The sequence below is a fragment of the Triturus cristatus genome, chromosome 5_1 (genome assembly GCF_964204655.1).
Source record: "Triturus cristatus chromosome 5_1, aTriCri1.1, whole genome shotgun sequence".
Taxonomy (NCBI): domain Eukaryota; kingdom Metazoa; phylum Chordata; class Amphibia; order Caudata; family Salamandridae; genus Triturus; species Triturus cristatus.
In genome coordinates, this window is record NC_140587.1 from 568,178,487 (window position 1) to 568,322,665 (window position 144,179).

A 144,179-nucleotide genomic window follows, 5' to 3' on the forward strand; every position below is an offset into this window, starting at 1 on the left:
TGAGGTGCTGCGAGTGGTCACGCATGTGGCGCTGTTGCCCGAAGCGAGGAGATGCCTGTTGAATGTGTGGGAGCCTACCGATTACTCGGTGCCGCAGACGTGGTGGGTGACTCTGGGGTATATGGTTGCCAAGCGTGATATTGCCCAGCTGTGGGGATCCCAGAGGCCCCCGACTGTCTCGGCCTGGAAGGAACATATGGATTGGTGCATGTTTCGGGAAAAGGTGGTGTATGTGGCGAGAGGTAAGCCTGCAACATGGGTGAAAGTGTGGGGCCCCTGGAACGCCTACCGCGGGGGAATCTGTGCTCCACCGTTACTGCCCGATCCTTCGCCGGCCCCGTCCCCTTAGCCAACTCATCCCCCCGGTACCTGGGCATTAGGTGTACCCAGCCCTAGTTCTGATCTCTCCCCCCCCTCTTGAGATTCCTATGGATGGCTAGGATCCCCCCTCTAGGGGAGCACGTGTTGCTATTCCGATTGAGGATTGCCTTGTGGGTTTGTTTGTATTTGTTGTTCTTTAAGTTTAAAATGGAACCGTCTAGTGGGGTCTGGATACTGTGGCTCGCAACGATGTTACCTCCTGTGCATGCTCGGCCGCAGCACCATGTGTTTTATAAATGTATATCGTATGCTCCTTTTATTGCTAGCGGCCGGCCGGAAGGTTGTAGGCCCATAATTGTATATTTTTTGAGTCTTGTAATAAACGGTTTCAAAAAAAAAAAAAAAAAAAAAAAATCAAGTAAAAGTACAATTCAATTAAAAATCATCAGTCCAATAAATTGTAAAACTTTAAGGCAAAACTGCGACCTAGTTCATGTAACGGGTACGAGTGTGCCACATCGCTATTAAAAATTTGGCTACCGCAAACACAGTTGAAGGTGATGCATCGGTCTTTAGTACTCTATAGGCTGTGTAACACTGTCTGAACCCTAGGTTTTTAAGCAGGGGAACGAGACAATATTTTCTAGATTTGCTATAAGCAGTACAAAAGAATATCACATGCATTTCGCTTTCCAGGCGATCTAATCATACAGGGCATTGCTCGGTAGACGGGGGCTGAGACCAAGTACTGGTGAATGACCTGAGGGGGAGAGTTGAAAACAGGAAGAGCAGTTCCTATGGGTTGCTGATTGGGGAGGGGAAGGAAGTGGGGAAGAACAGGTCTTTCTTCGTAATGCCCTCACACACCCCAAGGGATGTCATGCTTCATCATTTGGGCATTTGCCCCTCGTCAGGCCGGCGCTGCAATGCCTGACGGGCTCCCGAAACCGGGGCTCTTTGTCGGGGATCTTTTGAAGAAGCCGTATGGGTGTGTGTGGGTGTGAGGGCAGGGTAGTGCACAAGGAGTGAGATGTTTTAAAAAAGGTATAGGGCCGTCCTACTTAATTTAAGTATTTTATTAATGAGGTAGCTCTAGCCTTAATAAAATTATGTGAAAGCGCTATTTAGGAGTAATGGTCCGTGAGGGCTAGTCAAGTGTGGGTGTGGTCAACATGTTTCGTGCCCCAGCTGCCCCAAAAGGGGTCAATGGCACTTCGTCAGGACCAAAATAGAACGTTTAAGGTGAGTGCACTACCGTTTAGCACTAGTTGCTTGAAACGGTAGGGGGTGATTAATATAGGAACTGGTACTGGGATGAGGATAGACCCCTCACGACCTAGTTCCGGACAGACGGGGATGAGAACAGAGCACAATAGTTGCTCCGATTTGTAGGTAGACTGGCAACTTGCTGGCACTGCAGATATGGGAGTGGTTAAGTCGGATGGTATGTGTACAGATTTACCTTTACCCGGGGTGCTACCCCTCACAGTGGCATTAGATTTTGCAACTTTTGCGACCTTTGCCTTACGGCACCCTAAATTTTGAGTGCCTCTTTTCCTTTTGGGTATAGCACCAGTCCTATTATCATGCTTAAAAGAGATGTCTCTAGCATTTATGGTATCAGTGTCAGTAACGATTGAGGCTGTAGTGGGTTGTATCATAATCTGGTTTGGGGGTGCCTTTTGTAAGGCAGAACAGGGCTTCTAGCTTCCATATCCATATTGTTTAGCATGAGGTTAACTGTGTCTTGCAAAATATCCGACCCATTGTCCCCGTGTTCCCCTTGGTCAGACTCTAGTCGTTGAAGTCGTTGAAGTCTTTTTTCTGGGGTTCTAGCTTGCGATATAGTGCCCATTGAAGATCTTCTTACCCATTCTATTTCCTGGGATATACGCCTTTCCAGGACAGTGATTTCATCAATCAGGAGCGCCCCGGCTTTGACGAAATAAGTATCAAGAGTGTCATTTGTATGTCCACCGGCCAGCGTGCTTTTGCTCCTTGTTTCTCTTGTTGCCATGATTCTAGTTCTTGTCCTAGCTTCTGGATGGCAGGCGTGAGCAAAAGAATCAAGGGGAGTAGCCCGGTCCCGGTCTCTGCCGTTCTCGAACGGCCTCAAACGGCCTCAAACGGCCTGGGCTTCGTCCCGCGCGCGTCCCGCGAGCCGCTGGTATGGGCGCGGTTGAATAGGAAATAATGAGGGCGGGGAGAATCACCAGCTGCGCGTAGTTGCAAGCGCTAGGGATGCTGGGCCTCGCACCCCCGGCCCCTGCAGGATGCTGTAGTTGTTCCCGGTCTGCTCAAGGCTCTGTCCTCAGTCCTTCGTTAGGAACCCAGTGGTTAGATTCACCAAAGTAGAGCTGTTTGCGAGCGAGTCCCTTAGTTTTCTTTGCTCCGGTGTTCCTCCGGTGTTCCTCTTTCCGCTCACTTAAATCACTCTGCGAGCTCTGGGCTCTGGGCACCGCAGCCGTGCTGCAGAGACGGCAGCCACTTCGCTGTGTGTGCACTGCGAGGAACCAGGGGCGGGGCCACAGGGAGGCGAATGCCAGTGCCGCTGCTAAAAGTGTCTTCTACACCTCAATTTTCTCTCTGCCTCTATCTTTACGCATGTCCTCTGGCTGCATGCAATGTTTCATAAAATTTGATCTTCGGTTACTTTTTGACCTTCATGGCCAGCAGTTAGGGAGTTATGAGAGCCTTGCAAGATGATTCCTCCAATTTCTTAGTACGAACAGAAAGTATTTGATTGATAAATAATAGCCCGTCTTTAGAGGAGGTTCTTTTCAGAAGAAGTCCTCTTTTAGGGCCTCATGTAGGTAGCATACCAGTTACCACTTCTAAAATACCGAACGATACCGAATCGGTATTTTAGAAGTGGTAACTCGTATGTAGGTAATGAGTCGGTATTTTTTACCGATTCGTTACAATTCGGTAATTACCGAATCGGTATTTACCGATTCGGTAATGAGGCATACCTTCCCATTGAGGGGAAGGTATGCCTCATTACCGAATCGGTAAATACCGATTCGGTAATGGAGGAGAAAATGCAAGGGTGGCAGGGTGTCACATTGACACCCTGTTGCACCCCTGATTCGGCCATGTGTGCACATGTGGCACACATACATGCCCTAAGGGCATGTATGTATGCCACATTGCACACTGCTACGTGCTTCCAAATGCATACACACATACATTAATTATTTACCACCAACTAAAAGTTGGTGGTAAATACCGACTCATAAACACACACACACACTCCCCCTACATGTCATTTCTGAAATCGGAATTTACCGATTCGGTAAAATTACCGAATCGGTAAAATTACCACATCGGTAACGTTACCGATTCGGTAATTTTACCGATTCGGTAGTTTTACCGATTCGGTAAAATCCGATTTCAGAAATTGACCCCCTACATACCAATAGCCAATATACCGGTCGGTAACGGTATAATTACCGAAAATCGGCCGTTACCGACCGGTATATGGCTACCTACATGAGGCCCTAGATGCCTTAATTAATTGGTCTTTTAAGTGCAGGCGTCATCTAAGGAGGACTCAGCAGTGGATGCATTGTTTATAACTTTTCTAGGATACAAAATGTTCTCTCTTAAATAAGAATGCTCTTTTTCAGGGTGCATTCTTGATAAGCAGTCAGCTACTGCATTTCATGATCAAGTAATGTATGTTGCTGTCTCTGCCCGCTACCTGATATCCTGGCCTACTCTAGCAAGTTTCCTTTTCCTCTCAGGGAGGTGGAGGGCTCTCCAAAGCCAGGTGTAGTTGCCCCCCCTGAAATGCCTATTGCTAAACGCCAGATCATTGGTTAAAGACAGCCTGGAGTGTAGTCTATTTTTGGAGGATCACCAATTTTTGATGGCGTTTATTACAGAGGCATGGACTGATAACACCTCAGGCCCTGATATTGTGAAGGCCCTGCCGGCCAACTTTGTATGCCATACGTTGGACCGTCCCTCCAGAAGGGGGGGAGGACTTGCTGTTATTTATCATAATAGCCTTGAGCCCTCTTTCTCCATAGCCTCTAATAATACTTGTGAAGCATTGTCCATCAGTGTCCGCCTCTCCCCCCACAACACTTTTAAAGCAATGTTAATTTATCGTCCTCCAGGACCCCAAGGCTCGTTTCTGGATTCGCTTGGCGACCTGCGGGAAGAAGGGTTATGTGTAAATGCTGGAGCGGGTAGTACAAAATTTTGTATACCCCCCCATTCTGCATGTTTATATTAATCTGAATAATCAACTAATAGTAATAGTATTAATTTGTTTGAAGTGAAAACTCACCAATTATATTAACAAAAGAATTACATGTGGGATTTGCATTTTGCATGGCTAAACTAATAGTATACTAATATATGTACGCATACTAATGGTAGAAAATGAGAATATTGCATGATATATGTTGCTTTTGTGATGTAATTGTAAGTTGCGCATCACTGCGTGAGTATAAACGCTTTGAATGTTGAATGTCACGGAATTCTCGTGAGAAAGGTTTATTGCTATTCTTTGGTAAGCGAAGCGGACAATGGTGGTGTTTTTGTGTTGTTACTAACAGAATTGTAAATTTGAAACAAAACTTACCGAGTGGATTTTGTAAAGGAGGGGTAGACAGAAGCAGGAGCTGCGGCAGCGGCTGTTGACGTCAGAACGACCGCACTGGGATTGGACAGTCGGTCAGAAACGTAGAACGCTCCGTATTGGTGTGTTAGTGTGAGTCGTGCTAGGATTGGAGAATTACAAAAGTGACATAGACGTTCCGTATTGGTGCGTTAGTGTGAGTCGCGCTACGATTGGATAGAATAGTGGTACAGTTGTAAGAAGAGACTAGCAATACACGGAAGACAGGAAAACGTATTACGATCCACAAGAAAAGGAGAAAAAGTCCTGGTTTGGTAGAATTAAAAAGTGGTTTAAAAAGGACAAAACGATTGTAACTAGGGAAGGACAGTTACTTCCTCCACCAAAAACCCTGCATCCTTTATGGTTGCGAAATATGGATATCACACCTGTATTTGGTTAGACAATTGGGTCAAGTATACTGACAAGGAGGGAGTGTTGGCTTTTCCAGAACATGGTTCATTTAATTTGGCAGTTTTGAGAAATTTAAGAGAGAAAATGATGAATTTAGAACCAAGACCTAGACCAACACAATTTGAAGCATTGACAGAGTGGGAAGATGAGATGCATGACCGAGAAAGACAGAGAAGTGGCAGAGGGTATAGGTACATGTTTGGTAGGTCATACGGGCATGAGACTCATGATGATCAAATGAGAAGGTGGGGGAATGCGAGTATGACTGAGGGTTTGTTTCCCGTACGAGTTGCAGGAGAGAATGAAGGAAGAAACTGCGTAGAAAAGAGACATAATGTGGAATCGAGAGGATATGGAGTGAATGAATCAGAGGACGATGTTCTTGATGACATGTTCTATAAAAATCCACCCCCATATCGGCCAGAATCAGAAATATTAACCCCAAGTGCCCCAATGAAAGAAACAGTACGAATCATTAAATCGGAACCAGAGTTCCAAGATTTGGGAAAAAACAATTCCATTAAAGAGGTAGAAAAGAAGTCTGGAGGTAAATTAAACAATGAAAATTCTGTAGAATTAGCAAAGACAACCCTCGAATTAACAGAGAAAATAAGAGAATTGACAAAAAATCTGGAAGCTGTAACAGTTCCAGTAACGATAGGTCCAGTAATGCCTATTTTTGATAAACAGAAAGATAGCGAACATAGTTTGGCGGTCCCTTATAAAAGTAATAAACAGGTTGAACAACCAAAGATGAGTCAAAGTGATAATCCATGGAGACAGACAATAAGTATGATTGAACCAAATGTTTCAAATAACCGGTTTGTAGGCCAGAACTGTGCAGAAAGGCGTATGACGACAGTGGAGTCAATATTAGAAACACAAAAGGATTTTGGACAAGGAAATGTAGAGAAGTCAGTAGGACCATCTATAGAGGAATTGAGTGAATGGTTGAGAAGCTTGCAAAAGAAAGACAAATAATCTCAGTCAATAGATGTGGCCACACTACAAATGGTACTGGAAGAGTTAATAGTAGGAACTATCCCTACGGAAAAGTTAAAAACTTGCCAAGATGAGGAGTTGTTATTTCTGTGTAAAAGCATAACGTGGAGAGCAAAAAGTCTCCATGAAAGATTAGAAGAAGTGGCAAATGAAATGGGTATTGATATTGAAAAGGTAAAAGCACTACAGAAACCATATAAGGTAGATTTCACTGAAAAAGACATTGAAAACATGAATACCACAGGACGAATGGGTCAGATTAAGGAAATAATTATTTAGTTGAGAAAATGGGGAGATGTGGACAAATGGAAAAGTAGATGGTATCGAAAACGAGATGATGTTTCAGATAAAACCTTTTCAGCTTTCCATGTTAGAGAAAAAGAGAAGGTTGTGACAGAATGCCCTATGAGAGAAATTCCAGGAGGAGGATATGTACATGTCCCATGGACTAGGCAAGATATTTTGTCATTTACGAATGACTTCCCTCGACTACGTGAAAAACCCATCGAGTGGTATAGACAGGTGGACACATGTGTAAAATTGTCCAAAGTATTGTGGATTGATCTAAATAGCTTGTTTGACATAATAGTACCAGCAGATCTATGGACAGAGTGCAAAATCATGATAGATTGGCTGACACAAGAATACCCAAGGGATCCAAGAACAGGGGCTCCAGACCCCGAGGTAATGAAGAAATACGAACAGGTTATGGCATTTCTGAAAAACAAAGTACCTCCTAAAGAGACAGACTGGGTAAAAATTGACAGAACACATCAGGAAAGCAAAGAGTCAGTACACGCATATTATGAGAGGTTAATTTTGGCCTTCAAACAATTTAGTGGAGATGAAAATCTAAGTGAAAAGGATTTAAGTCATTTTGTATACAGGTTTGTAAATGGTCTTCATCCATACATTAGTGAGATGATAAAACAACATACCATAGACTGGCAAAATAAGAAAATAGACGAAGTACTGAGACATGCTAAATATTTCAGTGATGAGATTGAAGCAAACAACGAAAATTGAAAGAAAAGGCTATGTGGGCACAAGTAAAGGTAGCAGAGAGACAGGAAGCTCAATTAGCAGAACAAGCAGGGTCAAGACAAAAATTTAATCCTGGGAAAGGCAAAGGAAATATCGAGGAAGCTAAGAAGAAATTTCCGTGTCATAATTGCAGTAGGATAGGGCATTGGAAATCCGAGTGTAAATTTCCCCCGAGTACTAACGATGAAAATGCATCATTGAATCCACAGGTGCAGAATGAGGTGAGTGGTCAACCGCAGCGACAGCAGCAGATTGTAACACAACAGAATCAGGTGCCAAAACCACCTTTTCCACAGAACAAAAATTCCCAGAAGTATAGTAAGGAAACTGGATTCTGCAACGAAGAACAGGTAAATAAACCGCCACGCGCTAGCGCTGCTTCGCAGTATTGGCTGCAACGCGATGAAAGCGATTCAGAGGAGGGTTATTGACGGTGCCGATAGGAGGAGAAGAGTGCGTACTTGGCGCAACTCTAGAAGTAGACCAGACAGGCCCATTTGTAGATGGAAAGGTCAATAATGAAAATATTACTTTCCTAGTTGATACTGGTGCTACTCGATCAACTGTTAGATCAGCTGATGTCAAGAATCTTCCTCTCTCGGATGAAACGATCCAAGTAGTTGGTGTATCCAACAGACAGATTAAAACTTACCTTACAGAACCAGTGAAACTTAGCATAGGGAAATTTTCTGAAATGCACCATTTTGTCGTGTGCGACACCAGTCCTGTGAACTTGTTAGGTAGAGATTTATTGTGCAAGATGAACTGCACTATATTTTGTACCCCAGATGGAATAGCATTTCAAACACCAGATGATGATGTGCTGTATAAAATGACAATGGCAAACAGGGAGAAGGAAGTTACTGGAACCTATGCTGTATTTAACCCTGACGAATTACCTATAGAATTAAAACAATCTATTAAAGCAGAAGTTTGGGATTTCACCGGAGAAGACGTAGGATTAATGAGAAATGTAGATCCAGTAAAAATAACAGTAAAAGAAGGAGTACGTTATCCAAATGTCCCTCAATATAAATTGGCACCTGAAATAATCGAAGGAGTTACTCCTGTGATTGAGAAAATGATAAAACAAGGAATTTTGAGAGAAATAATGAGTAGCCCATATAATTCAACAATAATGGGACTGAAAAAGCCTAGTGGGAAGTTCAGGATAGTACAAGATCTGAGAAAGATAAACAAAATTATTGTACCATGCTGTCCCATTGTACCGAATCCATCTGTGATTTTATATCAGATTCCCCATGACGCAGAATGGTATACAGTGATTGATCTATGCCATGGTTTCTTTTCCATTCCCCTGCACCATGACAGTCGGCAAATTTTTGCATTTCGTTTTGGTGAGCGTATTTTGGCGTGGTGCCGAATCCCACAGGGGTAAACAGAAAGACCCTCAATATTTAATCAGCTATTGAAGAAGTCTTTGGAAAGTTTAGAAATGTATTAGTTCAATACATCGATGACCTGCTTGTGGCATCGAAAACCTGTGAAGCTTGTGAGATAGACACTGTAGCCTTGCTGAATCATTTGGCAGATGGAGGACTAAAAGTGTCACCATCGAAATTACAATTTTGTAAGAAGGAAGTACAATATTTAGGACACAACATTGAAAAAGGACTGAGAAGGATAACCATAGACAGAATCAGGATCATAAAGAGAATGAGTCCACCTATGACCCAAAGAGAAGTGAGAATGTTTCTGGGAATGGTTGGATATTGTCGTCAGTGGATTAGTAATTTTTCGTTGATCGCAAAACGTTTGGTACGACTGACAAGAAGTGATGTGAAAGATCCCATTGATTTGAACAAAGAGGAATTGGCAGCATTCAAAATATTGAGAGATGGGTTGTGTGAAGCACCTGCATTGGGTATGCCTGATTATGAAAAAGAATTTGAGTTGTATTGCAGTGAGAGAAATGGATGTGCACTCTCTGTTCTAGTACAGAAGCATGGAAAACTGAGGAGACCAATTGCATATTTTTCATCAATGTTGGACCCAGTAGCTGTAGCCCTACCTGGGTGTTTGAAAGCAGTAGCTGCTACATGTTGAAGTTTGGAACAGAGTGAGGTAATTGTGATGGGATATCCTGTGAAAGTGTTTGTACCTCATGATGTGGCGATCCTTTTAGCAAGGAGTCGTACTCAGTATATGACACATAGTCGGCTGGCTAAGTATGAAAAGGTCATATTAGGTGCAACAAATGTAAGTCTTGTGAGATGCGTGAATGTGAATCCTTCAACACTGTTACCTGATGCAGAAAATGTGGAAGTAAGAGATGAAGCAGATCATGACTGTTTGGATGTACTTGATTTTTGTACAAAACCACGACCTGACATAAAAGATGAACCCTTACCAGAAAGTGATTTTGTTATGTTTGTCGATGGATCTTGTTTGAGGACAGATGATGGAGTATTGAGTGCAGCATATGCGGTATGTACAGTTGCAGCAGTAATGGAAGCATCCTATTTGAAAGGAGTAAAATCGGCCCAAGTATCTGAACTTGTTGCTTTGACGAGAGCATGCAAGATTGGGAAAGGTGAGAGAGTGACTGTGATAACTGATAGCCAGTATGGTTATGAAGTTGTCCACGACTTAGGCCAGATATGGCTGCAGAGAGGTTTCCTAACCTCAAGTGGAACTCCCATTAAGAATGCTGAAGTGGTTGGAAAGTTGCTTGAGGCGATACAGCTGCCTAGGCAATTGGCTGTTGTAAAGTGTGCTGCTCATAGTCGCAGTAGTGATTATATCGCTACTGGAAACAAATTTGTAAATGACATGCAATACTGTGCACAAAATCAGAATTCAATCAATCGGGCTAAGGAAAAGGAGGTGATTTCTTGCTTTTCAATGTTTACTAACACTGTGGGAACATGGGAAGAAGTAAGACAATTGCAGGAAGAAGCAGGAGAGGAGGAAATAAAACAGTGGGTAAAAGCAGGATGTGCACCAAGAGAGAAAGATCATGTGTGGGTCTATCGAGATGGAAGACCAGTCATGCCTGATAGCATGATGTCTGCCATGGCACGGATGTATCATGGACAGGGACACATAGGGAGAGACGCTATGATCAGGTCTTTTAAGCAAACCTGGTATAATGCAAAGTTCAGACTTGTAGCAGAAAGGCTTTGTCAGAGATGCCTAATATGTCAGCAATACAATCCAGGAAGAAAGACAGTAGTGAGTCTAGGAACAATAGGTCAAGAAGGAGGGCCTTTTACCAGAATGCAAGTGGATTTCATTGAAATGCCTCCCTGTAACAGGTTGAGGTATGTTTTGGTTATGGTCTGTCTATTTTCCAGATGGGTAGAGGCATTTCCAACAAGAAGAAATGATGGGATGACAGTGGCAAAATTACTTTTGAGGGAATTTATCCCTAGATTTGGGTTCCCAGTGACAATTTAATCAGACCGAGAGGGACATTTTCATAATGAGATCATAAAATTGATTTGTGAAGCATTGAATGTACGACAAAAACTACATTGTGCCTACCGACCAGAGGCTTCTGGTGTGGTGGAACAGATGAATGGTACTATCAAAAACAGAATAGGGAAAATGTGTTTAGCCACAGGTATGAAATGGCGTGATGTCTTGCCTCTAGTACTCATGGCTATTAGATCAATTCCAGACAGAACTACAGGGTTGAGTCCACATGAAATCATCATGGGACGAGCCATGCGCCATGTGTTTATACCAGTCAACAAGCTGATGACTATAACTGATGACATGGTGTTGGAATACTGTAAAAGCCTGGCTGACGCAGTTCATTCTGTGTTTCATCAGGTTGGAGCAGATGCCACCACCCTCATGATCTAAGCCCAGGGGACTGGGTAAGGATAAAAATCCACAGAAGAATAAATTGTTTGGTTCCCAGGTGGGGAAAACCAAGACAAGTTCTTGACCACAACAACAGCTGTGAAGTGTGCTGGATTGAAGAATTGGATCCATGCAAGCCATACTTTGAGAATTCCAAATCCAGTCGACAGCACAGAAAAGGAGTATTTTAATGAATCAGAATCCAGTACTGAGTCAGATGACGGAGAGCCAAAAGACTAAGAAAACCCTGAAAGGGGGGAAACAGAACCAAGTTTAACTTTTGTCCCCAGAAGTAATTCCCTGAGGAGAAGGTTACAGATATCTGATACCAGTTCAGATTCAGAGACAGAACAAAGAGCACAATCTTCCAGGAAAGAAAAAAGAAAGAACAAAGAAAAGGACAGTGAAGAGACAATAAAAGAGATTCATGAGAAGAAAGTACCAGATGAAAGATTGAGAGAAATTCCACCTGAAACAACACCTTTAGATGGACAGGTGCCAGATAGAGAGAGAGAGGGAAAGATTATTGCGAAGACCCCCGAGGAGGTGTAGGGAACTCCAACATCCAGTTAGAAGCAGGGACAAGTAGTCAGCAGGAAGATTGCGTGCCGGAGATTCGAGGAGGGACAGAAGTAGGGAAAACAAAAGAAGTGGTGGAAAAATAAACTGTTGGGAGTAAAAAGCAAGTTGAGTCAGAGGAAAGCGAAGATGAGATACCTGAAGGTCGAGTTCTAAGAAAGAGAGCTTGGAGGACTGAAAAGAACGATAAAGGGAGTAAATTGAAAAGAGCTGCAAAAGATGATGTTTGGCCGAATAAAAAAAAAAGATTGAGATATCGACTAACTCAAGTAAATTCACCAAGGGCTGAACAGGTGAATGAAGTGACGAGTCAGGAGAAATCAAAAGAAGAAGAAACAATTGTAGTTAAAGAAAGCAAAAGAACAAGGAAACCTAACCAGAAGTTTAAATCACCGGAATGGACGTATGTGGCCCTGCCTGAAGTAAAAGAAGAGGCGGATAGCCAAGGAAATCCAGAGGTGGTTGTACTGGAAGTGGTTGAGGAAGACGAAGCATCGGAAATCCTGAGAGTTATCTTGTCCGATATTGGAGAAGAAGCGGATGTTCAGGACATTCTGTATACCGAAAACGAAGGAAAAGTGAAAGATGATGAAATGCCAAACTGAATGAGACATGAAAATTACTGATGGAAAGACAATAAAATACTGAAAAAGACAAAAACTGGTAGAACCAAGTAGGTGCTTAGAGCCTTGGGTTAGAAAAACTAGTTGTGAAGTAGAAGACGCTAAGTCAAAAGACACGGTCCATTTTAGCAAAGATGGCAAACATAGATAGTAGCAAAGGTAGATGTACATTTTTGAGGAGATGGTGTAAAATGTGTTGTTGTTGTACAGGATTATTAATGCTTCTATGGAGTATACTTGCTCTACTAATCTCATTTAAAGTTACTATAGATACATTAGAAGGACTTAGTGAAAACATAACTAATATAGGGAAGATTCAAAAGGTAGTTCCGACTAGAATAGATAACAATTATTTACATAAAGACAGGTCTATAACAGATTTTTCTAATAATGTGTTTTCAAAATTGTTGTATGAATATGTAAAGACAATGAACGTAAGGGACTGCTACGTGTGTATGCAGTTACCTGCCTCTGTATCGGAGGGAGTGACTTATCATCACCTTCCAGTAACTTATGAAATAACATGTAGTGTAAGAGCTAGTTTATTTTATCAAACAGGTAAATTAGAGTATTATTTTTCAGCTGTAGATACTATATTTAACAAGTACCGTCAATTAACAAACTAAACAAGGTAAAACCTGCAAAGGTATTAGGTGAATTTTTCTTAGAGACTAAAGAACTAACCTTAGAATACACATTTAGAAATAATTTGACTTGCAGTTTAAAGAAAGAGCAGAAGACATTTTTAGATATGGTTGAAGAAAGGAGATTGAAAATGCAAAGAAAGGCTTCAGAAGGGAAAGTGGAGAAAACAGTCTGGGATGTAGAAATGGAAAAACACTTAAAAGGGGAAACGAGTCCAACTATGGCTTTAGATTGGCCTCAGAAAGGGAAATTGTGTATTAGAAGGAATCAAACAGCATATGATAATTATTTTGTAGGGAATATCGAGTGCCATGATACATACCAAATCATGGGTGGATGGGGATTTAAAGGTGGAAAAGATCCAGTTTTTCCTGGACTGTATTTCATTTGTGGGAACAGGGCATATTATCGTTTGCCAGACCATTGGTATGGCACATGTTATGTAGGCCTGGTTTTTCCAAAGATTTTTCATATGGATAGAGGAGAAGATGGTGTACATAGTTTAGGTAGTTATTTAGCACGTAGTAAGTGAGAATCTTGGACAGAAATTGTGGGTGACATTTTTGGAGCATTGATACCCGCAGTGGGAATATCTCTGAATGCAAACAAAATTAGAAGACTTTCAACAGTAGTGGATCGCTTGTCAACAAGCACCGCTGGAGGTTTCTTATTGGTAAATACTGAAATGATTGCCATGCGTGCTATGGTAATGCAAAATCGACTTGCCCTTGATATATTATTGGCAAAAGAGGGTGGAGCCTGTGGAATGCTGAAAGTTCAACATTATTGTACTTACATTCCTGACGAAAGTAAAGATTTGAAAATTTCTATTAAAAATATTACAGAATTGCATGACAAAATTGCACCACTAATGGTTGAAGGTGTTTGTGAAAAGATTGGATAGAAATTATCGGCTATTAAAGATTTCGTAGTAAAATTAGGTAGTACATTTTTAGGGAAAATATTATTTCCATTAACATGTGTGATTTTCTTAGTACTAATAATTAGATTAAGATGTATTTGTCGTAAAAAGGATAAAAATCAGAAAAGGTTAAAAAGAGAAAATTTAAGGAAAAGAGATAAGAAACAAGAAAGAGAATTTGAAGAAATAGAATTGGAGGAAATCAAGGAGAGTATGTATAAATCAGCAAAAAGAGAGGAAACAGGGGAAACTGAAATATGAATAAAAACAAGAAATCACTTTGAAATTCCGTTAAAGGGGATACAACATTTTTTTTGTTGGTGTGGTGTTATAATCACCAAAGGGGGGATTGCTGGAGCGGGTTGTACAAAATTTTGTATACCCCCCCCCCCCCCCATTCTGCATGTTTATATTAATCTGAATAATCAACTAATAGTAATAGTATTAATTCGTTTGAAGTGAAAAACTCACCAATTATATTAACAAAAGAATTACACATGGGATTTGCATTTTGCATGGCTAAACTAATTGTATACTAATATATGTACGCATACTAATGGTGGAAAATTAGAATATTGCATGATATATGTTGCTTTTGTGATGTAATTGTAAGTTGCGCATCACTGGGTGAGTATAAACGCTTTGAATGTTGCTATTCTGCTAGATAATTACTTACACATAGGGGAATTAGTGAGGGTTTAACATTTTATTAGCCATTTCAATGTTTTAAATACGTTTTTATGTTTGTTTTGCTTAAGTTGACCATTTGGGCCTTCTTAAAGATGGCTGACTGAAACGTATGACGTGACTGCTGCTGTCTCACGAGGTTTTGGGTGAAGTGCGCATGTGCCACCGCCAGCAACAATGGCCTCGTCCTGACCCCAGGAGAAGATGTTCCCACCAAGGACACCCTGGGAGCTTCGCCAGGACCACAAAAATAGACTGTCTTTAAAACCGGAACCAGCAAGTGCGATGACTTAATCTTGCGGACTATGTGAGAACTTTACTGAGTGACCTTAAATCCACCAATGAGGACTGTCTAAAACTGAATCTTGATACATTTTGACATTAAAATCATTATAAAAAGACGGTAGAATAGTTAGGAAAAAGCTCTAACTCTTGCTCTTAGCTCTGGTCATTCGATTTGTCTTGCTGCGATTTCCTGACGTTATGCTGACGGAGAGGACGGTGACACTGCTGGACAGCTGTTATCCTGATTCTTTGAGAGACTGAATTGCGGCCTGACTTTGATGAATTTAAAGATTTTCAATGACTTGACTGATTTAGAGGACAACTATTAGCCAGATTAGGTAAATATGATGTTCTGCAGTTTGGGTGATGATTTCTAACAATTTGCAAATTTGATTAGATAAACGATGTTTTGATTAATTGATAAATGTGTTATGTCGATTATTTGAAGAAACTAGAATAAGGAATGAGTATAGATAAATGAATTGAATCACTAAATCATATATACAACCATCTGATTCATCACCCAATGAGGGGAATATCACAAGGTTGGAGTTAATAAAAGTACTCAATGCGCATTAGGGTTTAGGTGAAAAGATATTCCTTTCATGTCAGCGTTTGGAAACTTATCCCTCTAGGGAAGCAGATCAATGAAGTATGAGTGTTGGTGTTATTGGCCCCACCAATGAATGTATTTATGGGAGATTTTAATTTTTATCTGAAAGATGCCTTAGACACGGATACTGAAAGACTTATGGATATTATGGGAGGAGGTGGGCTCGACCAAAGGGTGGTAGGTCCGTCACATATAGCGGGGCATATGTTAGACGGCATTTTTTCCAACAATTCCGGCCTGGATTTGTTGGAGATTTTACCACTTCTGTGGTCAGATCATGCGGCTATCATTTTTATGCTCTCCCAGGGAGGTCAGTGTCTAGCTGTGCCTAAGCCCAGGGAAAAGATTTCGGTCCGGGCATGGAAAGATATAAATGGGGTGGAGATGGGGAATTTCCTGACATTGAACATTCCTAGCTTTCCTGTTAATGTAGATATGGCAGAGGAGACGTACTCACGGTGGAGAGCGCGTGTGACAAATTTGCGCCGATAAAACTTTTCACCCCAGGCGAGCTCAGCCCTCTGCCTCTTGGTTCTCAAATTCACTGCAGAAACACAAAACAGACTGTAAGAGGCTTGAGAGGATCTGGAGTATGGGGGTACTGCCCTAACAATAAAGAAAAGTAGAAAGAAAGCCTCAGTATATACAAGAAATTGATATCGGAGGCAAAAAAAGGCTACTTCATGGAGCAGATACAGAAGGCCAACTCATCCTCGAGAGAATTGTTCAGGACCATTACAAAGCTGACTATCCCGACTAAGCCCAGCTCTCATAGTAGCCCGGCCTTGTGTGAGTCACTTGCCTCCTTCTTTAGGAATAAGGTGGAAGGGATCTTTTCCTCCTTCTCCAATGCCCAAGGGGATGTGGGGGAAGCAGCAAACAGCACCGAATCAAAGCCGAAGGTGCCATCAGACAGATTAGAGTGTTTTAGTCACTTACAGTCCACGGAGGTCTTAAACTTACTGCGCGCGGCTCGGTCGGGATCTCCCAATGATCCTTGCCCGGTTGCGGTACTTAAGATCTGTTCTGAGGTCATTGCATCCACACTTACTCCCATGTTCAATATGATCATTGACATGGGTGAGTATCCTAGGAGGTGAAAAACCGCTTCGGTACTTCCCTTAAAAAAAAAACAACTTGGATGGAAATGACCTTAATAGTTATAGACCAATATCACGACTCCCGCTCCCGGCCAAACTACTAGAGAAGGCTATTAACCAGCAACTTAGCACCTTCTTTCAGAGGACTAACGCTTTGGACCCCACGCAGTTTGGGTTTCGTGCAGGGCATAGCATGGAGCTGGCTCTTATTAAGGCCACTGAGGAGGTTAGAGCGGCTGTGGACCAGGGAGGGGTACCTGTTTTGATTCTGTTGAACCTGTCGGCAGCCTTCGACATGGTCCACCATGGGATGTTGATGGACCGGTTGTCGGGGGCTGGGGTGGAGGGCTCGGCTTGGAGCCTCCTGAATTCCTTTCTGGCCGACAGAATACAGACAGTTGACATGGGATCGGATAAATCTGAGCCATTTCCCCTCTCTTGCGGGGTGCGCAGGGGTCCTCCCTGAGTCCAATGCTCTTCAATATCTATGTCAGCCCACTTGCGGCCGTGATAATATCCTTTGGGCTCCAACTTACATCGTATGCAGATGATACACAAATTGTGTCATCTATACAATGAGGGTCCCAAGTGGACATGGCAGCAAGATGCCACGATTGTCTGAAAAACGTGGCCGGCTGGATGGCCTCCAACTGCCTTAAATTAAACTCCGGGAAAACCGAGGTCATCATGTTTGGGAACAACCCTAACATATGGACTCCCGATATGTGGCATGAGACCTTGGGAAAGCTACCAAACCCCACAGGGAAAGCAAAAAATCTGGGTGTTATTGTGGACCAAAATCTTGATTTCGGGGATCAGGTCACTCGAGTTGTTTCATCCTGTTTCCATATCCTTAGGATATTAAGGAATATAAAATATTTTCTTCCAGCAGACGGATTCAGGACAGCAGTCTCTGCCCTAATTTTGTCGCGTTTAGACTACTGCAATAGCCTGTACTTGAACCTGAAGAAAAAACACGGATACAGGCTGCAGTTGGTTCAAAACGCGGCAGCGAGACTGCTGACAGGAACCCCCAGATACACCTCTGTACGAGAGGGTCTCAGGCAATTCCACTGGCTGCCTTTAACAAGACGTGTGCAATTCAAAGCCCTATGAACTTTAAAGCTTTGACGGGCAGTGGCCCAAAGTTTTTAAGTAAGTGTTTTAAGTGGTATGTACTGGGAAGAGCGCTTCGCTCAGCCGAAGGCAGACTACTGGCGGTGCCACAAATAAAAAAGGCCAGATGGGGAGGAAACAGCTTTGCCTTTTGTGCAGCAAAAGCCTGGAACAGCCTGCCGGGTCATCTCAGGAATGCCTCGGAGCTCCTCTCTTTTAGAAAGGGGCTCAAGACCTGGTTATTTAAGGAGTAGATCCCCGTTTTCTTCTCAGGAGTCAGTAGATAGCGCCAGGACGCCCTTCGGCATAAGCGCGCTTTATAAGATCCTAAATAAATAAATAAATAAAATCAAAATATTGGGGAGAAAAAGAACCCAATGTGCCTGGAGTTTACTGCAGTAGTCCGCTTGCTGTAACACATCCAGACGTCTGTGATCCAGATTTCTGTGATCAGTTCTTATGGCAACTGGATGAGAAACCCTAAGTAAGAAATTGTGCCAATCATTAAAGGTGGCCTTAATTGTTCAAAGTTTTTTTTCCAAGTACAGAACACCTTAATTCAGATGGAATAAGTTTACAGTGGAAATATGCTTTGGATGCTTCTCCTCCTTGTTATTTTAATTTAGGAGAACTTGTCCTTTTTCATGGTCTTAACATTGGTCTTGACTATGAAAGGTTCAGAGGTGTCCAGAGTAAGCAGAATTAGGACATCAGACAATTTCTTATTGAGTTCCTGGAAAGCTGCTAACGCCTCTTGTATCCCCTTGAAGATCTGCCCTTGCTGTAGATGATCTGTCATTGTGTTTCAATTTCTGGTAGCAGTTGGTCAGGATAAATAAGGTTTGAACTTCTGTGACAGATGTTGGAGCCTTCCGATATAACATCAAATTTACCTTTTTGTTATCCTTAACTAATCCATCTGCTGACAGTATGAATCATAAATATTCTACTGATCTTTGATCAAAATCACATTTATTCATTTTGACAAAAAAATGTGTTTTCTTCAATCTTCAAACAACTTCCTTCACATGATGTTTATGAGTTTCAGGATCTTGGGAGAAGATTAAAATGTCATAAAATAGATTGCCCAAAGTAGTTAATTGCAAAGGCTTGGGAATTAAACACAACATACAAGAGCACAGAATGAAGTGCTGAGGAGGCCAAGATGACAAGCTGGGACCTGAACGCACAGCATTGTAGCTGCACTCAATGCAACCGTCTGCCAGCAGAAGAGCGAACCAGAATCAGGCTGGTCTGTTCTGCTGGGTGGAACCTGGAAGGACAGAGTGTGCAGCAGTAAGACCAACGTTGAATGTTCAAGTGTAAAATAGACATCCGACCGTCATATTCAGGCAAGAGTCAGTTGGCTAGTACTACCTGAGTGCCATATGTGGTCAATGTTTCTGTTGGCTATGCAGAAAACATGTAGAAACAGGCACAAGGAAACATCGGCATGAAAAGGGGTGAGACAGCTGTTGTCAATGCATTATCAAATCAGATGAATTTGGCGAATCTCTTGAAAAGAAGTGTCTTTAGACAGTTAGGAAATTAAGGAAGTGTGAGAAATTGGGTTGCTGATTGAGTGGGGTGAAATACTCCTCAAGCAACAATGACAATACTCATCAGGGTAAACCGCAAAAAAAGTCACTAAACTAACCTGGGCTTAACCCTCTGGTAGCTTGGCACAAAAGCAGCCAGGCTTAACTTAGAGGCAATTGGTAAAATAGTTATCCAGCAGTCAAACATTATTAAAGTGAAAACACATAATCAGAAAGATCCCACACCAATCTAGAAAAAAGAGCACATTTTAATAAATAAAATTACATCATAACAACAAAAATCCAATTAGCATTACTGGAGATGTGCTATTTAAAATTCTTAAGGGAAAATAATGTCAAAAAGCACAAAGCACCAACTGGGGTTATCTTGTTGTGCCGGACCAAGAAAAAGTCACAAGTTCAAGCTGCATGAGATGGAGTGTTATGCTGGGACAGGACTGACTTCGACCACTGGACACTGTATCTGCTTTTATTTGAATTGAGATGTGAGGTCCTGTGTGGTACTACATCAAGTTGTGCTAGTTCTGATAGGGCCGCCGATCAGGAGCTGCAAGGGACTGCCTCTAGTTGCATTGCGCTGCATCAGTTCCAATGAGGCCCCCAATTAAGAGCTGCAAGGTGCTGCAATGCGAGGTCCTGTGTTGAGATGCGTCATGCTGCGTCGGTTCTGATGAGGCAGCGCATCAGGAGCTGCATTGTGCTGCAATGTCAGGTCCTGTAACATGCTGCGTCAAGTTACACAGTTCTGCATCGGTTCTGAGGGAACCCACAGTATGATCGCTAGGAGTACACTCTGATTCCAGCCAAGGGTTAAGGACCTGGGGCGTGACTCTTAGAGATCAGGATTCACCCCAGCAGGTCCAGAAATGATCTAATGAGTGGTTCAAGAGGTCCAATATTTATACTTGGTGCCAACTTTTGAAGTGGTGGGAAACACCTACACCACTCCCACACCTGGTTCTAAAATCCTTCCTTTCCTTTTCCAGACTCTGAGTTGTCTGGAGTCACAACTGGCTGCTGTCAAGTCCCTGTGTTTGTGTGTTCTAGGGCAGCCCTTTGAAAATGGCCCATCGTGCCTACACTTAGTCCTCCTTTGTGTCATTGTCTGGGAGGAATACACAAAGGTGAACAGTCAACTACACCTAGTCATGTGACCCAGGACCCAAGCAGCAGGCACCAAGTGGTTAGGACAAAAAAATGACAACTTTCTAAGTTTATAAACTAACAAAATATCTAGTTGCCAAATATTGGCTATCTTTACAAAATAAAAGGCCCAATGGTATTATTTAATTAGCCCTTGTGTTTTATTTCACTTTTTTCTGTATTAACTGCAAGATTTCATGTGCTTCATCTCACATGTCTTTTGAAATGTTACTGACCAGGAAAGAAGCTTACTTAATCATGAAGTTCAACTCAACAACACGGGGTTTAAACGAAAAGACTGAGATCAATAGATTATAAGAATCTTTAACTGTTAAGTTTGCCCTGTTTGGAATGTGGTAAACATGGACACATTCAGTAAAAGATACTCGGTCCTTTTCATCAAATGTGAAGCTATACGGCATGAGAACTTATAATAAGGCTGTACATAATGAACTACAAGGTCCAGCATGCAACTAGATGAGTTTGGTTTTTCCACAATTGACTGGACAGACCTGATCAGATTGGCTCTTGATTCGTTAACCTTAACCGATTTGTTCATGTGAAGCACTCAGTAACGGAGCAACTCTACGATGGAGGCCAGAAAACTGAACCACGCTTCACCGAGATGATTGACGGGAAGACAACATTCAATGCCACAGGCCAGTTTCCGCCACAATACACTGCTTTTCTATGGAAACGCAAAACCAGCCTAAGAGTTTCAAGTTGGAGTTCCGTTTGACAACATTGTTTCTTTAACTTGCAGGCGCGTCGGAACGCAACTGACCACTTTTGATCAAGATGAAGAGAGTGCTTGGAACTGTTAAGGCAAGTTGTTCCAACGCATTGTTTAAAAACGGTCACGTGCATTTTTTCCTCGAGAGCAACCATGGTTCATTCTATGTTCATACTCACATTCCGAAATTAGACCATCCAGTATGTTCATGTATTACTCTTTCCACAGGCACACAAATTTCAATGAATAACAAGATATAGATATGCATATCAGTTAGTTGGTCACAAGTCCATTTGGAAAGGAAACGGTCAATATCACATTGACTCAGAGTGAAGAAAAAATGGAGATAATATTTGTTTACCAATATCACATTGACTCAGAGTGAAGAAAAATTGAGATAATATTTGTTTACCATGATACTTAGTGTGGAGCTAATTGAGAGATAAAAGCTTAGGTTTTGAATGTTAATACACTGTCCCACATTACCTTCCACAGAAATCGACCACGTCCTGGTCCTGAGGAGAACCCCACAATCGTTGAGTGTTTGAAACGCGTTGCGTTGACCCATGCTCCCGGGGGAAGAATATCCGCAATCAAACTAATAACATTTGGGAGAGATTGTCAAAACATCCACTCTCCACCTAATCAAATTTTGAGGTAGCGGCTCACGGTAGCCTACACCGGCAGGATACAGTGTGTTGAGAAACAGAAACTTAATATTCCGCCAGGTGTCAAAATGTTAAATGAAGGACTGGTCTGAGATGGATCATTCACATTGTGGTTTTTGAATTTGATGGGACCATTTTATTGTTTTTGTCTTTTTATGGTGGTGTATGTATTGCAGTGTTAACACGTTTGCCCTTCCAAAAAGACATGTGAGATGAAGCACATGAAATCTTGCAGTTGATAAAGAAAAAAAGTGAAATAAAACACAAGGGTCAATGAAATAATACCATTGGTCCTTTTATTTTATAAAGATAATCAATATTTGGCAACTAGATATTTTGAAGGAAGATAGGGCAGTAATTTGTTAGTTGCTTGGGGATTCTTAAGCAATGTGTTGACCATCACCTGCTTCCAGGCATCCGGAAACGTCTCAGAGGTGATGGAGTTGTTCAATATGCGGGTGAGGACTTCAGGACTTTGCTGATAGGGACTGCTACCATATTATGGATGTGGTGCGTGAGGGTCTGTGCGCCGGAGTGGATTGTCCTCATAATGGTAGCTGATTCTTCTGTAGTGAGTGTTTCCAAGGCAGTCAGGGTTATTCCATGGTTGTTATTGAGAAGGCTAGGGGTTAGGGTGCACAGGTATGGTTGGGGGTAAAATAGTTGTAGATGTCTTTGATTTTGTTGCTGAAGAATACCAAGAGGTTGTCACAGAGTTCTTGAGATGCAGCGATGCTCATGGTGGTGGCAGCTGATGAGGTAAAGTCTTTGATGACCGTGAATATTTTCCATGTTCTTCTCTGTGCATTATGCTTATGAGGTGTCAGGGAGTCGGCTAATTTTGTGATCGACTTGTCCAGACTGTTGGTGTTGCTGATGAGGTCATCTGTGGAAGTTGGCTGATTTAGTCTGAACCGATTTGGACTCTCGGAAAGTGGCTGCAGGTATGGGGTGGTGGTGGGGGGAGGTTAGGAAATAAATGAAAAAGAAACCTTACCTGCTGGTCGCCGTCGCCAGCCGCCGCCTGTCCTCAGCAAGAACCAGGAACAGGAAAGACCCAGGCTTCCAGACCCCCCTAGCTAACCACGATGCTGCTGATAGTAGCATTGCGATTAGTCTGAGCACCGTGGTTCGGTGCTCAGAGAGGGAGTGGAAGCCTGGGCATGTTCTCCACCCAGGCTGTAATACAGCCTGGGTGTAGAACATGCAAAGAGAGTATGACTGTTTGGCCGGCCCGAGACAGCTGGCCAAACAGTCATGCTCACTTTGGTTGCAGCAGCAGCCACTCCTCCCTGTGACACGGGGAGCCCAGCCCCGCCTCGCCTTCACTGGCAGCAACTGCAATGCAAAAAATAAAATGAAAGTAACGTTCCTTTATTATCATTTTCTTTTTTGCTTTGCTCTGCTTTAAAGCAGTGGGGCGACTTTCCTCCACCTTAGCGGAGGAGCCACAGCTGCTCTTGGATGTTGTACCAGCTGTGTTTGGCCAAGTTTGTGGTGGCGGGTCTTGTTGGACAGTGTATGTTATTTTGGACTTGGATGATGGCGTGGTCTGTACAGGTGAGTGGCATGGTGTTGGGGATTTCAATGCCGTTGAAGGTTACGCGGACTGATCCGAGGGTGTGCCCCGTGGCGTATATGGATCCGGTGACGTGCTGCGTCAGTCCCAGGTTCTGCAGACTCCTGCGGTGTCCACTGGTGTTGGTGTCACTCTTGTCTTCAAGGTAAAAGTTGAAGTATCATAGCAAGATGAAATTGTTGGAGTCCATGAAATTAGCGATGCTGTCATCAAAGGTAGCTTGAGGTCCCAGTGGATGGTAGATAAGGGTACTACTCAGGGTGTATGTTGCTGATATTCGAGCTTGAAATGTAGGTGTCCCAAGGAGGGATTTGCCATGTCTGTGGTTGTGGTGCTGTTGAAGGAGAATTTGAATATTATTCTTTACTCCTTACTTTGTAGCCCATTTAAGTGTAACTCATCGCATCGATCGTGCCCCCACAGATGGGGATGGCAGCGGAAGAGTTTCCGCTGCCACCCCCGAGCCCCCCCACGCTTCCTGATGACGTCAGCGCGTACAGCGCACGCTGGCGTCATCAGGAAGCGTTGGACGTGCTGGAATTCATTTCTACCAGCGCGTCCAACGGGGAGGGTAAGTGTTTTGCTGCGGTGTGGCAGGGGGGGGCGGAATTCCATGGCCTTGAGGCATCGGGGGAGAGGAAAGAGTATTTCCTCTCCCCTGATGTCTCAATGCTGGGCATTCCTGTCCCACGATCGCGCACAGCGTCGCGATCGTGGGACAGGAATGCCCCCACTAGACCCCAGGGATGTTGTTTTTGGCCATTTGGGAAGCGACCCCTTGGGCAAGGGTCGCTTCCCTGGGGGACAATTTTTGGACAGACTTTTCTGCCCCCCCTGGGGCAGATCGGTCCACTTTTGGTCCGTTTCTGCCCACTAGACACCAGGGATGTCGTAATGGTGATATGGGAAGCGACCCCTTGGGCAAGGTTCGCTTCCCTGGGGGATAATTTTTGCAAAGACTCTTCTGCCCCCCCTGGGGGCAGATCGGTCCACTTTCAGTCCGTTTCTGCCCCCAGGGGGAGCAGAAAAGCCCACTAGACACCAGTGAATTTCGATATATTGATATGGGAAGCGACCCCTTGGGCAAGGGTCGCTTCCCTGGGGGGGAATTTGGGAGAATTTGTGCACAGACTTTTCTGCCCCCCCTGGGGGCAGATCGGTCCACTTCCGGTCTGTTTCTGCCCCCAGGGGGGGCAAAAAAGCCCACTAGACACCAGGGAATTTCGCAATTTTGTTATGGGAAGCGACCCCTTGGGCAAGGGTCGCTTCCCTGGGGGAGAATTTGTGCACAGACTTTTCTGCCCCCCCTGGGGGCAGATCGGTCCACTTTCGGTCCGTTTCTGCCCCCAGGGGGGGCAGAAAAGCCCACTAGACACCAGGGAATTTCGTTATAGTGATATGGGAAGTGACCCCTTGGGCAAGGGTCGCTTCCCTTGGGGAATAATTTTTGCACAGACTTTTCTGCCCCCCCTGGGGGCAGATCGGTCCACTTTTGCTCCGTGCCTGGCCCCAGGGGGGGCAGAAAAGCCCACTAGACACCAGGGAATTAGTGTAAATAAAAATGGAAGTGACCCCTTTGGCAAGTGTCGCTTCCAGGGGGCAATTTTTATAATATGTATTTGGCCCACCCGCCCCGGGACAGAGTAGCCTTTTTTTTTCCTGCTGTTTTCTGCCCCACCTGGAACATAACGATTGACCATTTGGGTAGTAACATAGAATGTTGTTATGTTTATTGTTTTTTTTTTGTGAATTGCAATAGTAATGTTTTTTTTTTTACTTTTTTGTTCTAGGTAAAGGCTTTTGCTCTTTTCAGTTTGCCGTGTTTCTTGCGGTTTTGCTGTTTGTGTAGTTTGGTAAGAGACTCTTTTTTGTACAATGTAAATGTGTTTGATTTCTCTGCATGAATTTTTTTTGCAAATGGTGTAATAATAGCAGTATGTTTGTTTTTTGAGTGTCAAAAACTTTTTGCATTGGTGCTCGATGTGTATTTTGTTGTCTTGTGAGTAATTTTTTTTTTTTTTCTTCTTTCTAGTTTGATATCGTTGGTTTTTGCTGTGTCACTGCAGAGTTGGTTTCTGGTGAGTGCAGCTGTCTCTTGTAATTGGATTGTATAGTTTTTGAGTACATTGATCTTTGTGATAAAGGTACACATTTCTTTACTTACTCGGTTTGCACATTGTTGGTTGTTGTTGACTTGTTTGTGCAGTCTTCTATCTTAGTAAGTATAATGGCTAGCCGCAGGATGACTGCTCAGCAGGTTGTTGGTTTGCTGTTTGAGTCTTCCTCTGATATTGGTTCAGAGACTGACTCTGCATCTGAGGGAGAGGAGGCAGGGGACGATTCTGGCAGTGAGTTGTCTCTCCGTATGGAGTCATCGGATGATGAAGATACTCTTAGTGCGGATGAAGTGCCTGTGTTAGAGGCGGAGACTGATGTGCCGATAGTGCGGCAAGAGGCATCTGGGCTGCAGCCTGGGGCTGCAAGGCTTCCCGTTGGTGTAGTGCGGCAAGAGGCATCTGGGTTGCAGGCTGGGGCTGCAAGGCTTCCCGTTGGTGTAGTGCAGCAAGAGGCTTCTGGGCTGCAGGCTGGGGCTGCAAGGCTTCCCTTTGAAAGTGATGACCTCTGGGTTCCCCCTGGCATGGTGCAGCCGGCATTGCCAGAGTTTACTGGTGTTCCAGGGTCTAGAGTGAATACTGAAAACTTTTTGCCGGTCAATATTTTTCAGTTGTTTATGGACGATGTGTTTTTTGCAGAGATTGTTGAGCAGACTAATTTGTATGCCGAACAGTTTTTGAGGGACAACTGTGCCAGTCTTAAGCCACACTCTAGAGCTACCCGGTGGACTCCCACAAATGTTGAAGAGATGAAGAAGTTCTTGGGTTTAACATTTTTGATGGGCTTACTAAGGAAGCCATCAATGTCTTCATATTGGTCTAGCAGTCCCTTGATGGCAACGTCTATTTTTCCGGCAGTCATGACTCGTGACAGGTATTTGCTTCTGCTTCGGATGATGCATTTTGTTGATAATGGTTTAGCGTTGCCACGAGATCACCCTGACTGTGACCGTCTTTTTAAGATTAGGCCTGTCCTTGATCACTTTGTTGATCGATTTTCTGAGATTTATGCCCCTGGGAAAGAAATTGCAGTGGATGAGTCTTTGGTGTTGTTCAAGGGCCGCTTGGTTTTTAGGCAATACATTCCTAGTAAGAGGGCACGCTATGGAATAAAGCTGTATATGCTGTGTGACAGTAGGACTGGATATGTCTCTAATTTCAGGGTGTACACCGGTAAGGAATCTAGGTTTAACCTCCCTGGTTGTCCGTCCACTTTTGGAGTGACTGAGAAAATTGTTTGGGAACTTGGAAGAGGATTTTTTAACAAAGGCCACCATTTATATGTAGATAACTTCTACACTGGTGTGCGGTTGTTCAGGGAATTGGCCAAAGTGGACACTCTTGCTTGTGGCACAATCCGCTCTAACCGTAAAGGTTTCCCGAAAGAACTTGTTTGTCAAAAGCTTGTGCGGGGACAGTGCAGTGCGTTGCGTTGCCAGGAGCTTCTTGCTGTGAAGTTTACAGACAGGAGAGATGTCTACATGCTGACTACCATCCATGATGAAAGCACTGCACCTGTGACTGTTTGGGGTCAGGTCGCTGAAGCGCGCAAACCTGTGTGCATTTTAGACTATAATAGGCACATGGGTGGTGTTGACAGAGTAGATCAGAGGTTGGAACCTTACACTGCTCTTCGTAAGGCTTACATTTGGTACAAGAAGTTGGCTATCCATTTTTTCCACTTGGCAATGTTTAATGCTTTTGTTGTGTTCCAGGATTCTTGCCCTGAGTCAAAGATGACTTTTGCTAAGTTTCAGGAGTCTGTAATAGGCAGCCTTGTTGTAGTGGAACAGGCAAGTGTTCCTAGAGTTGGACTGGTGGAGGATGTTGCTAGATTGAAAGAACGCCACTTTCCAGATCACATTCCTCCCACACCCGCAAAAGATTTTCCCAGTAGGAGATGTAGAGTCTGTTGGCGAAAAGGTTTGCGGAAGGAGAGTCGAATGTACTGCCCCGACTGTCCTTCTCATCCTGCACTGTGTCTCCCTGCTTGTTTTAGAGCGTACCACACACAAAAGAATTATTGGGAGGATTCTTGAGTGGTAAAGTGAACTGCCTGGTCTGTATTCTTTGGATAATTTGATTCTGTTTCAAGGTTGGTGATAGTGCAATGTATTTAGTTGCTGATTTTCTGTTAGAAGATTTGTATCTATTTGCAATTTGTTTGTGTTTTTATTTTTTTCTAAAAAAATCCTAAATGTGATGGCAGTGTGTGTAGGCTTGCGCTTGGCTGTTGGTGTGTGTGGACTGGCACTTGGTTGGTGGTGTGCGCGGAATGGTGCTTGGCTGGCGGTGTGCATGGACTGGCGGTGTGCGTGGACTGGTGCGTGGCTGATGGTGTGCGTGGACTGGAGCTTGGCTGGCAGTGTGCGTGGAATGGTGCTTGGCTGGCGGTGTGCGTGGACTGGTACTTGGCTGGCGGTGTGCGTGGACTGGTGGTGTGTGTGGACTGGTGCTTGGCTGGTGGTGTCCGTGGACTGGAGCTTGGCTGGTGGTGTGCGTGTACTGGAGCTTGGCTGGCGGTGTGCGTGGAATGGTGCTTGGCTGGCGGTGTGCGTGGAATGGTACTTGGCTGGTGGTGTGTGCGGACTGGTGCTTGACTGGTGGTGTCCGTGGACTGGCGCTTGGCTAGCGGTGTGCGTGGACTGGTGTTTGGCTAGCGGTGTGTGTGGACTGGTGCTCGGCTGGCTGTGTGTGAGTAGTGACTTTCTGCTGGTCACTACACACACTGCTAGCTGAGTGCCACTCCACGCAATCCATCAGCCTGTGTAGTTGCTGTGTCTTGATTGTGGGCGTGTGAAAGTGATGGGCCCTTGAATGGCGCTGTCTGCTGGTGTGAGTTTTGTTATGTGATGGGCCCGCGGCTGGCGGTGTGAATGGTTTTGTATGTCTCACACGTATGAAAGGTGTATGAATGGCCTGTAAAGAGGTTGGTGCCTTGTCGTGGCTTTACAGCTCACGAGCTGTGAGTCAATGGTTCAGTTTCTTGCCCTTTCAATTATTACCAGTGCATTTCATTTCTGTGAAATCACTTGCTAATACAATTGTATCTACTGAACCATCACTCACCCTCGTGCCAAATCCAACCAGTATGTGTGTGTGCTTGCGGATTAGATGGCTGTGCAGTAATATTTGTCTTTCTGAAGCAGGGTGTACCTTGTCCCTTTTTGGTGAATTTTGTAATGTGTTGCCTTTGTGCCTGGTGGTGCGAATGGTCTTGTTTGTATCACGTATGAAAGGTGTATGAATGGCCTGTAAAGTGGTTGGTGCCTTGACGTGGCTTTACAGCTCACGAGCTGTGAGTCATTGGTTTGGTTTTTTGTGAATTTAATTATTGACAGTGCATTTCATTTTTGTGAAATCTCTTGTTAATAAAATTTAATACACTGAACCATGACTCGCCCTCGTGCCAAATCCAACCAGTATGTGTGTGTGTTTGAGGAATAGATGGTTGTGCAGGAAACTTTGTTTTTAGTTTCTCTGCCAAGGTACACTCTCCATTCAAGAATAACCCACCAACTGTAGATATTGTCGAAAACCCATGGGAGTTCATGGTGATGTCTCTCTTGTGAATTCAAAACATTTTTTTATCCCCAATGTCCTGCAAACATCAAAATGTCTGCCACATTTTCTTTGCAATATTATTCCAAAATTCTCACGCTGTAGGAACAATAGTTAATCTGGTTTTGCAAGGGGGGTCACTTTGGTTTTTGGCCCGGTGCTCGGCGGCCATCTAGGGAAACTGACCAAACCCATGCATTTCTGAAAACTAGACACCCGGCGGCTTCCAGGGAGGTATGGCTTGCGTGGATCCCCCAACGTTTCCTTACCCAGAATCCCCTGCAAACCTCAATTTTTGCTGAAAAAATCACTTTTTTCACACATTTTGGGGTGGGAAAGTAGTGGCATCACCGGGCTCACACAAATTTACCACCACCCAGCATTCCCCCAGGTCTCCCGGTAAAAATGGTGCCTCACTTGTGTGGGAGGCCCAAGTACCCGCGGCAGGCAAGGGCCCAAAACGTAGTGAGGCGACATCAAAATGGCCTATCGCAAAACCACCTGGTTTTGCAAGGGGGGTCACTTTGATTTTTGGCCCGGTGCGCGGCGGCCATCTAGGGAAACCTACCAAACCCATGCATTTCTGAAAACTAGACACCCGGCGGCTTCCAGGGAGGTATGGCTTGCGTGGATCCCCCAACGTTTCCTTACCCAGAATCCCCTGCAAACCTCAATTTTTGCTGAAAAAATCACTTTTTTCACACATTTTTGGAGGGAAAGTAGTGGCATCACCGGGCTCACACAAATTTACCACCACCCAGCGTTCCCCCAGGTCTCCCGGTAAAAATGGTGCCTCATTTGTGTGGGAGGCCCAAGTACCCGCGGCAGGCAAGGGCCCAAAACGTAGTGAGGCGACATCAAAATGGCCTATCGCAAAACCACCTGGTTTTGCAAGGGGGGTCACTTTGGTTTTTGGCCCGGTGCGCGGCGGCCATCTAGGGAAACCTACCAAACCCACACATTTCTGAAAACTAGACACGCGGCGGCTTCCAGGGAGGTATGGCTTGCGTGGATCCCCCAACGTTTCCTTACCCAGAATCCCCTGCAAACCTCAATTTTTGCTGAAAAAATCACTTTTTTCACACATTTTGGGGTGGGAAAGTAGTGGCATCACCGGGCTCACACAAATTTACAACCACCCAGCGTTCCCCCAGGTCTCCCGGTAAAAATGGTGCCTCACTTGTGTGGGAGGCCCAAGTACCCGCGGCAGGCAAGGGCCCAAAACGTAGTGAGGCGACATCAAAATGGCCTATCACAAAACCACCTGGTTTTGCAAGGGGGGTCACTTTGGTTTTTGGCCCGGTGTGCGGCGGCCATCTAGGGAAACCTACCAAACCCACGCATTTCTGAAAACTAGACACCCGGCGGCTTCCAGGGAGGTATGGCTTGCATGGATCCCCCAACGTTTCCTTACCCAGAATCCCCAGCAAACCTCAATTTTTGATGAAAAAATCACTTTTTTTCACACATTTTGGGGTGGGAAAGTAGTGGCATCACCGGGCTCACATAAATTTACCACCACCCAGCGTTCCCCCAGGTCTCCCGGTACAAATGGTGCCTCACTTGTGTGGGAGGCCCAAGTACCCGCGGCAGGCAAGGGCCCAAAACGTAGTGAGGCGACATCAAAATGGCCTATCGCAAAACCACCTGGTTTTGCAAGGGGGGTCACTTTGGTTTTTGGCCCGGTGCACGGCGGCCATCTAGGGAAACCTACCAAACCCACGCATTTCTGAAAACTAGATACCCGGCGGCTTCCAGGGAGGTATGGCTTGCGTGGATCCCCCAACGTTTCCTTACCCAGAATCCCCTGCAAACCTCAATTTTTGCTGAAAAAATCACTTTTTTCACACATTTTGGGGTGGGAAAGTAGTGGCATCACCGGGCTCACACAAATTTACCACCACCCAGCGTTCCCCCAGGTCTCCCGGTAAAAATGGTGCCTCACTTGTGTGGGAGGCCCAAGTACCCGCGGCAGGCAAGGGCCCAAAACGTAGTGAGGCGACATCAACATTGCCTATCCCAAATGTCCCATCACTACGTTTTGGGCCCTTGCCTGCCGCGGGTACTTGGGCCTCCCACACAAGTGAGGCACCATTTTTACCGGGAGACCTGGGGGAACGCTGGGTGGTGGTAAATTTGTGTGAGCCCGGTGATGCCACTACTTTCCCACCCCAAAATGTGTGAAAAAAGTGATTTTTTCTGCAAAAATTGAGGTTTGCAGGGGATTCTGGGTAAGGAAACGTTGGGGGATCCACGCAAGCCATACCTCCCTGGAAGCCGCCGGGTGTCTAGTTTTTAGAAATGCATGGGTTTGGTAGGTTTCCCTAGATGGCCGCCGCGCACCGGGCCAAAAACCAAAGGGACCCCCCTTGCAAAACCAGGTGGTTTTGCGATAGGCCATTTTGATGTCGCCTCACTACGTTTTGGGCCCTTGCCTGCCGCGGGTACTTGGGCCTCCCACACAAGTGAGGCACCATTTTTACCGGGAGACCTGGGGGAACGCTGGGTGGTGGTAAATTTGTGTGAGCCCGGTGATGCCACTACTTTCCCACCCCAAAATGTGTGAAAAAAGTGATTTTTTCAGCAAAAATTGAGGTTTGCAGGGGATTCTGGGTAAGGAAACGTTGGGGGATCCACGCAAGCCATACCTCCCTGGAAGCCGCCTGGTGTCTAGTTTTCAGAAATGCGTGGGTTTGGTAGGTTTCCCTAGATGGCCGCCGCGCACCGGGCCAAAAACCAAAGTGACCCCCCTTGCAAAACCAGGTGGTTTTGCGATAGGCCATTTTGATGTCGCCTCACTACGTTTTGGGCCCTTGCCTGCCGCGGGTACTTGGGCCTCCCACAGAAGTGAGGCACCATTTTTACCGGGAGACCTGGGGGAACACTGGGGGGTGGTAAATTTGTGTGAGCCCGGTGATGCCACTACTTTCCCTCCCCAAAATGTGTGAAAAAAGTGATTTTTTCAGCAAAAATTGAGGTTTGCAGGGGATTCTGGGTAAGGAAACGTTGGGGGATCCATGCAAGCCATACCTCCCTGGAAGCCGCCGGGTGTCTAGTTTTCAGAAATGCATGGGTTTGGTAGGTTTCCCTAGATGGCCGCCGCGCACCGGGCCAAAAACCAAAGTGACCCCCTTGCAAAACCAGGTGGTTTTGCGATAGGCCATTTTGATGTCGCCTCACTACGTTTTGGGCCCTTGCCTGCCGCGGGTACTTGGGCCTCCCACACAAGTGAGGCACCATTTTTACCGGGAGACCTGGGGGAACGCTGGGTGGTGGTAAATTTGTGTGAGCCCGGTGATGCCACTACTTTCCCACCCCAAAATGTGTGAAAAAAGTGATTTTTTCAGCAAAAATTGAGGTTTGCAGGGGATTCTGGGTAAGGAAACGTTGGGGGATCCACGCAAGCCATACCTCCCTGGAAGCCGCCATTTGTCTAGTTTTCAGAAATGCGTGGGTTTGGTAGGTTTCCCTAGGTGCCGGCAGGGCTAGAGTTCAAAAACTACAGTTAGTCACTTAGCCAAAAAAGGGTCATTTTTCACTGCAAAATTGAGGTGTGACCACCTTGCGTTTTGCGCCGTTTCCTGTCGCGGGCACTAGGCCGACCTGCACAAGTGAGGTACCATTTTTCTCGTATGACTTTGGGGAATGCGGGGTGGGTGGAAATTTGTGGATCCACACAGATTCCGGAACTTTCCACCACAGAAATGTGGGGAAAATGTGTTTTTTTTGACATTTTTTTACGTTTGCAAGGGATTCTGGGTAACAGACCATGGTAGGAGGCAGTCAAGTCACCCCATCCTGGATTCCCCTGGGTGTCTAGTTTTCAAAAATGTATAGGTTTGCTAGGTTTACCTAAGTGCCAGCAGGGCTAGGGTTCAAAAACTACAGCTAGTCACTTTGCCAAAAAAGGGTCATTTTTCACTGCAAAATTGTGGTGTGACCACATTGCATTTTGCGTCCTTTCCTGTCGCGGGCACTAGGCCGACCCGCACAAGTGAGGTACCATTTTTCTCGTAGGACTTTGGGGAACGCGGGGTGGGTGGAAATTTGTGGATCCACGCAGATTCCAGAACTTTCCATCCCAGAAATGTGGGGAAAATGTGTATTTTTTGTCATTTGTTTACGTTTGCAAGGGATTCTGGGTAACAGACCATGGTGGGAGGCAGTCCAGTCCCCCCATCCTGGATTCCCCTGGGTGTCTAGTTTTAAAAAATGTATAGGTTTGCTAGGTTTCCTAAGGTGCTGGCAGGGCTAGGGTTCAAAAACTACAGCTAGTCCCTTTGCCAAAAAAGGGTCATTTTTCACTGCAAAATTGAGGTGTGACCACGTTGCGTTTTGCGTCCTTTCCTGTCGCGGGCACTAGGCCGACCCGCACAAGTGAGGTACCATTTTTCTCGTAGGACTTTGGGGAACGCGGGGTGGGTGGAAATTTGTGGATCCACGCAGATTCCAGAACTTTCCATCCCAGAAATGTGGGGAAAATGTGTTTTTTTTGTCATTTTTTTACGTTTGCAAGGGATTCTGGGTAACAGACCATGGTGGGAGGCAGTCAAGTCACCCCATCCTGGATTCCCCTAGGTGTCTAGTTTTCAAAAATTTATAGGTTTGCTAGGTTTCCCTAAGTGCCGGCAGGGCTAGGGTTCAAAAACTACAGCTAGTCACTTTGCCAAAAAAGGGTCATTTTTCACTGCAAAATTGAGGTGTGACCACATTGCGTTTTGCGCCGTTTCCTGTCGCGGGCACTAGGCCGACCCGCACAAGTGAGGTACCATTTTTCTCGTAGGACTTTCGGGAACGCGGGGTGGGTGGAAATTTGTGGATCCACGCAGATTCCAGAACTTTCCATCCCAGAAATGTGGGGAAAATGTGTTTTTTTTTGTCATTTTTTTACGTTTGCAAGGGATTCTGGGTAACAGACCATGGTGGGAGGCAGTCAGGTCACCCCATCCTGGATTCCCCTGGGTGTCTAGTTTTCAAAAATGTATAGGTTTGCTAGGTTTCCCTAAGTGCCGGCAGGGCTAGGGTTCAAAAACTACAGCTAGTCACTTTGCCAAAAAAGGGTCATTTTTCACTGCAAAATTGAGGTGTGACCATGTTGCGTTTTGCGCCGTTTCCTGTCGCGGGCACTAGGCCGACCCGCACAAGTGAGGTACCATTTTTCTCGTAGGACTTTGGGAAATGCGGGGTGGGTGTAAATTTGTGGATCCACGCAGATTCCAGAACTTTCCATCCCAGAAATGTGGGGAAAATGTGTTTTTTTGTAATTTTTTTACGTTTGCAAGGGATTCTGGGTAACAGACCATGGTGGGAGGCAGTCAAGTCACCCCATCCTGGATTCCCCTGGGTGTCTAGTTTTCAAAAATGTATAGGTTTGCTAGGTTTCCCTAAGTGCCGGCAGGGCTAGGGTTCAAAAACTACAGCTAGTCACTTTGCCAAAAAAGGGTAATTTTTCACTGCAAAATTGAGGTGTGACCGCGTTGCGTTTTGCGCCGTTTCCTGTCGCGGGCACTAGGCCGACCCGAAAAGTGAGGTACCATTTTTCTCGTAGGACTTTGGGGAACACGGGGTGGGTGGAAATTTGTGGATCCACGCAGATTCCAGAACTTTCCATCCCAGAAATGTGGGGAAAATGTGTTTTTTTGTCATTTCTTTACGTTTGCAAGGGATTCTGGGTAACAGACCATGGTGGGAGGCAGTCAAGTCACCCCATCCTGGATTCCCCTGGGTGTCTAGTTTTCAAAAATGTATAGGTTTGCTAGGTTTCCCTAAGTGCCGCCAGGGCTAGGGTTCAAAAACTACAGCTAGTCACTTTGCCAAAAAAGGGTCATTTTTCACTGCAAAATTGAGGTCTGACCACGTTGCGTTTTGTGCCGTTTCCTGTCGCGGGCACTAGGCCGACCCGCACAAGTGAGGTACCATTTTTCTTGTAGGACTTTGGGGAATGCGGGGTAGGTGGAAATTTGTGGATCCATGCAGATTCCGGAACTTTCCACCCCAGAAATGTGGGGAAAATGTGTTTTTTTTGTCATTTTTTTACGTTTGTAAGGGATTCTGGGTAACAGACCATGGTGGGAGGCAGTCAAGTCACCCCATCCTTGATTCCCCTGGGTGTCTAGTTTTCAAAAATGTATAGGTTTGCTAGGTTTCCCTAAGTGCCGGCAGGGCTAGGGTTAAAAAACTACAGCTAGTCAATTTGCCAAAAAAGGGTCATTTTTCACTGAAAAATTGAGGTGTGACCACGTTGCGTTTTGCGCCGTTTCCTGTCGCGGGCACTAAGCCGACCCGCACAAGTGAGGTACCATTTTTCTCGTAGGACTTTGGGGAACGCGGGGTGGGTGGAAATTTGTGGATCCACTAAGATTCCAGAACTTTCCATCCCAGAAATGTGGGGAAAATGTGTTTTTTTGTCATTTTTTTACGTTTGCAAGGGATTCTGGGTAACAGACCATGGTGGGAGGCAGTCAAGTCACCCCATCCTGGATTCCCCTGGGTGTCTAGTTTTAAAAAATGTATAGGTTTGCTAGGTTTCCCTAAGTGCCGGCAGGGCTAGGGTTCAAAAACTACAGCTAGTAACTTTGCCAAAAAAGGGTCATTTTTCACTGCAAAATTGAGGTCTGACCACGTTGCGTTTTGCGCCGTTTCCTGTCGCGGGCACTAGGCCGACTCGCACAAGTGAGGTACCATTTTTCTCGTAGGACTTTGGGGAACGCGGGGTGGGTGAAAATTCGTGGATCCACGCAGATTCCGGAACTTTCCACCCCAGAAATATGGGGAAAATGTGTTTTTTTTGTCATTTTTTTTACGTTTGTAAGGGATTCTGGGTAACAGACCATGGTGGGAGGCAGTCAAGTCACCCCATCCTGGATTCCCCTGGGTGTCTAGTTTTCAAAAATGTATAGGTTTGCTAGGTTTCCCTAAGTGCCGGCAGGGCTAGGGTTAAAAAACTACAGCTAGTCACTTTGCCAAAAAAGGGACATTTTTCACTGCAAAATTGAGGTGTGACCACGTTGCGTTTTGCGCCATTTCCTGTCGCGGGCACTAGGCCGACCCGCACAAGTGAGGTACCATTTTTCTCGTAGGACTTTGGGGAATGCGGGGTGGGTGGAAATTTGTGGATCCACGCAGATTCCAGAACTTTCCACCACAGAAATGTGGGGAAAATGTGTTTTTTTTGTCAATTTTTTACGTTTGCAAGGGATTCTGGGTAACAGACCATGGTGGGAGGCAGTCAAGTCACCCCATCCTGGATTCCCCTGGGTGTCTAGTTTTCAAAAATGTATAGGTTTGCTAGGTTTCCTAAGGTGCTGGCAGGGCTAGGGTTCAAAAACTACAGCTAGTCCCTTTGCCAAAAAAGGGTCATTTTTCACTGCAAAATTGAGGTGTGACCACATTGCGTTTTGCGCCGTTTCTTGTCGTGGGCACTAGGCCAACCCGCACAAGTGAGGTACCATTTTTCTCGTAGGACTTTGGGGAACGCGGGGTGGGTGGAAATTTGTGGATCCACGCAGATTCCAGAACTTTCCACCACAGAAATGTGGGGAAAATTTGTTTTTTTTGGCAATTTTTTAGGTTTGCAAGGGATTCTGGGTAACAGAACCTGGTGGGAGGCAGTCAAGTCACCCCATCCTGGATTTCCCTGGGTGTCTAGTTTTCAAAAATGTATAGGTTTGCTAGGTTTCCCTAGGTGCCGGCAGGGCTAGGTTTCAAAAACTACAGCTAGACTCTTCGCAAAAAATGTGTAAATTTTCAGTGTGAAAATGTGGTGTGTTCACCTTAGGTTTTGATCCACTTCCTGTCGTGGGCACTATGCCTACCCACACAAGTGAGGTACCGTTTTTATCGGGAGACTTAGGGTAGTTCAGATTTGTAAAGCAACTGTTATTACCTATTGATTTTTGATGCATTTCTCCCTTCCAAATGAAAGACATTGTGTAAAAAAAAAGTCATTTTGAAAAATGACCAATAATTGTCATGCAAGTATGAGTATTCCCAATTTCGAAAAAGTGCAAATATACACTGTTTCTAAACTCTGTAATTTGTTCCCATTTCAGAAATACAAAGGTGTTTTTCATACCAATTTTTCCATGTATACATTTTCACACTATAATTGCTATATACCCAGAACTAAAAAAAAAAACATTACAAAATGCTGCTCAGTTTTTTTACTCTGGGTTCCTTGGGCTCTTGGTGAACCTACAAGTCCTATATATCCCACCACCAGGAAGGTCCACCGGATGTAACGGTACATTACTTTTAAAGAGATGTCATAATTATAAGAAGTTACAGGTGAAAACGTTGACTCAAAAGGCTGCTTTTTTCAACTAATTTTTAATTTTTCCTATATTTAACTGGTAGTTTCTATAAAGAAACCTTGATGGATCTACACAAATGACCCCTTGCTGAATTCAGAATTATGTCTTTATAGCTTTCCAGGATCCATTATTGTTTTTGTACCCATTTCTACCATTAACTGGAAGGAGGTTGAAAGCACAAAAAATAGCAAAAATAGGGTATGTCCCAGAAAAATGTCAAAACTGTGTGAAAAATGTTGGTTTTCTGACAAAATTCTGTCATTCCCTAAAAGCTGGAGAAATGGTGATTTCAGCCCCACAAACCCTTTTTTGATAGCATTTGCAGAGAAAAACCCAGAAGCTTTCATTTGCAGCCCGTTTTTCCCATTTTTCACAAAAAAACAAAATTTTGTTGTATTTTGACTAATTCCTGGGAACCCTCTAGGAGAATCCACAAACCCTGGGTACCTTTAGAATCCCCATGATGTTGGAAGAAAAGGACGCAAATTTGGCGTGGATACCTAATGTGGTCAAAAAGTTACAGGGGCCTAAGAGCGCACTACCCCAAATAGCCCAAAAAAGGCTTAGCACAGGAGGGGAAAAGGCCTAGCAGCGAAGGGGTTAAGAATGAAAGAGAATCCAAGCATGCCCAAGAGGATGTGATATTACTACAGCTGTTATAAGAGATTTCAAACAGAAGCAAATTCAACATCTTTTATAGACAGTCTCTGAAAAAGATAATACAGAAGCTGACATGGTTCATCACCCACTTTGGATATGCGTATCCAACATGTGTTTCCAAATTTGAACTTTTGTCCTCCAGGTGACTGCTAAATGTCTACAACAAAAAAGGGTAAAACCACTGAAATGCAAATAACACATGCCCTAACGTTCACTGCTTGCCGTGCTCATAAATCCAACTTGCCAACAGCACAGACTCACAAAATCAGCTAGCATGATAACATGGCAGGTGACATGTATTGTGAAATGTAATGTATGTATTGTTAACCATAACTGGAGCATTTCCGCGGCTTTACACGTTTACGTCGTAACTCTGTACTAACTGTAGTCTTTTCATTGAAAGTAAACAGATTACACTGTACATCTGCATATATAAGTAGAATTTGCAATTTTAGTTCCTATCTGGATTTTAGTTTTCTGCTACAGCAAATATGCTTTCAAGAATTGCATCAAACTTGACATGAAAATTGATTGTTACTCAGTAAGTGTGATTTTTGTGGCTTAGTATAAGTGTAGTTTGTGAGAGGTTGCATTAGAAAAGACTGTTGGGCGACCTGTTTAACACATTGGTGTAGCTTAACAGTTGAAAGGCCTTTTTGACTTACTTATAGTTTGAGCCCCTTTTGGCAAATATGCAAGAAATGTATCTGACACTTAGCGTGTTGCTAGTGTCCACTTCATTTCCATTGATCAAGGAGGGCCCAGACACAGAAGCAGATATGGGCAAAAAGGTGTTCTTTGCCTACAGTTTTTGGCGTGCAATTATGAGGAATCTGCATTAATTAGGGAAGACATTTACATTTTTCATCTTCTGGGGATATGTCATGTTTCGTGCCCGCACACCAAGGATGACAAAGTTAAACCTGTGTCCAAAAATATTTTGATTTGCTTATAACTTTAGCATTGTTTGATGAATATGCTTTACAATTTACTGTTATTTAGCAAATTTGGCCCAGTGCAGAAGCTTCACACTACAAAGGGGCAAAGTTGAAGGAAAGAGGGTCTTTTCTAACAAGGTTTGCACCATTGTTTAGATAATCTGTCCGCAGAGGTGGATACTGGAGGATTTATGCCAGAGTTTTTCCCCAGTGATGGCCGACTTGGCCACTTTGGTAGTCCAAATTCTCTGCTCTAAAGTGAACAAAAGGAGGGCCATTAGCAGCCACAAAACTATGTAATATCGGCTTAGTGCATCATTTAAGGTTTAATGGGTGTTGGACATCCACCAAAAATATTTAGATGCCCTGTCCTCCAATGCTGTCATTCACCAGCTACATTTATAGAAGGGGAACTGCTTTTTTTCGAATGGAGGAGTTTCACCTGTCTCCACAGTGGGATGGCTCTAAGTAGTGGCCCGTCTTCGACAGGACTGCTGACTTTAGCGCATCAGAAAGCCCACATAAATCAAGAGTGTAATCTTCGGAGGAGCCTAGCGCGCATCCAAGATGGTCGCGTGAGCACAGGGCTCCCCGGACCCTCTCTGCTCCTCGGAATTTATCCTGAGAATATCCTGACGTGGCTTATGGAATCTGAGAGATAAAGACCAGCTGAGAGTATATCTCTTTTCAAAACTCAAATCGGACCTGGGAATCCTGAGTTGTCGTCGTCGGAACTTTTGGGACCCACCCGACGGAGGTGACCGGGGTGAAGGTGACCCGAGGGGCCGGGCTGCAATTGAACAACAGCGGCTTCAGCGCGGTGCCAGTTGCCGGTCCACCACTTTCGGTTTCGGTTTTGCACTTCAGGAGACCGGCAGGGGGGTGTGCTCGGGGTGGCGAGGTGCTTCCTGGGCCTCTGAATGAGGTTTTCTTTCACCTGCTACTAGAGTGCCTATCGCCTCGGACCCCCTCTACCGACATTTTGTGGTCTTCTTGTTGGTGCCCTTACACCTCTTGATTGGGTGTCCCCTTGAGTGACCGTGTTCACATGGGGGCAAAGGGGGTCCCGAGGGCCGCAAGACCAAGGCTTCCCTCCGCGGGGGGGCAGTCCAGAGCAATAACATGGACCGCTACACCCAGGGCAGGGGGCCCTCTGGCGCTGCTGGCCTCCCCTCGGATACTGCGGAAGGAGGCGCGACCGCCGCTACGGAACTATCCTTGCAGGACATTATGGGCGCCATTGATGGCATCAGGGAAACCATCGCGACGCAATATGAGGCCCTGGCCCGTAAGATTGACACTGTCGCGATCGATGTCACCCTGATCCGGGCCGACCTCTCCAAAACTAACGAGAAGGTCCAGGCTCTCGACGCACGGACCTCCACCCTCGGTGCGGAGGTGTCGGATCTGCGGGCCGCGCTTGGAGACATCAGGGTGGTTAACGACCATATGGCCCGGCGGCTTGAGGACTTCGAGGGACGGGCCCGACGCAACAACATCCGCGTCATAGGTTTACCGGAGTCCTCTGACGGCCGCCCGGTTGACCTCGTGGTCGAGGAACTTATCCTGAAACAGTTGTCTTCGGCTGGCCTAAGTAAGTTCTTTGCCGTGGAGCGGGCCCATCGAGTTCCGGGCGGTCGGCCACGGCCGGGGGCCCCCCCGAGGCCTATCGTGGCCAAACTGTTCTACTACAGGGACCGCGACGCTATTCTGCAGGCCTCACGGACCCACGGCCCGGTTCGTCATGAGAACTCGACCATCAATTTTTACCCGGACTTCACGCAACTGGTCCAGAAACAACGGATGGGATTCCAAGGGGTGAAGCGTCGTCTCCGTGAGCTGGGCCTAAAGTATTCGATGCTCTACCCTGCAAAACTCCGAGTGGAACATGGGGATCGGACAGCCTTTTTTGACTCTCCTGTGGCTGCAAGTGACTGGCTGGACTCTCTGCCGGACAGAGGTGGCCGTCCCGGACCCTCTGCGGGCACCGCAGGTGATGGGTCCCCTTTAGAATGACTTTTGGTCCTTGATTTTGCCTTTTTGCGCTGTACAGTCGGGTCTTATTTCATTTGCATATTGTGTTTTACCAGGACCAGTGAGGGGGGCGGGCGGGGACGGGTCCCTTACCTCCTCTGGGTTCTTTTCGTAGAATGGGGTTAGTGGGGCGACAGGCACACTGCAAGTTGGGGGGGTTTTTTGGCCCGCAGGGGTGCAGGGTGGGGGGAGTTGGTCCTGGGGTGGGGTTGGGGGGGAGGAGGGTTTGTTTTGCTGTGTGTTTTTTGTTTACAGGGCGAGGTACTGATTTTTGTCCACATTTGGGAACTGTGCTGCAGGCTGGGGGACCCTTGATCTATTGGGGGGGATGGGGGGGGACGGGTTGAGGCTTATGTCATGGAACGTCAATGGGTTGGGGGACCGTATCAAGCGGGGAGTAGTACTGCAATATTTGCGTCGTTTGACTCCTGATGTGGTGTTTCTCCAGGAGACGCATCTGGTTGGCAATGTTTGTCATGCAATGAACAGGGGGGGATACCGCCTCGTGGCCCATTCTGGTTTCACAACTGGTTCCAGGGGGGTGGGCATTCTGCTGCGAACCTCACTTCCGGTGGAGATCACTAAGATAGTCTCGGATGACAGAGGGCGCTATGTGTGTTTGATTGGGAGGTGGGAGGGGCAGCCCCTTGCCCTGGTTTCAGTTTACGTCCCCCCGGGCCTCCAGAACTCCACCTTCACTGACTTGGGTCGAATGCTGCTTGACCTTCCGGACAGCCTCCTGCTCATGGGCGGGGACTTTAATTCTGTGGTTTCGGGTGAACTGGACCGTCACCCACCAAGGACCCTCCCCGCTGCCCAGGCATGGCTGGGTGGGATGCTGGAGACCTTCGGCCTGGTGGATAGTTGGAGATTAATGCATCCGACCCAATGTCAATTCACCTTTCACTCGGGGGCGCATGGGAGTCTCTCTAGGTTAGACTACTTCCTTATGCCCGCGGCGCAGACTGGTCGGATTCGAGAGGTCAGGCACCTGGCGCGGGGTATCTCCGACCATTCTCCGCTGTGGCTTGTTTTTGACACCGGGCCGCGGTCTGCAGGGCGGATCGCTCCCATTAACCCATGGTACCTGCGAGACCCTACGACTCGTGACAGCCTGGTTAAGGCTATGGACCAATACTTCCTGGATAACGAGGGGTCGGTGTCTTCTGCAATGTCCCTGTGGGAAGCCTTTAAAACCGTGATCCGCGGACACGCCCTTTCCCAGATAGTGGTGGCTAAGAGGGTCAAGAGTGAGGCAGTGGTGAGGCTGGAGACTGACATCTTGGGGCTGGAGTCGGCCTTGGAGGCGAATGTTACTCCGGACGGGCTCCATGCCCTCAGCCTGAAACAGTTTGAATATAGGTCCCTGGTCACTGACGCGGCCAAAACTATGTATAGGGAGCAGCAGGGTCGACTGTACGATGCCGGGGACAAGGCGGGAAAGTTGATCGCGTGGCTGGACAGGAAGGAGAGAGTGAATCGTGTGGTCCCGGAGTTGCGTGCTGCGGATGGTATGTGTGTGACGGAGCCTGACGAGATTGTGGAATGTTTTGCCGACCACCTCCGTGCTGTGTACTCCCCAGTGACTGACAGGGATGAGGACGACTCTCGCCTTCTACTGAGGGATATCGCCTTGCCCTGCCTGTCCGTTGAGGACCGTGAGCGGCTGGACGCTCCCTTGTCGGTGGATGAAATAGCGACCGCGATCCGCTCCCTTCGCTCGGGCAAGGCTATGGGTCCCAACGGTCTGCCCATTGAGCTATATAAATTGCGCCCTGACAAGCTTGCGCCCTTCCTCAGTCGCATGTTCCGTGAGTCTCTGGCGGCGGGTTCCCTCCCGGCCGATCAGCGTTTGGCCACGATAGTCGTTATCCCCAAGGAGGACAAGCCGCGAGATCGCTGTACTTCTTACCGGCCTATTTCATTGCTAAATGCGGAGCCTAAGATCCTGGCGAAAGTCCTTGCCAATCGTCTGTTGAGCGTCGTGTGCGATCTGATTCATCCGGACCAATGCGGATTCATCCCGCATCGTAACACCGCTCTTAACTTGCGGCGTCTTCATGGCGCCCTTGCCAGGGCGGAGCTCCTCCCCGAACCGGCCGTGCTGGTTTCTTTGGATGCCACGATGGCTTTTGACACCATCGAGTGGCCATTCCTCTGGGCTGTCTTGGCTAAATTTGGCTTTGGGGAAGGATTTATTGGCTGGGTGAAGCTTCTGTACACGGGACCCATGGCTCAGGTGGTGGTGAACGGGCGGGTCTCTCGGCCCTTTGCCCTCGGCAGGGGCACGAGGCAGGGATGCCCGTTGTCCCCTTTGCTCTTCGCTCTCGCCCTGGAGCCACTCGCGGCTTGGCTCCGCTGGGAGCCCTCGCTTCGAGGGATCCGGTGGGCCCCGGGCTTTGAAGATCGGGTTTCGCTGTATGCGGACGATATTCTCCTATATCTCACCTCACCGCGGCAGTCGCTCAACGTCCTCTTTGACGTTCTGACTTCCTTTGGGAATAATTCGGGTCTCACGATCAATTGGTCTAAATCCTGCGTCTATCCGATCTCCGGTGGTCCTCCACTCCTACCGCCTCGGCTTCCGATCCAGGTATCACTGAGCGGCTTTAAGTACCTGGGGATGTACGTTTCGCTGGACCCGGTGGCTCGCTATGAGCTGAATCTCCTGCGTCCGCTTCGGCGATTGCGAGAGGATACGGCCCGGTGGTGCAGGCTGCCCCTGTCCCCGCTGGGTCGGGCCGCGCTGTTCAAAATGATGTCCCTTCCCAGGTTCCTCTATGCACTCCAGAATTCCTTCGACGTCATCCCAGTGGCCTACTTTCGGGAGGTAGAGAGCCTGCAGAGGAGACTGGTGTGGGACGGGCGGGCGCGTATTGCTCTTGCTAAGCTTACTCTCCCCTGGTATGACGGGGGCATCGCGCTTCCCGACATTCGCAGGTATTATTGGGCCGCGCAGCTTTCGGCCATCAACCATGCCACGTATGCGCCTGGCATGAACCCGGCGTATGAGATGGACAAGTTCCTGCTTCCCGGCGGGGACTATAACAGGGCGCTGTACTCCCGCTCGGCTGGCCGGACCCTTACGGGTCCTACTAAGATTGCTGTGCGGACCTGGAGGGCCGCCACTGCGGCCACGGGCTGGGGTGAGCGACTGACATGTGCTACTCCTTTGTTTGCCTCCGATCGCCTGGGGAGCCTCTGGACTACGAAGGGGTTTGACCAGTGGGACACGATTGGTATCAGCAAAGTGGGAGACCTGTGGCATAAGGGCGCGGTTAAGACTTTCGCGGCTCTTCAGGCCGAATATGAGCTTACGGACAGGGAGTTCTTCCGCTATGCCCAGGTTCGACACGCCCTGCTCTCGGTCTTTGGAGAGGGGACCACGATCCCGGTTTCCTCGCCCCTCGAGGACCGCATACTTGACGGACATGTCCCGGACAGCACTATTTCTTTAATTTATAAGAAACTGATTAATCATCGGGCTGACCTCTTGGTGCGCCTTCGGGAGGCTTGGACGGGGGATGGGGTGGAATTGGACGACGAGGACTGGCAGTCTGCACTGTCGTCCCCCAAAGAGGTCGCCATTCCAGCCCGTCTCCGGTTGGTACAGCTTAAGATTCTTCACCGGGTGTATGTGACGGGTCCTCGCTTGGTCTCGATGGGATATTCCGACGATGGGCTCTGTAAGCGGGGTTGTGGGCTCAGTGCCACCTTTCTCCATATCCTGTGGGAGTGCCGCGAGGTGGCGGACTACTGGCGCCGGGTACATACGGTTATGGGACAGGTCACTGGGGTTGTGCTGCTGCCGGAGGTGCGTCGCTGTGTCCTGAATGTGTGGGAGCCCAATGATTATAGCGCGGCTCAGACTCGGTGGGCGGCCCTGGGGAACATGATTGCCAAGAGAGATATAGCGCAGCTTTGGGGTGCCCAGCGGCCGCCCACCGTGTCAGTATGGAAGGAGAATATGGACTGGTGTATGTTCAGGGAGAAGACTGTGTATGTTGCCCGTGGTAAGCCGGGGGCATGGGGCAGAATCTGGGGGCAATGGAATGCATATCGTGGGGGTATCTGTACGCCCCCCCTGGTGGACACCGATATCGCCATGTCCCCCTGACCCTTGACGGTTCCGGGCACCTTTTGGAATGACTACATATGGACGTTCAGTTCCCTTGGCCCCCCCCCCCGTCCCCAGCCTCCCGGTACTCCTTCCTTTCGTGTGCTGCTTAATGGTCTGACCTGGAGTTCCCCGGAGGAAGCCTGACCTGCGCCGTTTGCCTTTATGCCTCGCCTTTTGTTTTTCTTTTAGTTTTCTGTGTTTTTTGGATCTAAGTCTCCTGTGCCTCTAGAACTATCCGGACTCACTACAGGGCCGACCCCCGGGAACCGACTGCAGCTTTGATAAATGTATATTTCATTCTGTACTTAGCGGCCGGCCCTGGTGGTTGTAGGCCCGTGCTTGTAATCGCATTATTGTTCAATAAAAACTTTTAAAAAAAAAAAAAAAAAAAAAAAAAAAGAGTGTAATCTTCGGAATTTTGGTATTGTTGTTTACAACCATGGGCGAACAAAACAAACACAAGGAGATGATGGACGGAGTGCTGAAACTTTTCAAACCCTCACCCCCAGTCAAAGATCTGGGTTGAATCAATCATCATTCTTTAGCTCACTCTGCCACCCCAGTTCAGACACAGCTATATGCAAATCAGTCTTGACCCTGTGCCTCAGGGGAACAGTGCAGCCCGAACTGCCAAGCCATGTCTTCCCTGGACCGGAAACAAGCATCCTGGGACCGGTTTCGGGCTAACAGCCCTCTTCAGCCAGGCTAGCTTGAATCCAGTGGCAAAGTGAGCAAGGGACCCAAGTCTGGGCATACCCTGCCAACTTAGGGCGAACAAAGCAAACACAAAGAGATGATGGACGGAGTACTGAAACTTTTCAAACCCTCACCCCCAGTCAAAGATCTGGGTTGAATCCATCATCATTCTTTAGCTCACTCTATGTGTCTTTAGCTTTCTCGCCCTAAGTGCTCCAGTTATGCCCAGACGTGGGTTATGGGCTCACTGTGCCACTGGAATCAAGCTATCCTGGCTGATGAGGAAAGGTGAAACCCCAAAACCGGTCCTAGGATGCTTGTTTCCGGTCCAGGGAGGACCTGGCTTGGCAGTTCGGGCTGGACTGTTCCCATAGGGCACAGGGTCAAGGCCTGATTTGCATATGGCCAGGTCTAAACTGGGGTGGCATGGTGAGCAAAGGAATGATGGATTTAACCTAGATCTCTTGACTGAGGGTGAATGTTTTGATTTGTTCTGCATTCCGTCCATCAATTGTGTGTCTTTTGCTTTCTCACAACCATGGGGGCAGCGAACAGGAAAGACAAACAGTCACCTGCAGCTGCTTGGAGAAAACTTCAAGTGGATCAAGTGCTTTTCAGTTTCAGTAACAAACTCCCCCTCATTAGATTTTTGTGCTCCACCATGCTCAGAGGCCAAGATGGCGGGTATCTCTAGATGGCTTAACCTGTTTTAAGTTACTCCTTTAAGTATGACATTAGAACGTGTCTAAGACATGGAAATGTCAGTGTGGGAAGTACTGGGATAGTACTTTAAAAAATGTAATATGACAAGATTAATAGAGATACGATTCTATTTATTATATTATGTAACAGTTTTTTTCAAGGTATTATTTTGCAAAAATGGCCTACTTAGGTAACTGCTAACAATTACATTAATGATAAAAAAACTTTTAAGCACCTCACTCACAGCATATTTCCGATAAACATGACAGTGATAAGTAGACTGGAGCCATCTAAAAGGGAGATGCAATTGTATATAAGAAACGAACAAAAGTTTACATACCATATTGCATCAATCTTGTGCTGAACTGTCAAGCTACAAGGTTCACCACATAAGATGTACAGGCGGAACTCTAAATTGTCAATGTCTGGCATGCCATCTAAAGCTTCTTTCGTGTGTTATTACACTGACAATGTATTTGAAATGCAGTATAATGTTCATGTCATTCCACCCACTCTCCAGTTGAAACTGAGAACAGCTACTTGTGTACACGATCAAAGGTTTTATACTTAGAGTAAACAGATATGAACTGCAAACCTTGCCAGCAATCAGTCAAAACACTGGTTGCCAAGAGCTTATAACAGATCCTGTCACAACTGAAACATTATTCATCTTTAATGAATAGATATAGACTGTCTCTGCCCCTCAGCTATTTAAATCTAGAAAAACCACATCATTTCTTTCAACAAAATACTGGAGCACTCAGCACACACGTGTAAAAGGCACATGTGCTCTAGGGGATCAAATCAATATCTGTGACTAGTTCATTATTTAAGGTTCCTGTTATCCTTGCATTTTTTTATGAAGCTCAATTGGTATTTTCGAGGGTTTACATTTTTTTTAAACAGTGGTTATCAGTGTTAAGACATTTTGGCACCAAGAAATTTGCTAAGGATTGTGTTTGTGCAGTGTTTACAAAACACATTAACACGTAACATTGTTATCTCCCTTTCGTCTTGCATCACACATGAGGGAAAATTTGATTTTATCATTTTTAGGTGAGGCGTATAGCTTGTTAGGATGCACGTGGGGAATGCTTACAATAAGCCATCTTAGAAACTTGCGCTAGAAATGGCTTCCTAGTACCTGTGAGTGGAGAATGATGGCAGGAGAGCATTCTTAGCAAGAGTGATTGTGGGTTTGCTGTGGCATGGCTAGGCCTTAGGCTGCCCATGGAGGTCCCTCCATTTTCGGCCGAATGTAAGAGCGTGGGGGCGGGAGTGCTGGCGATTCCTGCAGCCGCAACGTGTGCCGCATTCTTGCAAATACGGCGCCCCTCTGCATTTTCAGAATGGCGGAGCGCGGTGTTAGCAATTTCGGCTTAAGCTTAACGTCGTGCTCTGCCATTCTCCTGTAAATATGCCCTCACGAGTGCCTCAAAAGCCTCTGCCTAAAGGCCCATCTGGGCCTCTGAAAAACAATCAATGATTCATGCTATCAGGTGGGAACTGAGCCTAAATGCCTGGACTCTAGCAGCTCAATCTTGTGTGCTAAGGTTCCTGTTTGGCATTTATCATCAATATGATAAAGAAAACTTTCTTCATTAAGGTTACTAGACATAAAGTCTCGCGTTGATGTGTTCTCACAGCTCAGTGGCTAATTTATCGCAGATTCTGATTTAGGAATTGACATCTTTGAGACTGATAAGTCTATGCCATTTGATCAATTGAAGGCGACACTTAAAGATGGGGTGAGGGAATCTACTGTACTTCGGGATAGACTTTATTTGGGGAAGATGAAATAACAAAATTGTCCCAACAAATACTGTGATGATGCAGGGTGTTTTCCCTATTTGTGTAGGATTACGAATAAAAGAATAATGAAAACAATTCTCTGTTTCCTCATAGGTGTAAGTCCCGGAAGGCGAACTCCAGGGTTTAGGAGTGGAGTTTTGGACAATAATGGTTACTGTTTGTGTGATTTAAAAATTAAATACATAGTAGTGCACTTATTTCTCAGCTGCAACTGCCCTCAATTTTTGAATGAGAGGAAAAATGTTCTGTGCCCAATTTTTAAGAAGTATGAAATCGGAATCCGAAATGAGGAACAAGTCATTTTATGTTCAATGAAGCACCTTGATATTGCAATTCCAATTACAAAGCATGTTATGCTCTTACAGTTCAGATCTTTTTGCTAAACGATGGTGTGCAATAATGTATCTAGCATTTTTTAATATTTGTGATTAATTATGCTAGAAGAAGAAGAGCTAAAGTGAGTGTTATGCGCAATGAGGTATGAATTTATTTGTTTTCTGGCTGTAATATGCAAAAGCAGTAGATAAATAAGTCTCCAGGTTTGTATGTATGCTAATACGTTTTAAATCTAATATCTGAATCTATGTATGTTTGGTCAGTTTGCTGTACAGTGATCCGTGTATTTCTATAAGAATGGATTCTTGGAAATAAATTATTTTGAATTGTAGTTATCGACCCCGGAAAACGCAACAACGCTCTTAGCCCTAGGCTAGAAGAACAACTTGAATGTATTTACTTTATTTGACATTCTTCTGAGTAATGCATATAGCTACTAGTTTTTCCATTATTGCTTTACCAATTTAATATATATTGTTATTATTAGCGAAAGGTAAGAAATGACATACAATTTCTCTCATCATGTCTGTTATCAGCTGTCATTGTTATCAACCACACATATTTCTTTCTCACACACTTATGACTCCCTTTCTAATTACCCTCAGCCAGGGCTTACTATGTAGCAAATGCTAAATGACCTAGCACACTGAACCTAGAAATAAATAAACCTATACAAATGGCATGCTAGTCAGGAGACCTCAATGGAGAAAGAACATCTCTGAAAGAAATTGAATAATTATGGTGTCTCAAGCCATCATTTACAGCTTCATAAAAAATGCAACTAACCCACCTTCCCGTATTCAATTTACAATCTCAACCCCAGATAACAAATGTGAGGACTTCAGATTTACATTATTCTTTGACTCTAAATTAAACAATTTGAACCTTTATGTGCACTCTAGTCAAGAACTGAATACTGCTATGAGCAGAACATCGCCTAACAAATGGACCCACTTCAAGGAGGTATCCTAGTTGTCATAGGGATTCCAATAGTTTAGTACAATATAGTATTATAATTCTCAAATGGTGCACACCTACCACCCAAAAAGCAATATATGTACCTGGGTAGGCCACACCTTCGAAAAAACCTCCTTTTGCAACACCTGGGTGTAATATACCTACCCACTCTACTTTTCTCTTGCATCATGATAGGGGGATTCACCACAGACTAACCTGCTGAAGTCACATAATCACTATTGTACCTGTCCAAGCTCAGGATATATATGTGCTTTCTGATTAGTGCACTCAAAAGATGAATAGGATGGAGCAATTTTCATCTAAGCTAAAACTACTTTTCAACATTAGCTCTTTTCTTTGCTATTTAAACTTCCACCTGACCTTCCTACTTTAGTATTTCAGATCCTTAATAAATATCTAATTCATGTAACACATTTGATTGTCATGCATTCCTTCTCTGCACCTGTTATCCTCCCCGTACCTCCACCCCACAGACCCATAAGATCTGAGGCTAGAATAACTCCTGTCCCAACCAGCATATGAAATGGGAAAATTACCAACAGAATAAAGGACCCTTCAGAACTAATCAGTGCTGCCAATACACCTCAAACTATGAAAAGATTTGCCTGTTACTCAACACTTCCTCATGCATCACTCTATCAAGCGTTGTATCCCATATATCGATACCCGCGCCTAGTTGGTCATTATACTTCCCACACAGGTTCAAATCAAAGATAATATATTTCCAACCACTGACAGTCATGGTGTAGCATGCTATCAATGCAGATAAGTGCTTAGGCACCTCACACAGTGGTAGAAAGCGCTATATAATTGCTACAATACAATACACTGACTGATGCAAATAATGTTGTTACTCTTTACTGTTATACATCCTCAGATTACATGCTACCCCACAAAGCATACACCAACTATATTCCTAAAACCCTACCTGAAAAATGTACCTTGACTTTAAGCTATCAATTGTTTCCTCTTACTTCTTTCTATCAAATGACAGTCTGCAACCTTCTATCCAAATCCCCACACCTCATTTCATAGATCACAACTTCTCCTTCTTTGAAACCATTCCCGGGCAACCTAGTAACACTTAATATCCTTTAACCTATCTGTTCAATCCATCAGCCATTTAGATGACTTCACATACACCCACTAATTATTACATCTACGTCCTATTAATTTACTTAGCATGAAGAAACTGGAGTAAATGCACAGAATGCTTTCATTGAGAGCACAATATTAATCCTAATAACCACTACATTAACCTTTAACCTTAGATTCTGGAATTGCAGAATACTCTCTGCAAACCACTTTAATGCCTCATCAGGGGTAGTAAGTGCTATATAAATACAATTACACTAAAATACACTCAGAGTGAGAAACACAGAGAAAAATGATACCACAGTTGTGTGGATGGGACTATTGCCTACATATGGAGACATCCACTTTTCTCCATGAAAATGTACCTATTTTGACGATGTGCAAAGATGAGGTATTTGGGCCAAGCTCAGGGGATAACTACGCAAACCTACTGAACCTAGTTATTTCTGAAAACTAGACAACCAGAGGAGTCTCAAGTGGTGTTACAAGTGTGAATCCCACAATGTTTTCTTACCCACAATGTTTTACAAACTCAAACTTTGTCTACAATGACATATTTTCATCAGTTTTCTGTGAGGGAAAGTTACAGAATCTGTGAGAATTCACAAAAGTCATATCACCAAGTATTTCCAGACTTCTCCTGATAAAACTGTACCCCACATGTGTGGTTGGGCCTCTCATCTGTGACAAAATATGTCATAAAAAGGAAATTGAACACACCAAATTTTTGCTTTTGAACCCATTGAACCCATTTAGGTAATTCACCATGGCAAGTAAGAGAAAACTGGGATGTATCCTATCACTGCTGGCGCATATTTTAAATTTTCTCCCAAATAATTTAAATTGCCTCTTCTTGCCATGGGGATAAGGATGCTCTAGGCCTCATAGAGATTGAAAAACTATTAAGGATGTTGGCTTACTGGAAAAGGATCAAATCAACAGGATCTGAAGAGGGATTCTGTGTCAAGGACACCCTCCACTCAAAAAGCCAATACAGAATGCACAACCCCTGATACTTACCACACAGGATTTACACATAGATTTCTCTCAGACGACAACCCCTATAATATTTGGTGTGTTAGGGGGGTCCCACTCCAATATACATTTAGAGACTAACCCAGTGCCTGCGTGTGATACTATTGCCAGGCCCAATGCCAAGGGGTTGCCTAGGAGATAAATATATATGTATATATCCTGCGTGATAAATATCAGGGGCTGTGCTGTTTGTGTTAGAGAAAAGTAAGACAGAGTTGAAAAAGATAAATTATTATATTAAGAGGAGGCAGAGCAGTTTAAAGGTACTTTCGCTAGCTAACTTGTTTCCAGATGTTATGCAATGTGTTCAAACATGCTCTATTTGCATTCAAATTAAAAGTTCACATTATTTGAGGTATCAAGCATTATTGCAAGAACAGGCTTGGAGTAAGATGCAGACGATTTAACATAGAACAGAACTGAGCATTTTGCCATAGGGGCGCCAACTTTTCTTTTGTTCTGTATGGCCTTCAGCTTAGAATTTTGCACATGTATTTACTGTCTTCTAAATTAGTGGCACCAATACACAAACATCTAAACTTCAAAAGATTCATGTCAGTACAAATGTCATTATACAATGCTAAGGCTAGCTATTTGCTATATGCCAATTAAAAAATAATTGCGCATCCAAATATCAAATGAGTGTAAAAGTTGGCTACTCACATAGAATTTATAATTGAAGCATGCTATTAAGTTGCAATCTACACGTAAAAAGTGTCTTGCCCTGAATCCTGCACCAATTCAGGTTAATGCTTTAAAAGAATATGAAGTACTTAGTATTTTGGATGTACAAAGGCATCCCAAAATTTCTAGCAATTAAAGTGCTTGCTTCATTTGAAAGGGTTCGCCCCTAAGGAGCAATCGTGTGAACTGGTCACAAACCCTAATGCTCCTTGTCTGTTAAGAAAATTTACAACCTTTATTGAGTAAAACCAGGAGCCCACTTGCCAAGACATTGGATGGATGTGTTTACCTCTTGGAACCAGTCCTGCTAAACACAACACGATGAATCTCCTAATGATACATGACTTCAGGAGCAGAAGAGGATGGAGTGGTGCACAGTGTGAGGTTGCCCTGCCTTGCCTCTCAGAGGTATGCACTATGATCACCATCTGAGTGAAGGCTAGAAGGACCACATGTCCCATGGAACACCAGGACTCTCACAAGACTTACAAATAGTGACGGCAATCTTGAACATAAGTTTCTCATGGTCCATAGCATCCTTGCAAGACATTTGAGATACTTAGTTGCTATAGCAAAGACTTGCTGTTTAAAAACTCGAGTCCTTGTAATCTGTTAATCTAAGACTTCCAAACTCATATTTTGCACATTGTTACATTTTCACAAAGAGTCCTCCGATAAGATTACAAACTTTAGTTTTACACGTGTTTATTTCCACAAGGAGTCATCCGTTAGGATTAAGAACCCAAATTCAATATTGATTTCATTGCCTCCTCAGGATGAGTCAGTGGAATCAAGCTTAATTATTGTTCTTAAAATAACTATGGGATTAAGGTCTTTATTAGAATGATTACATGATTGGTTATGGTGTAGGCAAAGTATATGATACTAATGAATGTTTTTCATTGTACAGTTATCAACCCTTTCCACTGAAAGTAATCTGAGCCATGGAAAGTTATCATATAATACTGCAGGTAGCCTTTTTCAGCAAACAACATATAATTATCCAGCGGGTTGCTCACAGCTATCATATGAACTTCAATGATATTTCAGCTGAGGAAAAATACAGAATGGGAACTACAGAGAGAGGCAGCAGGTATATCATATGCAACATCAGAGGTTAGATGTCAAAGTCAATATCATAGCCAATCTAAATGTGTCTCTGGTCTTTTTATTTGCAGTGCAGATCAAGGTCAGCTGTGCTATCAGGCCACCTGATGATAACTTTTGCCTCTGTTTCTCTCTCTAGTACAATTCTCATTTCATCAGGTCTACTTCTAATCTAACCTACATGTTTTAGTGTAAGGTTGGCAGCGAGTTTTGAGCATTATAGATGTTCACATTAATCCCTTGGATTGCAAAGTTAGTGCATCCTTACACAGGGATAGATTGCTGAGGACCATGGGATTGAGGATAGGCTATAGGAGACAGCAGTACGAGGGCTAGGTGGCAGGGGATTGTTGGTCTGGTCTGTGAGGCCAAGTCAAAGACGCTGGGTCCAGATCTGGGCAGTTGGGTACCATTGGGCTAGGGCTAGGCTGCAAAGAATTGTGGGGGGCAGGGATGGGCTCTATGTAACTGTGGGTCTATGAGTGTAGCCTGTGAGTTAAGGATTGGCTACAGGGAATTGTGGTTCAAGGAATGGAGATTGTGGTGCCAGATTCAGGGCTGGGCATAAGGAGATTGAGGGTGCAGGGGTTTAGACTGTGGGACCAGGGCTGGGGTCAGTGGTAATTAACTCTAGTCTTGTTTCTAAGCGTCATATTTGTTGATGTAGTCTCTTACCATCTCGGAAGGTGTTCCGCTCCTTAGTTTGGGTAAGGATAGAGCAGGCTCATTGGCTTGGAGGCATTGAGATGTTGCATGTTGACTGTCTTGTGTGTTCGTGGTCCGCTCGTTGTTAACTGGACGGGTTTGCCGCTAGTCTTCTTGGTGTTGCGGCTGGTTGTCGGTTCAGGGTTTCCACATGAAATGCTGAGCCAGGTTCAAGACTACATTTTCTCCATTGTAGTTTAGTTTCAACTCTGTCTGCAAATGTGACAGGTTCACCCTGTCAGGAGGTTGTTTGGCTCCTGCTGACTACTGTTCACACCCCATATATTTCTAATTTTAGTAGTTCTTTCTCTGATCGGAGTGTCTCCTGAAGTATAGCAATATCAGATCCCTTTGATTTGAGGTAATTGGTTTTTAATAAGGTCTGGGGTAAAAGACCCTTAATTGGTAGTAGGGCCACACACTATATATGAAATAGATTCAATTAACCATATGGCAGGCATTAAAATGTATAAATGTATTATGTAGCTCACATAATACACCTAAGATGTACCAGGAATGATAAATGAGAAGGCTAAAAGCAGGTGTAGGGATATAGGGAGGAGCGCTGGGGTGTTTAGAGTGTCTGGGGGAGGGGTAAGAGAATATAAGCCTTAAGGTTGTGTGGTAATATCCCACACTGTGGTCCCAGAAGTTCTATTCCTGTGTCATGTGGTGACGTTAATGGCACCATGCCATATATGGTCTAAATAAAATAGGGGAGGGATATTTTTCTATTGGCACCAATACACCATCGCTTTTGGCAGAATATGGTAAGGAGGTGGTATGTTGGCCATCTATAAAAGCACTGGGTGGAGAAAGATAATCTGTGGAGGTCCACATATTGTGATTTAGCAGAGTTGAGCGTGGGTCTCTCATGACATCATAGTATCCGTCTGATGTGAAAGACAGAAGTGATATAGTTGTCCAGGTAATATTGAGATATGGTTGGCTATCAACACTAAACTAGTATTACTGAATCAAGGATAAGGTTTAAGGATGGGATAGCTGTGAGTCGTTACAAGGGTCAAGCACTGTAACATCAGGCAGATCAATACGGGAAACAGCATGGTCTCATGAAAGGATACATGGATAGATGTGGAAATCAAGCTGCTAGATCCCTGTGAAATTATTAATCTATAACTTTGTGTGTTACTGTACCCTCTTTCATGGGAAACCTCAGTTTGTCTCAGTTATTGGAGAGCTTCCCAACTATCTGGTTTGGGTTGTCTCTATCCAATGGCTTGCAGGACAACCTAGTAGAATAGTATTGTACCTTGTGATCCCAATATATCCTCGGTGTGGTTTGTGGAATCATTCTGGTCCTGATGTTCAGGGAGATCCCTTGCTGTCAATGTAAGCAGAGTTTGGGGTGTCCAAAAATCATCCTATTCATTCATTTCTATTTACAGAGACGTTTTCACATTCATGAGGATGATCGTAGTTGCTGGATCAAAATGTCCATACTTACTGTTCCACTGTTGCAGTCTAGCAAAAAGGGGCAGACATATCCTCCTCCTCTTGACATTTGTTTCAGATGTGTGGTCAAAAGATCAGACATCCTTAAAGGAGTAATGACCCATTTTGCCTTTGTCGCTGCCTGTAGCATGGCTGTGTTGTGTAGGTAGTACAGGAAACCGACATTTATTGGATATAATCTGCCATTTGTTGCAGTGCTACAAGATTTGTTGGAAGTGTGTTCTGAATAGTTATCGGAACAGGACGCCTACTAAATTGTTTTTTTAGCCGCTACAGGAATGGCCAAAAAAACAAATGTTGTTGTGCCTGGAGTTGTCTTTCAAATCCATTAGCTTATGCTGCAAGTTTCACCCATCCTGACCTCATTACGAACAAGTATCTAATTTCTCCTCCACTGTTTTCGGCTATTTTTCAGCTGACTCCAGATGGACATCCGAGTTTATGATGTTGGTTGTGATCAAGTTTATCTCAGTGAAACACATCTCTCACTTTGGACTCTAGCTTGGACATGATTGCATCAATGTCAGCAAGTCCTTTCATGATGGCATCCAAAATCACATCTGACAATTTCTTCAATGAAGAACACCTCTCACACTGTTGGAGATGAAGACATAGGTACTACAGCGTAATGCAGTGTACAGTCCATTTTGGTCGCAAGTCTAGGTATTTGTGCAGTATGGTACATAAGAATTGCAGCAGGACAGTGGCATTTACAGTCCCCAGGCGATGTATGAGTAAATGTGTCTCAGTTGGGTGTTTTTGTAACAACTACACCTTGTAGTTTGTTGACAGTTAGTGACCACTGCCCTGAATGATAAAAATGAATCAAAGTCTATGGCCAACTGTACAGAGTCCACATTCCAGGGGGTAGGATTGTGTGTCTGGCATCCACAATGGGGCATGGTCCTGACCAAGCAATCATAGGTAGTAGACAGAGATAGAAATGTTTATCCAAGGTGAGCAAGTAGAAAAGGACTTTCCAGGCTACTGCGTCCTTGTATTAATTATTGACATTGCTTTCAATGTGTTCCCGACATAAACACAAGGACCTGTTTTCCAGCTTGAGGTTATTCATATACTTTCCCTATAAATGACTGTCACCTTGGAGGACAGTGAGAGAAGACTGAGTCTTGCCATGCATGTGTTGGTAGGGGTAAGTCGAAGCACTGTTGACCCTCTAATTAGCTGTGACTGTCTGCTTATTGTCATTGGGGTTGCACAGAGGCTTTCTGTAGGTCGGCAGTAAGGGTCACATGTGGATGGTGCCTAAATTCAGTCCAGGTGGCCAATAATCAGAGTGATTTAGTTCTCCTTTACCAGTTGTATAACTGTGGGGTTTTGCTCTCCAGGTAGCTTTTCTGCACTGGCTGTCATTAAAGTAATTTGCTTGAAATAAATGACACTGCCCTTGCCACTCTGTGTGGGGTGGTTCTAGCTTCCTCGAGTATTCTTGAGGGAATAGTAGGTCTGGGTCCCCACAGTAACACTGCCAAACGCCCCCCCACAAGATGCAATCTTGGCCCCAAAGCCACAACTGGGGTGCCGCACAAGCGGCCTTACTATGACTGTAGGTCAGACTGGTGGTGTCCTCTCTGGCACAGAGGCAGCTGCAGTCTGAGTGCTCATCTCAGGGGTAATAGCTGTGCCCCCAATATCATCAAAAACAGATTTTGCTGGAGTCATTCTGAGGAACAAAATCAGGGATTGCCCATCATTCATGAGGCCAAGCTCTGCCCTCTTTATACATTGTCTCTTTCATTAAGTTATAATGGAAAGCACTGTCAGGTAGAGACATGGACAGTGCAGACAGGTAAAGTTCACACAGGAATCCTCTTTCCCAGTTGCAGACTGACCAAATGTTCCGTGTTTATTCATTTTTGATGGCTACAGTTGTCAAATGTCACTTTTTTCAATAAAGCAAAGCACAAAGAAGAACAAAATAGTTCTGAAACAGTACCCAATGACCATTGCAGTAGCAGATTTGCTGAGCAGGATCAAATCATTTTGGCAAATTTTCCAACTGCGTTACGGGACGTAGAAGAAACACATTGAAACTGAGAAGGAATATTGGAACAATGGTCAAAGTTCATGCCAATGATGCCACCAATTCCTCTAAGAATTTAGAGCATACTAGTTAGTTATCAACTAGTTGCGCAGAAGAGCAAGCCAAATATTTCAAATCTAAAAATCACTAACAAAATATTAGGAAGGGACTACTAGGGGGTAGTGTGTGGGCTAAAGAAGGTAACTTGACTTTATACACAGAGCACACAAGCATATTATCATCTAAGAAGTGAAGTCAATCTCTTATTGAATTACAGTAAAAAGCAACAAATTGCACTGTGAAAGAACACATATGAACACAGAGACAGTTATGTCCACCAGCAGGTAGAGAAAAATCTGCTTCAAGCAATGCAAAACGATCTTGAAAAGACTGTTCAGAAACAGAATACAAACCAAAGGAGGGAATATATCAGATTTTCAGAGCAGTAAACATGATTATAAAACAAGATCATCCTTTTTCTGACATGCCTGTATTTGATTACTTTTTTTAAACAAAAGTTTATGGTTTACTAAAATGACAGTAGCAGGTGAGACATATCACAGTCAACATATTCAATGTTTCGTGCACTGCATAGTTACAGAGTAGATAGAAGGATGTCCCATCTTTCACCTAAAAGTTTGAAACGCATTGCATATTCTATCAGGATGGATGCTCCATTGCCACTTACATTGAAGAAACCACCCTACCCCCATCCTTCCCTCCCCTATACCCCTTGCCATGCTGTTGCACATTAATTCCCACACAGGGTAACAGAGTTTGAGAGCATGCTCTGCGTGTTCTGCTCCCTCCTCCCTCAGCCCCCCTTCAGATGCAAAGATGTTCAGGCGATGTGAGTCCTCAAGTCCTCTGCTGTCAACAAAGAGCTATACGGTGTGTCGGTGACCGTGTCTAAGTCAGGGCCATAAGACAATCCAGTAGGAGTTCACATGCCGCAGACCAATCAATTGTTCCCAGAGTATTACTGTACTTTCAAGCCCCACCCATTTGGTGAGTTCCTCTTGCCATTTAGCTTGTCTTGGTTCCCCAGGAGCCTTCCAGTGCATACTGTGTTTCCTTTTTGCCAGAATCAGTGCCAGGTCAGTGAACGTGGTTGTTTTGCGTTTGGTTGGGAGCAGGAATGTCCCAAGAAGGCCAATCGGTGGGTGCAAGGGATTGCCTGGTGAGTAATATTATAGATGCAATCTATCACTGTTTCGAAGCACTCCTCCAAGGAGGGGCAGGCCCACATCATATAGAACATCTCCCCCCCACCAAGTGCTCCATACCAAGGGCATGTGGCCGCCGCTGCAGTATAAAAACTATTAATCCTGCCAGGTGTGAGGTAAGCCCTGTGTAAAAGGTAGAAAGTAAATCTGTTTGGACCTGGCATTACGGGAAATGGCGGGGATACGCTTCAGTATTCTCCCAATCCACATCTGTAAGCTGTAATTTGAAATCCGTCTCCCATTTCGCCTTCAGGTCTGTCAGGGCAGTAATAATGTTAGCTCCTATGGCTCAGCTTAGGCAGGTAACCACTTTAACTCAACCTCTTGTGGTACAAAGCAGCAGACAGCTTTGTTGCACTGTGGGGTCTGATTTCCCAGTCCCCCAGTGGTTTCGGATCATGGCCACTATTTTCTAATGTAGTAAAAATTGGCCACCTGCAATATCGAATTCCACGATCAAGGCCTAAAAGGGGAGCAATTCTCCACCCTGATAAAGGTCTCCCACCCGGGTTACCGCCTAGGCGTCCCACCCCCCTGTCCTCCCCAAGGGACCACCCCACCCCCCTGGGCCACCACCTTTAGCCATCGCAGAGGTAAATCTGGTGAGTAAGGTGATCGGGTGCTGTAGGCAGCATCGCCAATTATGTTGCATCACTAGGAGTTTCTAGGAAACAGCGAGCAGGCGGGCCCGGGAGCCAAAAGGACCCACATGAGATCCCTCAAATTGAAGAGCAACCCAACAACTCCCTCTTCTGGGTTCATCTTACTGTATATAAATTGGTCAAAGCACTACAGCTGCTCCAGCAAATAATATAGCTGCTCCAGCAAAAATTATACCTCTAGATCTGGGACCACCATCCCTCCTTCCCTCACAAGATGCTGCAATTTTGTCATCACTACCCTGCGTCTGCCCATATCCCAAACCAGCTCCACTAGCAGCGATACTAGGTCTCGGAACAACCGGTGATAGACAAGTAGGGGCAATGGAGAAAAGACATAAAGCAGGCTCAGGAGCGCCACCATCTTGACCACTGCTATTCTATTAAGGATGTCCAATAATGTATGCTAGTCAGCAGCACTCCAACAGCCGCTCCAAAATCACCATCCAAGAGGTCTTGGTGGCCATGATACACTTTAACTCCAAGATATTTAAGGCAGTTAGCTTTCCAGATGAGGCTTTGTGGGTCCTAGGGCAGAGTGGCATCCCTGCAGAGAGGAACTAATTGGGATTTCTGCCAATTAATGTGGAAGCCCAACACCATACCAAAACGTCCCAATAGATCTATCACCCCAGGTGAGTCCAGTCCCACATCTCTTTGTAGTTGTTGACTTATATATAGCAAATGGAGTATAGCTGAGGGGGGTTCTGCAGTCAAGAAAAAGCTGTGCAGACATCTCCAACTTCATTGGTGAAGAATTAAAAAAGAAAATACCAAAGCACATGAATGGAAAAGATGTAAGATCTAGCATTTGACAGATAAGTCCACAATGGTCAGTCAGTGTGTTAGCGCCTTACATCAGTGAAACATTTGGCGATACATCCGCTCCAACACAGATTTTCTTTGAGTTAATAGAGCTGGAGTAAACAACAGCTGAAGTGACAACTAGGTTACTGTGACTGTGTCTGTGTTTGATGAGTGAATTCTTTTTTCTGGCAAAGTTGTGTACTCAGTTCAGTTCAGTTCAGTAGTCCTTTATTCGGTTGTTAAAAAAACCATACAAGTAATATATATATACACAATACTTTTTCTTTAAAAAAAAAAAAAACAATTAAATCATCATAAGAACTCTGGTAAAAAGGAAATACATATTCACAAGGGAGGTACATAAATTCATAACAATCACAATTTACGCCTGTCCTCTAGTTGCTCTTAGTCTCAATGCGACCTTAATAAAATTCAATATACAGCACAGAGTCAGTGGGTCAACCGCCCTTTGTAAGAAAAGTAGCGCAGGTTTGGTTTGAGTCAGTTTGGCCCTTTTGATGATTTCAATTATAAATCTCCGCCTCGGCATTGAATACAAAGAACATAAAAATACAAAATGAAGGGTGTCCTGCGGAGACCTATTGTCGCAGCCGCAGGCACCCTTCTGCTCAATCGATACAGTAAAACCTAATGGGTCAGCTAATAAATGTGGTAAAAGATTGAGCCTAAAGCGAGATATTAAAAATCTATCCTGTGCATTGTGCATGAGGTAGAGATAAGGTTCCATTCCCTCGGTGGTCTTAACGGAGCTATGGGCATTCACTGTTCCCTTGGCCCCTTCTTCTATCATTCTGCTTGTGTTTCTTTGGGCCAGGAACAATCTTTTTAACTTGGGTTTATCCTGGGCTCTAATTACTGATGGGTTAAAAAAAAGATCTTTATAGCCCAGGTTCTCCAAATTAGTCTTAACATACTTAAGCCAAGGTATGTTCATGCTTCTTTCTCTTCCTAAACAGTCTCTCAGGATTTGCCTACTTATCGCAGCTTCTGGGTTTGTCCAGATATTAAGCCAAGACAGAATAGGTCTGTACTTGACCATATCTTCAATGTATGGCCTCCCCAACTCTCTATGGGCGATGACAGCTGGAATGCTCTGGGGAATTTTTAAAACTGACCGTACAATTTTATTTTCCTCCCGCTGCAATTGTTCTATATCTGCAAATCCCCAGACTTCGGCACCATACATCGCTTTAGAACAACATATGGAGCTATACAGAGTCATTGCTTGTTCTGGAGACCATCGCCCTAGCCTCCGCCCATAACTGGTTATTGCACCATTTGATGATATTAGTTTCCCACATCGCTCCTCTACCAAGGGGGTGAATTTTAACATCTCATCAAACAATAGGCCCAAATAGGAGAAGGTCTGCACCTTTTCCAATGTGTGACTCCCAATTCTATGCGTGAATTTTGACCGAGGTTTATTGCCTACCGTCATTACAAATGATTTGCCAAGATTGACGGAAAGATCTAGAGTTCCCATAAACTTGACGAAGCCATTGATTAAAAACTGTAAGCTTTTCGGAGTGCGTGCTAACAGAACCGCATCATCTGCGTAGAGCGGAACTGGGATATGGCGTGTACCAACTTTTGGACAGTCTGTATTTAGGTTAATTAGGGTCTGCTCTAAGTTGTTAATATATAGTGAGAATAAGAAGGGCGCAAGAATGCAGCCCTGTCTCACCCCACCAGTGCACACGAAGGGATCAGTAAGGCCCCCCTCAGTGTTATAACGTACCCTAGCTGTGGTGTCCCTGTGTAATTCCCTAAGTATGGTGATCAGGCCCTGGTCAATGCCAAGCTGGCTCATCATTAGCCAGAGTTTGTCCCTATTTACATGATCGAAAGCGGCCGCCAAGTCCATGAACCCTAGGTAAATAGTTTCATTGCTTGTTTTAGTGTACTTGGCGACTAGCATATGAAGTTTCAAACATTGATCACTAGTTGACCTCCCTGATCTAAAACCATATTGAATGTCCGATATGATGTTTTTTTTCCTCGGTCCATTCAATTAGTCTATTAAGAATTACCCTTCCCAGTATCTTAACAGAGACATCAATCAGCGAAATGGGCCGATAGCACTGGGGGTTGTCCCTGTTACCCTTCTTGAAAATGGTCACAATGATAGCAGTTGACCAAGATCGGGGCAGACCAAACGTCTCCCTGTCATAATCGGGGCCCACAACTCTACATTACTAATGAACAGGTCAGGTGGGGACCCGTCTGGACCGGGTGCTTTATTTTTAGTTAGTCCCTCAATACCCTCAGTGATTTCTGCTAAGGTGAACTCAACCAGCTGCTCCTGAGGGGCAGCACCCCCCTCCGGTGCAGCGGTCTCCTTGCCGTAATTATACAAGCTCTTAAAGTGGGAGACCCACTGCTCCGGTAGGATGTTTGTTCCAACCTCCGGGGCACTGCTGTCTTGAAAGCAGGGTTTATTAATTATGCTCCAGAATTTGGTGATATCCCTTCTTGCCGCTGCCTCCCTTAAGTCTGCCCACACTTCCCCCTGTAGTGCTAATTTTCTCCTTTTGACCTCAACCTTATATTTTACTCTGCACTGAATTACCCTATTTTTGTCCCGAGGCTTCTGTTTAAGGCTGCTTTTCAACTCCCTTAGGGCCCGTGAACAATCCCTATTGAACCATCTTGGTTGGTTAAAGGCTTTTGTTGGGGGTGCGTGATGTCAAAAGCCCTTCAACCAGACTGGTTATCTGCCCAAATGCATTTAGTAATTGTGGCCCATCAGTTTCAATGTCTAGGCATTCTTCAATAGGCTGCTTTCCTTGCTCCATCAGGGTTCTTTAGAGTGTAGCACTCTCTATTTTTGCCCACTTGAGTCGCCTTCCTTGATCTGTCACCCACTCAACAATGCCCCCCACAGAACATATCCTAGGTTGAACCTGATACTGGAGTACCATTGTTAGAGGGTTATAATCACTGAATGGGCTCCACTCGATCCCAACTGCTACAATCCAGTGTTTGAGGTGCCTAGAAACTAAAACATAATCAATAATTGACTAACACCCTCTCCCCTTAAAAGTCGGGCGGAGGGTTCCATCTCTCCCCGTGGCCATCATATTTATCATGTGTTCCATATCGTGGCTGAGCAAAATCTTGCTCAGGACCCTTCCTTCTGGTGTATGGGCAAAGTGAGGGCCTTTTTTGGCAGGGCAACGTGACCAATCTGAATTTGTTGGGAGCAGAAATGGGCACAAGTGGATGTTTAGATCCCCCATGATTATATTAAGTGGGTTCATTGCCCCATTTGTATGTGGGTATTCCTTACTCAATTTGGAATCTAATACCCCAGAGTGTAATTTTCCTCCCTGCCTTCTCCCAGATTATAAACATTGTATAAAATCAATCCAAGTCCCTTACCCTCAAACCTTACAGCCTGTACATTGCGAGATGAGCTTGCTATGTTGGACCATTTACCTTGCACCCTTAGGTCTACATACAGGGACAAACCTCCCATAGCACTACCTGAGCTAGATTTTAAAGCTGGGGTAAAAAAACATTTATATCCCTGTATGTGGAAGGAACTATTGTCGGTCACCCAAGTTTCCTGGAGACTAATTACCTGAAATAATTCGATGTTTTCCCTCCACTCCTGGTTATTAAACTTGCTTGCTAGGCCAGCCGTATTCCAGGAGATAATACTTAAGCCTCCCTCTGCCTTTCTTGCCTGACCCCGGCTTTGAATGTTTTGTTGTGCCCCATTGGACCCTCCCGTAGGCCTTAACACCCTTCTCATTACCTCGCGACCCTGGGGGATTTCGCCTCTCTCTATCTCCCTTTCCACCCTAGTGGGGTGCGCTATTTCTCCAGTAGATGTAATTAACTGGTCAGCCATCTCTTCCATTCTTACTCCCCTCAGTGTCACTGGTGATTCGGGGTTGTCCGTGGGCCGATTAACTAGAGGAGAGAGATCCTGTAGTAGGTTCATCTGTCCCTCCCTCAAGGCCACCGCGTTTTTTAACTTTCCCTCATTTCTTTGCGGTGACATTGAAACGGGAGAAAGAATTAGTCAGTCATTATCCCCTAAGGACGTCAGGGGGGAAAACCTGTTTCTCCGGCTAGCCGCACCTCCTTCCCACATCTCTAGCCTTTCTCCATGATGTCTCTGATTCATATGGAGACTTGTGTAAATTCTCTCCCTTCGTCCTTCCTGAAAGCATGTTTCCTCATTAGGGGCAAGCTGGCGAGGGTAGAAATAATCCAGGGGCAGAGGTTTTATATTCCCAGTGTAATTTACTATGTCTTCACTGAGAATATGTTTTACTACACTATTGTCCCTGAAGTTGATAATAATACAATTACCTGCAATATCTTTATACCTATTTCCAAGCCAGTTCACCCTTCTAACCAAAAGGATCTCCCCGTCTTTCCCCTCTGGCAGCGGTTTGTTGTGGCTCAACCAGTGTATAATCTTATTTTTTAATTCCTGGTGAGACTCCTTCTGCTCGCCCTTTAATTCTGGGACCCCCACAAAAATCACCACCAGTGGGCACGCCTCTGGTGGTAAATTAATCGTTGGTAGAGGGGCAGTGAGTGCTATCCTAGGCACACTCACAGGCTGATAAGTTGCCTGATTTATCTGAGTTGTAATCAGGGAACTTGGGTGATCCCTCAATGTTATGTGTAAGCCCTGTTCTCTCCCTCCTTTATGCTGATCCCTCTCATTTGGTCTAGTAATCTCGGTTTGCTGCATTATATGGGCCTCTCATATTGGCATCTGCATGCCAGCCGCTTGTCCCTCCTCTGATCTGCTAGTTTGCCTCTCTATTGCAGGGGCTAAATTGGGGCCAGTTACATTTGTGGTGTTAGTCGTATCCACCGCTAACCTATGTGCCCTATCCCTATTTTTCATTTCATTAATAATTTTGTCCAATCTGCTTATGAGTGGTTTAATCTGTCTTACAATAAAAGCTTCCAGATGTGTTTGTAAGTCAGCCACTATTTGTGATAGCCAGATTGGTGGGACTGAGTATTGTTTTGGCTCAACCTCCCTCCTTTCCCCTGGTTTAATTCTTGTGTTAGACTGGGCGCTGCCGGTTCTAGATTTCTTTGATCTGGATTTACGTTTCCCACATGCCTCTATTGGTGTGCCCATGATGTGGTCCCTCGTTTCCCCCTCAGAAATCTGCTGGGCACAAGGTAAGTCCAGGGCACTAAGCTCTTGCGAGCAAGAAGGGAAGGTATCCACAATCTCACAATCTAGCGCCTGGGTTGGGTTCAATGGCTCGATTAACGGGGTAAGAGATAGGCGTCTCTCTGTTCGTTCAATTTCACTGGAGACTGCCCCAATTGCTTTTTGTAGCAAGCGATCGATTGCCGTGGGTTGGATAATTTGTGGGGGCAGTTTACCATTTTCTTGTGTGAGCAGCTTTAGCGGGGTGAGCATCCTGGGCTTGGTTTTGGTTGAGCGTGTTCTAACTTTGCCCGCCATTCTATCTATAGTTTAGCCTCGTACCTTCAAACAGTATTAGGCAGCTTATACTCCCACCACACACTCTACGAAACCCATACAAGGGTACCCGTACCAACCGTAAGGGCCTTCAGCACCCCCTTTAGGCACCACCTCCGTTTTGATGTCCCAATGTGATTGCCTTCCTGCCCACTCCCACCGCGATCACAAGTGTCCTGGGACCCAGGCTTCTTTTATCAAGCCTAGAGGGGTGGCCCAGCCCAGCCTCCTTCGGACTATGACGGCCTTAGACGGTCCCGCCCTTGTCCCGGGCTTCTCCCGGCGCGTCTCGCGCGCATCCATGCGGACGAGGGACCAGGTGGGCCTAAATGCGCCTCCAGGCGCCAACGGATGGCCTAAGCAGCGTGCTGATTGGGGGCAGGAATGCTGGGAGATGTAGTTCAGGTCCCGGGTGTGACGAGCAGCGGAGCCGAGCCCGGCCGCTCAATCACTCTTCCCGAGTCAGCCCAGGAGCCACAGATACTGTCAGAGCCAAGCCCGGCCGTCAGGTTTCCTTGCCGCAGTATCCAACATGCAGCGCCGGTCAACGGAGCCCAGCCCGGCCGACAGAGGTTACAGGTACAGACACTCCCAGGGTCCTCGGCCCCAGGCAGGCCTAAATGCGCCTCTAGGCACCAACGGATGGCGTAAGCAGCGTGCTGATTGGGGGCAGGAATGCTGGGAGATGTAGTTCAGGTCCCGGGTGTGACGAGCAGCGGAGCCGAGCCCGGCCGCTGAATCACTCTTCCCGAGTCAGCCCAGGAGCCACAGATACTGTCAGAGCCAAGCCCGGCCGTCAGGTTTCCTTGCCGCAGTATCCAACATGCAGCGCCGGTCAACGGAGCCCAGCCCGGCCGACAGAGGTTACAGGTACAGACAGTATTGTGTACTCACAATACTGGCCAAAAGGCTATGACATTCAATGTAACAGAAATGAAGTGCCCACACTACATGATAGGTTTCTGCTAGTGGGGAGATAAATGGAGGTTTTCTGGAGTATCAGATCAAAAGAGGGAGATATCGGCCATGAATGATCCCATTCATCACTACTCTAAACAGAATGTGACAGCTTGTTTAGCCATATGAACACCACTTTAACTCCTGTTAGGAACTCACTCAACACCAGAGTGAGCAACCTAGTCTTTGTGCACCACAATGACCCTCCCTCAACAGAGTTTAAATATGAACATTGTGTGCAGTGTTGGCTACTCTGTGGAAAGGGCTGCTCTAATTGTATAGTTTGTAGGGCACAGGAAGATAAATATGAAGCTGATAGGAAAAACAATGTTTCAGCTATTCTAACAGACAGAACAGTAGCCAGCAAACTAGGACCAGAATAGCAGAATCTGTCAGATGTAAGATATTAAGTGATGTCCCACCTGGTACATAAGGGTACAATATATGGCACATCAAAGGACTAAACCATCCTCCTATTTAACTCCTCAACTTGCCCACTAGCCCAAGTACACTTATCAGTCACTCTTCAATTTCAAGTGTCTGCTCACAGTATTTGGATAAAGATATGCCTGGTTGATGGGTCAGAATGTCAAGAGAGGATCACAGAGTGCCCAGCTCACATATAATTCTGGATGAGAGAATATTTACTTTGACCAAATGGTTCATCCGAAACAAAGATCTTGCTAGTTGGTAAAACTATGGGCAATGCTCTCCTTTTACCTTTAACCAACCAACACCAATGTCCCCTGATATAGCACCCACCTATTAAGCTACAGGCAAGCTCTGGGATGCCCTTGCCCTCTAAGAGGGGTCCATAAAAACTGAGAAGTCTGTAAGCAGCAATGTCAGCACCCCCACATTTAACATGTTACTCTCCACTGTAGAATAACAAATATCCTGAAATATACACAGCACTGACTTCATCAACAATGGTGAAAAAGAAAGGCTTTCAACTAAAGTGAGTGTTGTTATGCACTAGGTTCACCACAATACATAATGACAAATTGTTTGTTGGTATGCTCCTGCCTACGTTTATTAAGCTTAAGATATTGTCATCATATTTGGCTGTAGTCTTTCTTATGAATCCCAAATTAATGAAATGGTAAAAAAAAATGACTTTCAACTTTAGTGTTCAGAAAGATCCTATTACAGCGCACCTCTCAGGGCCTGAGTGTAGGTTGAATCGAATTTAATCCCAACCTACCTTTACTATTGTGGGCGATACTAATATATGATTATTTATCGAGTTCGATAAGGGAAAAATGAGGACTGGGAAGAAAAAGAGCTACTGCTTAGAAGATTCTTCAGACCCAGATTGCAGTGATTATAGAGGTTAGAATCAGTGGGACACTGGTGTTCGAGAGGTAAGTTAGGCTTTTGAATGGAAATCCCTTACGCCTAAAACACACACAAGCAATTTGTTGGTGCTCATCAGATGAAAAGTAAGAACATGCTACTGTTATAGGACCCACAAGATGATCTTGCTGACTGGCACTTCCAACAAGAACACTGCAATGATTGCTAAGGATGACACCAGGAACCATTCCTCACAACAATATAGGAGACCAAGAGAAAGAGGGCTTTGTGAACTACAAAGGAAGAGACAGGCACAGCATCAAACAAATGTCCTGGAATAGACTAAGGCCGTAAGCGATTAGGTGCAATGGATGTGCTGCTAACATTCACTGTGCCCCCTTTTCTGAGGAGGATGTCAATGGTTCCAACACCATGCTGTGGATGAAAATCCTTCTGATTCTTACACCTGAAGGAATGTCATTTTAAAAGATAAAGTTGGTACATCAGGTAAAAGCTTCCATCATGCTTGAAGTTTAATTTGTTTGCGATGAGCAGCATGCACAGAAGGTTGATGTCACACAATTGAAAGTGAGAGCAACTTGGTACCATTACCTGCTTACTGCTTTCACTTTGATTTGTTCTAGGGGGTAAAAGGCTGCACCTGAGCACTGATCTGAGCATTAGAGGTACCCGTGGAATGGGGGCAGGGACAACGTACCCTTCCAAATGGTGCGTCTCCCTAGTGGCTTCCTGCTTATGGAACACCCTAGGAAGGGAATTCCCATTGAGAGATTAACCCACTGGACACCAGGGATCATTTGATGGATGAAGTCCCCCAGGCAATGTGCATGTGCTTCCCCTCAGAGACAAAAAAACAGTCTTTGCCCCAGTCATTACTCCCAGGGGAGGAAAAGCCCACTGAGCTCTAGAGAGACTATTGTTTTTAAAAAAGACAGGCGTTGGGGTTGAGCAAAATCTCAAATTACAGCTGCTTATGTCCAAATATACTAAAGCTAAGGGGAGGGGGGTCTGTGCATTTGGTTTTCGTGAACCTCAGCTCAGCCTTTGATAGGGTAAATACTAGGGGTGGGCGGCAAACTCCGCTCTGCTTTGGAACATGGAGTTCAGCAAAAACTACACTGCCAACTGCCAGTGGAGCGGAGTTTACTGGAGCACTTGCCTCACCCTAATTTTTGTCCTTTCGCTTTTTATTTGGAGCAAACTGAAATTACTGAGTCCGCCATCGGTTTTTCCTACATCTCCCATTTGATTGGGTAGCACCTACACATGTGACAGCTATGTCATGCAAACTTCATTTCAGGCAGAAAAGTGCAAACAAAGGGGCAGATTTACAAGCCCCTTGCGCCACTTTTGCGTCACCTTTAACATGGGAAAAGTAACGCAAAAGGCTTGTAAATCTGCCCCAAAGTTCTTGCTTAAGCGTAACTGTGTGACTTGAGCAGAGCACCTCTGACTCATGTTGTGACAGCTTCTTTGGCTTCTTTACAGGGCCTAGGATAGCTGAGGTTTCAGGCCTCATAAGCCTAAGCCTAAGGTGGGAACAGCAGCTGCGGGGCTAGGGGCAAGGTGAGAAAACAGCAGTCACATCATGATAAACGTGTTTTAATGCTTTGTAATCCATACGCTGGCGGTAGGGAGAGGTGACGGGTGTGAATAGGAGACGGCATAGGGCTAATCTGCTCCAGTGTTGACCCTGCAACTGCTGTTTCAAGTTCCTGGATGCTGCTGAGCGTCCATGTGAAGCTACCCACGTTACACTTCCGGCTACAGCTGACGCTCGTTGTGATCTATAGATAATTGAAATGTCAGTATATGATATTGTGCTGCAAACATGTGCGTATAGCCCCCTGCAAAATTTCCAGCACCAAGTAGTTGAATTTCAGATGGACTGAGGGCAAACTGCATAGCTTTTTGTATCAGCTGTCCTACTCTCTTTTCGGCATTCATGAACTCTGATCCAGGGATAACACAGACGGGCAGTTCTCATTCTTAGGGCTTCGAGTTTCAAAGTGGGAATGAAACCATGTGCCTGTGTTTCATGATGCCACCAGAGGTGCCTTCCCTGCAATCATTCAAGAGAAGGGCAACCTGCTCACAGCATTTTTCAGGTCCGGAAAGCTCCTAATTTTTCAGCATGTTCTAGAGGTGCTAGCTCGGCCAGTTCGCACTGCAAAGCTTGGATACGTTCGCCTGTGTCTTGCAGGTGGTATGCTTGCCAGAGAGTTTAACGGGATATGTTTGTTGTCTGCCAGACCCTTGCATGAGCAGGCGAGCACCAGAGAGGGCCGGTGCAAGTGAAATCTTGTTGATGAATCTGTATCTGTGGTTTCACACTTTCAGTCACGCTTCCTGCATGAATCTACGTACCACTGTATTCCGTAACTCCATACTCTGGGGGGGATATTCACAAGGATCTATTGCGAGTTAACGTCACATTATCGCAGTCAAAGTTACGGAAGTGACGCCACGTGGCGGTAGGCTCGCGCTGCTCGCTGGCTCTGGCCTACACTGTGGTCCAGCAGGGCACACAGAACCTGAGCTGACTGGACCGCTGGGATGTGGCATCATCGCAGGCTGCACACCTGCTCAGCAGCTTAAGGTGCCACTAACCAGTGCACCCAAAGTCACTTTCCCGTGGCAGGGTGCCTGTGCCGGCCGCAAGGCCTCGTGTACCACTAACCCTGTGCGCAGCAACTCATGGACCTTTATGTTTGAAAACCGTGAGCGTCCGTCATCCAGTCACCACCGGCAGAGGGGAATGTGACGCCCCTTATGTTGGTGGAGTCGCATGGCCTGTGACACCTGTGCCGGATGGGTGTGGTGTGCGTGCAAACCTGCCCTCAGGGAGTGGCTGTGACATGCTAATAACTAGACCAGTGACCTCCACACCACAAGTGAGTACGCCTGCGACGGGTAGCAACGTGGGCCCCCGCTCGGAACGTAAGTGGAGTGGTCTGGCCTACCGTACGCCGGACCAGTGCAGGTCTTGCAACAATGACTCGTGGGCTCTGGGCGTGGTTCAATCCATGTCCGGACATGGAAGTGAATGATGCGTGTGTCCCTGTTGTAGTGTTCATGGCACCCGGAACACAATATGCAATGTAGCACTCTCTGACTGGTATCCCACAGGGTGAGTATCATTGATGCAAGGGAAATCACTGTCCCTACATTCATCCACACATTCATACATGAATGATGAAAGACATGACACAGCAGTGCGTCACTGGATGTTTATTGCACATCCAGTGCAGTTCTGCAGCTGGAGCGGTACAGGGCAATGCAGAGCACACTACACAATATGGGCCCGTGGAGGACCAGCCAGGGTCCATCGGGGGATGACAAGTACTGCGGAAGAGAAAGGGTACAGTCCGTAGTCTGGTCGCCGTGTCATTGGTCATCAAACAGGATATGGCAGTCCATGTCGCTGTCCAAAGTGAGTGTATTGGAGTGTATTGGGGGTCAGTGGAAGGTCATGAGGCCATGTGCGGCACCAAGCAGACACAGGCCAGGTGGCGGAAATGAATGCTAGTGCCTCCTGATCACAAACCCATCCACGTCCTTGTCCTCGATGTGTGCTCTGCCCCACCTGTGGGTGTTGCAGTACCGTCTGAGGCACTGTGTGCCACTGACACATCAGGTGCCGGAGTGGATATGTCTGCCGCACTGTGAGGCAATGGCACACCAGGGGGCGGTGATGTGAATGATGTGGGGGCAGCAGCATTCATCTGCGCCTTGTGTCAGCAATGCCATGATGATGATCTGCAGGGCATGGTAGATCCCAGCTATATTTCGCTGATGTGCAGTGGTGGCTGCCATCCTTTCCGGCTGCATCGGCACCATGTCCTCCATGAGCCTCCGCATGTGTGCCTCCTCACGGCTGGTATCGCTGGTGCCCCTCTGAGCTGACACGTGTTCTTCTCTCTGCGTCAGGACTCCAGTGATGTCAGTCAGGGCTCGTTGGAGACGATGGAGCGGGCCTAGACACCCATGGATGGCGTCCAGTTTGGTGGCCAAGAGGTCAAACCCCACCCGCACCTGCTCAGCCGTCTCCCTCTGGGTCTCCAGCACACAGCGTTGGAAGGCTGTGTGTTGTTCCTGGGGGTCTTGGGAGACTGCCAGGGCTGTGGGTGCTTCCTGCTGGGTGATTTGGGTGGTGGGTGGGGTCTCCTCGATGCAGCTGGTCAGCCCTGATCTTGGAGGTGAGTCGCAGATGATGTCAATGATGTCTAGGAGGGCTTGTGCATCAATGCTGGGCTTGTCCTCCTCGTCATCAGTGAAGAGTGGCTGGGACTGCTCTGCAGGGGGTGTTGACAGTGGCCCTGCAATGTGAAGTGGAGATGGTGTATTGCAATGTGTCCACATGTATGTAGCCGCATGGTACATGTTGACATTCAGACAGCATGGCATTGTACATTGTGATAGTCTATAGATCTGGGCGATGACCCAGAGTCATTGAGGGTGTGCACTGTGCTCTGCTTGATTGTGCATGTATGCCATCGTGGCCATCTCCACCCATCCCCCCAGTACCTGGTGGTCACTCACCCTGTTCCGGTTGTGTTGTGTCCTGTTGAGCAGTGTCCAGTCCCCGACTCCGGCCACAGTATCCACGCTGATGGTCCCCTGACTTGAGCCACAGTATCCACGCTGATGACTGTCGACACCAGCTCCTCCATGTTATCCAGCATGAGCTGTGGCGCTGGGCCCCCACCTCCAGTCTGCATTGATGTCTTCTGGTTGGCTGCGAGTTTCTCCTTGGTCTTCCGCTTGATGTCATTCCATCGCCTCTTGACCTCGTCCATTGTCCTCTTGTGCTCCCTGACGACATTCACCTTGTCCACGATGTACCGCCATATTCCAGCTTTGGTGCCCAATGACACGTTGGAGGTGACGAACAGTTGTTGATGGTGTTCCATCACCTCCATGACTATGATCCTGTTCGCCTGCGGACTGAACTTCGTCTTCCTCTTCTTATTATTCTTTTTTTTTTTTTTTTTTTAAAACCTTTATTTCTTCAAGAGTCTGGACACAGCTATTCAGCCGACAACCCGGAGGTTCGGCAGCATCGATAGAGAAGGACAAAGAAGCGTCCACATTGCATCAAAGGAGCAGTGAAAAGATTCCATTTTTAAATAAACACAAACACACAACAAACCCCAGAAAGGCAAGAACACTGAATGCCCATGGTGATAGCCCCCCAGGGGAGGCCGGACCCCAATCATCTAACAGTCACAGTACTGTGATAAGAGGAAGAAGGGGGACAGCAGAGGCCCAAGAAGTCAATTAACCATCACATCTTATATACTGAGCTGGAAAGAATGTCAAGAAGAAAGCTGTTCCTCGGGGGGATCCAATTCAGGAGCAAGACATATTCCCCCCCTGTATTGATTCCACCGCCCCCAGATGGCGTGCCACTTCCGAGGGCGGCGTCTAGAGCAGTATACTGTCTTTTCCCTGAGCATACTCCAGTCCATATTTTCTTTCCACGCGGTCAATGTGGGGGGCCCCACGGAGCCCCACAATCGCGCGATATCTCTCTTAGCGACCATGTTACCCAGAGTCACCCATTGGGTCTGTACCTCATCGTGATCAGTGGGCCCCCAGACATTCAGAAGACAACACCGCGCTTCCGGCTGCATAGCAATGCCCGTCACCTCCCCCATCACTGCATGGACTCTCCTCCAGAATTCCGTGATGACACCACATTCCCAAATGATATGCAGGAAAGTACCCACCATACCACATCCCCTCCTACATAGGCCTTCCTCAGAGAATCCCATATGAACCAGCCTTGGCCCCGTCACATACACTCGATGCAGTATTTTGAGCTGCACCAGCCTCAGACGCGACGGGATCGCAACCTCCTTGAGAGAGGAAACAGCAGACTGCCAATCCTCGTCATCCAACTCGAGTCCATCCCTAGTCCACTGGTCCCGCAGCCCCAGAAGCATATCCGCCCGGACATTTATCAATTTCTTGTAGATGAGCGAGATCATGCTCTCAGGCATATGGCCATCAAGGATCCGGTCTCAAGGATCCGGTCCTCCAAAGGAGAGGACTCAGGCACCTTCTCACCCTCCACGAGGACTGACCGGAGGGCATGACGCACCTGAACATAGCGGAAAAACTCGGATGTCCCCAGCTCATACTCCTTCTGCAACTCTTCAAAGGACTTCACCCTCCCCTTAATCAGCACATCTCCGACCCTGGAGATGCCGATCAAGTCCCATTTATCAAAACCTTTTGTATGCCAAAGCCTACCCAATCTTTCAGATTCAAACAGCGGGGTAGCGAGGGTGAGCCTATCCTTCCAGCCCAGCGAGTCAGTTGCCATCTTCCACACACGCACCGCCACCCCAGTGGGCCCCGTGAGGGACGAGTCCAGGGACCGCGAGTACAACGCCCTGTGATAGTTACCACCACGCAGCAACCACCTATCCATGGCATAACCAGGGCTGAGGGCAGGGCCATAGAGACCATGATTAATCGCGCTCAGCTGGGTGGCCCAATAGTAGCGTCGGATGTCTGGAAGCGCAATACCCCCATCATACCAAGGGAGCGTCAACTTAGCAATTGCTATTCGCGGCCGCCCGTCCCACAACAACGTTCGTTGGAGGCTTTCGATCTCCCGAAAGTAGTTGGCCGGTACCCAATCTAAAGTATTCTGCAATGCGTAGAGGAACCGGGGAAGAGACATCATTTTGAACAAGGCAGCGCGCCCAACGAGGGAGAGCGGCAGCCTCCGCCAGCCCTCTACATCCCGCCGCAGGCGCGCTAGGGGGGGGAGCAGGTTCCTCTCATACCGCAAAGCGGAGTCCGTGGAGATAAAGATCCCCAGATACACGAAGCCCTGCTGGGCGATCTGGATCGAACAAGTTCGCGGGATCGGTGGAACCTCGCCACTCAGAACATATAAATACGATTTACTCCAGTTGATGACGAGACCCGAATTCCTACCGAAAGATGTAAGAACGTCACAGACCACTATAAGTGATTTCTTGGGCGAGGCGAGATACAACAGGATGTCATCAGCATATAGCGAAATGCGGTCCTCGTGTTCGGGCGACCATCTAAGTCCCCGTATATCCGGGTGCCAGCGTATCCACGCTGCCAGCGGCTCAAGGGCGAGGGCGAACAACAATGGCGACAGGGGGCAACCTTGCCGAGTGCCCCTCCCAAGCTGAAACGGAGTCGACGCCCGGCCATTTACCACCACACTCGCAAGGGGACCCTCATACAGCAACCTCACCCAGCTCACAAAACCATGGCCAAAGCCGAACTTGGCCAGCACGGCCCACAAATATGCCCATTCCACCGTATCAAAGGCCATCGTGGCATTGAGAGACGCCACAACAGCTGGTTCACGCAGCGTGCCCGCCCTGGCGATTACACCATGAAGGCGCCGAAGGTTTAACGCAGTGTTACGATGCGGAATAAAACCGGATTGATCCGGGTGGATCAGGTCTCCAAGTACCCTGATCAATCGGGCCGCAAGGATTTTAGCCAGAATCTTCGGCTCGGCGTTAAGGAGTGAGATAGGCCTATATGAGGCACACGTATCTCGGGGTTTACCATCTTTGTGTATAACAACAATTGTCGCCAGTCGCTGATCCAACGGGAGGGTCCCACTCCCCCGCGCCTCCACGAACATGGCGCGCAGGTGAGGGGCAACCCTATCCGGAAACAGCTTATACAGGTCAATTGGCAAGCCATTCGGGCCCGAGGCCTTGCCCGAGTTCAACGCGCGGATAGCTCCCGCCACCTCATCGACCGTTATGTCTCCATCCAGATCATCCCTATCTACGTCAGAAAGACAGGGCAAAGCGATATCACGCAAGAGATCACGCGAGTCCTCGGGCGGCCTATCCGACACTGAGGCATAAACCATACGGAAATAGTCCGTGAAGCACTGTACAATCCTCTCAGGTTCCACAATCACCTCTCCCCCCTCTCCCGTCAACTCCGGCACTACTCTATTAACCCGTTCTTTTTTGTCCAGCCAAGCTAGGAGTTTCCCGGCCTTGTCACCAACATCATACAGGCGGCCCTGCTGTTCCCTACTGAGGGTCTTAGTGGCATTCGTCACCAGGTCCTTATACTCGGCTTGCTTCAAGCTCAGCTCATGCAGTGAGGCCTCTGTAACCTCCTCCTCTAGCGCTCTCTCCAAAGCCACGATCTCCTCCTCAACCTGCATAACCTCGCCATCTCTCCGCCGCTTGGCCGCCACTACAAGGGAGAGGGCCTCCCCTCGCAGCACGGTCTTAAATGCTTCCCACAGCGACACTGCCGAGTCCACGGATCCCTGATTGTCCTTGAAAAAATTATCAACTGTCTTCACCAGTGCGCTGCGCATCTTGGGGTCTCGAAAGTACCAAGGGTTAATAGGAGCCACCCTTCCCCCTCCCTCACAGCCGACATCCAGCCTGACCCACACTGGCGAATGGTCCGATATACCACGCGCCATGTGCCTGGCCTCGGACACCATTGAGGCGTGCGCAGCCAGAGTGAGCAGGTAATCAATCCTAGAGAGGCTACCATGCGCTCCGGAGTGGAAGGTGTATTGGCTCTGTGTGGGGTGCCGGAGCCTCCAGCAGTCTATCAGGCCAAGTGTGTCTAGAAAGTCTGGAAGCCACTTCTGAGCCCCCCCTGTGTCTCTGGGCGGGTATCTATCCAGCAGCCCAGAGCCGACAGCATTGAAATCACCCCCCACCACAAGCATACCCCCCGGGAGATCCAGCAAGGCCCTACCCAGATCTGTAAACGTGGAGGCCTGCAGGGCCGGCGGGACATAAACCGAAACTAAAACCAAAGTTCTTCCTTCCCACCGCCCCGCCACCGCCACAAACCTCCCCCTATCGTCAACAATGGTGGAGTCCACCTCAAATGGTAGCGAGGCTCTGACTAGGATACCCACACCCCTGGACCCAGAGGAGAATCCCGAATGAGCTATGAATTTATAACCCTTCCTATTAAGAGCATAGCACGTGTTACCTATAAGGTGCGTCTCCTGCAGTAGGGCGACATCCGGCAATGACCGTTTCAAGAATTGCAAAACAATCCCGCGCTTAATGCGATCCCCCAAACCATTAACATTCCAGCTAATAACACTTAAACCCCTACCCCCCATCCCCAAACGTAAGGAGGCCCACCCCACACCCGAAGAGCCACCATGGAACAGTCCTGAAAATAATCAATACGCCTTGCAGAAACGAACCCCCAACAACAAACCCAAAATCCCAACTATCCCCCCCACCCTGCACCCCTGCTGTAGCTTACAAAGCCCCCCCAACTTGCAGTGTGCCTGTCGCCCTACCAAACCCAAAATCTACAAAAAGTACCCTAAGAGAGGAAAGAGCTCCCCTCGTCCTCCCACAACCCTCCGTATTTACTGCATTCTGTTCAAGTCATTAGCTAGAGTCAAATCGAGTCAGTCCGGTTCCGAAGACATCAACCTTGTTCATCCCGACCACTGTCCCCGTCTGCGGCAGTGTCCTCTCCCGTCCGTCGTCGGGGCAGAGCGTCCAGCCATTCATCGGCCATGACAGGCGACTCAACGAAGAATGTTCGGTCTTCGTACACCACACGTAGTCTGGCAGGGAAGAGCATGGCATATTTCAGTTCCCTCTCCCGAAGCCGCCTCTTCACCCCCAGGAAGCCCTGCCTCTGCCTCTGCACCTGCTGGGTGAAGTCAGGATAGAAATTCACCGACGCGTTCTGGAAGGGGACCGGCCCCGTCACCCTCGATGATTGCAGGATAGCGTCCCGATCTCGAAAATGAAAGAGCCGGGCGACAATCGGCCTCGGTGGGGCTCCCACCTTGGGCCTACCACCCGGCACTCTATGGGCCCTTTCAACTGCGAAAAACTTCCCAAGACCCTTAGGCTGCAGATGGTTAAGCACCAAGTCCTCCACTAGCAGGTCTACAGAAGTCTCGTCCGAGGACTCCGGGACCCCGATAACGCGCACGTTGTTGCGCCTGGCCCGGCTCTCAAAGTCCTCCAGCCGACGGGTGGCGAGATCACTCTCGGTCCGCAACTTACGGACCTCGGTCTGTAGTTCCGAGACATCATCAGCGAGGCCCGTGGTCTTGAGGTCCAGGGTTTTAACTCGTTCATTTGTTTTGCCCAAATCCGCGCGGATCAGATTAACGTCCACCAAGATGGTATCCACTTTGTGCGCCAGGGCATCAAACTGTCTCCCAATCGAAGTCTGCAGCCCTTCGAGCGTGCCCATGACATCCTGGAGCGAGAGCTCCGGGGCCAAGGGTGAGGCAGTCTTCTGTGCATCCGGCGACTGGCTCGGTCCACCCGGTGACCCCTTCTGCTGGGCATAGCGGTCCATATTATTGGCCTGAGTATAGGCTCCCCGCCTGGTGGCCTTAGGTTTCAGCCGATCCACCTCTGCTTTGCCCGACATGGTTGGCTCAAGCAGGTCGGTTCAAACAGGACGACCCTCTCTCAGCGAAAGGAGTCAGGAGTGCTCAGTCCTGCGATGGGCCGCCAGAGTAGCGTGCAGAGCGTCCAAATGATAATAAAGCAGCCGAGAGCACTCCCTGGGCAGGGCAAACAAAGGGCGAGAAAGTGAAAGTGAAAGGATGAGGACCTCCGTCCGGTAGTTCACAGCTCGCCTGGCCGCTGTTGTTCAATTAGAGGTCGGGCATCCTGCCAACTCTAGCCCCTGGCATCCCTCAGAGATAGGCCTCAATCTTCCGCCATGCATAACTCCGGTTCCCGGTGGGCGATCCGACCGCGGGTAGCATCAATCGCCTCCCTGACAATTCATCTGCACGATGCCATGCATGCAAACAGGATTAGAGACAGGATAGTCGACGGAGGACACGAGGGTCTCGGGAGCTCAAAGCTCACGCGGCCATCTTGGTCAAGCGCTAGGCTCCTCCCCCTCTTCTTATTATTCTTGCCCTTCCCTGTCCCGAGCTGGTCGTCCAGGGTGCTTGTGGGGTTGCGCTCGTCCTCTGCGCTTGCTCCGACTGCCTCCATGGTGCTTGAGTGTTGGTCAGTTTATGTTTGGGTGTTTTTTCTACTTTCATGGTGATTTTTCCTGCCTGCCAGGTGTGTGTTGCAGGCCTGGCACTGCTTATCGCTGATTTCCTCATCGTGCTTTGGCCCATCGCAGGCTTTTTTGTGTTGTGGTTTGCGTGTTGTGGTCTCCATCGAGGTGGTTGCCTCGGGGATATTGTCCGCGGTTTCGGCAGACTATCGCATAGTACCACCTTGTTGTGAATTCCACGTTGACATGGGGTTATTTTCCCGCGATGGGCTGCGATGTTGAGAGTTGCGTTAAGCTACTTTTGTGGTAGTTATCACACGTTCTTGTGAATATACACCTGGGATTTGTAACTCCAGCAGTGAAGCCTCGTCCTGACTCAGTCCAGGCACTTCGTGTCTGGAATTTGCTTGTTGTGCTGTTTCCCGTTGCTCCGCCTGCTACCTATGTGCCACTGGCTGCAGAGGAGCTGCTTCTGGAAGTGAGTACAGAAAGTGCATAGGGCAGCAAGGGGGGGCCGAGCAGTACTCTGCCCGGGGATTCCACAGAATTCTGCAGAATTCTGCAGAGTTTTTCGGTGACTCTGCAGAATTCCGCGGAGTGAAAGTCCGTGAACTCTGCCCAGGTCTCGTAATTACAACTAAGCTCTGGGCAGAGATGGAGTCTATGGGGGTCGAACCTGCACTTGCTGCATTTTTTACAGCTCTACATACTGTGCCTGGCATCAATAAGGTACAGAGCCAATGGGAAATGTACTCAGCAATTTAATTTTTAAAAAAGGTGTCATTCAAGTCTGTATCTTGACTCCATTTTAAAAAATGCTGTACATTAATCACTGTGTGCAAGCATTATTTGAGCCAGGGCTGGATGTTCTGAGAGTGGGGGTGGGGGGGCAGGTTACTACCTGCCCTCTTGTATGCTGATGATGCAGTCCTGATGGTTCGTATGGCTTTGGGCCATCAGCAACTTTTAGATATTTTTTCAGATTTCATGCACAGTCTTGATTTGTCTACTAAGTGTAAAAATTGTCATGTCATGGTGGTGGGCCCCAAGAATACCAAGACAAAAAGATTTGTGATAAAATGTCAACATATAAGTAGGGTGGAAAGTTTTACATATCTTGGTAACCTACTTGACTCTTGTTGCAGCTGGAATCCTCTTGTCAGGGAGAATGTGGTGATTTTTAGGAGATCTATTTCCATCATAAGGGATTTCTCACAACGTTTGGGCCAAAAGCCAATCAAGACCTGATTAAAGGTGTTTAATGCCAAATGTATTCCTGTTGCAAGTTTTGGTTGCGATGTCTTGGATATTGCTATCTCTGATCAGATACAGGTAGTGGAAAATGTTTTTGAGGGGCCTCATATGCGTCCCACAGGACATTCCCTCTGAGATTGTGCGTGGAGAGCTAGGATTGGGTTATATTGCAGACCTTATATGCCTCTGCCCCATTTTGCTCTGGCTTAACACTTGGTTAAAGTAGGAACTAAAATTAAATAAGTTAATTATTCATAATTGCATGAAACTGGATAACTTGCTGCAAATTCCTTGGCTGTACTATATCATGTCCAATCTGAAGGAAATAGGGAAACCTGAGCTTTTCTTTGACTTGGGCAGTATTGGTAAAGAAGACTTGGCATGGTTGAAAAATGCCTTCACCTCAAGGGTGACAGTTGGTCGCAAGGCCTTGGCACTTACCAGGAGTTCCATGTGACAATATATTTTGGTAGAATCAGTAAGTGGGATGGAACCCTGTCTCAACTTGGAGATGTCAAGTCACCATCATCGGCTCCTAATCTATTTCAGACTCGGCATGTTTCACCAGCTGTTGTGCCAGATGGAAATTGCTTCAAAAAGTCTAACCCCCCCCCCGTGTGTGAGTGTGATAATATTCAAGCCTGCGACATGTCGCATATTGTTTTTATTAGATCTAGATTCAATGCTTTGCATCACAAATCGTTAAGACTGGTCCTACTGCCTATGAATTTTAGACAGGCAAGAACAGCACTTTTATCTACACTTACCATATGCTTTTAGTGACATGATTTCTTTTAGGAGTTTTGAGATTGTGTACTTAGAACAGTTTTGTTTCATGTATTATTTTTGATGTCTGGATGCACTTTATTTACCTTGCCACATTTTATTTTTGAGCTTTTCTATTAACATGTGATTTTAAGAGATTTTTGTTGTTTTTGGCTATGTATTTGATTTGTTTTGCACCTGAAGGAGAATGTTGTATTGCTCAAATGGTGTGTTAATTTTGTATTGTTGGTTTACTTTTATGATTTTTATTTAAAAATCGAATAAAGTTGACAATGAATGAAGGAATGAGAGCCATTAAGATTGGACTGTCCAGGCATCAGGTCATGTCAACACGCCATAAAAGGCCCAATGGAATTTCTGCCTTCTAGGGTTAGATTGGGGGATTCACCTCTCAGGGATATTATTTAAAGAAATTATGCACTGGGCTAAACACACATCAATAACAGACCCCACAGTCTTTCTGTCTCCCATGGGATCAGATATAGAGGTGCATACTTTATGGTCAGTAGGAGATGCTCAGTCAGGGTCATGTGTCACCAAGGCAGGTTTACCCCTTTTTAATGCTTGTTGAGGTAATGGGGTGGGTCGCCACTGGGATGGTGCCAGTGCGCAGGGCCCTCGCTCCAGGTTATGTTTAACTAACTGCATTGGGGGCAAGTTGATGTGCATACATGGGAGTGGTGGTACTAGACCCCACCCCCCTGCGGGAGAGGTGGAGATGTTATGCAATGTCACAAAGTAATTCCAACATATTATGTATATTTGTAAATTGGTGCATAGTATTGAGTGGTGTGTGTGTTTAATAAATGTACTCTTACTTTTATAAAGCAAAGTACAGACTGGACAATCAATTATTGAGTGTTATTTTTGTGCAAATGGCGATTACTAGCCCACACAACCTCCCTTGAGTAAGCCTCAGACTGCTCTGCAACGCTACCCTCTGAGAGTCAGGCGCTACAATTGGGTGTTTGGTTCCCAGTGAAGGACAAATGTAGTCATGTTATTTGTGCAGGCCTCACAGATGCTGCCTCGTTTTCCAACAAGGGGTGTTAAAGGAGTGTGCAGGTCGGGACTAAAACGTCCCTTCCTTGGGGTGAGTATACCCCCTATTATGCCACCCTCCAGTGGGAGGGTGTATGAGCCTCACTCTAATTGGCTGGGTCCCCCCATCTTCAGGATGGAGGGGACTTAGATGTGTGCTTCACCTCGCCTCCCCCACCTGAGGGGTGGGGTAGGCAAAGATGGGCACACCTCTCCTCCCAACTTGGTTTTCCTGCTGACTCTCCCACCCAAAATGGGGGGCCAGAACCAGTGGGTGCCAGTTGCTAGGGGCAGCAAAAAGCAGGGACGTTTCACAAAGTCTGCAGGCCGTTGAAGCTTCCCCTTTGTGTACCCAGCCCATCTTGGGGGAGGAGGCATGACACCTCTGCCCAGGATGGGCTTTGTTTCTGGACCCAGAGAGTGGTGGCTGTCTACCCAGGGGTCCAGACACCTGTCTGGTGCTGGCAAATTGTGGGCAGCCATTCGGGAAGCACACCAGGGCTAGTTGTTTTTTAGGGGGCATCTCTAACATGCCCTCTTAGTATATTTTACATTAAACCCCACACTGGCATCAGTGTGGGTTTAATGTACTGAGAAGTTTGCTACCAGACTTCCCAGGTTTCAGTAAAGCCATTATGGAGCAGTGGAGTTTGTAATTACCAACTCCCAGACAATATCCTTTCTATGGTTTCACTGCACTTACAAAGTCTAAGAATGGACTTAGACTCTAGGGGTACAGTGCTCATGCAACTGTTCCCTCACCTGCTAGAGGGGTGACTCACCTAGGCAGTGGGTTGCAGGCATGTCACACAGAAATGTGTGCCATGTCGGCTCTTCACTTTTCTCTGCACCAAAACACGCAGCCTGTAATGGCAGTGCGTGGATGTTAAGGTGCAGGGTCTCTAAGGGTGGCACAATAGGCGCTGCATCCCTTAGAGGCCTTCCCTGGTCACAATGCCCTTGGAACCCATGGTACCTTTTACAAGGGGCTTACCTGTGGCCAGAGATGTACCAATTGTGGGTACTAAAGTACAGTTTTGGGGAAAGAATGCAGGCCCTGGGAACCTGATTGGCAGGGACCCAGGGAACATCAAGTCGAAATGCATCAAGTATCAAAAAGTGGGTGTAACCATGCAAAAAGGGGCACTTTCCCACAGGGGGGCACCGGGGGTGAAAGACCACTAGACAGATTGAATATGTATATATATTATTTTAATTGAGGTGGAGGACCCACCTAAGCTTTGGACACGCCCTTACTTGTAATGTACAAAACATGGTCTAGTCGGGGCAGAATGATTTACAAAATAACAATTTTTTGGAAACTGAATGTTTGGAGTAGGAATCCCCTATAAAACAGAAGCGAAATAAGTATAAAGAATTTTCAAAAGAAAACAAAAACACCCAGAAACATATGGGCTATATAGAAGAAATACACAACCACAAATTGAATTGTATCACTTGCCTGTATCAAGGCAATCGTAGAAATAGAATGTATATATACAAAATAATTTAGGTTGCTCCATTAGTTCAAAAAATGAAAAAGTGCTCATGCAGGGTGACAAGCGGAAACGTTGTGACTGAGAACATAAGATAAAAGTTAAAATTTCTGGACATTAATCTCCTTTGTAGGGCCTACCTTGAATGTTATGATTTGTGCGCCCATAATTCCAAGGCAACAGGTCATTCTTCTTGAATGCCGATGAGGGATATTAAATCAGTTCAGGCCAACAATCAGAACGTCAATGTTTTGATCCAAATATAAAGTGGTTACTCAGAAAAACCATCTGTGTGGGTCTTCATCAGGACGTGTGTGAGGGGCAACCTGTGTGGTATAATAGAAGTATATTGAGGGCACTATCTGGTGTGTTCACTATTCCATAAATTACTGGTGATCAGGCAGACTAAGAGACCATCCCAGTGATTGCCAAGCTCCATGGCAACCTGTCCGACTCACTGCCCAGGGGAATGATTCCAAAACTATGCAGGGAATAACGACCTAGAGAACAAGCTCACTGACTGAGATGTGCCTCGGAGGTGGAAGAGGGCCAAAGAAAGACCCATGTTACCATCACTGGACTCCAACTATGCGTCTCTTCTTAGTTCCTCATTGTGAGTATGGAGGAAATGTCAGGTTGCGCACAAATGTCAGTCTGCACTGGAATCGACATTCCAAATTGTGTGGTAATCACTACACATGGTAATTATCCCACAGGGCAGTCACTGCACACATGCAAAACCTGTGGAACCCTATGCGTTTTCTCGAAGGAAAATGGCCGGAAAAAATATCCCAGAAATTGTAATGTCTGCGCAATACTCTGCCCAGTCCGGGAATATTATTTCCGAAACTAGAAACAACATGTTCTATTGGCCTGATAACATTGTATGGATGAAAACAGCTGTGTGTACTGGGCGCGTGCAAATGTCTCAAAGGCATCACTAGCGCTCTAGAAAACACTGCGAATAAATAGATTGGTGAACGAGGCTTTGTCGTGTGTCTGAAGCGGCCATTCCTTCTGCGTCATACTGATGGTTCGAGAAGAGCTACAGAAACCTGGTTTACCGTTCATGGAGGAGTTTGAGCAGGCAGCCTAGCGCTCTCACACTGTCGTGCTGTTTTTACGTGTATGTTTAGAGCTGCTTTTGTTTCAAAGAGTTCAAAGACATTCTACATTCCATAGGGTCATGCGAGTTATTTTTCAAATGCCTTGGAATGCATGTTTGCACAGCATCCCCCAGCTATCATGGTTCTATGAAGCTCACGTTTGTCACAAGGCCTATAATTTCGATTTTATTTTCTGATTCCGAAAGTGTATGTGGTTAGATCTTAATCTTTTAATTTACTTGGAAACAAAACTGGCTCTGACTTGTATGACTGTTAGACTTTGTGGAAAGTAAGATATGGTTGAGAAATTGATTTTCAACAGGGCAGTTTTGTCTCACCTTCTTACGAACTGAGAAGAGGCTGTGGATGGCGCTGCCGCCGAGTTGTTTCAAGTCAGATCTCAGTGACACGTCACACCTGCTGGCTGCACGAGGATTCTGAACAGTCTCGAGGCAGCCAGGCTGCTTTACAACCTGTGAGCAAATGATATGCGATGAATGCAGTATGACAAGGTGCTCACTACGCCACTGGAGTCAAGCTATCCTGGCTGAAGAGGGGTGAAACCCGAAACCGGTCCTGGGATGCTTGATTCCGGTCCAGAGAAGACATGCTTGGCAGTTCGGGCTGGACTGTTCCCATGAGGCACAGGGTCAAGACTGATTTGCATATGGCCATGTCTGAACTGGGGTGGTAAACCCAGATCTGTGACTGGGGGTGAATGTTTTGCCAATGTGCAACATTCCGTCCATCATCTTGTGTGTTATGGTGTACAGATCTTGCCACACGGCCAATTTTCTGACTCCTTTTATATAGTTTACAAAAATAAGCTTAAGACTTTAGATGATGAGTGTTTGACTCAATATGTGTGAACAAAGCGCTTCACTTTCTTATGAAAATAACAGTTTGATGCTGAGGCGTGATGGTACAAATTGTTCGCTTGGACAGTCAGGCTGTGGCCCAAACAGCAACGTCTATGACATTTATGGTGTGCAAACTATGCTGTGCTCAGGTTAAACTTGCTCACCATAGAAAAACGGGTGGTCCAATAACTACAGAAGGCAAGTATTTGTGCATTGTTTTTAAACTCCAGCTGCATTTCGACTATCAGTCGTGGACTCATTTACAGAACTGTTTCACTCTTCAACATGAATATAAAAATCATGTTTCCATGTCATTTTCAAATATACTTTAGTGACTGTTATTTAAGAATGTTTGTTATGTGCCGTTCAAGCTTTCATCAATCCCCCGTTTGCTCATTTAAGGATCAGTGTAGTGCAATAGAGGAAAATAAACATTTAACTTTTTATTGAGGAAACAGTTCTTTTCACACTTATTCGAGACAAAACACTGCCACGTTCCAGTCTTGTATTCTTTGCTTGGGTTTATTTTAAACCTGGCAGAGCCGCCCCATCCACCCAGGTGAAAACATCACACCACCAAGCGTCTGTCATGACTCACTGCTTCCCTCGACTTCAGTGGCAGCGGGATGAAGGCAGAGAACGGAAAGCCGTTGCATCCGGGGTCGGACTGGGACAGAAAAAAGGCCCGGCACCAGAATAAAAGTAGCTAATTAGATAGCTAACAAAATGACACATGTTTGCAAATTGGGGCAGTTTTGATCTTGCAAAGACACACTGTATAAGTGTTTTGTACTGAAGACTACATGGATTTGGGTTTCCCTCAGGTAATGTTTCTTTTAATATCAGGGAAATCAACAAGAAAAGCAGACCATAAAATAGATCCACAAACAGTCAAAAAACTGGCCCACACACTGGCCTGTCAGCTCCAGCCAGTGTTCACTGCCTGATTGCCCAACAGGCCAGTCTGACTCTGACACAGACGACACCCAACTCATCCTCTCCCTATCCAACGAACCCAACACCGCCAGACACAACTTTCGAGAAGGCATGGAAGCCGTCGCCAAATGGATGAAAAACAGATGCCTACAACTAAACACCAACAAGACAGAAGTACTCATCATGGGCCCAAACCCCGATGCCTGGAAAGGCACCTGGTGGCCCCCTGCCCTCGGAAACCAGCTCACGCCCACGGACCACGCACACAACCTGGGAATCATCCTGGACTCCAAGCTCAAAATGGACCACCAGATCAACTCCGTCTCGTCCTCCTGCTACAACACCATCCACCTCCTACGTATGACCTTCAAATGGATCACCTTCGAACACAGAAAGACCGTCACTCACGCCGTGGTCACCAGCAGACTCGGCTACGGCAATGCACTCTACGCCGGAATAAACAATAACCTCACCCGCAAGCTAAAGAACATCAAGAATGTCACCGCAAGATTGGTCCTCAACCTGCCAAGACACTGCCACATCTCCCAGCACCTGCCCACACTCCACTGGCCTCCCATCGAGGCCAGAGTCACCTTAAAGATGCACACCCACGCACACAAGGCCCTCCATGACACCGGACCAGCATACCTGAACAGCAGACTCAATTTCCATGCACCCCCAAAGGACCCCACGATCAGCCCAGCTCTCCTACGCCATGGTCCCCCGCACCAGAAAGACCATATCTGGAGACCGCTCCTTCGCCTTCCTCGCGGCCAGAGCCTCGAATGCCCTTCCGCTCCACCTCCGACAGACAACATCGCTTCCCATCATCGCAAGAAACATAAAAACCTGGCTCTGCGACAGATCACCTCCTTGATGGACTAGAACTTGCACCCCCCTACCCCCAGCGCCTTGAGACCCTTACGGGTGAGTAGTCACGCTTAACAAACGCCTGATTGATTGATTGATTGATTGGTAGCATCTTCATGCTGATGCCCCTGCTCTTCCTGTTCCACCCTGGAGCATTGCAAAGAGGAACCAGGGGTTTCCCTGACAGGGATGCATGTGCTAGCTCTTAGGTTTTCAAATTTTACTCTACTAGGTGATGTTAACTTACATTTCGACTCACACAAGGACCCAGGAGCTATTTGTTTCAAAGAGATAATGGACATACTTGGTCTAGAACAACGTTCCCTATCTCTCACACACAGTGCAGGCCATTTGCTAGATTGTATCTGTTCGAGCTTGGAAACCCTTGAAGTCAAGCCTCCTATTGATCAAACATGGACAGATCATAAATTAATTCCCTTTGAGATCTTGACAAAGAATAGGCCTCTCAGTAGGGATTACAACAAGGCCTCACAACAGGACAAGGCTAGATGGAAGGAACTAATAGGACATCCAAATCTTCTTCCAAAGGCCCTAATTGGCAGACCCAACATGCTAGGAGACCCTATAGCAGATAAACTAGCTTTTTGGGCAGTGGATACATTCCTTGAAAGATCAGCTGGTACTCCCGGTCTCATGTCACAGTTCTTCAAAAAGGAAGCCCTCGGTCCCCATGGTACTCACAATCCCTGAAAGAACTACAAGGACACGTTAGGTCGCTAGAACGCATATGGTGTCGAAACTACGATGTACATGAGCTTAATAATTTCAAAACAGCCCTCAGAAAATATCATGCCCTGATCAAAACCTCAAAAAAGCGTATTATGCAGAGGCTATTAAAACTACCAATAACAACCAGAAAGAGATTTTTAAAATAGTCAATCTATTTACAAATCCTAATAGTCTACAACAAGAGATTCCCCCCTCTCAGAGTCTCTGTAATAATATAGCTGACTTCTTTGAAGAGAAGGTTCGGAAACTACTAAAAGACTTCCCTCCTCCTACTCCCCTTTCTACGAACAAGGAAGTCTCTGGTGACATAGACAGAGCAAGTATGCTGACCTTTAAGCCTATTACAATGGAAGAATCGCGCCTGGCGATAATGTCCATTAAATCAGGATCTCCCTTTGATCCCTTCCCCCTACTCTATTACACGCTCTTATAGACATTGTGAACCCCAATATAAATAACATTATAAACTCTTCCCTTTCTGGTACTGAAATGGCCCAGGAGATCGTCCGCAACAGCGGCGCTTGATATCTTGCACTGGCTACCAATTCACAAACGCGTCTTGTTCAAGGTCCTTATCATCACTTTTAGGGCCTTCCATTTTCTGGGCCCCCTATACCTTCAAACTGGTTTTAAGCGCTATTTTCCCTCCCGAAGCTTAAGATCAGCAAATGCCAATCTGTTGAAAATACCTGCTTTCAGATTGGTGTCTAAGGGAGGAAAATCGCTTACAGTCTTAGGCTCAAAGGCTTGGAATAAACTTCCCCCACAACTTCGCCAGATGACATCAGAGTCCCTGTTTAGGAAGGCACTAAAAACCTGGATCTTCGGTGCACCAGACACTCTCTGCAATACGCTGATCTGATCTCCCATCCTTACCGTCAGCAGTAAACCAGCTCTATTTTCCATTATTGGTTTCCGTCTCAGCGCCAAGATGCTCCTCGGAGTGATAGTAGCGCTATACACATACACCATAACATTACATTACATATTGTCAAGGGCATATCGTTTTTCCTTTTTGTTGGAGTGTGCTAGTGCCACATGGGGAATGTAATTCTAGGGATTACGAGTGCTTGTTGGGATGCAGGGTTTTGTTAGGTCAAACGCATCCCACTGAAACTTAGAGAAGCCCCTGAAATTCCTCCATGTCCCATCACCAATGAGGATCAGCTGTTAAAGATCCCTTTGTGACTCACTGAGCTCCTTTAAAGGCAAGACATAGGGCTGCTACCATCTCTGAGTGAGCTAGTGACACCACCCTTTCTCTGGAATCTTCTGCCTGCTAAGCCATGTGAAAATCTGCAGGCACCTATTGCCACCCCATCCTTATGTGGTAGAGCAGTGGTTCCCAAACTTTTGACTCCGGAGGACCCCACTGAGTCACCACTGGAAGTCGGGGACCCCCAAGCAATTTGCATGATTTAAATTTCAAACGTTGAAACAGTAATTCGAAAAAAATAAATACATGTGTGCACACAAAACAAATACTCGAATTACTAAGGACTTTAGGAGCATATTTACAAACCCCCACCACCATGGAAACATCACTTTTTGCAACGTTCTTACAAGGCAGCGGTAAGCCACTTAACCTGGCTTAACGCTGCCTTGTAAATAAGGCCCCCTTTCGCGCACTGCGTAGCGTGAAAGGGGTGGGTTGTGGGTTTTGCAGTGGGTGTTCCACCGCAAAACCTATTGATTTTGATGCTGCCCCCTATTCACAGGGGCAGCGTAAATAGAAGGCAGCGACAAAATTAACACCAGGGAAAACCAGATCTTAACTTGGCGAAACGAGGAGGAATGCTTTATTTCTCCTCATGTTTGCTTTTTCCATGTGTGCTGCCTTGTGCAGCACACATGGAAAAACCAAAACGCCTCGCATTATTTATGTTCAGGAAGGTGACCCTTCCTGCACATAAACAATCATTAAAAAAAATGGCATTTTGTAACTTCCATGTGTGCTGCATTAAGCAGCACACATACAAGTGACAAAACCTAATTTCAAGATTGTTTATGTGCAGGAAGGGGGGACCTTCCTTTACATAAACAATCTTCCCTTTCTCGCAGACACCCTTGCACTGTGTTGCAAGGGTACCTGCATTGGCGCTACACTGCTAAGTATAGCACCAGCACAGGGCAAAATGTAGGGCTGCACTATATTCTTGTAAATATGGTGCAGCGCAGCGTTTCTGAAGTGGCGGCACGTGTCGTTATGTCACAGAGGCTAACGGCACGCTCCACCACTTCTTTTGTAAATATCCCCCTTAGTATTTTATATTGAAAGAATTTGCAAAAAACTAAAATTTTAATGGGAAGGTTGGTGCTGCATCTCTGTGACTAACTTTTAAATGGTTGGTTTTATTTCGCAGTACGAGGCTCCTACTCCTGCCAGGGCCAGACTGGGATCCCAAAGCAGCCCTGGCAAATGTTTTCAGACCAGTCCCCATACGGTGCACACCAAGTGCATCGAGTGTGCCTGACCACTACAAAGGGGGCTTTGGGAGGCTCTACCCCCAAAGAAATTTAGGAAACAATGGTGCAGTCTACAACACGTTTATCACTTTACATCACACACATATAGAGACAATTAATCATAAGTGTAACTCACTGTATAGAAAATGTTACATAAGGCAAAGGGGACTACAAGGTGAGGATTCACATGTCATTTATACTGGTAGGCATTTTTAAAGAGTGCTTGGTCTGGAGAAGCACAAAAAACTTGGGATTCAGAACATAAGACAGTGGTTAGCATTGACTTTAACAATAAAAATGTATTTCCACCCTGGTAAACCTTTTTAGCAGCATCAGGATAATGAAAGACAGGGTAAAAACATAAATTACTAACTTGTACCATGCAGTTTGCAAGCAGCTCTTTGATGACAGTGTATAGGTCACTGTGCTAGATTATGGTTGTCCCTTATGTACTGCACAGTAACAAAATAATCTTTGTGACAAAAGCAGTAACCCACTCACCTATGCACATAAAATACTGTATTTAAAATGCATGGTACACATTCTTTGCAATAGGCATATTAACCCTCTGTGCTACATTAGATAACTCAAAGCTGCCACAGGACAAAACTCATCTCTCTCCAGCAATCACTGGTGTTATCTTGACACTTTTATTGTTGCTGGAAAACTGCTAATTATACAAGTGCAGTGCTTTTTAAACTGCTGCCTGCGGACCCCCTGGGAAAGTGTCAGGGACCCCTGGGGGTCCCTGGACCACAGTTTGGGAAACACTGTGGTAGAGACTTGGTGGGCCTATGGCAGTGGGTGAGGCATGTACCTTTTGGGTGGCACTATCTAACTCGAACGCCACGTTGTTATTGGTGGCTTGTCCTGGCACCTTGATCAAGAGAGGTTTATGGCTCCCTCAGGCAATTTCTACATCAAAGCCTCTATGGTTAACTGAATATAAAAGCAAAGCTCTTATCTGTAGTATGTTATTTCATAGAAAAACAGAATAGTACAAAACTATCACTGAAATAAAATGTGGTTGATAATAATTGAAAAAAACAACAGAAGGCCAGTTATAAATCATAGTTTTCATAATAAAGTGGGAAAAGCGGTAAGGCACCCACGACAGGTGTGAGCAACTCTGATAGTCTGGCAGTAAGACACTTTCGACTCTGTCAGTTGGCGTTTGGAGGTGGTCCTGGCGGTGGTGGCGTGTGCCTCCTGCAGTGATGCGACGTCCGGGCCGGTCAGGACTTGATTTGATGTGTGAGCCCTGGTGGACCCCAGTTGAGGCCAGAGGCAGTGGCAGCGCGGGGCCACATACACATGGCGTTTATGACCCAAGGCCATCGTCTCAGAGGCCGTCCAATATCTCAGCAGACAGGGTCCCTGACTTGAGCTGCAAAGAGTTAGTTGCCCCGGATCCACTGCGGATGGCAGAGGCACACCGCCACGGGACGGTGACTTGTGGTGCAGTGAGATAGGGCAACGCAAGCTGAGTGGGTCCTCATCGATGACCAAGGTGAATGTGGCGGAGGGTTGTGGGGGACAGTGGAAGGTGTCCTCCAGGGTATGATGCAGAGTGTTGAAGCCGCCCGGAAGCGGAGTGGAATGCTACTGCCTCATTTTTGCCACCAAGTCAGTATCACCGACATGATGATGATGACAAACCCCCAGTCCATAGACTCAGTCGCCACCAAAGTTCAACCAGAAAGTGTCCATGGATGTTGGGGAACAGACTTAGTGGCACCGGAGCTGAAAGGGGATGCAGTCTGCGATGAGGCCTGTACAATGATATCAAATCTGCCATTTATAAATCAAGACTGAGTTCTGAAAGTGTGACCTACTTGACCGCAGTGTTGGCCCGAGGCAGCGGTCAGCATGGGCCAACCGCTGTTCAGCGAGCTCCTCCTGGAACTCTAACACATGACGTTGAAATGGTATGTGGGGGTGACAGAGGTAGAATCACCAGAGCTGAGCAGGTGTTCAATCAGTGACGATGCCGTGTCCTGCCTGGTATGGACTGGATTGGATTGGTGTGAGGCCTGCTGGACTGCAGTGTAGGCCGAAGGCGTAGTCACATGGACCCACAGATATGTGTGGTTGGGATGCTATGCACAGACTTGGTGGCACCACATTGAAGGAAGTATAGTGATTTAAAACCTGCACTCACCCCACACACATCCAGCACAGGCGTCACTGTATATGTGACCCTGCCAGTAAAGGGGCCGGGCGCACGTGCCTGTAGCCAGTCCCACAAACTATCTGCGTGTGTCCGTGTGGTCATAATGTATGCATGAGGGCCCCGGGCCCTACAACATTACATTGTGCTGTGCACAGTGTACGCAACCATGTCCCCGCTGGCAGCGAGTAAGACCTTGGACATGTAGCTTTGTTGTCACCCACTCATTGTGTGGGTCTCCTTTGTGGGGTGTAGGTGGTCCATGATGGGACTTAGACACCCAAGTATGTGGTCCAGTTCTACTTTCATGAGCTCTGACCCCACCGCACCTGTTCGGCCACCTCCTTTTAGCATTCTGACACCTGGCATTGGAATGCGATGTGTGCCTCGGTGGAGTGTTGGGAGCCAACCGTGGTGGCGGGTGCTTCCTACTGTGTGGTCTGTGCAGGGGCTGGGGTCTCCTCAATGTAACTTGACTGCCATGCTCCTGGGGGTGGGTTGCCTAAGATGTCCATGAGCTGTTGTAGGGCATCGGAGGTGTGGTGGTCCTCTCCCGCATCATTGATGAGTTGTCTGGTCTGCTCTGCTGGAGGTATTGTTTTTCCCGCTGCAATGTGAAGGGGAGATGCATGTTGACATTGTGTTGACATGTATGTTGGCACATTGTTCTTGTTTACATGCAGACTGTATGACAATGTACATTGCGACTGTTTGGGAGGTGCTGATATTTGATGTGGGACAGTGGATATTTGGACTACATGATGGATGTGAGCTTATACACGTAGATTTCAATCTCACAGTTTCCTGCTATGTTAGATGTCATTGGCCTGTTTTTGCACATGGGCGGACCCAGTTGTGTCCTCTGTTCTGCAGTGTCGGTCTTGCACTTTGTACCACATTGTCGTGGGCTGTGCTGCGATTGCTGTGTGTGTGCTGCAGTGTGCCACGGGGATCAGGGACATGATCCAGGGTCATTGTGGGTGTGCGGTGTGCTACATGTCATTGTGCATGTGTGCCATTGTACCTGTCACCCCCCGTCCCTGGTTGTTACTCACCCTGTTGATGTTGTGTCAGGTCCTATCGAGCTGTGTCCGGACTCCAAACTTCTTGCGCCGTCCCCACCCTGATGACTGTGGCCTCCATTTGCTCTTGCTTCTCCTGTGGCGCACAACTCCCACCTCCAGTCGCCGTTGCTACCTTCCTGTTGGCAGCGGGTTTGTGCTTGGTTTGGGTTTTCACATCATGCCAGTGCCTCTTGCCCTCCTCCATAGGCCTCTTCGACACTCCGACTGCATTCACGTTTGTCATATTGACGTTCAGTGGAGGGTAGTGTTCTGTCACCTCCGTCACGCTGATATTGTTTTCCTGCGGACTGCACCCCGTCTGCCTCTTCCTCTTCTCCTTGGCCTTCCCCGACCACGAGGTTCCTTGCTGGTGGTCTGTGGGGCTTGTGGGGTTCGCGTTGGCCTCTTCACTCGGTCCGGGTGCATCCATGGTGCTACGCAGTTTCTTTTTTCTTGTTGCTTTTATAGTGTATTTTCCCGCATGACGCATGGGAACTGCAGGCCTGTCGCTGGTTTTCGCTGATTTTTGTATCGCGATTGGCCTCATCGCAGCTTTTTTTGCGTTCGTGTTTTGCTTTTTTGCGGCATAGCGTTGACTTTATCGCGGACATTTGACGCGTTATCGTGAGCCTATCGCACGGTTCCACCGGGTTGAGAATACCACGTTACCACGGTGTTATTTTCCCACGATAGACTGCGATGTGCAAAGTTGCGTTAAGCTAATTTTGTGATGATTACCACACGTTCTTGAGAATATCCCCCTTAGGGCTTTATTATGAGTTCAGTGGTACATAGGTTGGCTAGTCAGACATGCACATTTTAAACTTCTCTAACCGATCTGTCTTAGACAGCTGGGTTAGAGAAAGCACAGGCCTCCAGTGCTCTTGAGAGCACTGAGTGAGGTCACTCCCTCCAATCCTGATGCTTCTCTCATGCTGTGAGAGCAGTACCAGGATTGGGTAGTTCAGTTTCATAGGTCCGGACCTTTCAGATGACACCTGAGGGAGGAGGACGTCGTGCTGCAAAAAAAGGAAGGTGCATTTATTTTATTTACCATCTTTTTTTTGTTGTGCCCCCTGCCACACCACCCTCGGTACATGCCAGCCGCCATTGCAAACTCGATACAGCATCACAGACATTTAGTGACAGAACTAGATGTAAAGAGCTTGTAGCATTCCCTCTCATGAGGAAACACATATTTGGACTGGCCTAAGCAGGAACTGATTAACATGATGAGCACATACCGCGAGTACACAAGATGGTCTGTGCTGTTCAACGAGGTTCTCTTCACCTGTATGTCTGGTAATGGTAGGGCCTTGAACTCTGGCACAATACAAAACTGAGGTCTCAGCTACACTGCATACCACACAGATACCAACAGGTCCTGACATTATTGGATGGTTAGAAATACACAGAGTAATAGACCGCATCATCTTCTGTGACTCATGATAACTATATTATGCAATGCAGCAAGGATGAAGTCTGAGGTGTGATGGCACACCAATGTAACTACAATGTGAATTATACAGTGTAATATGATAAAATAATGGGTGGCTTGTGGCTAAGTAATCATGACAAGTAGGTATCTTCTGTAACATGTAAAGATGTATCTCTATTAAAATATGCCAACACAAGTACACATCCAAAAAATAATGTAATTTTACCAATTGATATATACTTGACATATTGTCTTAATCCTTTCGCTAGTATTTGAGCAGCAGAACAGATCGGAGACTAGCACGTCCAACCAGGATCAGATTGCAAGAAGAGACAGAGTTCTCCTTTATTGCTAATGGTCGTTTGTACAAGTGCGTCATGAAAGTTTGAATCTATACATTGGCCTACCATTAAGGGCAGGTACCATAAAACACTGTACTTTTCTTTGTACCTCAGTGGATGAATTCAGTATGCAGTCTCATCCGTTAGATGTCCCTACACCACACTGTCCCTCCATGCAGGAAAATCAAGTGACATAGCCATACCTTCTGGTGCAGCTCAGGCACTTAAAATGTATGGGGACAGTGCACTTGGAGGTGATCTCAGGAATATGGACCCTAATGAATTATATATTAAGGATCCATGTGGGGGTGACATGAGGTGGATCAGTACATTTGATAGTGTAGCAGATGACTTGCAAGTAGAGTTTGTATTGGAGAGAAAATTGAGAACTGTACCGTACATGTCAAAGTTAACGAATAGATACTAACTAAACATGATGACAACTGATAGGATGGGGAATCGTTGCAAGGAAGGAGGGGCACAGAGGACCATAGTGTTTGCAGGGCCATCAGTACAAACCATTACAGAGGCATGGATAGTGAGAGTCACAGGCATCAAGCCATGCAACCACAGTAAGCTCTGCTAGGCATAGATACTCTACTATGGCATAGTTCTGGTGGATGCTCAGTCCAGCATACTAAACATGATTTACAAAGCCGCTATGAGATCACAGATTTCTCTTTATAAATGGAGTGGGTACCATAGATGGATATCTCAGAAACTGATAGACGATGAGCTGAACATGACACACCAGTTTCTTCCACTGGAAGGCACGTGTGGGCAGTTATGGCGAAGAAAATGAGGGGCGATGGTGGTGTTGGAGGAGGATGCCTTATGGCATCAGCCTACATGAATTAGGCTATGAGAATCCCAAGCTGATGTACAGGATTTAACAATAGGTACATGGGACCTCTTCAAAATAGCAAGGAGGCCACACCATCAAGGTTACTTTTGATAAATTGCAACCAACCCCACCTCTTCTTCTATATCTGTCAGTTTAACTAGCAACACTATTGCCTCTGTTGAATATGAAAAAAAGAAACAGTAGGACACATCTCTGCAGCCTGTGCTGGACATGAGGGGGCAGTTGGACACACCTCTGCAACTAAGGAGGACCCACAGTCAGCCAGTACTTCCAATATCATCCCAACCCCAGCCACTGACATTCCTGAACTATCTTTCTGTATGGCATTGGCCACCTCACCATTTCCCCAATAACACAGAGATATATTCTATTTGCATGAACACAAGCATACATTGTTTGTGCTTAGTAAGGAAACATAAGAATAATTGATATAAGGTAAGCCCAGTTGTGTATGGCAAAATTTGGACAAAAGTGTGTGGGGGGGGGGCAGATAAAACTCTCTTACAGAAAGCATCCTCCACATGCTGTATTGCTACAATGTCCACCATTCCCCAGATTGCTGCCCCATATGGGGCAATAAATGTAGCTTTAGCTAAATAGATTGTTAACATTTCCGGGATGGGCTTTGAACCTAGCTTTTGGAGAATCTAAGAATTGTGGAAATGCTTTTTTCCATGATTTTGGCTCTATTAATCACCATGTCCTTCCAATTTAGTTTACAATCAAGCAGTACTTCTAAATAGGTATATTTATCAACCATTTCTATAGCTCTATTCCCTATGGAGAATATTGGGGGTTTCACGAGTCCAGGCCCTGCGATTAATACAAACGTTTTGGACTCAATAACATGTAAATCCAGGCTATCCATAAAACGTGTGTACACTTCCATGAGGCTCTGCAGTGCCAGTTTAGTTCTAGCTAAAGGCACTGCATCGTCTGCATAAATGAGTATTGGAAGAGGGACAGCCTTGACATCAGGGGTGTGGTTCGCTCTCTCTACCAAGACCGATACCAGTTTGTTCATATAGAGAGCAAATAAGAGTGGTTCAAGGACACAACCTTGTCTCAATCCTGTTTCAATATTAAAGGACCTTGTACACTCCCCTTGTTTCCCATATTGAACAATTGCTCCTATACTTATAATGGAAATGTAAGAAATACTGAAAAAAATATTGTTGACAGTATTATCGCCCAAAAGCAGGCACTCATATAGTTTTTCTATTATGCATATAGTTTAAAGCAGTAAATGTTAAATATTATATTATATAACATTATTGTAATGGAAAGTAAAATGATTCCAGTAATTAATACAAATATAAATGTATATTTATATTGACACAACACTTAAATGTGTGTGTGTTTTTATAAATATCTATAAATTTACATATATCATGTATGTATATCTCTCTACATATCTCTGTCTCTCTATCTCGCAACACAGTATCGGTAAATCTCCCACACCAAACGGAAAGCACACACGGGAGCAATTTCTCCAAGTACAAATACTTTATTAGTGCAGACCCCCGCTTACTGACAGAAGCGTTTCGCCTTGCGGCTTTTCCGATGTCAGTTGCCCTGTGCTCAATTGGCAGTATTTCAAATCGCAGCATGTCACATGTTCATTCATTGACACAAATGATGTACTAACATTACATTGCGAATGGCTGAACAATTGGTGGCCATCTTATAACGTACTATATAATATAAGTATGTTATACTGCCAAGTCAAAAGAGAAAAATGGTGTAATAAGTGAGAAATAAAAAATGATTGACAACATCACATATTGGGATCTATATGTATCCATATTATCCAAAAGCTGTTAAGATCACCACGTTATGTCCAAATGAAAATTAATTTAACAATTATAGACCATTGGTAGAAAAAAACAAGCTATCACTTCATGGTATAAGAATATATATATATATATATGTATATATATATATATATATATATATATTCAGTGAAAAAACCATAGGTTTCACACATGTTATAGTTAGCTGGACATTTTACTCGTAAAAAACCAATGAAATTGCCCCGTTATAGTTAGTTCAGCTAACTATAACTCGCGCGCCCGCAATGCACTGCTGATGACGTCACATATTACATCACTCATGACATGGTCAGTGACATCACTCATGACATCACTGATGACATCTCAAATGACATCACTGATGACATCACTGATGACATCATCTAGTGAATGTGTGTTATTCTGAAAATTAAATATGTTTTATATATGTATATCTCATGGTCGATGGAAGAATAAATGGGTATATAAGTGTCTAAATGGATGATTTGTTTTTGAAAAATTGATTGTGTAACTGACTGATTAAGTGTATCATAGTGAATACATGGCTTAGTGAATAATGTTTAAATATGTAAATATCTGTATCAGTCTCTCACTTTGTGTATAAGTGGCTGCATGGGTTGGTGAGTAGCTACATGGGTGCCTATTTAGGTTATTAGTTGTTTTTTTGAGTATCAGTCTGAGTGTCTGCATGGTTCGGTGGGGGGTATTACGTAGTGCATCGGTGCATGAATGAGTGACTCACTGTTTGTATGTGTTGAACACAGCATGTGTGCAGGACTGTATGGGTGGATGAGTGTGTGTATGGGTGTGTTAGTGAGTGAATGACTGTCTCAATAGTGTCTTCAGGAGTAACTACATACGTTTTAAACTAGTATATGTGACTATTGGTGTATATATGTGAGTATATGTGAAAGTGAGAGATTGAAAGAGTTCCTGTATGAATAAGTATGTGTTTCTATAAGTGATTGTTTAAAAGACTAAGTATGTGTAAGTTTCCGTAGAAGTAAGTGTGGTGGTGTGTGTATAACTGTATATGCAAGTAAATGTATGTTTGATTCTTTATTAGCATGAGTGACTATGTGTGTGAGTAACTCTATGGATGAGTGGCATTGTGTAACAGGATGTATAGATGTATGAGTACATATGATGAGTGAGTACATGTATGAGTGACTGTATAGGACTGTTGGTGAATGAGTGGATGTGTATGTGGATCTTAGAATTACTGAAGAGGTTGTTGTAACTGGTATTGGTATGTCCATTGTTTTGAAATTTTTAGTCTCTATTTTTGAATGTGTGTATCAAAGCTTATATTAAGGTGAGAGGAGGTCTGCCACTCTATCACAAGGATGATGTCATCAGTGATGTCATCAGTGATGTCATTTGAGATGTCATCAGTGATGTCATGAGTGATGTCACTGACCATGTCATGAGTGATGTAATATGTGACGTCATCAGCAGTGCATTGCGGGCGCGCGAGTTATAGTTAGCTGAACTAACTATAACGGGGCAATTTCATTGGTTTTTTACGAGTAAAATGTCCAGCTAACTATAACATGTGTGAAACCTATGGTTTTTTCACTGAATTTCTAAGGTTTTTTAAATGCTAATTCCTAACTATAACGTGTGTGAAACCTATGGTTTTTTCAGTGAATTTCTAAGGTTTTTTAAATGCTAATTCCTAACTATAACGTGTGTGAAACCCATGGTTTTTTCATTGAATTTGCAAGGTTTTTTAAATGCTAATTCCTAACTATAACGTGTGTGAAACCCATGGTTTTTTCAGTGAATTTGCAAGGTTTTTTAAATGCTATTTTTTTTTTATATTCTTCATTTTTTTCAAACATATTTTTATTTTAATTTTCTTATCTTTTATAAAGACTATGCTTTAATTTTTAAAATCCTTAAATATTTTTTTTATATATATTTTTTAAAATAAACATGTAAAATTTATTTCCAGATTTTTTTTTTTTTTTTTTTATAGTACGCGTACCGTAAGCTCACGGTAAGCGTACGGTTTACGCAACGTCCGTAATCTATCTACGCTGCTTGCGTATAGTTACGCACTTTGCGTAGCCGCGCGTACTGCGCGTGGGACGCGTGCGCGCTTACGCAACACGCGCACGTTACGCGGAAGTGCCGGGAAATGACTGTTATGCGCATGTGCGCAAGCGCGTGTCTTTTTTACGCGCACGCGTACTTTTTGCCGTAAGCGCACCGTAAGCGTACCGTAAGCGTACGGTAGGTCATGTGATCTTGAAACACAACTTTTGATTGGTTGAAACTACTTTCAGTTCTAGAACTCTCCTACACCACACCCATTCCCCTCATTTCTGCTTGTGATCCCTTGGGAGAAGGAGCTGGTTTGTCTTTGGGATACGATGGCAGAACAGCAGAGCTCTTCTGAGAGTGAGGCTAGCACCAGCAGCACTGTCTTGAGGCAGAGAGCGAGGAAAGTAAAACCTTCTTATGTTTGGGATTATTTTACTTTTCCAGAAGGCCAGCAAAAGGTGAATGCACCCTTAGTTACTTGCAAGCTGTGTCAGCGTGTACTTTCTAGAGGTAATCCTGACAGGAAGTATTCCTTTGGGAATCACACCATGATGAGGCACCTCAAGGATGTACACAAAAGGACACATGCTCAACTTTTTGGAGGTAACTCTTCAGAAAGACGAGCCAGTACATCCACAGCAGCTCAGCCTGGACCATCACCTGCAGAGCTTACTCCTTCTTCTGCAGCTCAGGTGAGCCCTTCATCTGTGGGGGGAGAATCTCCTTTTGCTGGCCCTCTGGAAATGAACCCTCGATTTCGGAAGGTTGATATTCATTGCACATTTTGTAAAGCTCTAATTTGTTATAGGGAGACCAGTGTTTCCCTAGTGAATAACAAAATAGATCAGCACATTTGTAGCTTTGAATGATTTTCCCATGGTTCCTTTCCTCTGTCCCTGCATGAACACAACGGTTCTTTTAAGAGCCAACCTTATCTTTCATCTTTTTTTTACATTTTTTTTAAAAAACTTTTTTTTTTTACCGTACGCGTACGGTAAGCGTACCTTTTTTTTTATTTTTTAAAAAAAACACTAAAAATCATTTTTCACATTACAAGGTCCTTGAAAGACTACAATTATTACTATTGACTTACCATACTCACTGAAAAAAATATTTATTCATTTGTTTTTTTAAAAAATAGTTTTTAAAATGGTTGTAGTTTACGAAAATTTTCTATATCGATCTGAAAAAAAAGAAAAAAGTATTAATATTTTTAAAACATTTTATAATACAGTACACATATTTACATTTTTTCCCAAAAAATATTTTTGCCTTATTTTTGCTGTTTTCAGAATATATTGCATTTCACTATAAATTGTGAAAGCAATTGCATTCATCATTTTACAGCGGGCAAAAAAAAATAACAATCTCAAAGATTGTATTAAAAAAGCCCAGAATCTCTTCTCACTTAAACTTATCATTACAGAAATGCATATTATTCTTAAAAAATGTCATCTAAAAACAATACTTTTTTCTTTAAAATACCGTCTGATATTTTTGTTTCAGAAGTACATTCACAATAATATATCTCAAATAACTCCAAAATACATCTGATTTTATTTCCTTTAGGCCAAATAGTATTTTTTATTCTTTCCCTGGAATAAATTTCCAAGGGAAAACCATTAAAATTCTAAAGTTTAATCTGTCCAGATCTCACCGATTCTCTGTAACATTTTGGTTCACGAAAATTTTTCGAATAATTTATTTAGTCCACAATAGAATTGCTTACTTTTCCACATGGCCAAATAGTAATTTTTGAAATTATTTTTGAAAAAATTTCCAGTGGCAGTCCAATAACATTCCAAAATTTAAAATGTGCAGAAGTTACCGATAATCTCTAAATTATTGGTTTTTCAAAATTGCATTAAAAATTTAAAAAGTCCACATTACAATTGGTTATCTTTCCTTTAGGCCAAATGATAATTTTAAAAATCTTTTTTCTACAAAATTGCAATGGTAATCCTGTAAAATGGTAAAATTATTTTGTCCAGATCTTGCCAAGTCTCTCTAAAATTTAGGTTTCAGGAAGATTAGATAGGAATTTGCTAAATCAAAAGGCAAACGTTGTTTGAAAATCAATTGGGAATCATTACACAGTGTCCATCCTTTTTCACATTTTAGATAAACTGTGTAATGTCCAGAAGTAACAGTAGGTCCATCATGGAAAATTATTGCAACAGTTACAAAAGTTTTTCCTGAAATTGATAATTGCTGTCCTGTAAACTTCTTTATTAAAGTATCCAATTTTGATCCATCAGCTCTACATCGTTGCATCATTAAAATTACATACTGTCCGTATTCCCTTAAAATTAATGTTGATAACATGTCAGAATTACACTCACCACATTTCATGCTATGATTAGCATCTTTAACTAAGTTTGCAAAAGTGACTGTTTTACTCTCTGGCAATGTCAAATAAATAAACCTTTCATTATCAACAATAGAACCACTTATATTATAACAATTATCACAACTATGTTCCCATTTATAAGAGAGACCAAAAAAAATGTCAATGGGAACTCCTTCTTCTTCCACTACCTGAAGAAAATACATCAAAAATTCGTGAGCATCTTGCTGTTCATTTTGAGAAAACTGTGTTCGTCCTGAACATACATCTAAAAGTTTTCTAATATCAGTAGCACTTTCTATTTGAGTTTTATCTTTACTCAGCTTTTGAAAAAGGAGACTGAGCTCTGAACAGAATCTTTTTCCCTGATTTATTATTATCTGCTCTTGCAAACTTTCCAGATAAAAAGCAACATTCAGCACTACATTTGCGTAGCAGTTGACACCAGAGCTATTTTCAAAATGACATCCTACAACCTGTTCTTCATTTTCCTTATTCTTTTTGCTTGCAATTACATCACTCCTCTTTTTTTTCCTCTTCTCTACATCTTCATTACAGATATTCTCATTTCTCCTTTTACGAGAAACTACACGTTTCTCCAACACAGGATACTGACCTAAATGAGGAGCATAGCTTCTTCTTAATCTATTATACTCCTTTACACAGTTTGTATCAGCACTAACTTTTGAGTCATCGAAGTCTATCATGAATAAACCTGATAATGTTTTGACTCGTGACAAAGCAACATATGCCATACCTTCTTTGAACACACTAGATCCAATGTTCACAAATGCACAATCTACAGTCAATCCTTGAGACTTGTGAATAGTTACAGCATATGCTAGAGAAAACGGAAACTGCTTCCTACGTACATATAAGTCTTTCACAAGCATGAAACGAACTGAACAACGACAAATGTCTTTAACTTCCTCTATCTGATCAAATTTTATTTTTAACCATTCAATTCCATCTTTTTTCTGATAATTAATAAAACCCACAACTCTTCCCATCGCTCCATTTACTAAGCCTTTTTCAACATCCAAATTTCTCCTTAAAAACACTCTACAGTTCATGCAAACATATAGATTTTTTTCTAATCCTGCTGTTTTGGAGATGTTCTTCTCTAGTGAGTCCAATTTATTTTTCAGTTTGCCTGTTACTGTGACAGTAATTCTTCCATCCTCAATTTTGTCCACTGCTTCCAATTTCATGATCTCTTCCTTTTCCAATTTCAAAAGCTCCTCATTGAATATTGAGCATTCACGTAGAGTTGGCATTAAGCAGATGACACTTTTGTTTTCTGCAATGTTCTTGTATATCTTCTCTGCAACTATTTCTTCCTTTGGAAATAAATTATGTAGCAGCCGAGTCTGTAATGCTTTTTTGCCAGCTTCTGTGAGTAGTCCAATCCTGATATCTTTCAGAATACTTCCATATTCTTCATCGTTTGCTTGCCTCATATTAGTTGTAAGTTCCTTGTACTCAAAGAAGGACCAAATATTTGTATTACCGATGCTTCCCAATGACTTCTTCGTGTCTTCATGTGTCACAGTATTAAACACTGGTTGTCCTTTAACCGGAGTAAGTTGCAAAAGATCCCCAAAAACGATGACGTGTTTTCCACCAAATAACACGTCATAGTCTGTCTTCAAAATTTGCTGCATTCTTAAATGCACAAAGGCAAGCATTAAGTTTGATACCATGCTCACCTCATCAATAATGAGAACTTGCATCTTCTTCAATACTCTTGAAACTTCCAAGCATGCTTCTCCAGTTAGCTTGTTGAATTGTATTTTGTTCTCATGCTCCACTGGTAACATTAGCAAACGATGTAAGGTGATTCCTTTTATGTTATATGCTGCTAACCCAGTTGGAGCAGTAACCACACAAGACAAAGTAGAATCTGTTTTTTGCTTTAGGTAGCTTCTGATGACTTTAATTAGGAAACTTTTTCCAGTGCCAGCTTGTCCGCTTACATACATCCTGATTGGATGAAATGATGTGCATGAGCACTCTTTTTTTCATGTAGAAATCCGTGTTCAATTTTGTTTTTGATCTCTTCATAAATTTGTTGCTGCTCTTGATTCAGTTGTCTTTCCAAATTTTCTAAGTCTATAAATTCTTCTTGAGCTTGATTCATAGCCGTTTCCACTTCATTCATGGCTATTGATGCTTCATTTTCAACGATTGGTTGTCCTAGGGGATCTTGACTGTATGTTCCTGAACTTTGGCTGTCCTGAGAACTGTCTCTAGCAATTTCTGCTGCAATTGTAGTTTCCTGTTCAATTTCTTCATTTAACATTTGCAGATAAGTTGAGAATGTACTGCATTGTATGCTGTCTTTGCAAGCATTAAAAGAATCTTCATAGCTCTGGAATTCTCCCAGTAGTTCATCCTCTGAACGCCATGGTTTAAACAACTGTAAAAGAGCCAAGTAGTAAAATTCTTTCTTGTCGGTAGTGTCGCAACTCAGCTTCCGGTGATTTATCAAACTTCCTTTGGTTTGCTTCACCAAACATCCTTCTTCACCAACGACTTTATATTTTCCATTATTGATGTCTTCTGCAGCTTTCCGTGAATAAATGTAGTTCTGCAGCACTTCATAGAGACACATGTTCTCCAGATGATGACTTCTCTTGGGATAATATGTGTCCAACATGTTTGTTTTCAATATATCTGTACTTTCAGGTTCGTACTGTGCCAAATATTCAATTTCTCCAACAGATTTCAGTACCCGATTTCTCATTGCTGCAAGGCCTAAACTTGCCCAAATTATTCTTCTTGACTTCGAGTAGAGACTTGCAGAAGATAATCTATCTGAACATTCGTAGGATCCAATTTCTCGATGCGATAACATCTTCAAACTGAAACTGTACAGCTTCTTACTGACAGTCTTCTCGTGAGAAATCTCTTCCCACATTTCCTTCAATTCTGTTTTTTCTGATTTCGTAATGTAAGACGTTACATATCGAGCAACAGCAATGGAATTGTCAGCAACATACTGTATATCCATGTTAGCGTTCCACATGGATAAAATGACTGGGTTGTAGTCATTTACATTTTTTGATTCTTCTTTTCTTTTAAGGTTGTAGGTATTCTTAGGTGATTTTCTTGTGATAGTATGTCTCACAGCTGACATAAAACTGTTGACTCTTCCATTTGTAAGAACAGGTCTAGGAAATCCAAATCGACATTTAGTGTAGTATTTTTCTTTGCTCTTGTATTTCCGTCGACAGTATTTTCCACACCGATGACTTTGGAAACGTAGAACTTGCTCCTTTAACTTGTACTCTTCTGTGCTTTTAGGTATAGCACATGTTGCATATTCTTCAATGTAAGATAACACTGCTTCATCAGTATCTGTTCCAAACTTTGGGGCATCCTTGATCCACAGCAGCATATGAATATGAGGAGCACCTCTTGCCTGGTACTCTTTTCTCCAAAAGAAATCCACTACTTCTCCAAGGGGTGGATTTTTTTTATTGCAGATGAAGGACATCATAGCCTCAAATCTATGATTGAAATATCTGCAAACATTAACCGGATCCAATGAGCACAGTTCTCCTGCTGTCTTGTATTCGATGTTTTCAATGTTTGAATTGGCCTCTCGTAGAAAATCCAGTAAATCATCCCAAGCGTACTCGGCGCAGCTTAGGGTAAGGAACCATGTTGGTGTTCCTAAATTGCGTAACATGCATTTTAGTTCACCATGGCGTCGGTACCAATATTCATTTGTCCCACGCTGACAAGCCATCAGATTGATCAGTTGTGTTTCCAAATGATCATCTCGGTGCTGCACTTTCTCCATAAAATCCTTAGCAGACACATTTTGTAAATGTACTCCACTTTTTAAAATGTGATTTACTGCATAAGACAGTGCAGACAAGTCGCTTTCAAATAAAAGATGGAACAAATAAGGGATACTTTGTCGAAATCTGGGATCTTCAGCATATAGTCTTGTAGTCCGATACTCAGAAGCTGGAATCTGTTCCGGACGTTCATCGTATCGTCCTCCTTTTCCTTTAGGAAACAGCTGGGGAAAACATCGAGCTTCCAAGCTCTCCTCCCATACACTCACGGGATTTCCTTTTGCTTTCTTCATCTGAAAGAGATCAATATTGTCTCCCATAACTTCTTTCGAATGGAGAGGATGTATGCTAAAATGTTCATAAATTTCTTCTTCCTTTGACTTGTCCACTTTTTCAATTTGTCCACTTGGTGTTTCTGTATCTCCTTGTAAATCTTCTTCTTCTTCTTCTTCTACTATATAAATTGATTCATACCATTTGTTATTTTTTTTCAAATACAAATTTGCTCTTTGTACTTTCCGCACATCTACCAGCTCCTGCCAAATCTTCTTATTCTTTGTAGGTACACCATTAACCAGAATAATTAATGGTTCAGTTTCCAAAGTATCCGCATCAATAGTTTCCATATTTTTTTTCAAATCCAAGGGCAAATACACCACTCTACCTTTTAAACCTCTCACTAAATCTGAAGGAGGTAATTTACCAGTTTTGGGCTCCATACGTACTATGGTCTGGAACGGATGAACACATTGAATGAGTATAGACTCATATGTATTTAATTCAGAAAGTTCAGCAGGAATAGCATCCAATTCTAAATTATTATGTACAGCTCTGGTCGGCATTCTATTTTCCTCTAACTTGTTGTAGCAGTATTTACAAATACGCTGATCTTCACCCAATTCAAAACAATTTTCAAGAAATATATATGTTGCAAAATCCATCCACTTATAATTATCTTCATTTTCACTCTTTCTGTAGAGATCAACATTCCTAGTTTGTTTTCTATAATGAGTTCTGCGGCAACAAATACAAGTAACATTTGGTCTTTCATTAGAGACTATTGCAAATTTTGTTATGTGATCATTAAATGTCTTACTTACACAAGGTTCTACATTCTCTTCCACTTCTGCCTCATTTACTGTGTCCTTCTCTGCACTGTTTTGTTCAGGACCAAAGTAACAAAACTGAATTTCATCAACAACCTTCTCTACATCTGATACCGTTCCTCGGAACAGAGCCCTATTCAATTCATTTAACTTTATTGCTGGACTTTTGGCAAAATACAACCGTCTCACAAACTTTCTCATTTCAGTATGATGAACAGCCAGCATCCTAAAATGATGGAAAACACTATTGCACACTTTTCTAGATAGACAAGCAAGAGAATGACCCTGCAAACCAGTATTCTCTCTCACTCTGCATGGATCCAGACTTTGAAGCACCTTAATCTTTTGTTTTACACTTTTTTTACTATATTCTCTTAGAAACTCTCGAAATCTGTCAATAGATTCCTGACGCACAGTGCAAATACTACTACAATTCCAAGTGTACACTGGGGCTTTAGGACGTCTCCCCATTGCCTCATCTGCCATCACTTGTACCTCATCTCTTGGAACCATTATCTCCTTCTCCATTATGCAACCATTTTTTACTTCGTATGAACGACCTCTGGTGTCAACTGCATGCAGCAAACTATTACTTTGAAAATAGCTCTCTTCATTAAAAAAAGGTTCACTACTTGAGCTATGCATCCACTTTCCTAAAAACACTTTACAAAAATTTGTTCTGTTCACTACTCTTTTGCTTTTGCTTTGTGATTTCAGTACATTAACCATTTTATCTAATGTACGCATCCTATTCAAAATTAATATGAATAGTTTCCTTTTTAATTCTAATGCCTTTGCTGCAATGGCTTCAATTTCTTTTTTTCTCTTATAATATTTAGCCTTTTGCTTATATTTCTTTATATCCTTTATCAAATTGGACATAACTCTTCTCTGAAACATTTTTCTACGTATCTCTTTAAATGCTGTTTTTCTGTTTATGTTAAACTTTTCAATTGCAGAAGGTATATTTGCATTAACTAAATCCTCAATTTTTTGCTGTTCTGTAGGTTTTGTTACATTTTTCCGAGAACAGACATTTTGTACATTTTTGTTTGTTTTCAATATTTTGTTTAGGAATTGTCTTTTTTGCTTACCAGAAGATTTTTTCTTTTTCCCAACATCAGCATCTTCTACTAACTTTGGTCCTCCAGTTGTCCTCAAATATAGTTTTTTTTTTAGCGTTTTTTGAACTCGAGATTTTGTAGGCATCTTAAATTTTGTTCACTGTTCTTCAGCAATACCTGCAAAAAAACTAAAAAAAAAATTCTTTATTGAATTTAAATATATTACTACATTTCTTTTCACAATAGTCACAAAACGAAATTTCTTTGCCAATTTGAATGCACACAAACTCCTCTTTTTTTTTGGGCAAGTGAAAATCTGTATAACAAACTGTCACATTATGAAACCAAGCTGTTTTTTTTTCAGACCACCACCGTGTATATTCTCTGTGACTGCCTACACTCCAGCAGGGGCAACCAGCCTTAGTGATGCTGAATGTATTTGCATTACAGACTTAAACCTGAAAACCCCACTCGCTTCTAATTACTGTGCATGACTATACATGGCAAGCACATGGGTGTGTGCTAAACCTCTGCTTCTTCCCCCAAAAATTCGCTCCTCTTTTCCATCTACTGCAACTGTGAAATCACCAGAGCAAGACGCAATACATTTCTGCCTATAATTCTTCTATGCACACAGAGTCATGTTTTCACATTAGTGCCAAAACGAAATTTCTTTGCCAATTTGAAAGCACACTTACTGCTCTTTTTTTTTCGGGCCAAGTGAAAATCTCTTTTTACACTTTGAAATCACTTTTACAGACTGACACATTCTGAAACCTTTTTTTTTAAATTTATTTAAATGCACATGTCCAAGCAGTTTTTTTTTCAGACCACCACCGTGTGTATTCTCTGTGACTGCCTACACTCCAGCAGGGGCAACCAGCCTTAGTGATGCTGAATGTATTTGCATTACAGACTTAAACCTGAAAACCCCACTCGCTTCTAATTACTGTGCATGACTATACATGGCAAGCACATGGGTGTGTGCTAAACCTCTGCTTCTTCCCCCAAAAATTCGCTCCTCTTTTCCATCTACTGCAACTGTGAAATCACCAGAGCAAGACGCAATACATTTCTGCCTATAATTCTTCTATGCACACAGAGTCATGTTTTCACATTAGTGCCAAAACGAAATTTCTTTGCCAATTTGAAAGCACACTTACTGCTCTTTTTTTTTCGGGCCAAGTGAAAATCTCTTTTTACACTTTGAAATCACTTTTACAGACTGACACATTCTGAAACCTTTTTTTTTAAATTTATTTAAATGCACATGTCCAAGCAGTTTTTTTTTCAGACCACCACCGTGTGTATTCTCTGTGACTGCCTACACTCCAGCAGGGGCAACCAGCCTTAGTGATGCTGAATGTATTTGCATTACAGACTTAAACCTGAAAACCCCACTCGCTTCTAATTACTGTGCATGACTATACATGGCAAGCACATGGGTGTGTGCTAAACCTCTGCTTCTTCCCCCAAAAATTCGCTCCTCTTTTCCATCTACTGCAACTGTGAAATCACCAGAGCAAGACGCAATACATTTCTGCCTATAATTCTTCTATGCACACAGAGTCATGTTTTCACATTAGTGCCAAAACGAAATTTCTTTGCCAATTTGAAAGCACACTTACTGCTCTTTTTTTTTCGGGCCAAGTGAAAATCTCTTTTTACACTTTGAAATCACTTTTACAGACTGACACATTCTGAAACCTTTTTTTTTAAATTTATTTAAATGCACATGTCCAAGCAGTTTTTTTTTCAGACCACCACCGTGTGTATTCTCTGTGACTGCCTACACTCCAGCAGGGGCAACCAGCCTTAGTGATGCTGAATGTATTTGCATTACAGACTTAAACCTGAAAACCCCACTCGCTTCTAATTACTGTGCATGACTATACATGGCAAGCACATGGGTGTGTGCTAAACCTCTGCTTCTTCCCCCAAAAATTCGCTCCTCTTTTCCATCTACTGCAACTGTGAAATCACCAGAGCAAGACGCAATACATTTCTGCCTATAATTCTTCTATGCACACAGAGTCATGTTTTCACATTAGTGCCAAAACGAAATTTCTTTGCCAATTTGAAAGCACACTTACTGCTCTTTTTTTTTCGGGCCAAGTGAAAATCTCTTTTTACACTTTGAAATCACTTTTACAGACTGACACATTCTGAAACCTTTTTTTTTAAATTTATTTAAATGCACATGTCCAAGCTGTTTTTTTTTCAGACCACCACCGTGTGCATTCTCTGTGACTGCCTACACTCCAGCAGGGGCAAACAGCCTTAGTGATGCTGAATGTATTTGCATTACAGACTTAAACCTGAAAACCCCACTCGCTTCTAATTACTGTGCATGACTATACATGGCAAGCACATGGGTGTGTGCTAAACCTCTGCTTCTTCCCCCAAAAATTCGCTCCTCTTTTCCATCTACTGCAACTGTGAAATCACCAGAGCAAGACGCAATACATTTCTGCCTATAATTCTTCTATGCACACAGAGTCATGTTTTCACATTAGTGCCAAAACGAAATTTCTTTGCCAATTTGAAAGCACACTTACTGCTCTTTTTTTTTCGGGCCAAGTGAAAATCTCTTTTTACACTTTGAAATCACTTTTACAGACTGACACATTCTGAAACCTTTTTTTTAAATTTATTTAAATGCACATGTCCAAGCTGTTTTTTTTTCAGACCACCACCGTGTGTATTCTCTGTGACTGCCTACACTCCAGCAGGGGCAACCAGCCTTAGTGATGCTGAATGTATTTGCATTACAGACTTAAACCTGAAAACCCCACTCGCTTCTAATTACTGTGCATGACTATACATGGCAAGCACATGGGTGTGTGCTAAACCTCTGCTTCTTCCCCCAAAAATTCGCTCCTCTTTTCCATCTACTGCAACTGTGAAATCACCAGAGCAAGACGCAATACATTTCTGCCTATAATTCTTCTATGCACACAGAGTCATGTTTTCACATTAGTGCCAAAACGAAATTTCTTTGCCAATTTGAAAGCACACTTACTGCTCTTTTTTTTTCGGGCCAAGTGAAAATCTCTTTTTACACTTTGAAATCACTTTTACAGACTGACACATTCTGAAACCTTTTTTTTTAAATTTATTTAAATGCACATGTCCAAGCTGTTTTTTTTTCAGACCACCACCGTGTGCATTCTCTGTGACTGCCTACACTCCAGCAGGGGCAAACAGCCTTAGTGATGCTGAATGTATTTGCATTACAGACTTAAACCTGAAAACCCCACTCGCTTCTAATTACTGTGCATGACTATACATGGCAAGCACATGGGTGTGTGCTAAACCTCTGCTTCTTCCCCCAAAAATTCGCTCCTCTTTTCCATCTACTGCAACTGTGAAATCACCAGAGCAAGACGCAATACATTTCTGCCTATAATTCTTCTATGCACACAGAGTCATGTTTTCACATTAGTCCCAAAACGAAATTTCTTTGCCAATTTGAAAGCACACTTACTGCTCTTTTTTTTTCGGGGGCAAGTGTATATCTCTTTTTTCAATTTGAAATCACTTTTACAGACTGACACATTCTGAAACCTTTTTTTTTAAATTTATTTAAATGCACATGTCCAAGCTGTTTTTTTTTCAGACCACCACCGTGTGTATTCTCTGTGACTGCCTACACTCCAGCAGGGGCAACCAGCCTTAGTGATGCTGAATGTATTTGCATTACAGACTTAAACCTGAAAACCCCACTCGCTTCTAATTACTGTGCATGACTATACATGGCAAGCACATGGGTGTGTGCTAAACCTCTGCTTCTTCCCCCAAAAATTCGCTCCTCTTTTCCATCTACTGCAACTGTGAAATCACCAGAGCAAGACGCAATACATTTCTGCCTATAATTCTTCTATGCACACAGAGTCATGTTTTCACATTAGTGCCAAAACGAAATTTCTTTGCCAATTTGAAAGCACACTTACTGCTCTTTTTTTTTCCGGCCAAGTGAAAATCTCTTTTTACACTTTGAAATCACTTTTACAGACTGACACATTCTGAAACCTTTTTTTTAAATTTATTTAAATGCACATGTCCAAGCTGTTTTTTTTTCAGACCACCACCGTGTGTATTCTCTGTGACTGCCTACACTCCAGCAGGGGCAACCAGCCTTAGTGATGCTGAATGTATTTGCATTACAGACTTAAACCTGAAAACCCCACTCGCTTCTAATTACTGTGCATGACTATACATGGCAAGCACATGGGTGTGTGCTAAACCTCTGCTTCTTCCCCCAAAAATTCGCTCCTCTTTTCCATCTACTGCAACTGTGAAATCAGCAGAGCAAGACGCAATACATTTCTGCCTATAATTCTTCTATGCACACAGAGTCATGTTTTCACATTAGTGCCAAAACGAAATTTCTTTGCCAATTTGAAAGCACACTTACTGCTCTTTTTTTTTCGGGCCAAGTGAAAATCTCTTTTTACACTTTGAAATCACTTTTACAGACTGACACATTCTGAAACCTTTTTTTTAAATTTATTTAAATGCACATGTCCAAGCTGTTTTTTTTTCAGACCACCACCGTGTGTATTCTCTGTGACTGCCTACACTCCAGCAGGGGCAACCAGCCTTAGTGATGCTGAATGTATTTGCATTACAGACTTAAACCTGAAAACCCCACTCGCTTCTAATTACTGTGCATGACTATACATGGCAAGCACATGGGTGTGTGCTAAACCTCTGCTTCTTCCCCCAAAAATTCGCTCCACTTTTCCATCTACTGCAACTGTGAAATCACCAGAGCAAGACGCAATACATTTCTGCCTATAATTCTTCTATGCACACAGAGTCATGTTTTCACATTAGTGCCAAAACGAAATTTCTTTGCCAATTTGAAAGCACACTTACTGCTCTTTTTTTTTCGGGCCAAGTGAAAATCTCTTTTTACACTTTGAAATCACTTTTACAGACTGACACATTCTGAAACCTTTTTTTTTAAATTTATTTAAATGCACATGTCCAAGCTGTTTTTTTTTCAGACCACCACCGTGTGTATTCTCTGTGACTGCCTACACTCCAGCAGGGGCAACCAGCCTTAGTGATGCTGAATGTATTTGCATTACAGACTTAAACCTGAAAACCCCACTCGCTTCTAATTACTGTGCATGACTATACATGGCAAGCACATGGGTGTGTGCTAAACCTCTGCTTCTTCCCCCAAAAATTCGCTCCTCTTTTCCATCTACTGCAACTGTGAAATCACCAGAGCAAGACGCAATACATTTCTGCCTATAATTCTTCTATGCACACAGAGTCATGTTTTCACATTAGTGCCAAAACGAAATTTCTTTGCCAATTTGAAAGCACACTTACTGCTCTTTTTTTTTCGGGCCAAGTGAAAATCTCTTTTTACACTTTGAAATCACTTTTACAGACTGACACATTCTGAAACCTTTTTTTTTAAATTTATTTAAATGCACATGTCCAAGCTGTTTTTTTTTCAGACCACCACCGTGTGTATTCTCTGTGACTGCCTACACTCCAGCAGGGGCAACCAGCCTTAGTGATGCTGAATGTATTTGCATTACAGACTTAAACCTGAAAACCCCACTCGCTTCTAATTACTGTGCATGACTATACATGGCAAGCACATGGGTGTGTGCTAAACCTCTGCTTCTTCCCCCAAAAATTCGCTCCTCTTTTCCATCTACTGCAACTGTGAAATCACCAGAGCAAGACGCAATACATTTCTGCCTATAATTCTTCTATGCACACACAGTCATGTTTTCACATTAGTGCCAAAACGAAATTTCTTTGCCAATTTGAAAGCACACTTACTGCTCTTTTTTTTTCGGGCCAAGTGAAAATCTCTTTTACAGACTGACACATTATGAATCCACCATGTGTAACTACAACAAAAACAATTCCCATTTCTATTATTCATTTCTTAAGTTACCACATACATCCCCTCTCAAACTGTAAACTCACCTTTAAAATTAGTTAGTTGTGAAAGAAATGTGTCACTCAAACAGCAGATTATCAGAGCCAGGATCTCTGTTCTGTACACCTCTCTCCTCTCAGCAGAACCAGATAATGGCAAACTTTCCCTCTATTTTTCCACACATATACATGTAAGTTTCAAATCTCAGTGCTTCCCCCTTTTTTTCAAATGTAATGACACATTTCTATTGGTTGAAAACCAACCCTTTTCCAAAAGTACCCTGCCCCCAACTTGACTTCTGCCTAGTACCCTTCCCCCAACTTGACTTCTGCCTGCTACCATAGCAACAGCTCATGGAACACTGCTGTGTGCAGTTAGGTCAGAAGTTCGACACACAATGTTTCAATTCCACAGAGCAAGAGTGCTTGACTTTTCAAACCTAACTGCAAATCCATAGTACTGTTCTTTGGTTACACATTTTTTTGTACCAATACAAAACATGCTTCTATTAATTTTCACATACAGCCTAGTTTTTTTTCTAGAATGGTATGAAACAGCCAATCAGTTCTTTTTGTTTTGTAAAAAATATGTATGCCTCCATTTCCAAACTGTCTTTCTTTTCATATTGCCATTCTACTGAAAGACACCTCCTGAGTGCATCCAGTTCTCCTTTGAAGATGTTCACAGTGTGGATTGTAGGGCACAGCTATGTCTTCTGGAGTGAAAAGTTTGCAGAGAAAACAGATATGGTGAGAGACCTTGCTTTGCCAAATGTAGACATTAAATGGATTGGTCAGAGAGGGTTAAAGTGGCACCAATTGATGCCATTGGTGAAATCCTTCATGCAAATCCAACACCCTGACCTCATAATAGTGCACTGTGGTGGCAATGACCTAGGCACTTTGACTGGGGTAGGTCTGGAAATGCTTATGAAGGACACCTTTGCACAACTGTTTACACTTTTCCCTAAAACTGCCTTTGTGTTTTCCAACATATGCCAAAGGCAAAAATGGAACTGGTCCAATCATTTCTGTCCACAGATTGACAAAGCAAGAAAGCACGTCAACAAATCTGTTTCTGCTTTCCTCCGTGACTATGGTATGGGTGCCATTTACCACAACAACTTGCGTTACGACATGCAAGACATTTATAGAGGAGATGGTGTGCACTTCAATGATGAAGGGAACAGAGTCTTCCTCTTGAACCTTAGACTCTGCATCGGTACTTACTTGTAGGTACCACTAAAAAAATGACTCCATAAACACAACAGCTCTTTTTAGAGCTCCCTAATTTCTAAACTCTTAAATCTGATTTTCATTTATTTATTTTTATTTTTTTTACCGTACGCTTACCGTGAGCTTACCGTACGCGTACCCCGTGATTTTTTTTAAAATCAATAAATGTTTTTTTTGTACTTTTCTGTCCTTCTTTGACCCCCTTACAATTGTTAGGGGGTCTGTAACTCTCCTCATTGCCCCCTTTCCTTGTTTTCACTCTTTTTTTTCAGAGTGAAATACACAAAATGGCGGCCGCCGCTTCCTGGTTTCGGCCGATTCGAATGTTTACTAAGATCTAAGAGCCAATCAGAATCGCGCTCGCGCACGCCACCGTACGCTTACCGTAAGCGTACGGTAAGCGTACCGTAAGCTGGCTCAGATATATATATTGATTTAAAGGCTATTTTCTCAAAATCAACTGAACTGATTTACACCAAACCTACAAAAGGCACTTCCTTGACCTACGGACTACCTCTCTGCCAAATATCTAGTAATTCTGTTCAGCCGTTCGGGCTGTAGCCCTGTCTAAAGGTCCTATGGAAAAATGCATGGGAAAAACGCGTTTTGGGACCCCCCTTTTATCTCAGCCCCCGCTTGACGGATCCCCCCGAGACTTTCAGGGTAGGAGCGGAGCGTAGCGCCCCACCTATTTTGAGAAATTCGCGAGGATTCGTCGACCGGCGCCAAAGTTATTCAAAATAGAATGTTGAGGTTTTCCTATGGAAACGTGGTCCTAACTATAACTACCTACTGGCGACCGCCAGTAGGTAATATATATATATATATATATATATATATATTTCCACAACGTTTGCGAACAGCCACCGCACTCCTGATCAGCGGGTGCGTCGTCAAGCAGACCTCGCAAACCGGGTCCGAAATATGAATAAATACTCCTCTCACAACAGGAATGACGACGCCATGTCTTGACAATATGTATCAGATTTTAATTAACGGCAATGTCGGACGCGTTTCGCCTGAACCAGCAGGCTTGTTCAACAACAAAGTTTTGTCAAAAAAAACACCATTTTAAAGCTGTGCACATGATCAGTCACATGATAGACTACAAATAAAGTGCAATGAAAGACAGACTCGTAGTTCATTTAGGTTCAACTTCAAAACAAAAGCAGACATTGCGGAATTACTCTCAATTGTAATTCAACTGGTACCACAACTTTTTCTGCGTAAATACGCACTAAAATACTGTACTGCTTGTTATGTGAATTCCACACGCCAAACCTTAAATATAGCCCTAGTGAGCATACGTGATGATTCTTACTGGTGTCTAACTAATTAAGCCCAAGTGGGCATGCTCTATACATGATTTTTCAACCTCTTAAAAGCACATCATGATTTATCACATTCTATCTAATAAAGTGCTACCCAGTGTAAAACTAACAAAACATACAATTACACAAACTTATATTAAATTAACATAAAAAGAGATTGCAGAAAGAGAGCAGCAGTGGCATAATGCTAGTGGCTTAAGTCCCAGGTCTTTATAGATGTGTAAACAGTTCCTCTTCCATATTGAGGCCTGTCGGGGCTCTGCTATTTAGTTCTAAAATATAGCGGGATTCCAATTTTCTTAGATCTTTTTCCCTATTGCCCCCTCTGATGTCGGCGCGCACGGAACGAACTGCGTTAACTGGGCGCGCACGCCACGAATGGCGTAAAGTAACTTAGCATTTAAAAAACCGTACAAATTCACTGAAAAAACCATAGGTTTCACACACGTTATAGTTAGGAATTAGCATTTAAAAAACCTTGCAAATTCACTGAAAAAACCATAGGTTTCACACAAGTTATAGTTAGCTGTACATTTCACTCGTAAAAAACCAATGAAATTCCCCCGTTATAGTTAGTGCAGGCAACTATAACTCACGCGACCGCAATCCTCTGCTGATGACATATGTGTCTTTATGAAAAAAAAATATTTGTAATATATGTATAGCTAAAATTTAATGGAAGAAGACATGGGCAAATAAGTGTCTAAATACAGTATTAGCATCGGCAGAGGATTGCGGTCGCGTGAGTTATAGTTGCCTACACTAACTATAACGGGGGAATTTCATTGGTTTTTTACGAGTGATATGTACAGCTAACTATAACTTGTGTGAAACCTATGGTTTTTTCAGTGAATATAAATATATATATATATATACATATATATATATATATATATATATATATATATATATATATATATATTGTCACCAAAGTGCCCTGAAGCAACCGGAGCACACTCGACAGCGCTCCGCCAGCCGGCTTTACCATGCAGCATGCCTCACTGCTCCACTTTTAAATTCAATTGCCAACGCGTTTCAAGGTATAAGAACCCCTTCTTCTTGGGCTGAACACAAATGACATTTGAGGCTCGCACTCTTTCCATTTCCGCTTTTATTTATTTGCATAACTACCCCCAGTGGGCGGATGCTTAGTGCAATTTCTATTAGGATGCATGATGGGACACAGAGTCTCGATGCGAGCATATTTGTTCCTTCTAGTAAGTTCAAATGTACATTTGTTGCATTATCTTCTATTATTTCCTTAGTAGGATATCGAGCACTGAGGCAGGCTAATTTTCGCATATGGAGCGTTGTGCTTTTCCATTCATGAAAAATTCAAAACGGCAGCCTCACCAACCTGGTTTCGAAGTCCTCTCCCAGTCGGTGATGGTGCAGCTCCCCACAGCCGGGCTGCCGTGTATGAATATTGTCACCAAAGTGCCCTGAAGCAACAGGAGCACACTCGACAGCGCTCCGCCAGCCGGCTTTACCATGCAGCATGCCTCACTTCTCCACTTTTAAATTCAATTGCCAAGCATTGTACTGTAAGGCACCCCCACTAATGGCGGTTCTACATAATAAAGTGGATGAAACTATCAGGTGATCCTTCCTGTGCCTCTGTTCGTTGCCCATGACTAAGAGACGTGTGGTCTCGAAACGCGTCGGGCTCAGCAATTATTTTGAGACGGAAAGACAGCGACCTGCAGCGAGACGAATCAAACCCGCAAGGGAAGCACAGCGTCGAGTGCATGATCGAGCGCAAGGGCGTTTGGCACAACATAAATGAACGCGGCTGCCCGAGCCGCAGTAACGAGAGTGCACCATTTCAGGATGATGAAAGGCTGCGGAAAAGACTGACTGTTCCTATCAGCACGCTGAGCTCATGCATAATAAGCTTGCTGTCTTTCGTGTCCTCCTACTACAGGAATATCAAAGCTTGAAAACCAAACAGGGGCACGGAGCCTACTAAAGGAAGAACACTAAAACTTACCTGATGAACTACAAGGACCATCATGCTACCAAGCATTGTACTGTAAGGCACGCCCACTAATGGCGGTTCTACATAATAAAGTGGATGAAACTATCAGGTGATCCTTCCTGTGCCTCTGTTCGTTGCCCATGACTAAGAGACGTGTGGTCTCGAAACGCGTCGGGCTCAGCAATTATTTTGAGACGGAAAGACAGCGAGCTGCAGTGAGACGAATCAAACCCGCAAGGGAAGCACAGCGTCGAGAGCATGATCGAGCGCAAGGGCGTTTGGCATAACATAAATGAACGCGGCTGCCCGAGCCGCGGTAACGAGAGTGCACCATTTCAGGATGATGAAAGGCTGCGGAAAAGACTGACTGTTCCTATCAGCACGCTGAGCTCATGCATAATAAGCTTGCTGTCTTTCGTGTCCTCCTACTACAGGAATCTCAAAGCTTGAAAACCAAACAGGGGCACGGAGCCTACTAAAGGAAGAACACTAAAACTTACCTGATGAACTACAAGGACCATCATGCTACCAAGCATTGTACTGTAAGGCACGCCCACTAATGGCGGTTCTACATAATAAAGTGGATGAAACTATCAGGTGATCCTTCCTGTGCCTCTGTTTGTTGCCCATGACTAAGAGACGTGTGGTCTCGAAACGCGTCGGGCTCAGCAATTATTTTGAGATGGAAAGACAGCGAGCTGCAGCGAGAGGAATCAAACCCGCAAGGGAAGCACAGCGTCGAGTGCATGATCGAGCGCAAGGGCGTTTGGCATAACATAAATGAACGCGGCTGCCCGAGCCGCGGTAATGAGAGTGCACCATTTCAGGATGATGAAAGGCTGCGGAAAAGACTGACTGTTCCTATCAGCACGCTGAGCTCATGCATAATAAGCTTGCTCTCTTTCATGTCCTCCTACTACAGGAGTATCAAAGCTTGAAAACCAAACAGGGGCACGGAGCCTACTAAAGGAAGAACACTAAAACTTACCTGATGAACTACAAGGACCATCATGCTACCAAGCATTGTACTGTAAGGCACGCCCACTAATGGCGGTTCTACATAATAAAGTGGATGAAACTATCAGGTGATCCTTCCTGTGCCTCTGTTCGTTGCCCATGACTAAGAGACGTGTGGTCTCGAAACGCGTCGGGCTCAGCAATTATTTTGAGACGGAAAGACAGCGAGCTGCAGCGAGACGAATCAAACCCGCAAGGGAAGCACAGCGTCGAGTGCATGATCGAGCGCAAGGGCGTTTGGCATAACATAAATGAACGCGGCTGCCCGAGCCGCGGTAACGAGAGTGCACCATTTCAGGATGATGAAAGGCTGCGGAAAAGACTGACTGTTCCTATCAGCACGCTGAGCTCATGCATAATAAGCTTGCTGTCTTTCGTGTCCTCCTACTACAGGAATATCAAAGCTTGAAAACCAAACAGGGGCACGGAGCCTACTAAAGGAAGAACACTAAAACTTACCTGATGAACTACAAGGACCATCATGCTACCAAGCATTGTACTGTAAGGCACGCCCACTAATGGCGGTTCTACATAATAAAGTGGATGAAACCATCAGGTGATCCTTCCTGTGCCTCTGTTCGTTGCCCATGACTAAGAGATGTGTGGTCTCGAAACGCGTCGGGCTCAGCAATTATTTTGAGACGGAAAGACAGCGAGCTGCAGCGAGACGAATCAAACCCGCAAGGGAAGCACAGCGTCGAGTGCATGATCGAGCGCAAGGGCGTTTGGCATAACATAAATGAACACGGCTGCCCGAGCCGCGGTAACGAGAGTGCACCATTTCAGGATGATGAAAGGCTGCGGAAAAGACTGACTGTTCCTATCAGCACGCTGAGCTCATGCATAATAAGCTTGCTGTCTTTCGTGTCCTCCTACTACAGGAATATCAAAGCTTGAAAACCAAACAGGGGCACAGAGCCTACTAAAGGAAGAACACTAAAACTTACCTGATGAACTACAAGGACCATCATGCTACCAAGCATTGTACTGTAAGGCACGCCCACTAATGGCGGTTCTACATAATAAAGTGGATGAAACTATCAGGTGATCCTTCCTGTGCCTCTGTTCGTTGCCCATGACTAAGAGACGTGTGGTCTCGAAACGCGTCGGGCTCAGCAATTATATTGAGACGGAAAGACAGCGAGCTGCAGCGAGACGAATCAAACCCGCAAGGGAAGCACAGCGTCGAGTGCATGATCGAGCGCAAGGGCTTTTGGCATAACATATATATATATATATACACATAATATTTTTCTATAGATCCCATTTGTGTTTTAATTGCGCCTTCAATGGCATTTCTCAAGCAGCGGTTTTATATATGGTTGTGCTTGTGCTGACCACGTCCCTATTGTGACCCATGGGCATCTAGTCATTTATAATATCAGTCAGTATATAAAAACCACATAAAAGGATATAAACACCTAAATCTATATGTGTTCTAAATGATTTCCTATACCCTACATTATCGGTACTGCAGTTACTTTAAGGTTTAACGATAGACGGGCCTATGTTGGTGGGAGAAGACGTCCTTAGTTAAGTATCTTCGTGGGTCGCGCCCACAATTTTGGTTCTTTGTCTTTCTTTGGTTCTTAGATTTGTCTATTGCAATAAACAAAGGCGAGGGTAAGTGCATTTGTGCTGCATAAACTGAGTTTTACTCCCTTGAAGTTTGTGAACAGACAGGAAAAATCGCGAGATGCCTGGTCTGACTAAGTTTGGAAGAATTTGTTGTCTTGGTTGTAATAGGGATTCCCGACTTGAGGACTCTTGTCCGATTCCTTCGGTTGGAACTCCCACATATGAGCTCTATTGCCTTTAACGAGACATGGACCCGATACACAAAGAAAGATGGTGTTCTAAAATGGCCAGAAAATGGTAGCTTTGATCCTGATGTGTTAGATAATTTGGAAGCAGTTTTATTCAAAAGAAAAGCCCGGCCGGCAATGTTTGACTCTTTCCGCCTTTGGCGAAAGGAAGCCAAACAGAAAGAAATTAAACAAGCAAAACGAGATAGAAAAGCACAAGGTATGACGATTATACAGGCTGCTCAACAGTTCAAAGATGATGAAATTGATAAAGTAACTGAAATTTCAGAAAGACAGCATCGTATGGCGACAGATAAATGCTATCCGGTGTTGCCTGTTTCCCCCTCTGAAAATAAGAAAGATATGGAAGAAGATCCCCTAATGTCCCATTTATTGAGGTTGCCTCCGCCCTATGTACAAAGTGCTAATGCACCCCAATTATTACAGCCTGTCCAGCTGCCAGCGGTACCTCCGCCTGTTCCGGCTCTTCCGCATTTGACTCCTCCAGTATTACCGCCCTTGCTGGTTTTACCATTAACTTTGACTTCTCTGCTCTCATCTCCTGATCTTAGATCTCCTTTGCCTACTGCTCCTCCTGCAATTATCAGTTCTTCTCCTGTCAGTTCTCCTAATACTTTGTCTCCAATTCTCATGTCTAATTCTCCGTCTGTGCGTAAGCGTCTCACAGACACTGTTACTGGTATTCTATCTCCTTTCTTTGGAGCTTTAAGTGTGTCTCCGGCTTTTGTTCGCAGACAGTCTCGTAGTCAGTTCCCAGATTTTGAAGAACGAGAAAGGTTAGACTCTCTTGCACGAAAATGGATCAAGAAGGGTCCACAATACAGTGTGCTTGATATTATGCCTTCCTTCTCGCAATGGAATGCGCCTACGCAAAGATATGTTTTTAATGTAATGTGCGACACTCTCATTAAAGACAGGGAAGATGTGAGTTCGAGTCCAATCTCACAAGACCTGTTAAATGTTCAAGCCAATTTTGATAAAGGTCTTATTGTGGGTTCTAAGGTTGAGTAAGCTATAAGGACACTTATTTCTTATAGATCCTTGTTGTTCTCTCAGGCTTTTCTTGATTCTGATCCATCGGTTAGGTTGACACTGAAAAACTATCCCATGAGAGAGGTTCCTTCAGTATGGAAGGAAGAGGTTGCGGGAGTAGGTGCTAATGCAGCTATTCCTGCTCATTTTCAGCGTATATGGGTACATGTTCCATGGAAACGATCTGAAGTCTTGGCTCTTAAGCAGACTCTACCAGATCCTTGTAAGAACCCTGCAGGTTATTATAAAGAATTATCACAGACAGTTGATGCTTGCATCATGAACTTAGCAGATATTGATATGCTAATGGGAAATGTAGTCCCACAGACAATATGGGCTAAGATTCGTAGAGAGGATCACGCGCAGGAACTAGGTGCTACTTGGGATGTTATAACTACTACAGATAGAGATCAAGTGGGTGGTGCAAAGCCTGAAGCTTTGATTTCGGAACTCCCTGGTAGGATTATTACATTAATGAAAACTATGATGCCTGCATTGACAGTTAATTGGGATAAATTAGCAGCATGCAAGCAAAAGAAAGATGAAAGTGTCTCTGACTTCTTCACTCGTTTCGAGGAGACATTTATCGATCACAGTGGCCAAGATATGGCTACAGAGGGTGGACAGCGATTATTTGTGGACAAATTCGTATTCAATTTGCTTCCCGAGCTGTCACACAAATTAAAAGACTCTGAAAGTTCATGGGCTGTTTCTACTTCTGCTCAGATATTGGCTACTGCACAATATTACGAAAACCGAGATAAAGAAGAGAAGGAAAAGCAAGAGAAAAAGACGAAAGAATTAAAAACTAAGGTTCTCTTGCAACAAGCCTATCCTCCTCACTATGTTCAGCCTCAGTTTCAACAGCCTCCGCAGTTTCAGAGGTTGTATCAAAAACCTGAGCCATACATTCCGCGACCTTTGCTAGGTCCTAATCAATGTGCCTATTGTAGAGAGGAAGGTCATTTTAAGAATAGTTGTCCGGTTTTATTGCAACGCAACGGGGCATTATCTGCTCCACGAGGTCGTGCTGGCCTTCAGTCAGCAAACAAAGGTAGAGGTCGGGGTATGTTGACTCAAGAACAGCGTACCCTTCCTTCTCCCAATTCTGTGAACTGTTTTGATCAGCAAAATGTTAGGTCTACGCAATATTATAATGAAGATTATTATGTTGAAAACGGAAATGAGAGTCTTCATGCCAACTAGGACAGCCATAGACAAAGTAAGGGAGTTGTGTCGATTCCAGTAGATAAGAATGAACCTTATGTTAACGTCACTACGATGGGTGTTTCAGAGCCATTTCTTCTAGATACTGGGGCGATGAGAAGTTCTATCATTCATTCTAAACTCCTTGGGGCACCTTTGTCTGGCTTAACGAATGTTTCTGTAGGTTTCTCTGGCGCCCCTGTTCGCAACCCAGTTTCTTGCCCTTTGCCTATTTCAGTTGGCCCTTATGATTTGGAAGCTCCACTTCTGTTGACGAATGGTTGCGGTGAGAATCTGTTGGGTCTAGACCTATTGAAAAGAATGCATGCTACGATATATTGTTCCCCTTCTGGTGTACATCTTACTTTGGGACAGAAATTGATCTCCCCAATGTATTTGTCCAAAGATCAGTTTCCACCTGAATTGCTTTCTCTTCCAGCAGCGCTTTGGGCCACGGGTCCGAACGATGTGGGTTGTCTTGAGATTCCACCTTACGTTGTCACTCTCAAGCCCAATGTTGAATTACCGCGTATCCCGCAGTATAAAATTTCCACTGAAGGTGAAAAAGCGCTTTTGGAAATTATTCATGACTTGATTCAGAAAGGTGTGGTTGAAGAAACAAGATGTAACGCATGCAATAGTCCTATTCTTCCTGTTCTCAAACGCACTGATCCTTCTCAACCACCTGTATATTGTTTCGTAATTGATCTACGGGAGGTAAACAAAATTGTTGTCCCACAATTTCCTGTTGTTCCAGATATCACTGCTCTGTTGACAATGATACCTTCCACAGCGACTTGGTTCTCTGTTATCGATCTAAAGAATGCCTTCTTTAGTATCCCCATTGCAGAAGAGAGTAGGGATATGTTTGGCTTCTCTCTTGGAGGCCGAAGCTTCCGGTTTAAGCGCGCACCTCAAGGCTATTGTGAAAGTCCCTCTATTTACAGCCAAGCTTTAAAATGTCATCTTGATACTTTTCATTTGCCGTCTGCTGCTGCGCTTATCCAGTATATGGATGACTTGTTAGTAGCCGCTGATTCAGAAGATATCTGCAAAGATGTCACTGTTGCATTATTACGCCATTTGTTTAATCTGAATCATAAGGTTTCACCTTCCAAATTACAATATGTTTGTCGAGAGGTTACCTATTTGGGTCATCTCCTATCAAAGGAGGGACGGCGACTAGCGCCAGAACGAATTCAGGCGATTACGCAAATGTCTGTGCCATCCACACAAAGGGAGGTACGTGCCTTTCTGGGTATCACCTCTTATTGTAGACAGTGGATCCCTAACTTCTCTCTAATAGCCAAACCTTTGTTGGCACTCACTTTAAAAGATACGCCTCAGCCCCTTCCATGGACTGATGAGTGCCAAAAGAGTTTCACTGATTTGCGAACCGCTCTGTGTTCTGCTCCTGTACTAGGCACCCCCGATTACACTAAGCCTTTTACGCTCTATGTTCATGAGAGAGAAGGTTGTGCATTGTCAGTTCTAACACAGCAATTTGGAGACAAACAGCGGCCATGTGCCTATTTTTCGGCTACGTTAGATCCTGTAGCTAAAGCATTGCCCAGTTGTCTCAAAGCGACAGCAGCAGCAGCAATTTCTATTTGACAGTCTGCTGGAGTGGTGTTGGATAACATTCTCATTGTCATGGTGCCACATGCAGTGGATACTTTACTAAACAAAACGAAAACGCAGCATCTTACGAGCACTCGTCTAACTGGATACGAGCTGACGCTGTTGACTAGTCACGTGCACATCAAACGATGTAATACCCTAAATCCAGCCACTCTGATGCCCCTTCCAGATGAGAAAAGTGTTGAGGAGCAACATGATTGTTTCTTCCGTACTGAGGAAGAGACAAAAGGAAGAATTGACCTGAAAGATACACCGTTAGAGAATCCGGATGGAACTCTATGGGTAGATGGTTCTTGTTTTAAAATGCCTAATGGAGATACAGTTTCAGCCTATGCTGTGACTACTTTGCACACAGTGGTGGAAGCTGCACGTATTAGGCATAATTCAGCACAAGCAGCAGAATTGATAGCTTTAACAAGAGCATGTGTCTTGTCAAAAGGGAAAAGAGTGAACGTGTACACTGACAGCCAATATGCTTTTGGTGTAGCGTTCAACTTTGGGCGTCTCTGGAAGGAAAGGGGTTTTCTCACCTCACATGGCACCAAAATACAACATGGTCAGTTAGTGACTGATCTCCTCGAATCACTTGCCTTACCCACCCAAATAGCGATCGTGAAGTGTAGTGCACACAAAAAGATTACAGATGATGTTGGTCAAGGAAATGCATTTGCAGATGAAACAGCAAAAAAGACAGAAAGAGATTCTACAAGTCGAATGTATGTGGCAGGTCCTACAAATTGGGTCAGAGAGAGAGGAATGTATGAGACTACAGTAGAAAGTGTAAAAGCGATTCAGAAAGAGGCTTCAGAGAGGGAGTTGAACAAGTGGAAAGAAAGTACTGGAATGTTAGATAAGATGGGTTGTTGGATAGAACTATCTGAACACCAACGTTGGCTGTTACCGGATGCCTATGTACTCCCAGTGGTCACTATGGCACATGGTCCAGCCCACTTAAGTGCGAAAGGTATATGCAAGCTTCTGGCTCCAGTGTGGCAAAATGACAAAATCCCAAAATGCTCAAACAATGTAGTGAAACATTGTATTGTTTGTCTGATGTACAATCCGGGAAAGGGAACCCCAACTCCAGCAGGTCACTTTGCCCCTCCGACATATCCATTTGAGGTGTTGCAGATCGATTATATTCATTTGGAACGATGCACCAACCTCAAATATGTTCTGGTGGTAGTATGCGCCTTTTCAAGATGGATTGAAGCATATCCTTTAAAAGACAACACCGCCTTATCCACAGCTAAAGTTCTACTAAAATAATTTTTCCCCAGGTTTGGTTTGCCGCGCATTGTCTGGAGTGACAATGGGAGCGAATTTGTTGGCCAAGTTATGCAGAAAGTTTGTGCAGGTCTTGGTATCAAGCAAAAGTTCCATGCGGCAAATCATCCCCCAGTCAGCGGGTTTAGTAGAATGTTACAACGGAACCTTGAAATTAAAACTAGCAAAGGTTCAAGCGAGTACAGGACTCAATTGGCCCGATGCTTTGCCATTAGCCTTGCTATCCACCAGAACTGCAGTACACTCTCGTTTGGGACTTAGCCCTTATGAAGTGGTTTTTGGATGCCCAGCTAATGTATGGGGAGTCCCTCGCCCTAAGAAATATTCAGACTTGCCATATCCAATGTTGATTGACTATCTGCATGATCTTACGACTAAATTGCGTGTTCTCCATCAACAGGTTCAGAGTGCTCTGCCGAAGGCTTCCACAGACCCAGGTCATTCCATCCGACCAGGTGACTGGGTCTGCATCAAAAACTTTCAGAAGACAAGAAATTTGGAATCCAGATGGAGAGAGCCCCAGATGGTATTATTGACTACGAGAACAGCAGTTAAAGTCGAAGGAAAGAAGAATTGGATTCACGGTGTGCATTGTAAGAAAGTGCCTTTGCCTTTGCCCTTTGATCAATGGGTACGTAGAGGTGTTGGTGACTGTGAAAGTGAAAAAATTCCACGATTCGTGCCTTTTAGTGATGCACACCTGAATGGGACACTGTCTGAGAAAGAGGACGACGATGTTTTACAGGAAGCAATACCACCACAACGTCGCTTGGATACGACTAATCCACGAACATTGTTCCAAGACCAAAGCGTTCCTGGGAGGGAACGATACAATTTAAGACCTAGACCAAAGAACACTTAAGAATTTTCTCTCTTGTGTAGTATTCTGTCCCGGTTGCAGGGTCACGGTAGGAGTCTGAATCACGACCTGAGAAGTGGCAATAGGCCTGCAGTACTTACAGTGTCATAGGGCGGTAGACAATCGTGATTGAGCGATCGAGGAAGATTGCCGTGAGCATCCATTAGTAAGATGAAAACTACACTAGGCAAAAGAGAGAGAAAAGAAGAAATAAAGAAAGAATCCTGTAAAATAATGTACAGTCGTTTCAGTATAACTTTATGTGTTATTATATTATTGTGTATTGTTTTGGCATTTATAGGTTGGATTATTTATGCTCTGCAGCCAAAAGTTGTCTCTCCTTCTTCTTTTTCGTCTTCTTCAACTGTCTCTCCACATCTCTTTCATACTCTTCCTCAACATGAACTCATTAGAAGAACTGAATATTATAACAATTCCTTTGTCCAGTTATTACATCAGCATCAGTTAGTGGTCAATACAACTAACTGTTGGGTGTGTGGACTTATGCCACACACCACAGAGAAAGGAATGCCACATTTAGTTCTCCCGTTTTCTTATGAGGGTTCTGCTTGGGCTTACTTCGTCATCTTCTCCAATGCTTATCAAAGGAAATTCAGATGATCTGTTAATTCACATGTTAGCGATCCGGATTTTAGTCATAGTTCTTTGATTAAGGGAATGGTAGCTATGGCTAAAATCATGGAAAATAGTAAAATCTCCATTGACGAAAGAAAGGCGTACACTAACTGGAATGTCACCCAATATATGTCTAGTCTTAGTGATAAAGTTAAGAAAGGAAAGTCTTCACCGATTTGGACTATACCACATCAGGGCAACTTCTGCGTACAGATAAACGATCGCTCTTCTGACACTATACAAAGGAATAACTGCTCCTACATGTATGTTTATTCCTCTCAGAACTCGCCTCCTCTAGTGCCGTCTCAGGGCACCTATTTCATTTGCTATAATAGAGCTTATACATGGTTACCAACGGGTTTCTCCGGTACTTGTTATATAGCCTTTCTTCTTCCCCCTACTTACACCGCTTCCGCAAACCATCATCGAACCAGATACGGCAGAGGGATTATTGATTCGAAGGACACAGCAGGACAAGAGGGAGGAGATTTCCTCAAAGGATTTCTTCCTTTTTGGGGTCCAATGGCCAACAGCAGAAATATAAGGCAACTAGTTCGTGTCGTAGAGACCCCAATAGACATCACTGTAGGTGCCTTAAGTAACATCACGGCAGAACTACAGGCGGACCGTCTTATGACATTACAAAATCGAGTTGCCTTAGATTTTGTTCTCGCAGATCGTGGTGGAGTGTGCAAATTGATCGGGTCAAGTTGCTGTATTTTCATACCTAATGACGCTCCGACAGTATACCAAGCTATCTCCAAGTTGCACATAATCTCTGAGTCTACTCACCAGGACGAAGGAGATTGGTCTTTTACGGAATGGTTTTGGGGACTACTGTCCAAATGGGGTTGGAAAGCATTGACATTTCTTGGTATAATTCTGACCATTATTTTCTCCTGTTGCCTTTGTATGCACTGTGGTCCCGCTATCTGTGACCTTTGCGCTACTATGTGCATCCCAAAACCCAAACCACAAGTAACAGAAAACACAAGAATGATGTTACAGCAACAACTCGATGACCTCATGACTATTGACATTGACTCAGATTAGCATGAGTCTATCTTGCCTGAGTTCTGGCAAAACGAGGGTCTGAGGAACTTCGATTTCTGATCGCGATCGAATCGACCCGCCATTTTGTGTTGCCATCACTCAGGCAGCAGGGCGAGCAAAGTCTATTCTGCTTTTTCTGCAAACCTGGTGTCGAAATACGCTTTCTGCCTCTATTTACAAAGCTGGTGTTAGGTCTGGCCGAGTACACTAATCCCTGTCTGGCTTTCCTAATCCCCGTCTCAACTATCTATTGATTCACACCATTCTTTCTTGACTTTATCTTGTCCCCTGGCCTTCACTGCCTTCTGCTAGCATTCTCTCGTTTCACAACTGTCCTCCAACACACACAAACGTATCTCGCCACCTGCAAGTTAGTTATGAGTCTGTTAATGAATTAGCTCGAGGGAGGGGTGACAAACATAGTTGGGGGAGAGGTTCGAGTCATCTGACACTTTTGTTTTCCAATCTCTCCTATTGGTTCTATTCTGTTTTCCAACTTTCCTTATTGGCTCTTTCTTGTATGTTCTGGGAGTGCTTTTGGTTAATATATCTGAACCCTATATAGTATAAAACCCTGTGCGCCACAGAGTGAAGTGGCTGCCTCCTGAGAACCTACTTTGTGTACTTCTAAGATAACTGTACTAGCTGCAGCTAAATAAATCTGATCTTCTAACGCCGACAGAGTGTCCCGTGTCTCTGTGTAGCTGAGCAGGAGAACTCCGGAGACTTGAGCGTACCCTGCGCCGCCAGACCCAAAAGGTTCTGGTTCTTCAACGTGCTACTGCATAACTCGCATCCTTATTGGTTATCGCACACATATGCTCGAGGGTGCGTTTCTTAACTGGATTGATGGTACTTCCAATATACCGTTTCGAACATGGACATTTTAAGCAGTATACCACATAATCTGAATTGCAATTGAGAAACATATTAATTGTTCTGGTCAGCCTCGGATCCCCTGGCCTCCCCATGTAAGTGGTTGTTTTTTTTGCTATATTTACATGCCTTGCAGCGTAAACACGGATACAATCCCAAGACATTGATCTTATTTCTTTTTGTTGCCGTGGGATCAAAATGGCTGTGTACTAAATAATCACTAAGAGATTGGCAGCGTTTATAGGTGATTAAAGTACGAGACGGTAAATTATGTTGTAGAATACTGTCCGTCTGTAAGATATGCCAATTCTTCTGGAAGATGTGTACAACAGCGCTGGATTTGCTGTTGTGGGTTGTGATCATTCTTACATTGCTTTCCTGTAGGTCAGATGTCTTTGTTTTGGCCACTAATAGATTCCTTTGATCTAGTTTCCCTACTTTAACCTCTGCCTGCTTTAGAGTGGAATTACTATACCCACGTCTTTTGAATCTCTCTATTGCTGCATCTTTTGCTGATTCAAAATCCATCTGATTGGAGCAATTGCGCCACTGCATTGCACTGCTGATGAAGTCATATATTACATCACTCATGACATGGTCAGTGACATCACTCATGACATCACTGATAACATCTCAAATGACATCACTGATGACATCACTGATGACATCATCCAGTGACTGTGTTTTTCTGTAAAGTTTAAATATGCTTAATATATATAGGGAAAGGCGTACTGAAGAATGAGTGGGTGTATAAGTGTCTGCTGATGAAGTCATATATTACATCACTCATGACATGGTCAGTGACATCACTCATGACATCACTGATAACATCTCAAATTACATCACTGATGACATCACTGATGACATCATCCAGTGACTGTGTTTTTCTGTAAAGTTTAAATATGCTTAATATATATAGGGAAAGGCGTACTGAAGAATGAGTGGGTGTATAAGTGTCTGAATGGATGATTTAGTAGGTGCGTGACTGACTCTATAAGTGAGTGATTAAACGTATCTTACTGAATGCATGGGTTAGTGACTAAACTGTGTGAATGTGGGTATCCGTCTGTCTGTTGGTGTGTAAACGGCTACATGGGTTTGTGAATTGCTACATGAGTGTCTCTATGGGTTATTGATTGGTTGTCTGAGTATCTGTATGGGTGCCTGAGTGTTTATGTTGGTGGGGTGTGTGTGACTCTGTGCAAAGATCGTTGCCCATGACTAAGAGACGTGTGGTCTCGAAACGCGTCGGGCTCAGCAATTATTTTGAGACGGAAAGACAGCGAGCTGCAGCGAGACGAATCAAACCCGCAAGGGAAGCACAGCGTCGAGTGCATGATCGAGCGCAAGGGCGTTTGGCATAACATATATATATATATATATATACACATAATATTTTTCTATAGATCCCATTTGTGTTTTAATTTGCCTTCAATGGCATTTTTCAAGCAGCGGTTTTATATATGGTTGTGCTTGTGCTGACCACGTCCTTATTGTGACCCATGGGCATCTAGTCATTTATAATATCAGTCAGTATATAAAAACCACATAAAAGGATATAAACACCTAAATCTATATGTGTTCTAAATGATTTCCTATACCCTACATTATCGGTACTGCAGTTACTTTAAGGTTTAACGATAGACGGGCCTCTGTTGGTGGGAGAAGACGTACTTAGTTAAGTATCTTCGTGGGTCGCGCCCACAATTTTGGTTCTTTGTCTTTCTTTGGTCCTTAGATTTGTCTATTGCAATAAACAAAGCCGAGGGTAAGTGCATTTGTGCTGCATAAACTGAGTTTTACTCCCTTGAAGTTTGTGAACAGACAGGAAAAATCGCGAGATGCCTGGTCTGACTAAGTTTGGAAGAATTTGTTGTCTTGCTTGTAATAGGGATTCCCGACTTGAGGACTCTTGTCCGATTCCTTCGGTTGGAACTCCCACATATGAGCTCTATTCAAAACATGGTATTGGCCCCATTGCCTTTAACGAGACATGGACCCGATACACAAAGAAAGATGGTGTTCTAAAATGGCCAGAAAATGGTAGCTTTGATCCTGATGTGTTAGATAATTTGGAAGCAGTTTTATTTAAAAGAAAAGCCCGGCCGGCAATGTTTGACTCTTTCCGCCTTTGGCGAAAGGAAGCCAAACAGAAAGAAATTAAACAAGCAAAACGAGATAGAAAAGCACAAGGTATGACGATTATACAGGCTGCTCAACAGTTCAAAGATGATGAAATTGATAAAGTAACTGAAATTTCAGAAAGACAGCATCGTATGGCGACAGATAAATGCTATCCGGTGTTGCCTGTTTCCCCCTCTGAAAATAAGAAAGATATGGAAGAAGATCCCCTAATGTCCCATTTATTGAGGTTGCCTCCACCCTATGTACAAAGTGCTAATGCACCCCAATTATTACAGCCTGTCCAGCTGCCAGCGGTACCTCCGTCTGTTCCGGCTCTTCCGCATTTGACTCCTCCAGTATTACCGCCCTTGCTGGTTTTACCATTAACTTTGACTTCTCTGCTCTCATCTCCTGATCTTAGATCTCCTTTGCCTACTGCTCCTCCTGCAATTATCAGTTCTTCTCCTGTCAGTTCTCCTAATACTTTGTCTCCAATTCTCATGTCTAATTCTCCGTCTGGGCGTAAGCGTCTCACAGACACTGTTACTGGTATTCTATCTCCTTTCTTTGGAGCTTTAAGTGTGTCTCCGGCGTTTGTTCGCAGACAGTCTCGTAGTCAGTTCCCAGATTTTGAAGAACGAGAAAGGTTAGACTCTCTCGCACGAAAATGGATCAAGAAGGGTCCACAATACAGTGTGCTTGATATTATGCCTTCCTTCTCGCAATGGAATGCGCCTACGCAAAGATATGTTTTTAATGTAATGTGCGACACTCTCATTAAAGAATGGGAAGATGTGAGTTCGAGTCCAATCTCACAAGACCTGTTAAATGTTCAAGCCGATTTTGATAAAGGTCTTATTGTGGGTTCTAAGGTTGAGTAAGCTATAAGGACACTTATTTCTTATAAATCCTTGTTGTTCTCTCAGGCTTTTCTTGATTCTGATCCATCGGTTAGGTTGACACTGAAAAACTATCCCATGAGAGAGGTTCCTCCAGTATGGAAGGAAGAGGTTGCGGGAGTAGGTGCTAATGCAGCTATTCCTGCTCATTTTCAGCGTATATGGGTACATGTTCCATGGAAACGATCTGAAGTCTTGGCTCTTAAGCAGACTCTACCAGATCCTTGTAAGAACCCTGCAGGTTATTATAAAGAATTATCACAGACAGTTGATGCTTGCATCATGAACTTAGCAGATATTGATATGCTAATGGGAAATGTAGTCCCACAGACAATATGGGCTAAGATTCGTAGAGAGGATCACGCGCAGGAACTAGGTGCTACTTGGGATGTTATAACTACTACAGATAGAGATCAAGTGGGTGGTGCAAAGCCTGAAGCTTTGATTTCGGAACTCCCTGGTAGGATTATTACATTAATGAAAACTATGATGCCTGCATTGACAGTTAATTGGGATAAATTAGCAGCATGCAAGCAAAAGAAAGATGAAAGTGTCTCTGACTTCTTCACTCGTTTCGAGGAGACATTTATCGATCACAGTGGCCAAGATATGGCTACAGAGGGTGGACAGCGATTATTTGTGGACAAATTCGTATTCAATTTGCTTCCCGAGCTGTCACACAAATTAAAAGACTCTGAAAGTTCATGGGCTGTTTCTTCTTCTGCTCAGATATTGGCTACTGCACAATATTACGAAAACCGAGATAAAGAAGAGAAGGAAAAGCAAGAGAAAAAGACGAAAGAATTAAAAACTAAGGTTCTCTTGCAACAAGCCTATCCTCCTCACTATGTTCAGCCTCAGTTTCAACAGCCTCTGCAGTTTCAGAGGTTGTATCAAAAACCTGAGCCATACATTCCGCGACCTTTGCTAGGTCCTAATCAATGTGCCTATTGTAGAGAGGAAGGTCATTTTAAGAATAGTTGTCCGGTTTTATTGCAACGCAACGGGGCATTATCTGCTCCACGAGGTCGTGCTGGCCTTCAGTCAGCAAACAAAGGTAGAGTTCGGGGTGTGATGACTCAAGAACAGCGTACCCTTCCTTCTCCCAATTCTGTGAACTGTTTTGATCAGCAAAATGTTAGGTCTACGCAATATTATAATGAAGATGATTATGTTGAAAACGGAAATGAGAGTCTTCATGCCAACTAGGACAGCCATAGACAAAGTAAGGGAGTTGTGTCGATTCCAGTAGATAAGAATGAACCTTATGTTAACGTCACTACGATGGGTGTTTCAGAGCCATTTCTTCTAGATACTGGGGCGATGAGAAGTTCTATCATTCATTCTAAACTCCTTGGGGCACCTTTGTCTGGCTTAACAAATGTTTCTGTAGGTTTCTCTGGCGCCCCTGTTCGCAACCCAGTTTCTTGCCCTTTGCCTATTTCAGTTGGCCCTTATGATTTGGAAGCTCCACTTCTGTTGACGAATGGTTGCGGTGAGAATCTGTTGGGTCTAGACCTATTGAAAAGAATGCATGCTACGATATATTGTTCCCCTTCTGGTGTACATCTTACTTTGGGACAGAAATTGATCTCCCCAATGTATTTGTCCAAAGATCAGTTTCCACCTGAATTGCTTTCTCTTCCAGCAGCGCTTTGGGCCACGGGTCCGAACGATGTGGGTTGTCTTGAGATTCCACCTTACGTTGTCACTCTCAAGCCCAATGTTGAATTACCGCGTATCCCGCAGTATAAAATTTCCACTGAAGGTGAAAAAGCGCTTTTGGAAATTATACATGACTTCATTCAGAAAGGTGTGGTTGAAGAAACAAGAGGTAACGCATGCAATAGTTCTATTCTTCCTGTTCTCAAACGCACTGATCCTTCTCAACCACCTGTATATTGTTTCGTAATTGATGTGCGGGAGGTAAACAAAATTGTTGTCCCACAATTTCCTGTTGTTCCAGATATCACTGCTCTGTTGACAATGATACCTTCCACAGCGACTTGGTTCTCTGTTATCGATCTAAAGAATGCCTTCTTTAGTATCCCCATTGCAGAAGAGAGTAGGGATATTTTTGGCTTCTCTCTTGGAGGCCGAAGCTTCTGGTTTAAGCGCGCACCTCAAGGCTATTGTGAAAGTCCCTCTATTTACAGCCAAGCTTTAAAATGTCATCTTGATACTTTTCATTTGCCGTCTGCTGCTGCGCTTATCCAGTATATGGATGACTTGTTAGTAGCCGCTGATTCAGAAGATATCTGCAAAGATGTCACTGTTGCATTATTACGCCATTTGTTTAATCTGAATCATAAGGTTTCACCTTCCAAATTACAATATGTTTGTCGAGAGGTTACCTATTTGGGTCATCTCCTATCAAAGGAGGGACGGCGACTAGCGCCAGAACGAATTCAGGCGATTATGCAAATGTCTGTGCCATCCACACAAAGGGAGGTACGTGCCTTTCTGGGTATCACCTCTTATTGTAGACAGTGGATCCCTAACTTCTCTCTAATAGCCAAACCTTTGTTGGCACTCACTTTAAAAGATACGCCTCAGCCCCTTCCAGGGACTGATGAGTGCCAAAAGAGTTTCACTGATTTGCGAACCGCTCTGTGTTCTGCTCCTGTACTAGGCACCCCCGATTACACTAAGCCTTTTACGCTCTATGTTCATGAGAGAGAAGGTTGTGCATTGTCAGTTCTAACACAGCAATTTGGAGACAAACAGCGGCCATGTGCCTATTTTTCGGCTACGTTAGATCCTGTAGCTAAAGCATTGCCCAGTTGTCTAAAAGCGACAGCAGCAGCAGCAATTTCTATTCGACAGTCTGCTGGAGTGGTGTTGGATAACATTCTCATTGTCATGGTGCCACATGCAGTGGATACTTTACTAAACAAAACGAAAACGCAGCATCTTACGAGCGCTCATCTAACTGGATATGAGCTGACGCTGTTGACTAGTCACGTGCACATCAAACGATGTAATACCCTAAATCCAGCCACTCTGATGCCCCTTCCAGATGAGAAAAGTGTTGAGGAGCAACATGATTGTTTCTTCCGTACTGAGGAAGAAACAAAAGGAAGAATTGACCTGAAAGATACACCGTTAGAGAATCCGGATGGAACTCTATGGGTAGATGGTTCTTGTTTTAAAATGCCTAATGGAGATACAGTTTCAGCCTATGCTGTGACTACTTTGCACACAGTGGTGGAAGCTGCACGTATTAGGCATAATTCAGCACAAGCAGCAGAATTGATAGCTTTAACAAGAGCATGTGTCTTGTCAAAAGGGAAAAGAGTGAACGTGTACACTGACAGCCAATATGCTTTTGGTGTAGCGTTCAACTTTGGGCGTCTCTGGAAGGAAAGGGGTTTTCTCACCTCACATGGCACCAAAATACAACATGGTCAGTTAGTGACTGATCTCCTCGAATCACTTGCCTTACCCACCCAAATAGCGATCGTGAAGTGTAGTGCACACAAAAAGATTACAGATGATGTTGGTCAAGGAAATGCATTTGCAGATGAAACAGCGAAAAAGACAGAAAGAGATTCTACAAGTCGAATGTATGTGGCAGGTCCTACAAATTGGGTCAGAGAGAGAGGAATGTATGAGAATACAGTAGAGAGTGTAAAAGCGATTCAGAAAGAGGCTTCAGAGAGGGAGTTGAAGAAGTGGAAAGAAAGTACTGGAATGTTAGATAAGATGGGTTGTTGGATAGAACTATCTGAACACCAACGTTGGCTGTTACCGGATGCCTATGTACTCCCAGTGGTCACTATGGCACATGGTCCAGCCCACTTAAGTGCGAAAGGTATATGCAAGCTTCTGGCTCCAGTGTGGCAAAATGACAAAATCCCAAAATGCTCAAACAATGTAGTGAAACATTGTATTGTTTGTCTGATGTACAATCCGGGAAAGGGAACCCCAACTCCAGCAGGTCACTTTGCCCCTCCGACATATCCATTTGAGGTGTTGCAGATCGATTATATTCATTTGGAACGATGCAACAACCTCAAATATGTTCTGGTGGTAGTATGCGCCTTTTCAAGATGGATTGAAGCATATCCTTTAAAAGACAACACCGCCTTATCCACAGCTAAAGTTCTACTAAAATAATTTTTCCCCAGGTTTGGTTTGCCGCGCATTGTCTGGAGTGACAATGGGAGCGAATTTGTTGGCCAAGTTATGCAGAAAGTTTGTGCAGGTCTTGGTATCAAGCAAAAGTTCCATGCGGCAAATCATTCCCCAGTCAGCGGGTTTAGTAGAATGTTACAACGGAACCTTGAAATTAAAACTAGCAAAGGTTCAAGCGAGTACAGGACTCAATTGGCCCGATGCTTTGCCATTAGCCTTGCTATCCACCAGAACTGCAGTACACTCTCGTTTGGGACTTAGCCCTTATGAAGTGGTTTTTGGACGCCCAGCTAATGTATGGGGAGTCCCTCGCCCTAAGAAATATTCAGACTTGCCATATCCAATGTTGATTGACTTTCTGCATGATCTTACGACTAAATTGCGTGTTCTCCATCAACAGGTTCAGAGTGCTCTGCCGAAGGCTTCCACAGACCCAGGTCATTCCATCCGACCAGGTGACTGGGTCTGCATCAAAAACTTTCAGAAGACAAGAAATTTGGAATCCAGATGGAGAGAGCCCCAGATGGTATTATTGACTACGAGAACAGCAGTTAAAGTCGAAGGAAAGAAGAATTGGATTCACGGTGTGCATTGTAAGAAAGTGCCTTTGCCTTTACCCTTTGATCAATGGGTACGTAGAGGTGTTGGTGACTGTGAAAGTGAAAAAATTCCACGATTCGTGCCTTTTAGTGATGCACACCTGAATGGGACACTGTCTGAGAAAGAGGACGACGATGTTTTACAGGAAGCAATACCACCACAACGTCGCTTGGATACGACTAATCCACGAACATTGTTCCAAGACCAAAGCGTTCCTGGGAGGGAACGATACAATTTAAGACCTAGACCAAAGAACACTTAAGAATTTTCTCTCTTGTGTAGTATTCTGTCCCGGTTGCAGGGTCACGGTAGGAGTCTGAATCACGACCTGAGAAGTGGCAATAGACCTACAGTACTTACAGTGTCATAGGACGGTAGACAATCGTGATTGAGCGATCGAGGAAGATTGCCGTGAGCATCCATTAGTAAGATGAAAACTACACTAGGCAAAAGAGAGAGAAAAGAAGAAATAAAGAAAGAATCCTGTAAAATAATGTACAGTCGTTTCAGTATAACTTTATGTGTTATTATATTATTGTGTATTGTTTTGGCATTTATAGGTTGGATTATTTATGCTCTGCAGCCAAAAGTTGTCTCTCCTTCTTCTTTTTCGTCTTCTTCAACTGTCTCTCCACATCTCTTTCATACTCTTCCTCAACATGAACTCATTAGAAGAACTGAATATTATAACAATTCCTTTGTCCAGTTATTACATCAGCATCAGTTAGTGGTCAATACAACTAACTGTTGGGTGTGTGGACTTATGCCACACACCACAGAGAAAGGAATGCCACATTTAGTTCTCCCGTTTTCTTATGAGGGTTCTGCTTGGGCTTACTTCGTCATCTTCTCCAATGCTTATCAAAGGAAATTCAGATGATCTGTTAATTCACATGTTAGCGATCCGGATTTTAGTCATAGTTCTTTGATTAAGGGAATGGTAGCTATGGCTAAAATCATGGAAAATAGTAAAATCTCCATTGACGAAAGAAAGGCGTACACTAACTGGAATGTCACCCAATATATGTCTAGTCTTAGTGATAAAGTTAAGAAAGGAAAGTCTTCACCGATTTGGACTATAAGACATCAGGGCAACTTCTGCTTACAGATAAACGATCGCTCTTCTGACACTATACAAAGGAATAACTGCTCCTACATGTATGTTTATTCCTCTCAGAACTCGCCTCCTCTAGTGCCGTCTCAGGGCACCTATTTCATTTGCTATAATAGAGCTTATACATGGTTACCAACGGGTTTCTCCGGTACTTGTTATATAGCCTTTCTTCTTCCCCCTACTTACACCGCTTCCGCAAACCATCATCGAACCAGATACGGTAGAGGGATTATTGATTCGAAGGACACAGCAGGACAAGAGGGAGGAGATTTCCTCAAAGGATTTCTTCCTTTTTGGGGTCCAATGGCCAACAGCAGAAATATAAGGCAACTAGTTTGTGTCGTAGAGACCCCAATAGACATCACTGTAGGTGCCTTAAGTAACATCACGGCAGAACTACAGGCGGACCGTCTTATGACATTACAAAATCGAGTTGCTTTAGATTTTGTTCTCGCAGATCGTGGTGGAGTGTGCAAATTGATCGGGTCAAGTTGCTGTATTTTCATACCTAATGACGCTCCGACAGTATACCAAGCTATCTCCAAGTTGCACATAATCTCTGAGTCTACTCACCAGGACGAAGGAGATTGGTCTTTTACGGAATGGTTTTGGGGACTACTGTCCAAATGGGGTTGGAAAGCATTGACATTTCTTGGTATAATTCTGACCATTATTTTCTCCTGTTGCCTTTGTATGCACTGTGGTCCCGCTATCTGTGACCTTTGCGCTACTATGTGCATCCCAAAACCCAAACCACAAGTAAGAGAAAACATAAGAATGATGTTACAGCAACAACTCGATGACCTCATGACTATTGACATTGACTCAGATTAGCATGAGTCTATCTTGCCTGAGTTCTGGCAAAACGAGGGTCTGAGGAACTTCGATTTCTGATCGCGATCGAATCGACCCGCCATTTTGTGTTGCCATCACTCAGGCAGCAGGGCGAGCAAAGTCTATTCTGCTTTTTCTGCACACCTGTTGTCGAAATACGCTTTCTGCCTCTATTTACAAAGCTGGTGTTAGGTCTGGCCGAGTACACTAATCCCTGTCTGGCTTTCCTAATCCCCGTCTCAACTATCTATTGATTCACACCATTCTTTCTTGACTTTATCTTGTCCCCTGGCCTTCACTGCCTTCTGCTAGTATTCTCTCGTTTCACAACTGTCCTCCAACACACACAAACGTATCTCGCCACCTGCAAGTTAGTTATGAGTCTGTTAATGAATTAGCTCGAGGGAGGGGTGACAAACATAGTTGGGGGAGAGGTTCGAGTCATCTGACACTTTTGTTTTCCAATCTCTCCTATTGGTTCTATTCTGTTTTCCAACTTTCCTTATTGGCTCTTTCTTGTATGTTCTGGGAGTGCTTTTGGTTAATATATCTGAACCCTATATAGTATAAAACCCTGTGCGCCACAGAGTGAAGTGGCTGCCTCCTGAGAACCTACTTTGTGTACTTCTAAGATAACTGTACTAGCTGCAGCTAAATAAATCTGATCTTCTAACGCCGACAGAGTGTCCCGTGTCTCTGTGTAGCTGAGCAGGAGAACTCCGGAGACTTGAGCGTACCCTGCGCCGCCAGACCCAAAAGGTTCTGGTTCTTCAACGTGCTACTGCATAACTCGCATCCTTATTGGTTATCGCACACATATGCTCGAGGGTGCGTTTCTTAACTGGATTGATGGTACTTCCAATATACCGTTTCGAACATGGACATTTTAAGCAGTATACCACATAATCTGAATTGCAATTGAGAAACATATTAATTGTTCTGGTCGGCCTCGGATCCCCTGGCCTCCCCATGTAAGTGGTTGTTTTTTTTGCTATATTTACATGCCTTGCAGCGTAAACACGGATACAATCCCAAGACATTGATCTTATTTCTTTTTGTTGCCGTGAGATCAAAATGGCTGTGTACTAAATAATCACTAAGAGATTGGCAGCGTTTATAGGCGATCAAAGTACGAGATGGTAAATTATGTTGTAGAATACTGTCCGTCTGTAAGATATGCCAATTCTTCTGGAAGATGTGTACAACAGCGCTGGATTTGCTGTTGTAGGTTGTGATCATTCTTACATTGCTTTCCTGTAGGTCAGATGTCTTTGTTTTGGCCACTAATAGATTCCTTCGATCTAGTTTCCCTACTTTAACCTCTGCCTGCTTTAGAGTGGAATTACTATACCCACGTCTTTTGAATCTCTCTATTGCTGCATCTTTTGCTGATTCAAAATCCATCTGATTGGAGCAATTGCGCCCCTGCATTACACTGCTGATGAAGTCATATATTACATCACTCATGACATGGTCAGTGACATCACTGATGACATCACTGATAACATCTCAAATGACATCACTGATGACATCACTGATGACATCATCCAGTGACTGTGTTTTTCTGTAAAGTTTAAATATGCTTAATATATATAGGGAAAGGCGTACTGAAGAATGAGTGGGTGTATAAGTGTCTGAATGGATGATTTAGTAGGTGCGTGACTGACTCTATAAGTGAGTGATTAAACGTATCTTACTGAATGCATGGGTTAGTGACTAAACTGTGTGAATGTGGGTATCCGTCTGTCTGTTGGTGTGTAAACGGCTACATGGGTTTGTGAATTGCTACATGAGTGTCTCTATGGGTTATTGATTGGTTGTCTGAGTATCTGTATGGGTGCCTGAGTGTTTATGTTGGTGGGGTGTGTGTGACTCTGTGCAAAGATGTGTGAGTGGGTGATTCACTGGGTGCATGGTTTCAAGTGTGCATCTGTGATGGACTGTATGGGTGGGTGAGTGTGTGTATGGGTTTGTTAGTGAGTGAATGTATATCTCAGTGGTACATGTGTGAGTAACTACATGTGTGAAAGGCAGTATATATGTGTGTTGGAGTATATAAATGGCTATACGTGAGAGTGTGTGATTGTGAGAGTGGCTGTATGGATGAGTGTGTGCTTGTATCAGTAATGGTATAAGAACGTAAGAATGTGCTAGTATTTGTATGAGTGATTTAGCTGGTGTGTATAACTGTATAGGTGAGTAAATGGCAGTGTGATTAATTATTTGCATGACTGACTAGGTGTGTGAGTACCTCTATGGATGAGTGGTGGTGTGTGAGTGTTTATATAGGTGTATGAGTGCATATGATAGTCCTGTACTGAGTGACAATAAGTATGAGAGACTGTGCAGGTTAATGAGTGGATGTGTGTGTGAATCTAAGTATCAGTGAGTGTGTATGTAGTTATCGCTGTTGGAGTGTCTATGGTTTTGAGAATGGCAGTTTGTAATTTAGAGTGGGTGTATCAAAGGTTATATTACATGGATGATGTCATCAGTGATGTCATCAGTGATGTCATTTGAAATGTCATCAGTGATGTCATCAGTGATGTCACTGAGCATGTCATAAGTGATGTAATATGTGATGTCATCAGCAGTGCATTGCGGGGGCACGAGTTATAGTTAGCTGAACTAACTATAACGGGGGAATTTCTCTGGTTTTGTTCGAGTGAAATGTCCAACTAACTATAACTTTCCCTAAAACCTGTGTTTTTTTCAGTGAATTTCTAAGGAAATGCTAATTTCTAACTATAACGTGCCTGAAACCTATGGTTTTTTCAGTCAATTTCAAAGGTTTTTTAAATACTAATTTCTAACTTTCATGTGCCTGAAACCTATGGTGTTTTCAGTGAATTTCAAAGGTTTTTCAAATGCTAGTTTCTAACTATGCCTACAGAGGTAGGACATGTGAAGAAAGAAGAAAAAATGCACAGAAAGAAGCAAAAGAAATGCAGAAAGAAGCAACAGAAGTCAACAAAGACAAAGAAAAGTGCAGGAAGAAGCAAGACATGTGCAGAAAGAACCAACAGAGGACCAGAAAGAGGCCTTGTTCCAAAATCATCCTGTGCCTACAACTTTTTCAGACGGGTACTGGTGGTAACTGACTCTGTCTAACCAGGCCTAGAGCCAGTGCTATGCTAAAAGACACTTAGAATACAGTGAAAACACCTACATACACTAGGTAACACTATGTGTTGGGGTACCCCTGTGATTAGCATGACCTCCTCTGTAAGGCCCTAGTACATAATAGGGCAGGGAGATTAAAACTACCTCTTAAAACGCGCTATGGGGCGTGTTTGCACAATGGTGAAAGGGGGCCTGAGGTGACATGTGTGCAAACACGCCCTGTGGCCGTATTAAGTTGGGAGATTAAGTCCCCTTGAATTCTGAGGGTCCCTGGGGTCCAAATTGCCAACCAAGTATCTCCAATAAGCGCCACAGAGCTGTGTTGCAGAGAGGTGTAAAAAGGGGCGTGGCCTGGCCCACTTCTCTGCAACAAAGGACAGTGGCAATTACTGGAGGTACCTGGTGGGGTTGTTGGCCCCCTGGGACCCTCAAGATTGAAGAGGAATTAATTCCCCAACTTAAAA

General features: G+C 44.4%; 1 protein-coding gene across 1 annotated transcript; it reads right to left on the reverse strand.

The window, feature by feature from the left end:
• Positions 1-23,351: 23,351 nt before the first annotated feature.
• On the reverse strand, positions 23,352-115,064 carry LOC146831207 (uncharacterized). Its single transcript, XM_085603853.1, has 7 exons — positions 114,955-115,064; positions 106,017-109,181; positions 89,340-89,418; positions 85,386-85,520; positions 56,349-56,453; positions 38,205-38,298; positions 23,352-23,632 (listed from the first exon to the last, which is right to left on the reverse strand). The coding sequence occupies exons 2-7, from the start codon at positions 109,136-109,138 to the stop codon at positions 23,352-23,354; spliced, it is 3,816 nt and encodes a 1,271-aa protein (XP_085459979.1). The 5' UTR covers positions 109,139-109,181; positions 114,955-115,064.
• Between the last annotated feature and the right edge of the window lie 29,115 nt (positions 115,065-144,179).

Coding starts and splice junctions, on each gene's coding strand:
- LOC146831207 (XM_085603853.1), bottom strand. CDS start 109,138: ATGCCTACAAAATCTCGAGTTCAAAAAACGCTAAAAAAAAAACTATAT. Junction 38,299..56,348: donor TGTCCAAGCTAGAGTCCAAA/GTGAGAGATGTG, acceptor TTTTTGTTGTAG/ACATTTAGCAGTCACCTGGA. Junction 23,633..38,204: donor GATGAACCATGTCAGCTTCT/GTATTATCTTTT, acceptor TTTACCTTGAAG/ACAAGAGTGACACCAACACC.